The 135,000-nt window shown below is 42.5% G+C and overlaps 5 protein-coding genes across 5 annotated transcripts; 4 read left to right on the plus strand and 1 right to left on the minus strand.

The window, feature by feature from the left end:
• The first annotated feature begins 19,690 nt into the window (after window positions 1-19,690).
• LOC308313009 (uncharacterized protein) lies at window positions 19,691-21,987 on the plus strand. Its single transcript, XM_080759850.1, has one exon. The coding sequence runs from the start codon at window positions 20,405-20,407 to the stop codon at window positions 21,344-21,346; it is 942 nt and encodes a 313-aa protein (XP_080615976.1). The 5' UTR covers window positions 19,691-20,404; the 3' UTR covers window positions 21,347-21,987.
• An 8,487-nt stretch (window positions 21,988-30,474) lies between these two features.
• Window positions 30,475-32,266, plus strand: LOC308319348 (B-type lectin plumieribetin-like). Its single transcript, XM_080769380.1, has 3 exons — window positions 30,475-30,540; window positions 31,067-31,154; window positions 31,907-32,266. The coding sequence occupies exons 2-3, from the start codon at window positions 31,068-31,070 to the stop codon at window positions 32,192-32,194; spliced, it is 375 nt and encodes a 124-aa protein (XP_080625506.1). The 5' UTR covers window positions 30,475-30,540; window position 31,067; the 3' UTR covers window positions 32,195-32,266.
• A 4,643-nt stretch (window positions 32,267-36,909) lies between these two features.
• LOC308321621 (exportin-1-like) lies at window positions 36,910-40,119 on the plus strand (the record flags this gene model as incomplete). The annotated part of the gene is made up of 1 exon (XM_080772602.1): window positions 36,910-40,119. One exon carries the CDS (start codon window positions 36,910-36,912, stop codon window positions 40,117-40,119), a length of 3,210 nt encoding a protein of 1,069 aa, XP_080628728.1.
• Window positions 40,120-43,781: 3,662 nt separating this feature from the next.
• Window positions 43,782-50,108, plus strand: dpep2 (dipeptidase 2). Its single transcript, XM_080767023.1, has 10 exons — window positions 43,782-43,929; window positions 44,477-44,603; window positions 45,510-45,639; window positions 46,352-46,502; window positions 47,011-47,080; window positions 47,530-47,706; window positions 48,308-48,392; window positions 48,505-48,580; window positions 48,969-49,104; window positions 49,873-50,108. The coding sequence occupies exons 1-10, from the start codon at window positions 43,805-43,807 to the stop codon at window positions 50,086-50,088; spliced, it is 1,293 nt and encodes a 430-aa protein (XP_080623149.1). The 5' UTR covers window positions 43,782-43,804; the 3' UTR covers window positions 50,089-50,108.
• Window positions 50,109-54,283: 4,175 nt separating this feature from the next.
• slc12a4 (solute carrier family 12 member 4) lies at window positions 54,284-94,705 on the minus strand. Its single transcript, XM_080756968.1, has 24 exons — window positions 94,374-94,705; window positions 74,976-75,070; window positions 73,675-73,803; window positions 72,356-72,502; window positions 71,467-71,521; window positions 71,015-71,145; window positions 69,516-69,754; window positions 68,224-68,438; window positions 67,548-67,712; window positions 66,960-67,058; window positions 66,767-66,824; window positions 66,099-66,273; window positions 65,029-65,147; window positions 63,621-63,719; window positions 62,811-62,930; window positions 62,487-62,591; window positions 60,902-61,070; window positions 60,159-60,354; window positions 59,548-59,717; window positions 58,935-59,066; window positions 58,008-58,115; window positions 56,321-56,508; window positions 55,692-55,825; window positions 54,284-55,166 (listed from the first exon to the last, which is right to left on the minus strand). Exons 1-24 carry the CDS (start codon window positions 94,510-94,512, stop codon window positions 55,075-55,077), a joined length of 3,279 nt encoding a protein of 1,092 aa, XP_080613094.1. The 5' UTR covers window positions 94,513-94,705; the 3' UTR covers window positions 54,284-55,074.
• Between the last annotated feature and the right edge of the window lie 40,295 nt (window positions 94,706-135,000).

Below are 135,000 nucleotides of genomic sequence, written 5' to 3' on the forward strand. Positions count from 1 at the left end.
TCTGGCCAATGGGAAGGGGAGAGGCAAATATCAGCAGAGGAGCATGCTCACACGAAGCGCGAGGTTGTGACACACAAACATACACGTTACTAAAATAATAATCATACTAATATGGGGGGGGGGGGGGGGGGGGGGGGGGCACAACGGAGACAGCGTTTCTTTCGCCTGACAAATATCACTATGTGATCATTCTTCTCCTCCTTCCGCCAAAAATAGCAGTTCTGGCTGAACCGTGCAGTCAGTTTTCACGAAACTTGGCAATGATGGTAGAGGGCCATGCTAAACGGTGAGGACGCGAAGCCCATGACCATTGGCCAAAGGGTGGCACTATAGCACTCAATTGTAAAATGCAAACTTTGAACAGGCATAGCTCATGAACCGTTTGACCGCCGGCAATAAAACTTTGACCTCTGACCTTTAGATCACCCGCCATTTTGAATTATATGAAAAACAATTAAAATCTATCTTCTCTTTGATCAACAATTTCTACACGTGAACTTTAGACCTATACGGACAAAAATATAGCAATAGCAATCGTTTGAAAGTTAAACCTTTGAACAGGCATAACTCATGCCTCATTTAGCCAAAAACCATGGCACTTGTTTCCACCTTGACTCATGGGGAACACATCTGTCACTTTGACCAGTAAGCTCAGGGAACGAACAGCCACAATACTGCTGGGTGACCTAAAGTGGAACTGTTGAGCAGCCTAAAAGCGCTTGTTCATTGGTCTTATCGCTGCTTGCAGCTATATTTGAGTGTATACTTTCACTACCTTCACATTTTAAAGACAAATATTGTATTTTTTAACTCTATGACATTTCTAGGAAAGGAAAAAAATCATAAATTATGAATTAGCCACTTAAGCCATATTTCAAATATAGTTAAAATAGCAGATCTAAAAGCTCACAACGTGTCATCATGTGACACACCATTAGCTTGTAGATCTGCAGTTTCACTAGTATTTTCCAAAGCCAGTATAGTAGGCATACTTTAACTCAAGTTCAAATAATGAGCAACATTCACTTGTAGTGAAGTAATAATTTACCAGGAGTATTTATACTCATTTACACACACACACACACACACACACACACACACACACACACACACACACACACACACACACACACACACACACACACACACACACACACACACACACACACACACACACACACACACACACACACACACACACACACACACACACACACACACACACACACACACACACACACACACACACACACACAATACCCAGGTGGGTGTGAGCATGTGTGTGCTAAGCAAAACCATTACCCAGATAAATTAAGGTTAGAAGAGTACACATGCACATACAATCGTCCAAGCGTGCAAACGTGGACAAGCTGTGGTTGTGTGTGCGTGTGCGTGTGTGTGTGTGTGTGTGTGTGTGTGTGTGTGTGTTAACCAGGGCATCGCTAAAGCAGAGCTCAGCAAAACTTGGCTGGATTAAATAAGAGTGTAAACAGCATAGGCATTCCATTTCCAAAACACACTCACAACGTACAAATGCAAACAAAGGGACACACATTCACACTTACTAGACACACAACCTCTCTCTCTGTGTCTCTCTCTCTCTCTCTCTCTCTCTCTCTCTCTCTATAGTAGCATTTCCATCTTCCAAATGATCTGAGCATTCACTTTGTAATTAAAAAGAAAAACATTGAACTTGTTCTGTCCATAATAACTCATGTATTCCACACACACACACACACACACACACACACACACACACACACACACACACACACACACACACACACACACACACACACACACACACACACACACACACACACACACACACACACACACACACACACACACACACACACACACACACACACACACACACATCACCACTGAAAGCCTTGTGCAGTGCTTTTGAGTGTGAATGGAAATCAATGGTTTAACGGAGTGAAGTGAGTGTATTATTAACACTGTGCTTTGGGAGCGTTTCATTGTATTACATACCTCTATGATTCCCAATATATGACCCCGAGGCACAAAGGCTTTTCATGTGCAGCCTCTGCAGAAATCCATTGGTAATTTCAGCCTGATCAATTATCCGATCAAGCTGAAAACACAGCCGAGCCCGTCAGCGGTTGTTTGGTTGTAGCCTACTGGTGTGGGCAGTGGAGAGGGAACTTGTTAAGTCCCTGGTTTACTGAACTTTTCTTTTCTTTTTTAGTTTTAATACAACCGTCTTTCTTTGGCTATAAGTGCCACTGTTTCAGTATGTTTAATCTTGTGGCCCTAATTGATAGTACAGCGTTGCTAATGAGCTAAAAAAAAGGAACCATCTCCGATAATGATACATCAAATGATTAGCAAAGACCATGCTGCAGCATAATGACTTTGTAGCTTTATTAAAAAGTTATTTTCATAAATGGAAAGACAAGCCACTGACACGAGTGCCGTGGCCTACTTACTAGAACTAGACAGTCACTACTACCATTTATGTTGATGAAGACAGATTTTGTGGCCTTCGGAAATGTGTCACTAAACCCATTAATTTAAGACCTGTGGCCAATTCTACAAATGCCTTCTAAATCAGCAGTTCTCAAACTTTATTCAAAATGATTCAACATTTTCAAAAAAATTCAAACATTTTCAAAAATAGCAGAAGTTCAATTAAGCTAGCAGCATGGCACAATGTGACATGATGTGAGCTAGTTTAGATATGCTATTTTTGAACAGCCAATGCTAAAATCTAAAATGACATGGATGCTTTACCAAGCCACCAAGCAGCTGACTATTTTTAGTTTCTAGGACTTAGGAACAGCTTCTTTCCTGTTGCTGTAGTCTCCCTGCTGAACTCTGCCACTCCCCAATGACACTGAACTTTGACACCCCTTCCGTCCCTCTGTCCCTCTACCCATCTGAACTCATGCTTATATTTATTAGCATGTATATACTATACTATACTATATATTATCTTCATCATACATTGCTTGCACTGTACAGATTGTTCTTCTCATATACTTATTTATATTTACTTGGTTCTGCAAACATTTATTATTCCGTATACATTACTGCACATACTGTACATATTTCTGTATTTATTCTCTCATTACTGCATTACTGTATTGCACTTCTGGCTAGACGCCACCCTTCATTTCATTGTCAAAGTATAATTTGCATACGCTGTGCAGTGACAATACATTGAATCTAATCTAATCTACAGTTTGTATAATGTGTATTATGTTTTGTTGACCAGCATGCCCCTGCCCCAGGGGTCCTTGTTTCCGTCTATGGTAAATCTCTTTGCCGAACATACCTGATCTACAAGCTCAAAACACGTCACAAAGGCATGCGTTGCAAGCTTCTAGATCTGCTACTTTTTAATGTTTGTTTGCCTATTATGACAATGTCCAGAATAGGGATGCTATAGGGTCCTTAAAAGCAACTGAGGACTTGACTATTGAGTGCTTTTATAGTGAGCTACTTTCAATTTCATTTTCCAAATACAGTAACTATCATGGGTTACAGTTACAGTTTGTGAAGGCGGCATAGCCGAAACGTCTGTCCTGTGATGTAGAGAATACATCTTTTGAAAGTATATTCTTGTGTGTGCAACCTCTTATTCTACAATGTTGATTTAAGCTTGTAATGCACCATAAGTCAGAGCACGGTGATCACAAGAAATTACATTCCTCTCATCTTTTTCTCTGGCCATAACAGAGGCTGGATATATTGTGCATGATGTTTGTGTACTCTGTGCTAGCATTTCTTGACTGAGACCAAAACAAAAAGTAATATGGATATGGAGAGAGAGAACAAAAACAAGAATGTAGGTGGCTGGAATTATTAAAGGAGGAGATTGGGAGAGAAAACTGTGGAGACATTTATAAGTTACTCTAGCTGCCAACAAAGAGATGGAGAAGTGGACAGAGAGAGAGAGAGAGAGAGAGAGAGAGAGAGAGAGAGAGGACAGGACAGAGAATATACAATTTAGCTGAAGGGAGCCTGTGTGTGTGTGCGCGTGTGCGTGTGTGAGCGTGTGCGCAAGTGAGTGAAGCAGGGGAGGTGGGAGAAAATGTGTGGAGACACTTTAGTGTTCTGTGCACTTTTGGTGTGCAGTAAACGAAAAGTAATAGAGAGATGACGAGTGATACAGCAAAGCTATACCAGACGGAGAGAAAAGACAAAATGGAGACTTCAGAGACCAGAGAAAGCATGAAGTGGGGTAGAAAAGTGCAGAAAGGTGTGATGATGATGATATTCCACCCAGCCGTGGTGGAATATCATCACCTCACAGCGACAGAACCAAAGACAGACAACAAAGAGAGTGAAAAGGAGCAACAGCGTGGAGATATATAAGATATATAGAGAGAGCGAGGAGGAGATATAGGGAACGGGGTGCGGCACGGAGGGGCGGAGAAGATGAGTGGTGCGGTGATTGTGTGGAGCCCTTCCGCGGTGAGCGAGCGTGTTTTTCCAGCTAGGACATGAGCGGTAGAGGAATGGTCTCCCGTTAGATAGATGGGAGGGGGAAAAGCACCACAGTGGCACTGATGAAGTGACTGAGACCCACTACTGCCACACTTGGACAATTCCACAGTGCAATCTTCTCCGCTCCTTTCTCCTCTCCCCGCTGCCGCCAGCCCCCTGCTCTCTCTCACAGGCATAATAATAACTGTGTCTACTCTGCGGCCCGGCTTCTCTCCAGCTCCATTTCTATCTCCCCTTGTTTAGTTGTGCTTGTGCTCTCTTCCTGTTATTGTTTCTCTCTCTCTCTCTCTCTCTCTCTCTCGTCCTCATTCAGTCTCTCTCCATGCCCTCATCTATTTCTTTCCCTCACATCTGTCTCTGTCTCCATCCATTCAGACATGCACCGCACACACCGCTTGCTCTACATCACGTCTAATTGTGGCGATGGTGATGGTGTGTGTGTGTGTGTGTGTGTGTGTGTGTGTGTGTGTGTGTGGTGGGTAGATAGGAGGGAGTTACTTTTGGATATAGCAAAGCCCCTGACAAGCTCTTATTAAACCAGGGCAAAATTACAGGGTTGGAACACCCCCCCCCCCCCCCCCATACCATCTTTATTCTTCTTCCCCTTCCAACCAACACACCACTGTCACCATAACACACTCACACTCACACTCGCACACGCACACACACACACACACACACACACACACACACACACACACACACACACACACACACACACACACACACACACACACACACACACACACACACACACACACACACACACACACACACACACACACACACACACACACACAGTATTTCAGCTCTGTCAGAAGGAAATAGTGTCTGGGGAGAAACATGCAAGGCAAAAGAAAAGAGAGAGAGAGAAAGAGGGGAAAAAAACTCTTTCAGATCTGCACATTATCACTGAGATGTGAAAATGTCTTCGGTCTTCATGCGGGCCCGCACGGCATCTCCGGCAAAGGCACAGGGACAAGTAGGGGGATTCCCCCCCCCCCCCACTCTTTTAAAAGGGAGAAAACGGTTGGCACTGAGGTTCACAGTTGACGACATGCAGATATGCTGACGCCTCTAATAAAACAGGGGCCGGCTGGGTGTGCAGAGTTGACATTGCGTAGAGGTGTAGATCAGGGGGCACATATGCATGAAGAGAAGCTCTGCGGCTTGCTGCTGCCAGCGCTCCCATCACTGCTTTTGACAGATTAGAAATTGTGTGCGTAAGGATTCACCGCAAATAATGAGAAATGAGTTTTTAAATTGTAGCTCTGGCAGCGATGGGAGAAGAAGGAGAAGAGAGGAGAAAGGAAAGGGGGGGGGCTTGTCAATAGGCTGGTGCGTGCAATGCAGGGAGAGAAGGATGAGGGCGAGAAAGAGAAAGAAAAGAGAGAAAGATTGTGAATGGGAGAAGGGAACGACTAAGAGCAAGACGGTTGCGACGAAGATGGAGTGTAAGGAGTGAGAGAGAGACTGAAAGCAGCAATGAAGAGAATGAAAGCTGGATTGTGAGAGATAAAGTGGGAGATCGAGAGAGAGAGAAAGAGAGAGGGGGGGGGGTGTTTGGTGGGGGGGGGGGAGTAAGGTTGCAAACAAGGGATACAGGGGAATGAGGGGATGACTTTGTTTTGGTTTACTGCTTATTACCATCATAATCTTTTGTCCTGTACCCCGCTCTGCAGTCCAGGCACACCTCTCCGCCTCCACTGTGCGTTCGACACACCATGATTGCCTTGTATTTAAGGAGCCTTCTGTGAGCCTCTGTTCCGACAAATGCTTTTCCAATACCAATCACAGCTGAGTGCACCTCATTTGAATCTGTGAAAAGGGTTTTGATTCCATCAGCAGAATGCTCTTCCAAGCGAGGCGCGGCCATTCAATATTGTGGCGAAGAGTGCGAGGATGGAACCGGCGCGAATATTCTCACCTAGCATATCGCCGCCGCCGGGGCGGAAACCTCCTATGTCCAAATACTTTTCAGGAAATGGAATTTTGGAGACAATTATAATTAGAACCATGTGTTCCAATGGACCCAATGTAGTTATTATTTATTCAAAAGCTCTTGTTAATACGTTCCATTGGTTAAATATTCATAAAACCTACAGGCAGACTTAACCACTTTCAAACTGGCGGTCATTCTAGGCAAATTTCAAAGTTTTTCAAAATATATAGCCAAAATAGCAGCTCTAAGCTCCTGCATGCCTGTTGCGAGCTTGTATTGTAGATACTGCTTTGGTTACTTTTCCACAACACTGTTACAGGCCTACTATGAAGTATAAAATTGGGCATATCAGGAAAAATGAAATAAATACATTTTAAATATGGAGATACAAGGTTTGTGCCAGATATATGCACAATGATAGGGGGGGGGGGGTAAACTGCACTAGCCTTCTCAAACACGGTTGCCCATTAATCCCTCATTCTCTCCCTTTCATAATCCCACTCAGGGCCTTGCTTAGCCATCGTTGCTGTCGGGCAGAAACCTATTATATCCATATTTTAACTTTTTGTGTTTTTTCGTAACTCAATGGTCTACTTTGTCAAATTACATACTACAGTTATACTACAGTGTCACACAAAAGTAGCAAAAATGGCAAAAAAAATGGTGGCGTGTTGTTGAATTCTGAAAAGTAACACCGTTCAACATGTGAGATTTCCGCCCGACAGCAACGCTGTTCCTCCTTGTGGCACGTACAGTATAGGAAAAGGTAAGCAGCGCACTACATGTGTGCTGTGACAAACAAAAGCATTAAACCGATCACAAGTTTGATGAGGGCTTAAGGAAGCTAATTGTGCATGGAGTTGGCTGTTAGATTCATTCCCCCGTCTCTTTTATTTATCGCCGTTTGGCGTCATTGGCGCACGCGCGCGCGTGTGTGTGCATTTGTGTACATGTGCCTGTGAGCCGATGTGTGTGCATTGGTGTGTCTGTTTGTTTGCGTTTTAAGCCTGTAGGTCTTTCAATGCTGTGTGTGCCTGTGTGTGTGCATGTGTCTCCTTGTGCTTGCGCATGTGCGTGCCTCGTGCGTGCACGGCGTGCATGTGTGTTTTGTGTTTTAGTACTGCGGACCAAGCGGGGATATCTCCACCATAGCAGCTTGTTGACCTTCAAACTTATCAGTGCATATCTTTTGTCTAAGCATTTGCCAGGCCTTTCAGTCTGCGAGGAGCTTGGATAATGCATCCAAATTAAAATCTTTTTTGTAAATCCCACTGCTTGATTGCTCAAGAGCCGCTGAGAGTTGTTCAACCTTAATGGTGAAGGACTTCCCAAATCCCAAAGTCATTTTCCCTTCAATTACTCAGGCACGTATTAGCACCTCTTGTTTGGCACACGGAGATAATACACTCCTGCTAAACTGACTCATAAAAGAGTGAGACATGCACGGTAGAGAGCTTAGAAGGGGAAAGTCGTTCATGACCGTGTTGTTTCAGATCTAGGTGCTGTCTGTTCTGTTCACGTTTCCATTTAAAAGCCCTCAGTGTTCATGATGCACACATCATTACTGAATGTGGCTCTCCAAACAGCTTAGGAATCATTTATATTGTTGCTGTCGGGTGGTGGAAACCTTGGCCAAAGCTGTTACTTTTTAGGAAATGGGTATAAAAATAACCCGTGTTCCATGGATGCTATTTTTTTGTTGTGATCCTTTGCTAATATTTTGCATTGGTTAAATATTCATAAACGTTGCAGACAGACTAAACCACTTGCACTTTCAAAATATTCTGAAAATAGTTGTAAACTATTAGATTGGCTATTTTCACCATACCATTGTTACATGTCATGCATGACACTCAGATCCGTGCACCAATATTATCCAGCACATGGTCCATGCGCTCCAACCCGCAGGCTACCATTGCTGCCTGTTTGCTCTGGGGATAAATTGACTAGGTGAGACATGACATGATCTTAATGTCTCAATAGAAGAGCAGGGAGACAAAATACAACCACCCCAATTGTATACAGCACGTTATATTGTATTAGCATACTACACCCAGAGACTCACCTTCCCACCCGAAATTGCAGCGACCAACCTGCGCCCAGACCTGGTCCTCTGGTCCAAATCCTGTCGGCGTGTCTTCATCGTTGAGCTAACAGTCCCATGGGAGGATAACATCGATGAGGCATTCGAGCGGAAGAAGCTGCGGTATGCCAACTTAGCAGCTGAAGCAGAGGGGCGGGGCTGGAACGTGAAGGTGTGGCCCGTGGAGGTGGGCTGCAGAGGCTTTGTAGCCAGTTCCACCACAAGGCTCCTGAAGGAAGTAGGGATCAGAGGTCAGGCCCAACGGAAGGCAATCAAAGAACTTTCCACTGCGGCAGAACGGAGCAGTCACTGGTTGTGGCTGAAACGTAGAGACGCAACATGGGCTTCCAGATGACCACGTGGTGCCACCATGCGACATACACCCAGGTCTGATCAACCTGTGGTGGTCCAACCTCGGCAGAGGGTGTCTTGTGATAAGAGGCCGAAACACCCAATGAGGTCGGGGCACACAACTGAAGATGTGTCGTACTGGTGGCACCACGCGATCATTGACAATTCCACCCCACCCAAGAAGTCATCTCCAATCCAGTCAATTGTTGTGCTGAATATTTAGGGATATCTAACATCTAGTCCTATTAAGAATCCTCTACCATACAGATTGGACGACATTACATTTCATTAATTAAAACTTTGTTACATTTAATCCATGCCATGTAGCCATCTGTCTCACCCACCATGTGGAGCTACTGGCTCCCTGAGAAGCTGTCGGTTTCACACACACAAAACTAAATCATTTTGATCTCATTTAAAACATACTTTCTGTAATGCAGTGACAGATCCTGTTAATACTGTAATTTATTTAACATTGATATACTGTAATTGTGACAGATGTCGTCCTTGATATCCCACAAAATAATAATAATAATAATAATCCAATCCAACTATATTTATAGAGCACATTTAAAACAACAAAGTTGACCAAAGTGCTGTACAATTAGGCAAAACAGCAATACAGGGCGCTATCCATGGTGCGGAACTACTACTTTGCCAGTAGCAGCCTTAGTGTGTGTGTGTGTGTGTGTGTGTGTGTGCGCGTGTGTGTGTGTGTGTGTGTGTGTGTGTGTGTGTGTGTGTGTGTGCATGCGTGTGTGCAACCCCAGCAAGCACGGTCAGGACCTCGACGTCTCGATTGGGGCTAGATCAAGTCAAACCAAGACTAGTCAGATTTGACCCAGAATATCACCTGATTTCAACCAACATAAATTTTACCCACTAAATGGACGTTCCTGGATGAATCAGAGAGAGTCCGATCGAGGCCAAATCATCTTAAGTCATATCATAACTAGTCAGATCTGGCCCAGAATAAGTTATATTTCAACTAGGGAAGACGTCCTGGAAATGACGTAAAGATCATCCCCATATGGGCTGTGATCTGGCCTAGTCCTGAACGTCACCGGACGTCGTCGTCATAATTTGGCTTGCTGGGTGGGTTGGTGTGCGTGCATGCGTTTGTGTGTGGGCATGCGTGTGTGCGTGCGCGCGTGCATTGTGTCCGAGTCCAGTTCATGACGACCTTTGCTGCATGTCTCTCCCCTTCTCGCTCTCCCTCTTTCCTGTCCGTCTTCACAGTAACTATCAATAAAGGCACAAAAGCCAAAAAACTAATCTTAAAAAAAGGCTGCTACTATAGAGCGCCGCAGTCCCTCCGCCTTTCAGAAAAACGAGTGGCCCAGGAAATGAAAACCCAATGCATTCTCCCATCGGCACTTCTTATTTAATTTATTTAAAGACGGTTACGCCGCGGACAAAGCCAACTCGGATCGTGACAAATCATGCCAATGAACACAATGTTTTGGGCCGATCAAATCATTAGAAAGAAGAAAAGAAAGTCAGGAGACAACACTATTTGTTTTGTTTTTCGTCTTATAAATTATTTGATCGGCCCAAAACATTGTGTTCATTGTCATGATTTGCCACAATCCGAGTTGGCTTTGTCCGCGGCGTAACCGTCTTTAAATAAATTAAATAAGAAGTGCCGATGGGATTGCATTGGGATGCATTGGGTTTTCATTTCCTGGGCCACTCGTTTTTCTGAAAGGGGGAGGGACTGCGGCGCTCTATACGTTTGTAGTGCTAAAGTTGAGGAACAGGTGCGGCCGTTAACACAGGCTTAGGACATTATCATGTTTTATTCTACCACATTCTACCTAAGTGATTAACATAAGCTATTCCATCTCTAAGTGAATTAAGGAGACGACAGCAGGTGTCGGGGCAATTACACATCCTCACTTTGAACACTCAAGCATTCGTGATGGAGACATGCGACCATGGTATAGTTGTCTTTACAATAATGTTTAGCAATTTATTTCTGGGAATTGCATTAATGCTTCAGAAATCAAAATGTGTGTTAAATTGCGAACATTTTCTTTTTGAACAAAATGTTGAGCCTAATCATGATAATCTATTCACTACAGATCAAAAATCCAAATCCCATAGGCTTTTTGTTGAGGAAACCAGAAACATCCTCCTTCCACCTACACAAATCTATTATCCCTGGAACACTGTATTGATGATGTGTAGGCATTGTTCAACTGCTCACATTAGCACAACAAACAAACTTCACACTTATAGTAACTTGGTATATAACTATATATAGGCCTAAATAAGGCTACAGCTTGTACACTTTTGCAAAGTCGCTGGTGTTCTTTGCACCTCTTTCCCAGTCAATGATTATGGAGATTGTATTGGAAATTATAGATGAATAGAACAAGCTCAAATCCATTAGAAGAGCAAAATCACTCGCCGATTGAGTTCAATGGACAGTCGGCAGCATCTTGAGAGGTTTTCAGCTATTACTTTCAATGGTGTGATGTCATGTTCTCTTTCTATTACCAGCAAGACGCCCTGAGGGCAAGTAGTGCGTGCACGCATCCGCCTGGGTGATGGCAGACTGCTGGGCGAGCGCTGGCGCTTTGGAATGGGGGGGTCTGATCATGATCAACATGGAATGAATTCTGTACTGGAATTCTGGCCATATATGGAGCGTGCCTTGAGTGTACAGGATTTGATGAGGTCAGATCAACATATCGAATGGAATGGAGAACTACAGTAAGGGTGGCAGCAGGGGAAGTGTCTTAAGTGTACAGGGTTTGATGAGGGGCCTTAATTTTTGGGCCTGTGGAGAACTCTAGTTTTCTAGACCATAATGTGACCAGATTTGACTGAGAGCCTGCCATTGCGCACATTCCAGCTTTTCACCAAAGGAGAAAAACGTTTTTTTTTCTTTTTTTAATAGCACAGGCAGTCTCTTCACATACTAGAGCATGTCTGAAATAAGTGTCTGAAATCGACATGTAAATATTAAATAAATGCTTAAACATGTAGCTAGGTGTAATGTTAGAGACCACAGAAGACATGTAAATATGAAATAAATGCTTAAACATGTAGCTAGGTGTAATGTTAGAGACCACAGAAGTGAACCTTTCAAGCCTCTTTTCTCAACTCGCTGTTTTCTGCAAGACATTACTCTATAAGCCATATCTCCAAAACTGGTGGGTCAAACTGAACAACCAATATATCAATTTGAAGCTATGATTCCCTGCTTTCATATGACATGAAAAAACTAAAATTCAAACAAATCCAATGGCAGTCTCTCAGTCAAATTTGGTCACATAGTTAATAATAATAATAATAATGGATTGCATTTTTATAGCGCTTTTCTATGCACTACGTGCTTACTCAAAGCGCTTTACAATTATTCATTCATACATTGGGAGGTGAAGCAGCGAACAGTCAACACGTCCTCACTTCCCACATTCACACAGAGTATTGGGTCATTCTGATTCTCCCATGGGGGGTGGAAACAATTTCCTTTCAACATCTTGGCTATCATGGTCACAGTATTCTGTGAGTTTGTAAGTAACCTGCATGAACTGAGGGTTCAAGCAAAACTGTTGTGTTGAGGCTGCAAGAATGAGTTCCAGTAGGCAAGGGAAACTATTTTGCTGTTGCTATATGTTTTAGTTGCTGAAAGGTAATGTACTCTGATGTTTTTACCATCCTCAAAATCTCTCTTCAAACTAGAGCTTGTCAAATGTGGCTGCATAGCTTTACAGAAAACATTAACAGTTCTTGCGGGGAAACAAGTTCCTAACGTATGAGGCAACAATGAAAATCGAGTAACAATAAAATGGAATGTTGCTGTATTACAAAATTGGTCCATCGCATAACATTACCGTTATATCACACGCAATTTCATGCTTGGCTCCAAAGAGGATTAACACCCAATTTATATACCTTTAAAGGAAACACGGCTAATACTGTGGCTTCTCTTAATCCTCCTAGCACCCTAAGCAGAGATGTATTCAGTCTGCTAGTTTGACTCCAAGCATGCTGACTTCCCCGGAAAGCTGATGACTAAAGTAGTGATTGAGGCAGATCAGGGGCCACGGGGAAATCAAGAGTTTTTGCACCCAGCAGCGAAGAGAGGGCCAATGACAGTGTCAAAAGATTATGTGCTGTGGGGCTAACAATACTAATGGCACTTCTTTTGCATTATGATAATTGCCAAGACAAAATTGCCACCTAATTTTTTCCCTGTTTCTAATTATTGGGCTCTTCAATGTGAGCAGGCAGTGGGAGCAGAGAACTGGCAGGCAATTAAACTCCTGCAATTACGGCTCCATTGTGAACCACAGCTTTGCAGCGGATTTGCGGGCCAGAGAGTGATTGCTCGCCGGTGCAATTAAGCACAGGACGAAATCTGGTATGGACCTACGAGCGGATCTCTTCCACCTCATCGCTGGGCTCTGTTGGCACCCGGGGAGTGCCAAAGTACGTGAAAGAGGTCACTTTAGCCAACGCTGTGTCTATCACAGCAGCTGCCTCCGGCGGAATGTGCAGTACACTCACACACCCTCAATATAAATGTGAATCCCAAAGAGAAAAGGAAAAACTGAACCAAAATTAAGAAACAGATATTTACTGTAGAAAAAGCACTTCCAAGGAGGCATGTGGATTGTAGAATTGGTGCTTTTCCTGCTCTAGCGTGTCGGAGGGAGCAGTGACCCAGGGCGAATGTGCTCGCGAGGAAGTTTAGAGCCGTGGACTGTGGGATACGGAGCAGCATGGCCATCTGGAAACCCTGCCTGAGAAGAGGGGTGTTTATGAGGGAGACTCTGGGGGGGGGGGGGCAGACACACAGCCATTCTTCCAGAACACTAAATTATGTTGCGTCGTCAAAGTCCAAGTTAAATGTCAAATGTTCACATCCATGCGAGATTAGGTGCTCGGAAAACATTGTATATTGATACTGGTAATATTATAAAAAGCAATTTTCTTTTTAAGTAAATTATGTCAGAATTCTGACGTTTTTGAAAATAAAATCTAGGCCCTGATGTGGAATTTAGCTCCTTAATCCCGTCTTCTTTCGGTTTTTCTTGGTTTGGATTCCGGAGGCTTTAGATAGAGTAGACCCCATTCTATAGGAGAACACAATCAGCAATAGAATTCAATGTCATTCACTCACTGCAGTTTTGATGGCAGACATTTTGAATCGTCCAGACAATGTGTCTTGAATGCACAGCATCCTTTTAGCAGTACTGACTGCATCAATCCACGTCTACAGTTCTGGGGTAATTCCGGTAACATCAAGGCTGAGAGTATTGGCACAAAATGGCACTTAAACTGTGATTAGGGGGCTTTTATTACCCACTGGGTCCACCATGTTTAAGACCGTATGCCCTCATGGTACTTACTATAAGGCACTTTGGATAAAAGCGTCAGCCAAATGGCATGTTACTCAACAGCAGTGGCTCTGTCGAAAACACTACATTGATGATGCTCCCCAGATGGAAATGCGGTGCCGTTGCTGCAGTAGCACGGCCATCAATCCATTTGTCTGTTGAAAGTATCTATATTTTTTGTACCTTTTTCTTAGTATTTCTAAGTATTAGCGAATAATTATTCTGAGCCATTTGTTTGTTCGGTACTTTTGTTCCCCATATAGTAGTCTCAACATGGACAATTAATTCCCCTTGATTTAATTGATCAAAAACTCCTCAATAAAATCCATTAACTTTTTGCCTGGGGCTGGACAAAACAGCGGCACGCAGCATGCAGCTGCTATTATCAGCCGAAGCTGCCAATTAAAGTTAGACACACTGCAGTTAATCACGCAGAGTGCAAAAAATGTACCTCGGAGCACCAAAACAACTGTGCCGACTCCCTCCCAGGGCCTTTGAAATGTCAATCTCAAAATGTCATCTCGACATTTCTTTTCAGGTGGTATTTAACCCATTCTGACCTGAGATCAGATTAAAAAAATGTCTTCTACATCCTGACAGTTTTCATTCTGACCGAGATCAGATTAAAAAAATGTCTTCTATGTAAGTCGCTCTTCGATTTTTCAAAAATAGCTACAGGGGTTCCCGCCCAAAATGGGTTAAACAAAAAGAAGAAAAAAAGAGTACAGTAGGCTATGTGCTCGTTGCATTACTGCCAAAAGAAAACTTCTTTGTATACCCCTTGGCCTGTTTGCTTCACAAAATAAAAGCAATCACCTTCATTGACATGGCTCATAAATCAGGAGTTGTCTGTTTTTCCACCAGATGCTTTCGCATGCATGTGGAGGAACTTTTGTCTGCTGCACGTTTCTGTCCCCAAACTCTCCCGTCTTTGTACTTTTCGCTCTCTTTCATGCCCCCTTTTTTCTCCTTTCTCCCTCATGTTCCTTCCTTTGACTGTCCGCTCCACTGAAAGTTTCCTGCCACTGTGAGAGACACATCTGCATTGCAGTGCCGAGGGCGAACCTAGCAGCAGCTGGAAGAGAGATGTGGTGAGAGAGAGCAGCTTTTCAAAGGAAAACGGATAGGGGGAGAAAACGGGGGGGGGGGGGATGGTGGCAGAAGAGGAAAATGAGGGAGCAAAAGAAAGCGAGGGACAGAGTCAGACAGCAAATTATAGACTGACCTGCCGTTTGCAAACATAATGGACTCATGAGTGACAGCAAAACATTGCGTCATTACAGCCGTTTATTGTTGCCTTTTGACACAGAAACACAGCCGTTTAACCCCCCCGTGCACGCGCACACACACACACACACACACACACACACACACACACACACACACACACACACACACACACACACACACACACACACACACACACACACACACACACACACACACACACACAAGCTCTACCTCAACACCACCCTCCCAGCCCACCCCCACAGGACAAAAAAAATAAAATACAAACAAAACCATTTGCCCCTCAAAGTGCTGTCACAGGGAAATCATAGACGGGGTCATCCCCCCCACCGTACCCCCCCATGCAGCCCCCACCTCCCTCAGAGTGCCTCCAACATTATTAATGGCGTCATCATTTTTTTCCCCCTCTGCTCAGTCTATTTCCCTTCCGATGTTCGGGCCTGCTCCATCGTGTTCTGCCATGTTTCTGTAATTGCTCCAATGGCTTGCCTTATGCTGAGCATGTACATTTATGAGTGCGCGTACGATTGTGCACACGCACGCACCAGTCCATGCCAGTGTTTGTCTACATTGTGTGTGTGTGTGTGTGTGTGTGTGTGTGTGTGTGTGTGTGTGTGTGTGTGTGTGTGTGCGGACACATTAACATCCTCAGCGTTAATCTATCCATCTGTAAATCTGAGGGTGAACAAAGGCAACCAAATGGACCCTTTGCGGGTCCTTTTGGTCGTCCTTTTTTTCCATCTCAGAGTTAGATGAACACTGAGGACTTTTACTGTGTAATGTATATATGGCTTGCACGTGTGTTGTGTTGTTGCCTCCCCTGCCGGGCCCGTCTGGGAGTTTGTGGGGCAGAACTGCCAAGCCGCAGGGCGAGCTCCACATGGAGCGAAATGACAGCCTCCGGGCCACCATTGTTTGATGACCGTGAAACTCTCGCGGTTAGCGTAAGGCGTTCGACCGGCTGCCGCAGCCGGGAACCTATACAGCCCTGCGAGTGGCTCTCCCAACCGACCCTCTGCTGTGCTGCTGCAACAAACAACGAAAGGGACCACATGCCTTATAATTTATAACAGCGACCAGCTGAGCAATCAGAGGTGCATGGCACAGAGACAGAATATGAGAGAGAGAGAGAGAGAGATGCACACTCAGTACAATTTGTCACGGTCTTTCAGAATAAATGGCTCTCTGTGGTTAAACGCGGGTGGGCAGAAGTGAAATGCAAAAATAGTGAGAGGGTGGGTGGAGAGACTGAAGGCGGTGTTGGAGCCCTGGAGTACTGGAGAGAATGTCCAGCCTGTCAACTCTCAGAGTCAAGGTCAGACCAAGTGAGGGGTACAAGTGTGTCGAAGAGGCAGCAGAGCAGGTGGGCCCCCCCTCTGTGGAGAGAGAGAGAGAGAGAGGGGTGTGTGTGTGTGTGTGTGTGTGTGTGTGTGTGTGTGTGTGTGTGTGTGTGTGTGTGTGTGTGTGTGTGTGTGTGTGTGAATACAGCCATTCTACTCCAACCCATGCATGTCTGTAGGTCAACATGCAGCCCAGGTGGCTTTCTTCAGTCTCGTCGGCGTTCAAGGAGTTTTAATGTCACATGCACACATGCATACTGTATGCTGCTATATGTGGCCAGTGAAAGTAGAAAAACAGACAAAAGACTTGCAATCAGGTGCAAACCTTGTTCAGTGCTGTATATATTATGTCTAAAGTAGACCGTTACCTTTCAGGACATGGATAAATGAACCTGGGTTCCACTTCCAATGGATCCAATATAGTTAGTCAAAAGCTGGTTAAATATTTATAACATATTGCACTATTTTAAACCTTATATTGTCTCTATTGTGCAGGGCATGGTTTAAAAGGCTCAGCTGAGCTTGTAGATTGGTCTTTTTTGCTACGCTAGCGCTACACTGTCAAACAATAAAATATGAAATAAGGCATTATGGACACACTCACACAGCTATTAGAATAGCAATGGAATAACAATGGAAAAGGAAAATCCTGGAGAACAGCTCAGCATTTTAGTTGGAGGCAACGCCTAAAATGCATGTTTGAAAACAACAAGCATGGCCACTCTTTTACTCAATCTCTCCCGCGGAAAAAAGACAGCTCTTTTAGGTTAAACAAATTATGTTCCAAAATTATTATGTAAAGAGCGGAGATTAAAGCCACATTTGTCATACTTTATTTTTATTTTGTCTCTGCATTTATATCTGATTCATTTCTATACCTACCCTCTATCTCGGTCTCTCTGTCCGTATATGACACGTGCACACGCACACGCACACAATAAAACACGTGCACACGCATGCAGACGCATGCACACACACACGCACACACACACACACACACACACACACACACACACACACACACACACACACACACACACACACACACACACACACACACACACACACACACACACACACACACACACACACACACACACACACACACACACACACACACACACACACACACAGTTTATTATGCAGTAACATCACCAGATCCCCCTTAGGCAGCTGTGCATCTCCGTATGACTGATGAGGGTAATTTCTTCCAAACAACAGAATGATCACTTCTGTTGGTAAGGGTCCCCCCCCCCCCCTCTCTCTCTATATATCTATCTCTCTCTAGCAAAAAAGAAAAGAAAAAGTGCTGTGTCAAAGGAAAGGAGACATTTGTTGCCGTGTCTCCTGTAGTAGCTATACAGTAGGATGGTTTTGTGGAGATAAATACCTCTACCCTCACACCCCATATAAATTAAATAAACGTGTGACCAAGAGACGGCATCTGTGAAGATGCGTGTCAATAAGTATCGACACGTTTACCCTCAACCAAAGACTCCTAATCGAGTTGTATTGATCCCCAGGCTAGCTAGCATAATAAAAGGCACTTTCCATCTCTGAGTTTGCACTGTGACGAGTGGGGGTGTAAAAGAAGCATGGGGAGATGGGGGGGGGGGGGGACAAGCTTTCCTTATTTTTTCCTTGATTACCATGGGGATCCAATATAATACACATGCCACAGTGAATTAGCCTCACATTCAGAACGGGGCTTTGGCCATGGTTTTTTTTTCCCTTTTTCTTTTTTAAACTCTGTACTCCGTACAACGGAGCACCAAGGGGGAGCACAGCCAGAGGAGAGCATGCAGCAGTTAGGGAGTTGTCTGCCTCGTCTCCTGGCCTCGTATAGGTTCAGCTTCAGTGCGCTGTCTTTACCTATTCCCCCATCTGTCAGTCACACACCAAAACAAATCCACCTGTCGGGCCAAGGAAACCCGGGCCGAGCGAGCGCTGTGCGCCACCACAGCTGTCTGGGCGTGCCGCGGCGTCGAACGAGAGGGCCAGCGAGCGCCCTCCGCTGGTGATGGAAGGGCCCATTATGAGGCTTATTACCCAGGCTGTCAGCATGCACCTAGATCCACTCACCTGCACGGTAGACACCCCCGCAACCCCACCACCACCCCACACAACTAATGAAGACAGCCGCGCCATTTCAATGGCACGTCGAACGTGGAAAAGACACGGCTCTGTGCGTCCGCGTCCTTGATGACAAGGTTGGCTCCGACCCATGTAACAATATAACAATTGGAGCATGAGAGACAGACATTCTTTGTGCGTGTGCTACTTGATTGCCTCGGCGATGAAGCTATTAGCAGGGCATTATGTAAATTGTAAATGGTCAGGGAAGGGAAAAAAAAAACATCTAATAGGATAAAGGCTAAGTACAGTGCAATTTAATGGCGCTGACTTTCAGTGGCTCTCTGAAGGATGTTTTCAATTATAACAGAGCTAATTTAATTCATTGTTTCACAGCTGAAAATGCATTTTTAAAGGTTGACTGAGTCTCTATTTCAGAACTCAAGTTTAATCAGTCATGTACGTTGAACACATGCACTGGAACGTCCTCTAAAGAGATTGACAAAGTTGCCGGGGATCTGCGCTCGGGCTCTTAAAGGGACATGTGTGCCGCCGCCCTGCCTTTCCCCTCTCTCTCCCCGACAGAAGGCAATCTTTCAGCTGCGCCGGGGAGAACACGCGTCTGAGGGATGAAAAGAACCTGCGCCTTTAAGAGGGCTGTCTCCCCTTTCCCTCATGCTCCCCCTCAACTACACAGACACTCCTCCTGTGAGCATTTGCGAGGCAGCTCCTGTCCCTTACGTCTCTTTGTGGGGGAACAGAGCACACTTCCAACAGCATCACTGGAGACCACACTGAGGAGCGCTCCAGGGAGGGACGTCCCCCCCTGCCCCTCCTCGCCGCCACCGCCCGGTTCCAAACCTCAGCAACTCCCACGCTGCCGGGCTCCTGCGGCCCCCCCCCCGCCAACACAGGAAGGCCAGAGAGGAGCCGAGGCTAAAGACATCATCCAAAAAAAGCTGGACGACCCTCATCCAGAGGTACGACACCTGGAAACAGCCCCACGAGGTCAGACGAGAGTTCACGGATGTCGACGGATCGCCGCGCCAACATGAGTCGCGCTGGACTTGAACGCTAAGCATAAAAGGTGGAGTGTTGTTTACACGGTACTTAGCTTTCTCTTTTCAAAAGTTTGGTTGAAGAAGATTTGGAGAAAAAAAAGTGCTCTATGTTGTTTTACAGCTATTAGAATAAAAACAGTGCATGAATTCAGGACAATAAGGGGAACGAGGATAATTCAGGCTGATCTGTCTGCCAAACACTTTCCAAATAGTCCTTTGTGTTGTGAAATTGAGAACGTCTTCAATGGTGTCGCCACTACTCTTAATTCACCAGCCAGCCGTTTATCTTATTTCTGCAGCCCCCTTCTGAGAGGCAGCATTAAAGACTCTATTGATAGTGCTCTCGGGGAGCCGGGTAATATGTCTTATGTGAAGTCTTGAAACTTTACAGCTGTTGACTGGAGAGAGAGAGAGAGAGAGGGGGGGGGGGGGTGTCGGAGGAGTGGCACTGAAAATGATGCTGAGCGGTTTCCATGTGGGAAGTGTGTGAGTGGACTGAACTTGTAGCAGACGAGAGGTCGTTCAGGGGAAGAGACATGTTCACGGGGTGTGGAGTGATCAGCGGCCAGGGCCCGTACCTGGCCAGAGAGGCTGTCGGGCCTTACCCCGGGCTGGAGCTGAGCAGACAGATCCATACAGAGATTGGAGTAACGTCGGCGACCTACCCTGCCTACCAGGGTCAAGCTTATTGCAGCATGGTGCCGTCGTCAGCGGTCAACATGTCCGCCGTGTCCAGTCTCGCAACGCCTGTCCAGCTACCTAGTCCTCTTCCTCCTCCACCACCACCACCACCTCCTCCTCCTCCGCCTGCACTAAAACTAGGGCAAGGGGGATTTAAAAAGGTCTGCCGGACGGAGGAGGACTCCCCCTGCCCTTTCCCGGGCTTGGCCTCCGGGGTGCTGGAGATGCGAGTGAAAGAGGGAAGCAAGATCCGCAACCTGATGGGCTTCGCCATGGCACGCATGCAGGGGGAGAAGGGTGACGGTAAGGGGAGCACTGGCGACGGTGGTGGGCTGCGGCAGGTCGTCTTCACCGGGTCAGGCCGTGCCGTCACCAAGACCATCACCTGTGCTGAGATTATGAAACGCAAAGTGGGCTGTCTGCACCAACTGACCAAGCTGCGGTACAAGGGGGTGAAGGAAGTGTGGGAGAGTCACGAGGGCGGGTCATCAGAGATGACAGTGCAGCGGACCGTGCCCTCCATCAGCATTCTCCTTTCCAAAGACCCCCTGGACCCCAGCGAACCAGGCTACCAGCCTCCGGAGACCCTCAGTGCATTGTGGGAAGAGAGAGAGGGCGCAGAAGCCCTCCAAACGGCGTGCAAGAGACCGTCCGGTCCGCTACTGTACGGCGTTTTCCCGGACAGCAAGAGAGTGTGTTTGGGGGAGGGAGGTTCGGTCCCCCTGACACGCTGACTGGCTGAATTGGTGTCAAGCGGCAGAGAGGAATGAATCAGAGGAGTTAATTCCACGCTGCCCTCCACTCAAGCACAGTGCTGAGACAATCAGAGCACTCACTCAGACGGAACAATGCTTTCTGAGAGGAACTGAGTAGCCGTCTCTCTCCAGCCTCTAGAGGTCAGCTTGGCTGGGGAAGCTATGCTTGCCTCTGTACACTGAACAGCATTTATGGGGTGTGCCTCTCAGCATGTCAGACGCAGTCTCTTAAGCCCACAACGCTGGGATGAGGTGTGTTTACGCTATAAAATCTTTTAACAGATTCACATCCCATTTCACACCACCCACCAACAACAACAACAACAACAACACAAGAATAAGCCATGAGCTGTACAGGTTCCAGGTTGTGGCTCCCTGCGTCACAGTTAACCATCTGTAGCCTGTGGACTAACTCATTTGTCAAAATCATACTACTGTCATCTCTTTCATATTCTGTCATCATGTGACCTTTAGAAATGCACATTGCACAAGGCAGAGCTGAGAACTTAAATGACTATAAAGTACAAATTACTCAAAGCCATCCGTGAAATGATGAATGCAAAGCATACCAATTTTGTCTGTTTTATTAAATATCAAAGAATAGGAAGTCAAATAAATTATTTGCCATGGAAGATTTGTTTTGCACTTTGTCTTTCTTACTTATAGACGTTGTCACGGCCGACTTTGCAGAGCTCTGATTGAAAGGAAAATCACAGTATGCTGATCTTTTGATAACAGAACCGGCAGTGAAATTTGTCTGCAGCAAAAAAGAAAAATAGCTGATTTAACGACATAGCTGGTGATAAGACACAGCTCCTAAACCAAGTCAGTCTGACAGAAGTGCCTAGGGCAGAAATACAGGCACAGATTATCATTAAGATAGCAACACAACATCACAACACACTGGAGAAAAGGATTAAAACTAGGTTTGACAGAGCTGAACACCATTGTACCCCTGCAAAATATGAATCCAAGGTAACGTGCCACACCAATGCTACATTCCTTCCCCTTTCTATACCTATAGGCTCACACACCCATATCTGTTGTGAACCACATCATATCGCTTGTGGCATATTCTGCCCTTTCTCAAAAGAGATAATATGCTTGACAACCAGGCCTAAGATGAGCAAAATAGACAAGCTGACGCTATACTTCAGCTTGACTGACAACAAAATTGGAACAGTTGTGGACGTTCTAAAAATACACATTTTTATGCATCGCCTGCCTGCGTTTTCACACCTTTTAGGTATCCTCAGTGGCAGAAAGGAGAAGCTGCACAGCTGAACCATAAATTGTAAACATCAATGGTAAATGCATTAAAATCAACTCCAGGCATAACGTAGTGGAAAAGCAAATCTGAGCAGCGTTCATATTGATTTCTATGGATTAAAGGTTTCTACATACCTTTGTTTGAACGTTCTTCTAAACAAAAATCAGACAAATAGAAACCATTAATTCGCCAGAGAATTATTTCATCCCAGTGGGCCTAAGGACTTTTTCCACTTAATCAACCATGTCTTCTGGGTATAATAACCTTTCACAAGTGGAATTGTGTGTGGAGCCTTTTTCTCCTGATCTTAATGAAAATCTGCCATGGCACTACTCAGCCTAATAAAGTAAATTAATCAAAGGCGCCTCAGAAATGCAGAAACAGCTCTGTAACAATTTAAATAACAGAAGAAGAAGAAAACACCATTCCTATCGTTTTTTGTGTGACAGAATTAATCTTTTGCGTCATACAAATGTGAATGTGCCACGCAGGGGCTGCCACAGCATTTCCAAATGTCTATATGGCCGACACAGCGATTAACCTTCTTCTCGATCCCATTAAGAGAATCAGAGCAAAGCAGAGAGGACTCAAGGTTGAATAAGAAATGCTGCGACTGCAATAAACCCCATATGGAACAAACTGCATGTCCTCAAGACTGCCGGAAGGTTATCACTTCAGGTCGTTGTTATCACGGAGTTAACAGCTTTCACCCAAGAGCCCGCAGGAGAGTCAGTCAATGATGCGGGTCACACAGATAGTGCCGCCACAAGTAAATCTCAAATCGACCTGAATAAGCTATCACGCATTAAGAATTCTGGGCAAGGAGTAAAATGCAGAAGGGGGTAATTAGAACTAACAGGATAGCGCACCTGAGTGAGAGGACAGATAAAACACTGTGACAAAAGCATTACCCCCAGAGCCAAATCCAATGTGGCTGGCGCGAAATAGCATAGCGCTGAAGTCAACAAGATGCTTTGTGAGAGTGTGGCCAAGGTTATTCGCAAGCAGAGAGTCTATGTTGCCCAATTACATTTGTTTTCAAAGAAGTAATCAAGGTGGATTTGGCAGAGATATGTGCCAAGGCCTGAAATAAAATACCCCTCTTCTGTCTGCACAGCATCCTATGCATACATTTACCTAGTCTGACTGTTGGCCTATTATGCAATATGAGGAAAACATTTTTTCCCCTGAAGGACTGCCAGAGACCAGCTGAATCTATGTGAAGCTATGTTTTGTTGGCGTCACCTACTGTATTAACCCTAGACTAAGTATAAGTAAGTAAGCCTTGCAGAGCCATGTGGGACTTACCCCCAATCTAAACCTTGATGCTGAGTGCCAAGCAGGGAGGCATTGGGTCCCATTATGTTTTTGAGGGGCGCAAGCGCCTCCTATATTAGGCTATAGACATTAAATGCCATTGACAATGAATGGAGAATTTACCTCATAATTATGTGCCTGAGCAAATCGACATGTTACATCATGATGATGTACATGATAAGAGCACCCCTCACTTCACACGGGTGTGATTATTTTAATCCATATACTGGGGAGAAGATATTTGGTGTAGAGGGATAAAAGTAGGGGACTACACAGTCGACAAAGTATATATGATTGGTTCCCAAACACTGGGTTGGGACCCATTTGTGGGTCACGGACACATGAGACCCCTTTTGTTTGTTTTTCCACATGAATTAAAACAAAATGCAATGATTATTTTCAATAATTTTGTGAATTCCAAAACAAACAGTTTAATAAGTAGTTCAAGTTCAAGTTCATGTTCTTTATTAATGTCCCCGGGGGGGGGGGATTTGGTTTACAGCAGATCGTAGAGGTTTGAGACATAAGTAAACGAAAGAACACAGACACCAAACCGTCTACTCCTTGCTGCCGGTCGCTGCGTGCGAATACGCCCTGACTTCCTTCCTCCAAAATGTGACCTCCTTCGTTGAGAGCAAGCAAGATGTGACCAAAGAAGTAGTGAAAATAGCCGATCTGCTATTAGATCTGCTATTTTCACTAGTTTGGGTCCCGGCAAACATAATTTTTTGGGGTCTTGGGCTTAAAGGTTTTGGAACCACTATGGGGTTTAAGTAACAGTTTAATGAAGTGATGAGAATAAGTTCATGGATTCATGAACTGTTTCATGTATGCTGAGGCCACATAAAGTCCCTGTCACAGACTACAAACAGACTTTTGTTCCAGTAATAAATGTAAATGATGTTTGTTTGCGGCAGACTTAGAAAGCAATTCATCAGCGCTGTTTGCAACAACCGTAATCAATATGAAAAAAGGAAAAACAATGATTGCACTATTCTGCATGATGATGCAAATCAAGCGTTACAATGATTCATTGGTTACGAAATGAACTATAAGAACATTATGTTAAGAAAGGCCAATCACGCTTATCTACTGCGAGTGGCAACAGGCTAACCTCATGCACCAAGTGTGAATTAATTCATTTTGAACTCATTGTGTGCACTCAAAGCGAGTGCACACACTCTATTTTTCCTCCCTCCCGCCTTCGCTGCTTCTGCAGCAGATGAGAGCGAGGTCTCGGGGATGGCGTGGGAGTTCGCTATCTCCCAGCCTCCAGATGGCTCCGTCTTCGCTTATCTAGAAGAATGGGTGCCGCCTCCATTTTTCAACACGCCTTATCTGCGAATCCTTTAAATTGAATATTTACTGGGCCTATGTTTTCTGCCCGCGCTAGCCCTCTGAAGTCGCCATTCCTCTTGCAACTCTGCGAGACGGGCCAAAAGGTTTTTCCTCACTCGTACACACACTCTCCATCTGCCTTGTCAAGTAATGGGACAGTGATTGATTATGCGATTGCCAGAGAAAGAATGGAAGGTTAAGTAGAAAGCGGCAGAGACATACTAATGAATGGTCATCCAGGGAATATGTTCCGACAATAGAGAAATGTATGTTCCCCCAAAAACTGACAGCTGGCAGACCCCCATCTAAAGTCAGGAGTGAAATAGATTAAATTAATCACTGTCCTCACACTATCGTCTCTCTCCCAGTCCTACACTGGAGGTTAAGAGAACTCTCAAACAGCCATTGAAAACATCTTATTGCAATATGACAGGCCAGGGCCTATCTACATTAAACAAGCTGCACCACAGCTACTCCCCGGTAAGTGTCTGGAAATGTCTTTTCAAAACCGTTTTTTTGTGGAATGCCTCCATGTTACATTAATCAGCGCAGCTGAGGATGTAATTGCAGTGGTAGAGTCAAAGCTGTAAGTGCAGATAATGAAGGCTGAATATAGGGAGCTGCCAGAATCAAGGGTGAAAGAAACGAGAGGTTCAGAGTGTGAAACATACTCAGCTTTCTCTGAAAGGGGTTTGCCTGACAGATAGGAAATGAGGGTAGGACTACATTGTATACACAAATGACCACAATCACATATGAATTGTAAAAAAAGGAACATTTTCTCATTGTCTGCTAACTTTACTAAAACTATACCACCAACTGTTTTCGTTTAATTTGGGGCAGCTTATGGATGTTGAACTGTACTTAGAGACAAAGCAGCGCATTATAACCTTCGGTTCTTGTCTTAAACTACAACACATAATGTATGTATATCTTCACATTACATAAGGGATAGGCTCACATCGAAAAGCCCAGAAGACTTTATTCTTTCTATTACTGCCATCTCCTGGTCAGTAAAGTTAACTGAAAACAGTAGTGAAATAAACATAGTATTATGTGCTCTAGTGCAGGGGTTTTCAACTGATTGTGAACAAGGGACCACCACCCTGACTTAGAATCAACCTGGGGACCACTATTGTGTTGGGTGGGGATATGGCCTAAGATTAGTGCTTTTGTAAGTTAACACTTGCTATGCATCCCATGTGTATACATCCCACTGTTTCTCAACCGTTGACTACTACTGGTAAAATGTCCTAATAATAATGACTCAACCAGACTATCCGGTGCATTTCCCCTTTCTTGAGAATCTTAACTCCCTTTTTCAGTTGAATTTACTGAACTCCAACTTGTCAGTAAATGACTACATGGATGGACTCATCATAGGTCACCAGGTCATTCAGTTCACGGTTTCTCAACTAGTGGAAAGAACATTTAAAACAAATCAACAAATCCTACAAAATGCATGGTCAGGGACCACATGCAATACCTCCACGGACCACCAGTGGTCCACGGACCTCCTGTTGAAAACCCATGCTCTAGTGTGATAATGTTACTAATGAGGCCCTTCAAAACATTTTAGGCCCTACAGACCACAGATTCTGCACAATAAGTTACACAAGTGATCCCAGAATAAGCTATCAATGTCACAAAGAGATACTAATTGTACCCAATAATGTCTTATAATAATAGTATATACTAGTACCACAGGATACTACACTATTTTCTGGAATCCCCCATTCAAATTGCTGACAATCCCTTTTCTCAATCCTAGTTTAATTTCAATAAGTTCAAGGGACATCTTCAAGATGTGTTGTCTTCAATTTATATCATTTGTCAGAATGAAGGGACACAGTTACTACAGTAGTGTATTAATTAGTAAAGTAGACATAGCATGATAGTTTGATTTTCACGGATGACAACATGGTGCAAACTAACAGCATTCACAGTGAGTCACAGACAACAAGGTTTGTCCTGAAGTCACAGGATCTCTAAACATAATCAGCAACTATCGACCACAACTATATAAATACAACTATAACAATAATGTGAGCATCCATCACTGATTAACGTTAACTTATTGTTAACGTTCCCATTCTGTATGTAAATATGTTGTTCCCTGGTGGTCAGCGGCCAATTACATATCCTTCTGAGGGTCCTTGACATGAAAATGTTTGAGAACCACTGACACTGACAGAACCACTGGTTTTTCAGAAAGCTGCCAGGATTTAGAAGACATTTTGTAGAATCGGCCTCAGGACTAAATGGGTTAAGGGCCCTGGATGGAGTCTACACCAGAATGCTACGAATGGCACTATTATGTGTCACATGGGCCGCTGGGCGGACCCCATCAGAAATGTGGGCCTCTACGGGGACCTACCACTGGTCACAGACAAGGTCAGAGAGAGAAGGATGAGGTTTGCTGGGCACTGCGTCTTGGCACATTCACGAAAGGAAAGAGGCGCAATATACGTAGATAGATTTAAAAAAAAGAAAAAACATTAACACGATCAAAGTACGATTTTAAAATTTAAATGATTAACAAAGAAAACGAACACTGCTTTTGCCATGGCAATATTACCTTTAAAAAGGTTAACCCGGGATTTGATTAGAGGGCATGTAAAACCTTTAATGGATTATTTTCAGCTCTGCTAAAAGGATTAAGAATCAATGCATTTACAGGCTATTGACCCTGTAAATGACCACAAGTATAATCAATAGCATAATCAATGGAGTTATTATCAGGTACTTGAAGAAGGAAAATTGATTGTCTGGATTTATGCATTTTCTGAGGTGTGTGTGTGTGTGTGTGTGTGTGTGTGTGTGTGTGTGTGTGTGTGTGTGTGTGTGTGTGTGTGTGTACAGCAAGGTACAGTCAGACATTAGGGCTAAAAGGATATAACACAAAAAGGTCCTGGGTCTCGTTTCCATTGTGGACCTACAGTATGTAGTAAGAATACGGTAATAGTCATTATTAATGGTGGTAGTGTGGATGGAGGCAGTATACGACAATACCAATAGCAATAGAAATGTTTGTATTGGTGGGAGCACTGTGTTATCTATTATCTGAAACCCCAAATACTAGAACTTTTTGTGGTAAAAAAATCTATCTTCTTCCTCTCTTCTTCCCTTTCTTGATAAAACAATGGGAACTATATGCACAAAAAGGAATTTCACCCACTTTTTTATTGTAAAACTTCAATAAAAAATTCTGATTCTGACTAGCTCGTAGCACTTGCCATAGCAGTTGCCCTAGCCTTGACGACCTTGTAGGTGTATGAAAAGGCTACAATTTTGATAGCATGATATGTAGACAGTTCATTTGTAGACCCAACATCCTATATAATATATTTAAAACATAATATAAAAAATAACACTAAATGCAATAACACTGGCAGTTGGAAACAATTTGAGATTCATCTTTTTCCAGGCAAGAAACTATTTCAGGACTGGCAAAGTTATCTATACCAATAAATGGACGTTACATAATTAAGACATCTGACTCAAACATTAAGTGTGGCAGACCAATTAGTTCACACATCCCAAGACTTCTGTGATGGAGAGGTTGGTTAGCCTTTATCTGCTCCTTTGGAGGGGAGACGGGCAAAAGCCAGAGTCAAGTCTCGTAGAGAAAATCCAATTAATCAACGCAAATGTATTTGATTTAGAAAGCTCTTTTGCAATACTCAAAACAACATCTCCATCTTCATGGAAAAGAAGGTTAACAGTTTCCTGGCTAGTAGCTAGTGTTTGAACAAATGGTGTGCATGGTGTATATGGAAGTGACAAATCACATCAGCCACAGTACGGAAATAGCTATAAATGAAATGAGACATGTTTACTGTTGCCACTTTGCACTGCATGCCACGACATCTTCAGCCCAGCTTTATAGGAGTAGTTTACCCCAGAGAAAATGACTTATTTTCTATCAATTACACACCCCATGAAGCCTTGAATTCATGGTGAATATTTTTGTTTTCCTGAGACATTCCTGAGACATGATGCCCGGGTCATCGGTCAATAGGAGACTCAGTAAGACCTACGTCATTTACTACTACTCGTGTCCGTTGACCGCTGTCTATCTGTAGATCTATCACTTTGATCCCAAAGGATCACACAATAGACGTTTAGATACATTTCTAAATAGATGGAGGTGTTGCCAAGCCAATCATGAACCACATTCTCAACCTACAAACTGTAGCATTAATTTCTAATTTTCCATAGCCAGAAACAGTCAATTCAGTTTGAAGAATCACATTAGTATACAATACACACAGCATACAACACAAGCAGCTGCAGCAAAGAAAACAAAACCAAACAAGGTTCCTACCTTAAGTTGAGCAGTCTTCTACACATCAGTTATCTCTAGCTCATCCTCAGATGTGGCCTTCCAGCAGTGTCTCCAGTCATCTCCAGCCTCCATACACCTGACTAGCTTGCCAGTACTTTCTTCTCCTGCTGTTAGACAGGGCCTGCAGGGGCCCTTAAGCCAGAGCCTCTGCATGAAGTTGCTGTTCTTAACTCAGCATTTCTGGGGTCCTCGGAGTCACTGTAGGGGTTAGTAAAAAATGACATGTGAAAAAGTGACCCAGAGATTGGATGTTTCGGTCCTCAGTGATGATGATGGTCTGAGGACCATGCTATAGGCCAGGGGTTTTCAACTGATTGTGAACCAGGGACCACCACCTTGACTAAGAATCAACCTGGGGACCACTGTTGTGTTGCAAAGGGATATGGGCTAAGATTGTGCTTTCGTAATACTTGCTATGGACTACTGTTTCTAAAACCATGGTCCACGGACTTAACTGATATACAGTACTGACACATGTGGCCCTATCTTTGGCGTGCCTTAACCTTTATCCCTAAACTTTTTTGCCACATTTGACTATAATAATCTGTGTGTGTGTGTGTGTGTGTGTGTGTGTGTGTGTGTGTGTGTGTGTGTGTGTGTGTATATATATATATATAGTAAAAATGGCAAATACGTGCAAGATATAGCACATGATGACATGATTATATGGGCACATTTCCTAATAATGATGACTCAATCAGGCAAGCTTCACCACGTCACCCTTCTTGAGATTCTATCTCCCTTTTCTGTGAAATTTCTTTAAAAAAAAAATTTCACAATGTGTTTTTTTGAGCCAACTTCCTTGTTCGCTCCTAATGATAAATAGGTGACTGAGCTCCTCTTCTCATCACAACTTCATCTTTCCTCAACATCTCTCCATCCCCATCACTGAACTCACTGGTGAGTGCATTGTCTTCATTTAATTGTGGGATTCATAATTCTTTATTGTATTAATTATTTGAATCCATTCCATTACATTAATATGATGATTATTCTATCCATTATTGATACCTAGCTAGACCTTTGTGATGTATTTGATTGTATTCCACTCAAATGCTAATTATATTTCTACTACATATTGTATATGTATTTTAACCTAGAGTGTCTGCTTCGGCAGTACTTTTCTCTTCTACGTATTTTACTCCCAAATGTTATTTCTTACTAAACATCATTATTTACAGCTACTTCCCGAGAGCCCAAACCATCTCCATGGAGTGCATGTGTTTGGTCCGACGGAGCATTGATCCGATCGACAATCTACCTCAAACCCTCACCCTAACCCTAACCTCCCTAACCTCCCAGCACACCTAAACCTAACCCCAACCCTCTCCCAACCCCCAGCGCACTTCGGACCAATGCTCCTTCGTATCATAGTATGCCTCCCATCTCCAGGAAGATATTCAGTTTTCTTTTCTTTCCCCTTCAGAATGATGAACTCCATAAGCACATGTGAGGAGCTTCGTCGTGGAGACACCCTGTTCAGTCCAAACAAGGAGTTTAAGGTTGTCTTCCAGGTACGCATATACGTTATGTTATAATAATCATGGTAAACATATTGCTACGGTGACTGATTGGAGGAGTTCTTCCAGGTCCTTATTTGTATTGTTGGTGTTGATCTGAATGTCATGTTGTACCAAAAGTAAAGACTGTAAGTCTATGAGCCAGAAAATATGTCATTACCAAATGAGTGTGCAAAACCGTACCTACTGTATATTAAATAGTTTGTAGGGTCAATAAGTAAATTAAATAAAAAAACACTGCCACAGGAGTAGCTTTTTCAGATTCATCACACATTGTGTTATTTTAACCTATGCATGATAGGTGAATAGAAAACATTTAAGAAATAGTTATCACCATGTAACATCCATAGTTGATTGAACATAAACAAAAGTAAATAAGAATGTTGACTCTGGAAATTGCAAATTCGTGCATATTTTCAAATCAAATCAAACTTAATTTATAAAGCAAAGACCAATGGTCAACCAAAGTGCCGTAAACATTAGGAAAAAAGTCTTCCTATTCACCCATCATGTACTGTAGGAGTGAGTGTGATACTTGTGGAAAAGCTACTCCCGCTGTGGAAGGGTTATGAATGATATATTCATTTACGTATATTGACCCCATAAACAATTTAATATAGGTATGGTTTTGCCAACTCATTTCGTAATCATGGTTCAACTTTGGGGCTCTTTGTGGCTGTGTGGTCAGAAAATGATCTGAATCAGTGTTAACAGTGGTCATTCAGGTTTGATTCTCCTGCTTACAGGAAGACAGCAACTTTGTGGTGTACCAGTGGAGTCCTATCTGGGCATCAAACACATTTAAGAAAGATGGCTTCCGGATCCTTCTTCAAGAGGACGGGAACTTGGTCATGTACACCAAGAGTGACAAGGCAATCTGGTCTACTGGCACCCATGTCCCTAACACTACGTTTCGCCAGATGCGTCTCACGTTGACCAACGACGGAAAACTGATGCTGGACAACAACGGTGATGGGGTCTGGAACTCTGATAAAAATAAAGGGGTGATGACGGAAGCGAGCAATTCAATTTGAATGTCAACTAAACAATAAATGAAGTCATCATCATGATGTACGCTGTTGATGAAATAAAGAGCTGTAATCACATTTGTGTCCAATGTCTTAATGTCTAAATCTTAGCAATGCCATTTCCTTAATGCTTGTTTGTATTAACAAACAAGTAAAGAACTTGTAATATAAAATCATTAATCATGAATGAAATATACGGTAAAAAATATAATGGAACTAAGTGTCTCGTCTGCCTTCAGCTAAAGATGAGATGTAATATATATAGGTACAATAAAATATACTAATTCAAACTTTGTCAGTCTATACTCTATACTAGTTACAATATATTCCGGAATTTCCGATCATTCGGCTCCGCTCTTCACATTCACTTCTATGGAGTTGCTCAGCCAGCACAATACCAGTAAGACGCGAAAACGCGGGAAGCGAACGCAGCTCGTACATATTTGGGTTTTTTTAAGATTTATTTTTAAGTTATTATTTTTTTAAGTTAAGTTTTTTTTAAGTTAAGTTTTTTTTAAGTTAAGTTTTTAACTTAGCCATAACCATATAAGGAGTCCCCAAAGCAGCTATACGTCCAAATATGGAGTGTGTTGCATCAATCACAAACAAATCACTCAGCTCCATATATGGGCACAAAGGGGGGGGACACACACAGACAGACAGACAGACAGACAGACAGACACACAGACAGACATGATCTGCTAGGTCTCATTGCGAACGCAGTGATTGCGAACGCAGTGATTGCGAACGCAGTGAGCACTTACTATGAGACCTAGCAGATCATGTCTGTTTGTCTGTCTGTGTGTCCGTGTGTCTGTCCCGCTATCCAAATATGGAGTGTGTTGCATCAGCAATCACTCATCTCCATATATGGGCACAAAAGGGGCCAGGTCCACTCAGCTCCATATATGGGCACAAAAGGGGCCAGGTCCACATATACAGTAACAGCGGGACAGACACACAGACAGACAGACAGACAGACATGATCTGCAGGGTCTCAGCTGCGTTCGCTTCCCGCGTTTGCGCGTCTTACTGGTAGTAAGTGCTCACTGCATTCGCAACAATACTCCCTTTTCCCCTCTTTTTCCGTCTTTGGGGGGCGATGACCTCCGTTTCTTTTTGCGTCATAGAGTTGTCTCATGTGCGCAGTAGTGTCACCTCCGTGTGCCAACCCTTGTGCAAGCTTGTGAGTCGAGTCCATTGTTCAAAACCGTAATCGCTCGTTCATGCATAGGGCCCTAGCTGCACTTCCAGAGTCGGCCACCAACTGGAGCTACACTTTTTCTGTTCTGGGTGTTTGGTGCAGGTCACAGTAGTGATGTCATAGTATTGACATACAAGATGTCTGACGCCATAGATTGTGCATCCAACAGATGGAGGATTGGCAGTGTAGTTCATGCATGGAAGGTCATAACCATGTCAAAACCTGCAAAAAAGATTGCTTTATGCTTATTTTACACGCCTGTGTTTATTTCAGTGTTTGCAGTGCCAAGTACCCTGCTGGTCTAGAAAGTCTAGAAAGGACTAATGTGACGTCATTTAAAAATAATAATAGCATTTTCTATTATATGCAGAATTAGGTCTTATTTGAGGGCTCAAGAATCACTGAAAACAAACACGAGCAACATCTGAGGCATCCTTCAAGTAAAATTCCACTGTCGTGTTGAGGTTTCACCCTGGTCACTCCAGTCCGTTCCTGATTTTGCACTCGTGTACATCTGAGCTGTGCTGCTTGAGGAGCAGGCCCCATAGGAAAACAGATGACCCAAAGGCCAGGCCCACTCTAAACCAGTTAGGGTTGTTGTAGTCTGGTTTAGACGCTGTGAACACACACCTGCTTCCTATTCTGCCCACCCACACAGCTCGAGATAATAAGCTATTGAATGCCATTTTAGATGCACAGTGTGTCTTCACGCACTCACTATCCGTGTAGCAGTGATCGATTAGTTGGCATCTCTGGCAGTGGCCTTTTTGAAGAATCTGTGACATCATATTGACATCCAAATATAGAGTTCCATATGGCTCAATGTTGACTCTCACTTCATCAGTAGTGGAAACTGGAAACAACACAAATGAATCAATATAAATAACATGAGTGTGCTTGCTAACAAAGTGAACAAATAAATTAGGCTAAATGGCCAATCACAATTGCGAAGTGGTTCTTTGGCTCGTAATCATAGGGGAACCTCTTTATCCTCTTATCCTGCGTTCACATTGGCAGATGCAAAAGATACAAAAATGCAAAGCTACACAGCGTATTTGTAGCTGCAGTTAAAACCAGCTCAAAGTTTTGTAGCTTTGTAGCTGTTGTAGCTTTTGCAGCAGCCACTGGCTTTCATTGAAAAAAAATATTAGCTCTATACTCTAGAGCTAATTCTTTTTTTAAAGGTCCACTCTGGTTCCGTCCATACCACATGGTTGACCATGTTGAGGCCAGTCCACAATTAATGTATCTTATCGTTTTATAATTGCATCAGGGAAGAAACTTAGTAGTAGGCTAGTAGTATAGTCGCAGAGGTATGTATGACTGTATCAGCTGTAAATGCGGCAGTCTATCCCCTTTGCAATGCACTTGGCTTAACAGCCAAAGCGGCTGGTAGATTAAAATATATGTTAGGGCCTAATGAATTTCTTGTTCACGTATGTATGTGCACAGGTAGTGCACTCGCACTACGTATGTGCAGTATGTGCACTCGAGTGCATCGGCAATGACCCAAGGGAGTGCCGTGCCTGCCATCGAGTCGGATGGATAGGCAGTTGTCAAGCCCCGCCGATCCGGTCAATACAATCATATATAGACATATTGTATATGGAGATCCGGTTGTCCAGAACCACAGATCTGACCGATATGCCTATGCTGTAGCCATTGGGCATGCCATCTCGAGCTTTTAGTTGTTCAGATGCACCGATCCAACCGATATGCCCATATATGGACATGCCCCTATATGGGTATATATTGATGACATCAGAGTACAAGAAAATAATATAAACCTGCAAATCCCAGAGTACCTCGAGATCCTCAATATGTTGTCATTGACTGGCCTGGACTCCATATTTGGGCATGCCTGACACGGAAATCAGTGAAATTGGACTACATTTTGTTTTTTGATGGGCGCTAGCCCCTCCCAACATCAAGCTTTTTGTTACCGTCCACAAACTTCGTCTTAAACAAACAAAATTCCCACTGACAATGAATGGAGCATTTTACGTCTGAGTAATTAGGCAGCATAGTGTCTATTTTATGTCATGATGATGTACTGTACAATGATAAGAGCACCCCTCACTTCACACGGGTGTGATTTTTAGATTAGTTTTGTTTTTGTCCAGCTTTGAGGGCAAACATTGAATGCCATTGACATTGAATGGCCATTTTTGAGTGTTTGTGTAAACACAAACATTGTGTAAACACAAACATTGATGACAAAAGTGAGGATTCAATTGTGATTGGCAAGAATGAGATGATGTACTGTATGATGATGTATGATGATAAGAGTGCCCCTCACTTCCCACAGGTGTGACATCTAGTATTATCCTATGGTACTAATACCGTCTGCGTTCAGTATATAAGCGATTCCACAAAAACATAGCATATAGAACACTAAGGGTGAATCACTAGTTTTTTTGTAGAATAAATGTTGTTTATTTTAGGGAGTTAGCAGAGCATGCGAGTGGCATGGAGCGGGGGGAAATCCCCTCCTCCTTCACTCCTCCTTCCGGGTGGGAACAGAGTGCAGTTTGGGATTGATTGGGCCAAACTCATGAACGCTCTGGCCGTTGAATATCATTGCACTTGTCATCATGAATGTGCGCAAGGATAGTCAACGGACCAGCACGTTCATGTGTTTGGCCCAGCGCTGCAATACCAAATTTGGCAACTATGTCCATTTTGCCTCAGGGTTTCCTCTGGGTGCCGTCTCTATTAATATATATACAAACCCTGTACACTCAAGACACTCTCCATATATGGCCAGACCCCATCAAACCCTGTACACTCAAGACACTCAAGACCAGCTGCCACCCTTAGATCTTCATATATGGCGCTGGTCTGTTCTTACATTCCATATGTTGATCTGACCTCATCAAACACTGGACACTCAAGACACGCTCCATATATGCCTGGCCAGTACAGAATTCATTCCGTATGTGGATCTGACCCCCCCATGCCAAAGCGCCAGCACTCGCCCAACAGTCTGCCGTCACCCAGGCGGATGCGAGGTCGCTTCTCGCCCTCAGGGTGTCTTACTGGTATGTACCACTTAGTGCAAGCCTTAGCCGGTAATACACACACACACACACACACATGCAGATGCAGATGTTTCTGTATCTGCTCTAGACAGGATCTACAAACTACAATGTGAAATGATCCCAGTCTAGGTGCCGTGTCATTGTTCCGACGGCACATTGGTCCGACTCCCCGCATTACTAACCCTGACTGCACACAAATCCACGCAGTCGGAGTAATGGGATGTCGGAGTTATGGACGGTCCCCCAGTCTAATCCACAAAAGGGTGATTACGCCATCCAACGTGATGTCACATATGAGTAGTCACCAATTATTAACCCTACTACCTGTGGCTGCTAGGTGGAGACAAAGTGATGTCATGGGCCCTATGGAGGCATATAAGCACTTTTTAAACAGGTGACAAGTTAGTTCCCCTTTGGAGAGCACAGCAGCTTGAGCAGCTCAATCACTATTCCAACCCACCTGAAAGTTATTGATAATGTTGCCAGACCATGCAGCACAGCAGCTGCTGGACTTCAACCAGGAACTGGACATCAACCTGCTGGATAATGTGGTGAACTGTGTATATCACGGGGTAGGACCACAGCAAAGAATGGCACAAGAGGTGCTGACACACTTTAAAGAGCACCCAGAGGCCTGGACAAGAGTAGCCAAGATACTGGAGTTATCAAAGAACATGAACACCAAGTACTATGCTCTTCAGATTCTGGAAACCGTTATTAAAACAAGGTGGAAGATTCTGCCACGGAATCAATGTGAAGAAATTAAAAAGTATGTTGTCTGTCTCATTATCAAGACATCGTCAGATGCATCAACCTTGGAGAAAGAAAAGGCCTACATTGGGAAACTGAACATGATACTTGTCCATATCCTGAAGCAGGAGTGGCCCAAACACTGGCCCACGTTCATTAGTGACATTGTGGGGGCGAGTCGAACAAGCGAGAGTCTCTGTCAGAACAACATGATCATCCTCAAGCTGCTCAGCGAGGAGGTCTTTGATTTCTCCCCTGGGCAGATGACCCAGGTTAAGGCCAAGCACCTCAAAGACAGCATGCACAGCGAATTCTCACACATTTTCCAGCTCTGTGAATTTGTTATGGAGAATTCCCAGAATGCAGCTCTAGTCCATGCTACTCTGGAGACCCTGCTACGGTTTCTCAACTGGATTCCATGGAACTACATCTTCGAAAAAAAACTCATCAGCACACTGGTGCACAAGTTCTTGACGGTGCCAATGTTTCGAAATGTGACACTTAACTGTCTGACAGAGATCGCTGGTGTGAGCGCCAAACAGTACGAGGACGACTTCATCAACCTCTTCACCCTGACCATGTGTCATCTCAAACAGATACTGCCCCTGAGCACAAACATCTGTCTGGCATACAACAACGGGAATGACGACGAACAGAACTTCATTCAGAATATCAGTCTGTTCCTTTGCACCTTCCTCAAGGAGCATGGTCAGCTCATTGAGCAGAAAAAACACCTCCAAGAGACTCTGATGGAGGCTCTCCACTTCATTCTGTTGGTGTCAGAGGTAGAGGAGACTGAGATATTTAAAATCTGTCTGGAATATTGGAACCACCTGGCATCTGAGCTTTACAAAGCGACCCCTTCCCCTTTCTCTACGTCCACTGGTCTGCTATCTGGAAACCAGCACATTGTTCACGTTGACGTTACTGGTCGCCGGAAGCTCTATACGTGTGTCCTGTCCAAGGTGCGCCTGTTGATGGTTAGTCGGATGGCCAAGCCTGAAGAGGTGTTGGTAGTGGAGAACGACCAGGGGGAAGTGGTCCGAGAGTTCATGAAGGACACAGACTCAATCAACCTCTACAAGAACATGAGGGAAACGCTGGTGTACTTGACCCATTTGGACGTCGAGAACACTGAGCGCATCATGACGGAGAAACTCCAAAACCAGGTGAACGGTACAGAGTGGTCCTGGAAGAACCTGAACATGCTCTGTTGGGCCATCGGCTCCATCAGTGGGGCTATACACGAAGAGGAAGAGCAGAAGTTCCTGGTCACCGTTATCAAAGATCTGCTAGGTCTATGTGAGCAGAAGAGGGGGAAAGATAACAAGGCTATCATTGCATCCAACATCATGTACATTGTTGGTCAGTACCCACGCTTCCTCAAAGCCCACTGGAAGTTCCTCAAAACTGTCATCAACAAGCTCTTTGAGTTCATGCATGAGACCCATGATGGTGTTCAGGACATGGCGTGTGACACCTTCATCAAGATTGCCAAAAAGTGCCGGCGTCACTTTGCCGAGGTTCAGGCGGGAGAGGTGAGGCCCTTCGTTGACGATATCCTCGACAATATCACCACGATCATTGTTGACCTTCAACCCCAGCAGATACACACCTTCTATGAGGCTGTAGGTTACATGATCACTGCCCAAACAGACAAATCCAAACAAGAACAGCTGATAAACAAATATATGCTGATGCCCAATCAGGTGTGGGACAACATCATCCAACAAGCCAATACCAATGTGAACATCCTGAAGGAACCAGAGACGGTGAAAAAGCTGGGGAGCATCATTAAGACCAATGTTAGGGCCTGTATGGCTGTAGGGCACCCCTTCATCATCCAACTGGGCAAGATTTACCTGGACATGCTTAACATATACAAGTGCCTCAGTGAGAACATCTCAGCTGCTATCCAGACCAATGGTGAGAAGGTGACAAAAGAGCCCCTGATCAGGAGTATGAGGACTGTCAAACGAGAGACACTGAAACTGGTCTCATGCTGGGTTAGTCGATCAAATGATCCACAGATGGTTGGGGAGAACTTTGTCCCTCCATTGTTAGACGCTGTCCTCATTGACTTCGAGCGGAACGTCCCCGCTGCCCGTGAGCCCGAGGTCCTCAGCACCATGGCTACAATCATCATCAAGCTGGGAGGAAATATCACTGGCAAGATCCCGCAGATCTTTGACGCTGTGTTCGAGTGCACACTTAACATGATCAACAAGAACTTTGAGGAATACCCAGAGCACAGAACCCATTTCTTCCACTTGATCCAAGAGGTCAACACCCACTGCTTCCCTGCATTCCTGGCCATCCCGCCCGCCCAGTTCAAACTGGTCCTGGACTCCATAATCTGGGCTTTCAAACACACAATGAGGGATGTGGCTGACACTGGTCTGCATATTCTGTTCACACTGATGCAAAACGTTGCCAAGGAGGAGGCAGCAGCCCAGAGCTTCTATCAGACGTACTTCTGTGACATCCTGCAACACATCTTCTCTGTGGTCACAGACACGTCACACACTGCTGGTCTGACCATGCATGCATCCATCCTGGCCTATATGTTCAGCTTGGTGGAGGCAGGTAAAATCACCACAGGCCTGAATCCAGCCAATCCAACCAACAACCAGGGTTTCATCCAGGAATATGTAGCTAACCTGCTCAAGACAGCCTTCCCTCATCTGCAGGATGCCCAGGTGAAAGTGTTCGTGACTGGGCTTTTCAGCTTAAATCATGACATTCCTGCCTTCAAGGACCACCTTAGGGACTTCCTAGTACAACTCAAGGAGTTTGCCGGTGAGGACACCACAGACCTGTTCCTGGAGGAGCAAGAGGCATCTCTTCATCAAGCCCAGGAGGAAAAACTCAAGATCCAGATGTCTGTCCCTGGCATCCTCAACCCCTACGAGATCAAAGAGGACCTGTGTGACTGAGGGCTCAGCTCAACTTAATGTAAAGACTGGCCTCCAGGTGGACGTTTTTAGACCTGTTCTGTTTTCTATTTTTATCTCCACAGGCAGACGGATGGAGATTATGTAGTTGTGTGTGTGCATGCGTGCGACGTGTGTCCGTGTGTGTCCATGGCTAATCGCAAACCACTAAATTCAGCGTAAAAATGTCTGGGTGCACGCTGCCAGTAGGTCAAGGAATCCATGATTTTTTTTTTACGCCATGGCTGCGTAGGAAGGGCAGAGCAGTTTGTTTTTGTGTGTGCGTTTGTCTGTCTGTATGTGCATGGCCACATACAGTAATGTGATCTCGTAAACCATTGGACTGATCAGTGTCAAATTATTTGTGTTTGTGTGTACCAAATTTGAGATGATTTGATTGGCTGAGCACGGAATGTGATGTATGACGATAAGAGCGCAGAGTGTGATTTTTTTTAAATATATATATATATATATATATATATATATATATATATATATATATATATATATTTCGCTTTAAATGTATACTGGCAGTCTATTGGTCTTGGATCAGGCTAAAACCTTGCCCATATATGGAGTAATCATAATGTTATAGGTGACTGATGTCACCTTTCCCAAATACACTTCTATATAGCCAAAAACAGGAAATCATCATAAAGGAGGTAAAAAGGGGGAAAACATATACAGGGAGGGGAAAAAGGGGTGGGTGGGGGATTCAGATTTTACGGGGGCCAGTTTCACACGTCATCTATCCCCCTAGTCACAACATTATTAGACCAGGTCTTTTTTAATGGCACAGCTTGAAAAAGGCTAGCCGTTTGTCTATAAGACTTGTCCAGGGATAATATATCTTGCAAACCTTATACCATTGTACCAATCATCATCAAATGTATTGTGCATACTACCAGTAGAAGAAAATGTGTGAGGAGTGTGACCAGAGGATCCCTTCGCTGTACATCATACAGTGCAAGAGTTATAGATCAAAACGTAAATTGGCCTGGTATAGCGCCACCATGAGGGCAATTTGAATACTTTTGTGGGGGAGGGGGTGTCTGTGTGCATGCATGCATTGTTTGATGCTGATCAATCCAGTGGTGTTCGAGATTAGCTGCACACAGACGGACAGGGACACACACACACGGACAGTTGTGCAAAACCCTATTGTATAATCTTTGCCTCGTCCGCCTGAAAATAATAATGGGAGTCAATGGGGTTCAGATCAGGCTGACACAGTGCCTAAATTTGGCAATAGCTGCATGTTATCGATACAGCATATAGGCTAATTATTGTTGTACATCAAGTGCATCCATTCCTACAATACAATCATCGTACATCATGACGTAAATAAAAATATTAAGCCTAAAATGTCAAATGTTCTAATCATAAACTTGACCTTATTTCAGACCATTACAAAGCATACAGGCTTCTCAGTACTCACTATTATGTTTTAAATTCACATTTACAGCTACTAAGCCAGTGGTTCCCAAAATGGGGTCCGGGGACCCCCAGGGGTCCTTGAGTGAGTTCCAGGGGGTCTCCAGCTAAATGATAGTTTGGAACCAAATGGACCCTTATGGGTCTGTAACTCTGAGAGTGCAGGTCCATTGGGTTCCATTTGTATACTCTCAGAGTTAAATTAACATTGATATTACAATATAAATTGGGGGTCTCAGAGGTAGAAATGCCATTAAATGGGGGTTCCGTAGACTATTGCATGACAAACTGGGGGTCCTTGAAATTAAACGGGTTGAGAACCACTGCTATGAGCCTTAAAAATCTTCTCTTATGGGGGACCATGGCATTATGTTTTCAAATGGGGTGTGCAGGCTCATTAGTGTCAATTTGGGGGTCCTTGACATGAAAACGTTTGGGAACCACTGCTCTAGAGTTGCTTGATGAACAAGGAAGTAAGGAACTGTAACCCTGACAGGGAGTTAGGGCTAACTGGCACATGACAGCACAGTCCTTTGCAATTTGCAACTCTAGATTTATTATAATGACATGACGTGACTTGCCATGTACCATCCATTGACTCCCCATTCATCCAATTTGCTTGTATTAAACGACATTAAACTCACCAACATTGCAGCTGTAGGGAAAGCTTGAATATCCACTTTCAAACTGCAAAGCTTTTGTTTCATAAAAATCCACCGAATCTTTTTCCCACTCAGCTCTGCACTTAGTTTTTCTTCTTTTTAGTTCTATCTCACACTAGAACTTTCTGACTCTGAGGTAGATACAATTTTTGGCTGTCAACAGCGTCCATTTGTGTTTTCAATGTTGATACGATATTGCATAGTGATTGGCTCTGCTGCATGCCTATGAAGAGTATTATTAAACCAATGAGCTGCATAGCGCCTTTCTAGACACCAGGTTCCATGTCTTCCTCCTGTTCCCATCAGTGTTGCCAACTTAGCGGATTTGTCGTCATATTTAGCTTCTTTCCAGACCCCCCTAGCGACTGAATTAGTGAAAAGCTTCTGGCGAGAAATCTAGCTTTTTTCCCCTGGTGAATTGGGGACAAATCGTGTTGACAGGCGCCAGATATGCGCCAGAGATAAAATCTTTTTTTTTTTTTTCTCAGCCTCAAATCCGCGAAATTGGCAAAACTAAAAGTGGTCGGCGCGTCTGGTCTGGCTCACAGGTCACAGCAGGCTCAGTGGCTTCCTCGGCTCGGTTATGTGCACACTGCACAGACTGTCTACCAGTGCTTCCTCCTTTCTTGCTCTGCCTAGGCGAGTGCGCTCCGGTGCGGTATTTCCGAACGCGCCCCTCGAGCTCGACAGAGCAAGAAAGGAGGAAGCACTGGCAGCTCAGTTTAGTCTGCTAGTAAAAAATAAAATACACACTCGGATGCATAAAGTATTAACCTTCTAATTCCTGTATGGATCGGAACAAAATAGCGTTCTAAACATTAGTTAAATTGAGGTATGTTTTTTTTAAATATTACAATGAGTTTAAACGATGTGTTATCAAATGAAGAGATGATACAAACTAAGTGCACTAAGGGGCGCCTAAAAGTCGCTAGGGACGCAAAAAAGTCGCTAGGGGCGGCGCGCGCTACGCGCGCGCATATCCCACCCCTGGCGACTTTTGGCGACTTTTCGAGGAGCCACTAGCTACTTCCGTTACTGGAGAGTTGGCAACACTGGTTCCCATAGCTCAAGCGTGAGTGCTGTAAAGTTGGCATATGACCGTCTATCTACTGTGCTGCCGCTGCGCCTGCTGCTCAAGCCATACTTTGGCAGGTGAGTTAGTTTATAATAAACTGTTAACGTATAGGGAGTAATTTTCTCATAGTGCCACTGGAATTGTTTCAATAATTATTTTGTTATAAATAAACTGCTCATAAGGCTTTTTGAAACTGGGCCTGGATTTTTTTAGGTTGATTGATATGTCTTCTTTCTTTCTCATTCCTGCTAAACATGATAAGTATGACTGTATAATATGATAGCATAGTGTAGCTATATGAAATATGTTTAAAAAAGTGTAACTATAACTAAATGCTCTCTCTCTCTCTCTCTCTCTCTCTCTCTCTCTCTCTCTCTCTCTCTCTCTCTCTCTCTCTCTCTCTCCCTCTCTCTCTCTCTCTCTCTCTCCCTCTCTCTCTCTCCCTCTCTCTCTCTCTCTCTCTCTCTCTCTCTCTCTCTCCTGATTTTAGATGAACTGACGCAATCACTTTCTATTTATGACTTGTGGTTGTCGTGGCTTCATGATGATCCTATTGTTGCTTTCCTTCCTGAGTACTGCATCTGGATATTCAGACAGAGACAGAGTGCGAGACTTAATGTCTAAATTTCCACTTATTGATGGGTAAACCAAGCTACATCTCTATATAGTATATATATATACACAGTATATCTTATGCATGTATACTTCTAAACATATTAGGTCTAATCATTTCCAGTACTACAGTAGGCTACCACTACCAGTATTAGAATTCAGTCCATGTTAAATCTAACTATCTAAGTGCCACAAATTATATTACTTAGTCTGGTTGGTTGGACATGGACAATGTGTCCAAATTCTCCTTTCAAAACAGTTATAGTCAGAAAGGAAAGGAATGGTACTATGTTTACCCAGGGTAACTGGACTAAACTCAAGAACTTGTTTACAGCCAGGCCCTGCTCATAGAACATTTCATGGTAGGGGTTCAATGCCTTGTCCAAGGGCACTTCAGCGGTGGTAATTCTAACGTGCCGGTCCGGGGATACGAACTAGCGACCTTCAGATATCAAGACCGCTCCGCAAACCGTTCGGCCACCGCTGCCCCCAGAGTATCCACCCACACAAATTAAGCAACTCACACAGTGCCTGTTTCTTGTCTGTCTGTCCATCTTTCTTTCCACCTGTCTATCAGTCACAATGACTTTGCCCTGCAGTTGAGGATCCTTCATAACAATCGTCTGAGTCAAATTGACCTTCATAATGTCAGCAAAGTGGCCACAGACATCAGCCGCCTCCAAACAGGGCACGTTCAAGCTCAGGTACTGTCATTTATCCTTCACTCTTGACTGAAGACCAGGCATAAACGCAAACTAGGATTGGCTCAGAAAAGCTTTGTTGTGTTTATTTGTTTGGACCCTTAATCAGAATTTCTGAGTGGCACTCAGTATAGATTATTCATAATTTGCTAAGATACAATAAAGTGTAAGGTGTAAAGATTTGGTAGGTGACCGGGTAGGGTATTGAACATGAACCACAATTATGAATTTGGATGGGTTTAATGTGCAAAAGGGTAAAATCAGTCCTCAATGGCTTCTGACAGAAATACGAGGGGACAGGGATTATTTATTATTTTTATTAGTATTTATTTATTTATTTTACATGAGGTGGGCGTTGTCATCTTCTACTACGTGCTGAAAAGCTGTTTTGCTGACTGCCTTGTAGCATAGTGGTCTATAGACTCAACTTTCAATCGACACCTCCTAGGTTTAAAGCCCTTATTTTTCGCAATAAATTAATGTTTTAGACCGTGACAGAGTCTGTGAGGTTAGAGTTAGTGTTAGGGTTCAGAAATACATTTATCACACTGTATTTCTATCAGAAATGCATTAATCAGATGGTAAATTGTGTCAGAAATACAGTTACCAGACTGCTAATTCTGTCAGAAAGACGACGTTCTGCGTTCGGTGCCACTCAAAGTGAGGAAAGCCTCGCCCCTAGTATGTTTGTCAGAAGCAATTGAGGGCTGATTTCACCGCGCTGCGTTTAATGTCCGCTAAAAACGGGCACTCAAATTGTAATGGCGCTTTCATTCTGTCTGTCCTCCATAGAACTATGCATACTGAGTCACGTAATAACCATGCATCTCCATTCTATTATTGCTGTGACCACATAACATGCTGTTGTGTTCCCCACTCTCCTACATGATTGTTCTGCACTATTGTCAGGTGTTTTCAGTCTATGTGCTGTGTGGGGCCCAGGAGAAGGATGCAGTGAGGCTGACCCTGGAACAAATAGATGTTGTCAGACGCATGTGCACCGAGTACCCAGCCCTAGAGCTGGTCACATCTGCCCAGGGTAAAGTAGACTCCAGTAGAGTAAAGGTTAACCACTTTCAACATGGCATTCCTATGTCGGGCAAAAATAGCTGATCTACAAGCTCACAATGTGTCGCATCAGGACGTGTTTCCGTACAAAACAAAATCTCCACATCGTCAGGCCATTCCAAAATGTTCTATAACTTTTTCATACTGCAAGAGTTAGACCGAATCATCATGACATCACCACAAACTAAACTTTATTTGCCAGTAGATAACGCAGGCATGCAGTGTCGTATTGACTATTAGAAATATATAATTTTTTAATAAATATCCACAGGTTGACAAACTAGACATAGCAAATGTTCTGAACACTTTACTTTATCTTGTGAAAACGCCCATAGACATTCTATCCGGAAATGCCCATTTGTTTACCAACATTCAAAAATTCTGGTCTAATGGCTATATTACTATTAGTACTGTACAAATGTGTGATGTTCAGATTCACTGTCTATAATTTCCTTCTATGCACCACACTCTCGTGGGAGGTTACACATTTGTATGCAGAGCCACATCCGACTGCAGTTCGTGTTCAAACTTCCAGCATAAAAGCTTAGTGCTGAGGTCTTTGGGAGATAAGTGCCTTGGCATGGAACTTCAGACATAATAGCTCTTTTCCGTATTATGTGTACTAGTGCTTCCGCTCATGATGGTGTGTTTGTGTCTGTCTGTCTGCCTTTCGTTCCCGGCAGGACTGAAAGACACAGAGATGAAACATAAGATAGCATGTCTGATGAGTATTGAGGGAGGCCACTCCATCGACAGCAGTCTGCCAACCCTGCGTATGTTTTACCAGCTGGGTGTTCGCTCCATGGCCCTCAGTCATAACTGCAATACACCCTGGTAAGGGGTATACATTTTGTATGCTGTCTATGCTTTATTTTAATCTCATAACATTACACACAATGGAAATAGTTGACTATGGGTGTAAGGACCATGAAATGTCCATAACTAAAATTGTGCAACACACATACCTGTAAAGATGTACGTACAGACACAGAGGTAGCCTGTGCACAACTGCACACACACGATGGTATCATGGATGTATTTGATTTCTTTCCCCCGAACTGTTGTGTTGGAAAATAACTAAGCTACACTTGGTTGGTAAAGTCGACAACAGTACAGATTCTCACAACAAACTGAAGACGATGGGCATTCCTCAGTCGCATCTAGAGTTTTTAATACAAATTTGAAAATTTTCAGAATTCTTAGGTTGATTGGGTTTTAGAAGGCGTTTTTAGAATCAGCCTCAGGTCTAGATGTACATCCTTTACAAAGGAGACCAAAGTTCGTAAATGTTCGTCAAGCCATATCGTAATGCATATGAGTAATGTGCTCCTTGTCATGACAGGGCTGAATCCTCCTCAACTACGTACAAGTTATATCAAAGGCAGAACAACAGCCTGACACACTTTGGTAAGGTAAGTTCAATCTTTTAGCAATGCTTTTGTATCCACGTTGGTCTGCTGAATTTGTGACAAAGAAACAAGAATGTTTGCCTATTACATGCCCTGAATGGTTAGGGCGGCGGTGGCTCAGGTGTAGAGTGGCTGGATGGTAACTGCAAGGTTGCTAGTTCGAACCTGGGCTCCCCCAGAGTTAGTGTCTTTGAGCAAGACACTGAACCCGTAATTGCTCCTGATGTGCTGTTTGGTGCCTTGCATGGTTTCCGCCACCATCGGTGTATGAATGTGTGTGTGAATGGGTGAATTAATGCACAATCTATGTAAAGCGCCTTGGATAAAGGTGCTATATAAATGCACGTTTGTCCCAGTCTGTACATGGCTGCTGTAATGTCCTCAGTGGGAGTGAAATGTCTTTCTTCCATACTGCGACAATGCGCGTAACTGTGTGTGACTGTGTGTTGTAGGCGGTGGTGGAGGAGATGAACAGACTGGGGATGATCGTGGACCTCTCTCACAGCTCCTGGGACACGGCTAGTGCTGTGATGAGGCTCTCCAAGGCTCCGGTCATCTTCAGCCACTCCTCTGCCTACTCCATCTGCAACCACAGCCGCAATGTTCCCGACCGGCTACTGCATCAACTGGTGAGAAGAACATTGGGGTTGAATGAAATCATTGATCAATTCAGCTTGAAGCTAAAATCGTGCAATAATAGAGAGATTGATGACTTGTGGTGAGGGCCGGGTGCCAATGCATGCCTTGTACTATAGTACGCACACACACACACACACACCCTCCCTTCAACTTCCAGTAATTTCTGACTTTTAATCTTGTTTTTTTACATATCTACATTCCTCTTCCTTTTTACCCTCGCTCTCACACACACACACTGGTGAGAAGAACGTTGGGGTTGAATGAAATCATTGATCAATTCAGCTTGAAGCTAAAATCGTGCAATAATAGAGAGAATGATGACTTGTAAGTGGTGAGGGCCGGGTGCCAATGCATGCCTTGTACTATAGTACGCACACACACACACACACACACACCCTCCCTTCAACTTCCAGTAATTTCTGACTTTTAATCTTGTTTTTTTACATATCTACATTCCTCTTCCTTTTTACCCTCGCTCTCACACACACACACACACACACACACACACACACACACACACACACACACACACACACACACACACACACACACACAGTGCATGCAGTAGATTCTCCTGTGTTGTTGTTTCAGAAAAAGAATCAGGGATTGATCATGGTGAATCTCTACAGTGGATTTGTTGCTTGCAAGGGCCAAGCGAACGTCTCAGTTGTGGCTGGTGAGTCAAACTGTTATGATGTAATTATTATGATTAAGTATGTTAGGTTTATGTATGAGATTATTTCTAATGAGCTTACAGGTTTGCCATGTAATCCCATCGTGTCTTTCAGACCATTTTGACCACATTAGGAAGCTGATTGGAGCTGAGTCAATAGGAATTGGAGGAGACTATGAAGGCGCTACTAAGTAAGTATATAATTTAATTGGAAAAGAATGCCCAAACATCATACACTTAACCACTTTCAACCTGGTGTCCCTACTTTGAGAATTACATTTGTCTTTATCAATTAAAAAAGGTTTCAAAAGCTGCCAACAAGTTGCCAGATTGTAGGATATTGTCATCACTTTTGTCAAACAACAGGGCATTAATTAATGCAGTTAAAAAGATGAAATATGGACATAAGTTTCATCTCGACAGTGACGATATGGAGACACAGTGACAAGACAAGACAGACCACTGGAAGGAAACTGGAACTTTCCTGTCACTGTTGTGAGAGTGGCCATTTATTTAAGCTTTTAGCTATACTGTGATCAGGTGATTATGTAATATTGACATGTCTGTGGTACTTTGCAGCTTCCCTCTGGGGCTGGAGGATGTGTCCAAGTATCCCACCCTGATCCAAGAACTCCTCCGAAGGGACTGGTCAGAGTCTGAGTTGGCTGGTGTCCTTCGACTCAACTTCCTGCGAGTGTTCGAGGAGGTGGAGAGGGTGAGCCGGAGTGCCGACGTATTTTATATGAAGTTGTTTTATGTGGCTGGATGTACAGTACGGCGCCATATTTTATCAGTAATTTAACGTATCATTAAGCTTTTAAAAGGTTATTTTCTTGAAGCCATTCTGCTTTATTAGATATTGCAGTGGTGAAAGAGGTGTTGGAGCCATGGAACAGGTCATGAGCTGGATTATAAACACAGTTCCCTGCAGTAGAATGACAATTTGTAAAAATGTATCCATTCTAGGAATTTAGTATATTATTTCAAACTAAAGTCATTTTTCATAGAACAGTGATATTAATGGTGATATATTATGTTGTAGGGTAGTAGGGTAAATGTATGTGAGGTGTTGCTTCACCGTGTGTCTTTTGTATTGTGCTGTATTGTATTTTATTGTATTGGGTGCAGCTGGTCCATAGTTGTCTCCAAGACAAATGTCTCCCCAGAGACAAAATAAAATAGCCCTGATTACTTGGTAGGCTACCTGTAATCAATTTGTCCCATGACATGACACACAGCGAAAGAACATACATTTCAACCGTAACATATAATTGATCCTGATTCCTCACTCATTATTAGATGGCGCCATTCTGTGTACAGTACTTGCATTGTGTCCTTTTGAGAAATTTGACACCATTGATGGGGATTCCAAACTACAGCCTTTCTCTTCCCTGTAAAGTTAACACTGAAATAAAAGACACTGTTGTTGGGTCAATAAAAAATAAAATAAAAAAGGTTTACAGTCAAATGTTTCCCCATGCAGGTGCGTGATACTCTGACTGGGAGCCTGCCTAGTGAAGTGCAGATACCCCTGGAGGAGGTTCAGAACCCCTGCAGGCTGCTTCTCACACGTCCCCACCAGGGAGGACAGAAGAGTGCCACCTCCTCGGTCTGCATTACTGGATCTCCTGGTCCCATGAGGCCACTTGTAGGGGCCTTGGTTCTGCTGCTGACTGCCAACCTGTTTGCACTTGTGTGATTTGGAGTGATTGTTGAAATGAGTGTGTAATGCATTAGCTATAGTATTCCGAGTACACACAACAATCGATTTGTAACTTTTAGTTTTTTTTCTCACGCACGCACGCACAGCCTGGTCGCCTCCTCATTCGCAACAACAAATCTCTCATATTCGCTGCTGGGCTCAGCTCCCTTGTCCAGCTGCCCAAAGCGCCTCCTAACCTCCTCCGTGTACCTGGCTTGCAGGCCTGGGTCGGCTGCGAATGCCTTCCAGTCGTGCCGGATCTTGGGGCTTGGCTTGGGGACCCTGAGGCTAAGTCGCACTCTCATGGATACCACCCGGTGGTCAGAACCCACAGAGTTAAAGGTGTTGTAGGGTTCCGCGTTCAAGATGGAATTCCTCCATTTTCGTCTCACTAGTATGTAGTCTAGTTGACGTCTCATACCGGTGGGCCGGTCCTGGAAGGTCCATCTTTTGCCCATTCTTTTTCTGAACATGGTGTTTGCAGCTAGTAGTTCTTGTTCCTGGAGTAGTGTGGCAAGGTACGCTCCATTCCGGTTTGTGTCCTCATGGAAAGTGTATGTCGCGTCCGTTCGTCCGAGTCTCGCGTTAAAGTCCCCCAGAATCGCAAGAAAATTGTGTGCCGGGACGCTTCGGACTGCCGTTGCTAGGTCCCTGTAAAACTTCTCCGCTTCCTCGACTGACGCCACGTTGGTGGGTGAATACACTGCCATGATGGTTGTTACTGGACTGCTACTAAACTCGGCGATGAGGATCCGCTCTGAGAATCGGTGGGTTTTCCGCAGTGTCTTACGTGCTCTAGGGCTCAACAGCAGGCCCACACCTCCGGTTGCTGCCTGGGCTTCGTTCCTCCATGCCGAGGAGGTGACGAAGGTGTAACTCTCAACCCTGCAGTGTTTGATGGTGATCTCATTGTGCACCCTTCTGTGCTCCTGGACTCCTAGGATCTCCACTCCTCTGCTCTCTGCACAGTGTGTGAGCTCCTCCAACCTCCCATCTTCTCTGACCGTGCATGCGTTGAAGGTTCCCATTATAAATGGTTTCCTGCAACGCAAGATTGCATTAGACCGTGTGCTGTTTTCGGACTGAACCCTCCCTTGCGGGTTTAAGGTCCAATCGTCATGTTGTCCCCCCGGGGGAGGACCAGCACTACGGTCCGCTGCTAGGCTCCTGCGGACTCCCGCCGCTGGAAGTATAGGTTTTGAAATGACTAGACTTTCCATGGTTGACTTTACAATGCTATATAAGAACTGTGGGGCGCAACTCCTCACAGTCCTGGTTTTAATTCGGAGTGTCCTTCTCCTAGGTGGGTTGCCTCGGCTATGAGCTCCACCTGCCCATGCTATTTACCCATAACTGGGGCAGTGGTTGGTAAGGTGCCAGGGCGTGTCCACACACCGGTGGGCCTGCACACCTCACCTCTGGGGCCCACTGCTGCTCCGAGATCCCCTGCATTTTAGTTTGGTGTCCGCAAGGACACATATCCGTGTGTGGCCACGAGGAGGCACTGCAGGAGTCTTGGTGGTGGAGAGGCTGTGTACCGGCAGGAGGAGACTTACGCAACTCAGCTCCTCTTTTCACCCCCCGCGAGGAGGGCTAGCCGACGGCAGTAGCTGAAAGCAGAGAGTAGCAAGCAGGAGCAGCATGCAACATGCACTAACTACAAGCACTTCTACACAGTACTACTGCACTGACGCATCACACACCCTGTGCTAAAAGCACACACACACAACACAACACACATGGACAATTGGACAGGCAGGAAGGCAGACAGCTACTCATAGACAGACAGACAGCTACTCATGGACAATTGGACAGGCAGGAAGGCAGACAGCTACTCATAGACAGACAGACAGCTACTCATAGACAATTGGGCAGGCAGGCAGACAGCTACTCATAGACAGACAGACAGACAGCTACTCATGGACAATTGGACAGGCAGGAAGGCAGACAGCTACTCATAGACAGGCAGACAGACAGCTACTCATGGACAATTAGGCAGGCAGGCAGACAGCTACTCATAGACAGGCAGACAGACAGCTACTCATGGACAATTAGGCAGGCAGGCAGACAGCTACTCAGACAGGCAGACAGACAGCTACTCATGGACAATTGGACAGGCAGGCAGGCAGACAGACAGCTACTCATAGACAGGCAGGCAGACAGCTACTCAGACAGGCAGACAGTAAGACAGCTACTCATTGACAGACAGACAAATAACTACTCATGGACAGACAGACAGACAGGCAGGCAGGCAAAGAGCTACTCATGTTATGTTATTATGTTATTATAACAGCTACTCATGTTATGTGCAATAATTTGTGCAGTTATGGAAACAGCTCTTTGTGTTTATGCAAGAAAATGTAACACATTTATTTATTTACATATTGTGTGCATGCACATTGTACTTTGATACATTTTGCGAAAATAAAGCAATTGAAAGAGAGAAGTTATCAAGTATCATTAATGTCGTAATTTGATCTACTGGCCCCTGGCCCCTTGCCATTTTTGTAATGTGGCCCACAGGTAAATCTATTTGAGTATCCCTGATCTACACTATAACTGAATATAGGAGGGGCTAGGCACCTCAAAAATAGAGATGGCCAAGGACTGACCCCTGAGGGACTAGACAGTAGACGGTTATGGGGTGATGAGAGCGAACCTCTCCAACAAAGCGACCAGTCAAGTATAGGAGTAGGATAACCACTTGTGTGCTGTTCTTAATGTGACTGCATCAAATGCCGCAGAAAAGGATTAATGATGATTAAATAGATGGAGGCAGTAGAGTGGTTCTGTGTCTGCGAGGATCGAGTGCTGTTTCAGTAGTATGTGTGTACATACAATATACACACAAACATATGTCTGTCGGCCATCATGACACCACAACATATTAACCACTTTATCCCTATGGCCCTAAATAGATCATGTGAAGTGGACTGAAACAAGAAATTGTCAATATTTCTCCTTACATTTAATACAATACATTAACTCATTAGCTCATGAATCAATTCAGCACAAGACCTTACCCTGGGGCCCATGGAGACAGCGTCAGTCAGCAGATCCAGTCCCAGCATGAGGGCATGGGCATCAGCTCCAAACATGACATCCCCAGGGATTTTGAATAGGCCAACCTTTGTGGATATACATATCTACTAACACAGTCAGTTTTACGTGCAATAAATTGATTGCACTATCCTATAAGAATAATGCATTCTTGAATGATGTACTTTTGGTGACTTCCTTTGTTTATCTCTGTTGCCACAATCTCAGTCAATGGCGATGTAGAGATCGGGAACATCATTCGCAATGCCATTCAAATAAAAAGGGCAACTTCCGAGTGAAGAAGCATGGCGTACCATTTCAATAAAAATTTCAACTTCCTGTTGATATTGCTATTTTTATTGTTTAGAAAACCTGGATTGTATCCACTGATCTGGATCTTCAAATAGTATATCATTCGGGAATAGATGAGCATTCTGAGAAAATAAGCCACCTACAACCTTAACGTATTGCGATTTGTGAGGTTGTAAATTGGCTGTTTTCGCTGTTTGATGTACAACCAATATAGTGCTAAAGTGGTTAGTGGTTAGTCTTAGCAAAAAGAACAAAATGCCAATATTTGTTCTTAATACTTTAGTGTGTAAAATAATGCAGCACACTAACTTAACTTGGGGCCCATGGTGACAGCAAATCAAAGACAACGCAAAACTGAGTTAGTCAGTGCTACAAATGAATGATGCATCAACATTCATGCAGCCATAAAACTGACTACAGAGATATTTACTTCTTGTTTCTTGTTCTCCTCGAGGACTGAGTGGACAGCCTCTTCAGCTTGCTGATCAGTTTTCATGATCAATCTCATCTAAAGACAAAAGGCAAAAACATTATCACAGCATGATGGCGAGAGAATATTGAGGTATAGGTCCAATTAGACTGCTGTAGAAAATGTAGCACGAAAAATAGCATTGTGATTGTCGCTATTCATGCAACACCGTTGTACGACTTAGTATAAAATATGGTTAAAGAAAACTTACGGTATATTCGAGGGAGGTAAGTTACATGCAGCATTTTTGAACTACTGCATTTTAATCCTTTATTTGACCTAAATAAAATGTACTTATATTATAACATAATTTACATTGTCTGATTTCAGCTCATTAATTAAAAAAGATTGTTTGGAAAAATGAAAGTCAGATGATGTTGATAACCTTCCGTGTTTTATTGAGTCATACAAAACATACAGTAGTTTCCTATACTGTACTCTATGGTGACCTGGATTGTACTTCTCCAGACAGTCAAAAAATAGCTATTATACAAAGGTAATAATTCACATATTCGTATACAAATCTCTTTCCTATAGACAATAAAACTCTGCCCAATACAAAACAACCATAAATTATTGACCTTTAAAAAAAATCTCTTGATAACTTCTGGCATCGACATTTACAGACCTTTATGAAATTTGTGCCACCTGCAGAGCATATTTTATTCCTTTTGTTCATTATCTACAGCCCCGTGTTCCCAGCCTCTCTCATTGGGGAAAACTGACAAAATAAATAATAAAATAAATACAAACTAGCTATCAAGAGCTGTTTGAGGTTCTAAATTTGGCAACACTTGAAAACCATTGCAGTAACTATACATGTGCCCTAGCCAAGATTGCTTCTCGTGACTAGATAACAGATAACGGTCTTTTCTTCAAACCACAATGAAAATACTGACAAGTGAAATTCTATTTGACGGGTTCACACAATGAAATGAATGGGTTTTGAAGTCATCTTTTCAGGGGGAAAAAAGGTATAGAATGGCAAATGTGTGTCAGGTCCCCTATTGTTCACCAGTATGCTACAAAAAAAGGAATAAACTTGTAAGAATCCTGGCCCAGAGTCCACAACTGTCTGGAACACTGTCCCTTTCTGTCCAGTGGCATAATGAGTGTAGTCAAGGCCAAGTATTGTTGACCCACTTATAGTGGCTTGTAGTTGGTCAAGAGTATATAGTGATGACCTCCCGGCCTCCCCCTCTGACCAGCAGCACTCTCTCCAGGCCTTCGGTCAACACCTCCAAGAACTCCATATCTGAGCCAAAAGTTATGGAAGAACCACAGTGAAAAATGGCAACATTATGCAGACTCCAATATTAGCGCCTGGAGGTGTGGCAGTGTTGTTGCATTATCCCTAAAATTGCTATCTTGCCCACACATATTTGGGAAAGGACATAGCAGATTCTAAAACCACCCACTATGCCAAACAATATTGAGAGGTCTCCTCTCCTAATTCTCCACAATCTCTGTGATTTTAATTTTCCTATAATGACTGCTAAAAAACAATTCATCGTTGCAGCCCTACAGCAGTATGTTAGTGTATCTATGACAGTCTCTGACGTACATAAGGGTTTTACAGTGCCTTTCATTTTGCCACCCCTTTGATTGCTCATTAATAAAATCAGCAGTGTAATGTGTGGTTGGAAGCAAAACATGGCAATCGCATGGCACACGATTTAGACACCATCATTGCATATTAACATGAGTTTTCGATTGTAAACCCCATAAAATAATAACATGTGCATTTGTTTATACTTCCTGTAAATGTGCCAAAGGATACAGTTTTCATCTCCGTCTGTGTTCCGTGGGGGTCCGGGCATGTTGAGCAGAACTAAGCGAGCGTCGTGGGACTTGTTGACTATCACCTCATTCAGCTTCACGGCTGTGTGCATCCGCCGCACGTTGGACTGGTCTCTGCCAGATGGGCACAAAGAAAGAAAGAAAGAAAGATGCATGTTCAGTGACAGAAGTCAACAGTATAAAAACCTGTGAGATGTTAAGATGTCCTTGAGCTCAAGGCATTTATAGTAAATAAATGGTAAAATTGCTGAATCGTGTGATTCTATTTTGAGGAGGATGCAAAAAAAAGTCTGAGATAAAACTTCCCAGTGGGTTCAGTTGTGCATGCTTTCCCTCAAAAGGGAAAGCATGCACCTGGAAGTTATGACTGAGAGTCATTTTCTTGTTTTAATCTGATTTGTTATCCCGTCTGATCCAGGAGCACCTTTTACTATTATAACTCTATTGACTTTTACCTAAGAAATCAATCTACAAGCATCAGCTTTGAAGAATAATTCCTTGTCAAACTGATTACTTCAAAGTCCAGTCATTTAAATCACTTCATATAAAATACAATTAAATCACCTAGTGATTAAAAAGAATACATAGGAGGAAACCAGACAGACTCACGGTTTGAGACTGATGAGTTCTCTGAAGTTCTCTGGTGCGTGAGCCTTGTTTCTCCTCTCTGCCTCACACTTCTCCTTGGTCCAGGTCATCTGGACCTTCTCCGGAGGAGGCTCCACCACCTCCTCCTCTTCATCAGAGTACAGGCTGCCCATACGCACCAACGAGTGCCTGTCCTTCACCAGCTGGGCCTGCAGAGAACACAGCAAACTGTTCTTTTCTCCAGAGTGACTTTGAATGCAATGTTAACTGCCGTGGAACAGGACAATGAGCGCATATCTCATACGGCCAGAAAACCATCCAGGCCGCTGTCACATTGTGAGCTGTGACAAATGACAACAGGTAGGTCATATTTGGATGGGAAGCTACTGTATGAATGTCGGGGTGGTTACGTAGCGTGGCTCCTATTTTCTTCACCGCTTTCCTGACATATTCCCATATCCTTGTCATTGTATCATTTTATTATTGTGTTTCCTTTGCTTGATGTTTTGTGCTATACAAATAAAATTGCCTTGTGTATCTACACTCTACAATAATCTAAAAATCAAAAAACATATGTTTTCAGAAAATCTAAAATGACACAGGTGCTTTAAAGGTATAAGAACGTATAGGCTTTCCCGGTGGTCTTAATTAGCCTGGAAACCAGATGGATCTGCCAGTGCACTTGCTTTGATTAATCTGATCCCTCTCGGTTGTGATTGGATTTGGCTGCCCCCGAAGTTGTGGGGAACCAATCAGGGCCCATTACGCAAATATGGGGTGGGTTTATCACCGGCCCTTGTAAATGCAGGTTCCACACAGATTCCAGACTAATAGTGATATTAGTCTGGCCATGCCAGGCTAGATCTTAATGGGATAACAACTTAACTATTTTAAATACACTTACAATGTTCCGTAAACATCAAGAGAATACGTTAATGTTTTAATGGTTTGAGACTAGGGTTGTCCCGAAAATTGGATCGGGTGATCGGAAATCGGCTCCGATCTCATAATTTTCAAAAGATCGGAATCGGGGAGAAAAGATCGGATTTTTTATTGTCTAATGTAAATCTCAAAGAAAGATGTATAAGCAATGAGATTTTGTAAAAACTGTTGTGTTTATGCTAGTTGTTTTCCTTCTGGTCCCAGTCAGAGATCATCAAACAAAGACTAGTCACACTCAGAGGCGTGAAAGACACCTATGACGAAAACAAAGGAAATGCAACCCCCGCTTGCATGATGGCATAGGTGTCTGTAGTACTCTCTCTGAATGAGAGAGATACTCTTTAAGAGTTTTAACTTGACTTCAGTTATATAAGCTGTAGAACTGTATTCACTCTAATTCACCTATACATCGTTATTTTATAGAAAGAAAAATAAAACACAATGACAGTCATTCTAATAAAAGTAGTAGTCACATTTTGCCTTTTAATAATTGAAAGGCAACACAACAGACTACTGTACAATGACTATAATCATAATGTATGAGTGACATATACATTAGGATATTTGCTATTGTGATATGGCATAAGTATAAATATAAAGATCGGATCGGGAAAGATCGGTATCGGTATGTCTCAAAATCAAATGATCGGAATCGGATCGGGAGCAAAAAACGTGATCGGGACATCCCTAGTTGAGACCAATTTATTTCACTGTGGGAGTCGATCACATGTAGCCCAGAAGTCGATCTGCAATATTATTGAGTCACCTCTCTGTCTCGTTCTGCACTGGACAGCCTCATCTGTCTGAGCATCTGGGAGCGCTGCTCCATCATCAGGGTCCTCTCATAGGTGTAAGCCGAGATGTCACTGTCATGCTGGGAAGAGTCAACAAGAAGCCATTTGTTAAATGTTTGAGGAGCAACTCTTTCTGCAAATTACTTGATATTTTGCCATTTTAAGCCTGGCTCTATAATACTTTTATCATATCCTGGCTGTCGGGCAGAAACCTTGTATACAGTATCCATATTTTGACTTTTTTTGTTTGGAGAGGCGCTAGCCCCTCCAATACAAAAAAAGAAAAATGTCACTACTGTGACACCAAAAACTGATGCACTTACATGCAAAGGTAAATACTTGTTCTTAGTGTATTTAAAGAAAGCAAGTTAAAGTTACGCAAAACACCTTATGCGCTTTGTCAAGGACAATAATTGCAATGTTGTATTGAGTTATCAACATAGAGATGTGTTATTGCACTGCTCTAGTGAGTGATAATTGTGACACGAGTGTGGATTATGCACCTGTTAATGAAGACAAATTCCTGTACAGTTTATTCCTGTGTACAGGAATACACAGGTGCATTCAGTGGTGGAAATTAACTAAGTAGATGTACTGAAATACTTTAAGTACAAATTTGAGGATTTATCTTACATTATTGGAGTATTTGTTAATTACTTTTACTCCACTACATCTCAGAGGCAAATATTGTACTCCACTAGTTACTTTGTGGATTTCTATCATTACCGTTTTACAAAACATGCATTAATCCCTATGTATTTACAATCCCTACAAGCCCAATCCCTACAAGCTCAAAACATGTCGCATGACTTTCTGCACAAGTACTTTCATTTTGGTACTTTAAGAACAGTTTTATGCCAATAATACATTTATACTTTAACAGAAAGGACGGTTCTTACCATCTCCACCACCTCTACCTCAGCTTCGATTCTGAGCTGGTAGAGGAAGGTGGCCAGATCCTTCTTCATCTGGATGCTGTTGTCATCCATCTGGGCCACGGTGAAGATACGCATCTTACATTTCCTCCAAACCTGAAACCCAATCCCAAACCAAAGTGTCAATGATGATAAATTAACACTTCCATGTTGTTATGTTGTGTATTCTTCAGATACAAAATATATGATAATTCACAATGAAAAGTCAGTGTGGTGCTCTCGATAAGCTGTCTGTAAACATTGTCTTGTTTTGTTTCCACAGTTTTGCAGCAATAACAACAGTAACAAAGTAAAAAGATAAGGGAAGAAAAAAGATGAATAGCAGTAATTGTACGACAAGTTTGTCAAATATGTCAGAAGTTCATACGTTAGTCCAAGCACGCATTGACACACTGGCACATGACACTTTTTTTAACCTCAATGTGTGCTACTGAAGGACCAACACATAAACTAGAAATAGAATAGCTATTGCTGCTATTCTTCTTTGCTTCCTTTATATTTGTATTCTTTGTTAATGCTTATCATTGCAGGAAAAAATGACAAAATAATCTTCAGCAGTTTAAGAACCTCCTCTTACTTTGTGTTGTTTGAGCAGGAAGGGCAGCAGCATCAGCATGCCTCCGTCGTGAACGATCCACCACACATCGATGTTGCCGTCTATGAAGCGCTCGTGGTTGCTGGGGTAGAAGGACACGTTCTTGGGTACCATGAGAGCCAGGTGGGCGGCTGTGGTGCATCGCACCGTGTCTGGGAGGGAGGGGACGCACACACAGGGAGGAAGTGAGTAGTGAGTCAACTTTTTGTCTGTACTGTACAGCCATGTACTCATTGGACACACATTTTACCTTTGCTTTTAGTACCGTATTGTGCCGAATATAAGACGTGCCGAATATAAGACGACTAAGAAGACCCCCATTTTTCAAGACTCATTTGTGGAAAATAGTCACTTCGACACTTACAGTAACTCTTTACAGTCATACCAAAGACTGTAAAAATGGGACCCAATGCCTCCCTGCTTGACACTCAGCATCAAGGGTTGGATTGGGGGTAAGTCCCTGCGACATACTAGCGTCATGTCCAGGGGGTGTACTTGTACATCAAGCTGCCTCACGCTACAGAAACAGGAGATAGGCTCCTGCCCTATGGGCCTCATGGCTCGGCAAGGCTACTTAATGATGAATGTCTTACTGATAAACGTCTTCCAGGCCCGAGGGTCCTCGCTCTGCCTCCAGCCGTACGGCCAGCCCATCACCACCGTGTTGTGCTTCATGCCCCCCAGGCCACAGGACTGGATGAGGTGGGTCACACCCTCCCGCACTTTAGAGGCCACCACCACCTGGCAGAAGCCCTTGACCCGCTCGATCTCCATCATGTTCTTTATGGCCTGACAGCCAGAGCGAGCAGGAATGGCAAGCAAAATGTGGAAAATATTAGAAATGGAATTATGATTTAGTGCAAACGTGCAAACGTTCGGAAGGTTAGACGCGTGTTTATTTCCTATGATTGTTAAATAAGAAGGCCGATGCACAGCTCAAAGGTTGGTGACAGGTGCGTTACGTGCGTAGGACAATGGTGCAAATGTTCAAAAGGGGAACCGTGGTAATAAATAAAGGTCCCGCACACACAGGTCGACAATTTGGTCGTTAGACCTTCATCAGGACAGACGATGATTGTCCTACTGTATGATTGTGAATAGTCTTGCACTACACATGATGACTGTTTATTATTATTATTATCCGAATGACAACTAATTAATAATCCTTGGGAAAATGACATGGAGAGGAAATAATGCACAACAGTTTCACTTCATTCTGCTTTTACTTTACAAATAACGGGGAAAAAACAATAATACACACACACACACACACACACACACACACACACACACACAGTGTATAGCACAGTTCTACAATAAATTATTATCTAGTGACCTGTTCGGCAGCTTGCGTCTCCCCATAGCTGTCCAGAAAGTTTCCCTGGATGACAGAGCCCACGATGGTGAGACCCTTCCCTGCCTTCAGCTGCGAGGCGAAGGTGAGCAGCCGGGGGTATTTAACATGGAGGTCCTCATCCAACTTCAGCAGCACCAGCAGCTGAGGTCTGGAACAGACATGAGGAGACAAACACACCCGGTCAACCCACTTCTGTGATCTGTACTGGTGGAAACTATGGCATACTGTACAGTACACTCACAGACTGAGTGACGGTTGACTTATACTCTGAGACACGTCGCTATATGTGACACGTGAGTTTATAGAGGGATATTTTCAGCAAGGGACAACATTGTATGAAGAAGTATGAATCAAATAGTGTCCAGACTGAAGCACATCTTGTGAAAAGTGAATTTCGAAACACCTTCAAATCTGATGTGTAATGTTTCCATGTGTTTTTTGGCAGCTCAGACTAGAAATCAGATTGTGGCTGTCTGTTTGAACATAGCCCCAAATCCTCCCTGCTTACAGGTACGTATTGCAAGTATGTCAAATAATTTTTATTCTCACTGTGATATCTACTGCTATGGTGCACTAACATGATAACTTATGCATATATTTTTATCACTTAATAATATGTCTTAGATTGCAATTATAAGCATTAGAGTGTAACGCTGCTGCATTTTGATTATTAATGGCTTAAACAATGATATTTAACATTTACATTTTTTACCACGTTTTCCAACACAAACAAGTGTATATAATCATGGCTCCAGAGTATGGATTATAAAGATCACAAAATATAACAGGATTATCAAAATGGATTGTTGTTTTAAGTGCAAGTAGGATTTGATCCTTGCAGCGTGGGTTCACCGATGACGCAGCGGAAACAGTTCTGCCACTGACCTTCTCTAACAATGTTGGCCAACAAGTCTTTAAAAACAGGAAACCGAGATTTCTGTAAATGTTATGTAATGTGGATTGTTTTGAGAGTTGAAATGAGTGGTTTCCTGAGTGTGTCTTATCTGATTTATAGATCTTCTCTTTGCACATCTGTGCTTGCAAGCCCTGCAGAGAAAGCATTTTGTCAGTTGACATCAATGCAGATACAGTATATGAGGACTACAGCTCATACAATCATTGTGGACTGCATGTTCAATGCATCACTTGCATACTTTATTGGTTTCTTTGTAACGTCTGTGCCCTGGGATTGTCCCATTGCAACTAGCAAGAGCAAACAGGTACACAAAGTGACATGCACAATGTGACTGAGGCTTTTCAATGCTCCAGTTCCTACTTTATTTCAGGCCCTTATCTATTTTCATTCAGGTGCAGTACTTAGTTTAGACAGTACTTGGTTTAGTCATTGGTTAGACCCTCACCTTAACCCTAACCTCCCACGGCGCAGCACACCTAAACCTAACCTTAACCCATGTCTAACCAATGACTAGTCTAAACTAAGTATGCACCCCTTTCATTCAGCGTACATTATTACCAATGTTTAAACAAAAGTGAACAAAGGGTTCATAATATACATGTAGGATTGATGATATTATATTATACTGGTGATGCACTGTATCTGTACCTCCAGTTTTTAGTGTGTGGTGGTCCAACCTCAAGTCTTAGCAGGGCATAACGGGCACCACTCAGGGACAAACCTCGTATCCCGTCTCCCCACTCCTTTTCTGCTCTGGATGGAGGGAGGGAGGGATGGAGGGGGGAGGAAGGGGAGAGGGAGGGAGAGGGAGATGGAAGGGGGGGGCGGGGGTAGAGAAAGTGGAGAGGTGTGAATATATTCAAATACCACTTCACCATTTCCCTCCCAGAATACATCGTAGAATGTATACTTAAAAGTAAAATGTGTTGCAGTGGAACGCTGCACCAGGATGGAGGACAGGGCCAGACATACCCCTGGTATTCAATGTACTTGTAGATCATGCCAGCGATGCACATGGCCACTATGGCATAGTACCAGGAGGAGATGAACATCAGAGCCAGGCACATGCTCATGCCCAGGAAAGACAAGGCCCTGTGGGAACGAGAGACAAAACACAGCTGTCAGTGTCAGGTTCCTCAGGCAAAAAAAACCTTTCTGACAGTTCCACAGCCTGAAGCTAAAGAGGTCTGGATTATAGCCCCCATGACTTTAAAATGTCCTGTCGAATGAAGTGAGGCTAGCCAATATTGTCATCTTTTAGAAAAGGGGTGCAAAATCTTTCATAAGTATGACCTAGAAATATCGATCCATGCTTGTTCTGACACAAGTAGTAGTACACGTATCTCTGATGTCTACAGAAACCAGCTAACTCCAAAATGTTCAATGGTCATACGCTGGCATGGCGCATACACATCAAACGGCGACATACACATCGAAGCGCTGGACAAAAACTATTAATTGCACGCTCTGCTTGCACAAGTAATAAGAAGAATAAGAAGAATAAGAATAATAGCTGGTTTGGCAGATAGTTTGAGGATCTAATGGAGTTAGGAGGTTTTTGCCATTGGTTCAATAATTTTTATAAAAGAAAATGAAAAAAATCAAGAATGGAGTTATATTAGGTGGATTCTTCCGGACAGCAACAAGTATTCATGATAACGGATTGACAATAAATTGTTTGACTGTCGACAACAGCCAAGTTTGTCATTCCGGATATTTCACCCTATAAACACAAACATAATGATATAGTCCATCCATCACTTCTCTTCATATCCTGCTCACCAGTGGTAGTATCTGAACCTGGGCCTCCAGTTGGGTGTGCGCAGCAGGGTCTGCACTGCACATGCCAGGTTCACAAACAGATAGCACATCAAGAAGAACCTGCAGAATACACACAAAACATAGCTGTGATGTGTGTGTGTGTGTGTGTGTGTGTGTGTGTGTGTGTGTGTGTGTGTGTGTGTGTGTGTGTGTGTGTGTGTGTGTGTGTGTGTGCATGCGTGCGTGCGCGCGTGTGTGTCAATGACAATACTGTCAACAGTGAAAAGGGTGTCACAAAGGTGACAGTGACAAAAGGCACGCACATCCTGTCCTGCTGGGCTGGGTGCTGGATCAAAAATGTAACATGACACGACAATAAAATCCGCACAGCAGATTGCTTCTCCCATCATGGGTTTTTGAGGGCCGCTAGCCCCTCCAATACATGGCTTTTGAAGATTACGTCATATGGGATTTTGGGATTTTTTTAAATGGCCTAACCAGGGACTGGGGTTGCAAATTAGCCTTGGCAAATTGGCTATAAACCCCATGTACAACGCAACGGTTTCATGTTTTTACAACTTGATACATTGTTTTTTGTATTGTCCCTGTTAAATAAATACAAACTTTAACTGGGGCATGCCAATGGGGCAGTCAACATCTTAAAGCACACCTGTATTCAGAGTGAAAATAGCCAACAATGCGGCGCTATGTGACGCGTTGCGACCTTGTAGATCTGCTGCTTCCGCTAGTCTTGGAAACTTGTTGGAGAAAAATGAAATTCTTGTAATGACAGTTGTATGGTGGACAGTAGACTATATTGCGTGGATTTCAGTTTTTTATTGTGGATGTGGATGTAGACTATAATAATGTGTGGATGTCATATAATCCAAAGCAGTGGTTCCCAAACTTTTTAGCCTGTGACCCAAAAGAGATTTGATGTCCCCCCGGGTCAAAGTAGTGAAAATACTTAATTATTATGTTTATGTTATTTTAGAAATGTCTTACATTTGTTAGTTGTAGATTATTTTACATCTTTTATATATTTTTCAATGTAGGATAAGGAAATAAATGTTTTACTTGAGTCATGAGAGGAAATCTTGAATAAACAATTAGGTGGCCGCACACACCAATAGCTAGAGTACCAATATTTATTAAGGACAGCAGGTAAGACAGGAATATCCAACGTTGCGGCGGTTAAGCCTTCATCAGGGAATACAGGGCACATAGGTGCGGCCACCTTCTTGTTTATTCAAGATTTCCTCTACAGTTTTCTCCCGTGCGTCGGCACCGCCACAAGGACTTTGGTGCATGCGTAGAGCCTCTTTGTACACATTACTTGAGTCATGACCCATAACAATTTATTGGTCACCTGTTGAATGTACAGTACAGTGCATGTGTGCGTGCTGTACTGTCTATGTACTGTACCTACATAGAGAGGATGGGTGCCACCATGTCCAGTGAGGCTATGAGGATCCCCAGCTCGGCTATGAGGCCAGTCAACAGCAGAGCCCATGTGGGTTCTCCGTTGGCCTTACCGTGACCAAACACCTAGACAAGTACAACAACAAACACAGCACTAAGGGGATAGCGCTGGCAAGGGGATGCAAATCCTTCACATTAGCATCATATGCTGATGCAGAAAACATGAATAGAACAAAGAACAAAACATATTCAAAACGATTCATCAATGACTTTGAATATTCAAACTAGTAGATGCTATGGAACTGATAAAACAGCATGATCACGTTGAACATCCCTTCACTTTTCCAGTATGTTAATACAATATAACTAACACAACTGCAGTATTTTTAGTTGACCTGCCTGCCCTTCTATTGATTATATATCTTGTTGTAGGGTAGGACCTCTACTGGTTGACAAGAGGTATTGAATGAAGCTCAAAAGCAATGTATCCTCTCCACAAATGGGGGGATCTGGGTTTGAATCCGGTACTACATATAGACCTACATAGTTATGTATAGGACATTTTAGTGTTGGCTATTCAAAAATAGAAGATCTAGTGTGTACATCTGCTATTTTTGAAAATAGCCCCCCCGGGAACCCCCACATGGAGTTGCACCACTCACTTCATACGGGTGTGATTTTTAATATACACTGTACAGCTTTTCTGCCTTTATTGATAGTGCAGGAGGTAGACAGGAAACAGGAAGAGAGATGGGGAGTCACACGCAGCAAAGATCATCAGGATGGGGATTCGAACTCGTGGCCACGCTGTCAGGCTGCGTTAGAGCTTATGGGCTCCATTTTCGTCACCGCTAAAGCCCTTATGCCTAAACTTCTTTGCCTTTTTTTTTACTATTTTGCAAAACATTTTTGAATAGTTAAAATGGCCAGTCTACAAGCTCACAACGTGTCAATGTAGATTGGTTAGTTGAACTATTACAAAAATGAATGGGTTAAATAACGCATGCCTAAACAATAAGTCAATAAGTCTGAAAATAGGGGTGTGTGCTATATGACTGATAGCAGTGTTGTCCTTACCCGGAGGAAGGGGATGATGTTGTCCTTAGCGATGGCCTGGAGGAGCCGCGGAGCCCCGGTCAGGGACTGTAGGCCCGCCCCCACGGTGGAGAAGAAGGAGCCAATGACGATGACCCACGGGGAGGGCCAGGAAAGAGTTCCCACCACCAGGTTTTTACTGACCGTATCGCCGAACCTGCAGGTTACACACACAATTGTAAAAAGTAATTATTAATAATAATAAAAAGTATTATCCAGTGACATAGACAGTTTACACATGTCTGAATGAGCATGCTGCATTGGCAGCATTAAAACATAATGACTATAGGGAATGGGTCAGTAACCATAGGCAGGTTTCTCAGCTGTATTATCTCTGAGACACAGAGCGAGTAGACAGAAATGGTGCTTGGAATACTTGAGCTAAGATTGAAAATTGGTGTAGTTCTCCCTTAAGACCTATTTTATATATTTATATATATGTTGTTGTATGACAGTGTCACATGCCGAAAATAAGCTCGACAACGCGTCACATTAAGCTTGTACTGTATGTAGATCATCTATTCATACTACTTTTAAAAAGGTTCTTAACGTGAAACATACAGTAACAACCAAAAATAAATGAAAGGAATGTTTTGGATATACAAGGTTTCCAACGTTACGCTGCTCCTCTTGCAGGGTATTTAGCTTACTTGTCTCTCAGCACCACTCCTTCAATACAGGCCCCGAACAGAACCACAGAGCTGAAATCTGAAGGCCAGGTGTTAAGGAGCCGTGTCATGTCTGCTTTGATGGAGGGATATATCTGGCAGAGGCTACAGCACGTAGCTTCATGCTTTTGATTGGTACAGTATCAAACACATACAGTCCTTAAAGAAAGGATACAAACGAGGGACGTTGTGGTGATGGCCAGGATGGTCCCCACGGGGATAGACTTCTGAGCGTCTCGGAGATCACCCGATCTGTTGGAACCTGCCATGATGCCTGTGTGGAGAACATAACGATTGTGCCTGAGATGATGTTCATACTGTGCATGCACAGATGTGTGAGGTTGCGCACGCTCACGCATCTGTGTATCTGCACACACACACACACACACACACACACACACACACACACACACACACACACACACACACACACACACACACACACACACACACACACACACACACACACACACACACACACACACACACACACACACACACACACACACACACACACACACACCTAATGTACCTCTACAGTGCCATCTAATTAGAAATACATCACTGCAGTATATATACACAATATACTGAATATTGCCGATTTAATTTACGTCTAATAAAGTATTAAATTAAACAATCAATCAATCAAAGTACTTAAATCAAAATAATCTATATGAATATAAATACATCAAATCAATCAAATCAGGCACATATTTACGTAAACATATTCGAAAAAGGGATTTCAAGCCTTAACGCTGCCCACCTGTAGCAGAGGGGAAGAAGATGCCCACCAGAAGGGTGAAGGATGTGGCGATGTCTGCTGAGACGTACATGCCGAAGCTCTCCATGGCTCCGTGGACGTCCGTGGACGTCAGGCCAGCCTTCTCCAGGATCTCCCCCTTCTGCAGGTAGTCTCCCCACATGTTGTCTTCACAAGGCCACATGAAATGAAAGGTGTTGGAAATGAATGCAGAGGAGAGACAATTTACAGCCAATAGAATCCCTGGAGAATACATTTCAAATATGCAACAGGAATGAATGCATGAATAAATAAATGAACAGTGATGAACAGGAAGCGTGATTCTTTGTTTTTAATAATAATTCATGCTGTATACAGTAAATAGACAAACAGGACAGAGCAAGAGCAAGAGTAAAAGTCACATGCAAGACATAACTGACAGCTGAGCTGAACTTAAATCCTGTATACTTGGTTGTACGATGATGAATAGCAACTACAGTAGTCACGTGACTATTAACTAGTTCACTATGGTTCATGGATACTCTGCTTACTCTGACTCAGACATAAGTCACTATGGATAAGTGTGTGCTAAATGCTCGTAGATCTGCTTCCCCACAATATCAGAAAACTGAAAATACACTAGTATAGAGCCCTGAGGCACTACCAGTCCACCATATGGGGTTTAAGTGGTAAAATGTACCTCTGATAATCCCACTGGCCAGCCCGGGGATGCCCTGAATCTCCGTCACGTTGTTCTGGATGAAGAATTCGTCACACTGAGAGCTGCTCATGTTCCCCGGGGAGCAGAACTTCTTCCACAGCTGGCTGGGCTCCGTGTCGTTCCCCACCACCACTGTCTTGGCACACACGTCAAAGAGACTCCTCACCAGCGTCCTGTTGCCCAGCATGCAGACCCTGAACGAGGAGACAGGGTTCGGTCAAACTAAATGCTGTCTAAATGTCATTCAAAGAATAACATGGTAAATGGTGCGCCTTTGGCCTTTATCCAAGGCGCTTTAATTACATAGATTGTGCATTGTTAACTTGTATTGCTCTCTATTGTACACTTTACGACAGTTCTATATAGTATCCTTTACGGCAACACACACAAGCTGATATACGCATGCGCATTGGGCGCAGGTAATCAGATGTGAAATGCAGAGGGAACAGTTTTTACATGTCCAGCCGGTGTACGGTGAATAAAGTGATCTACAACTGAATAAACGTCGTGTTTATTAAGACCTAATCAACATTGGTAGCAGTGGATGGTTTGAAGATGGCTGCAAACTACAGAGTACCGCCGAAATTTGACGAAACCAGGCCGTATGAATGTTGGAAAAATTAAGTCAACATATGGGCGCGCGTTACTGAACTTGACATTTCATTGGGCCAAGGACTGTCCCTACAAGAAGAACGAACAAGTAAAATGAACTGAAGACGTAGATGAAGTTAACATCACGTTGTTGACAAATAACTCATGGGGATGGAATATGAAATATCGGACAGATCCGTCTTGAACACATGACTATAGAGATAGTGTGTAACGATTTGTGGGATTTTTTGTTTTTCAAAAGTCGGCCTCCTGGTGGCGCTGTAACAGGCCGTTCTGGAAAATTTGGGGCTGAGGTTCATCGTTGGCATCCAGGGAGTGTGTGTGCAGAATTTGGCATCATCCGGGTTAATGGTGGCGGAGATTAGCTGTACACAGACGGACGGACACACAGACTCACACACACAGCGATTGGTCCAGCGATTTAAGTTTAGTCCAGAAACACAACTCGTTTTCACAGCACATAAGCAATCATAGGGTCCTGTGGCATAATATAGTCACCCTGTTAGTACTGGATCAATATACTGTAGGGCAATAAGTGACGTGAGCACTAATAGTCATATACTGTAGTTTAGTACATTTATTTATGGTCTGGCAAATACTCAAACCTCCTGGAACACGGGATTTTCCATGAAGTAATGGCTAACACAAAATGGACTTACGTGAACTCTGGTGGGTGAGTGATTGACTTAATGGCTCCAGCGTAGATGGACACGATGGAGATGACGACGCAGGCCAGGAAGAGCGAGGCCAGCTTGTTGACATACTTGACGCCAACAAACACCACCACGGCCATCAGACTGAGGCAGATGGAGCCATACACTCTCATGTTGTTCAGCATGGCACCGTCACCTCCATGGGGGTCCGCTTGGAAGATGGCCGCCTGGGGGACTAGGTATTTCTGAGAGAGAAAGAGACAGGGACAGGACAAATGTGTGGATGAGGATTATGCCCTAAAGCAGTATATGCCATCAGAAAGTGTTCTTTACAAGATGCACACTCCCCGCTGTCCAAAGGAGCTCAAAGCACTGCTACCCCTAGCTCACGGCCCAGGTCATACCACGCGGTGGATACCACCATACCAAACCTTGACAATCCCCAAATCCAATGCCATGACGGACGTTTTTTTTCCACTGCAGTAACAACATGGAACAGCGTTCCACCTGCTGTGGTTGGAAATGTCAGACAAGTAGTATCATGCCCTTAAGAAGATAATGAACAAACACCTCCTCAGCATGAGGCTGTAATCCCTTAAAGGACATTCGATTATAGGATATTCATTTCCGAGTAGTTGCAGATCAGTAGGTTATATCTACACAAGCTTAACTCATTCAGTGCCACCTGGTGGACACCAGTTTTGGCCCTCGTTGCCACCGAAGCCCATTTCTATTGTGCATGTAACGCCTTTTGGAGGCGTCCAAAGGCATCATGTGGCACTGAGACTAACAAAAATGAAATGGTTCCATGTGTTGGAAACATTATATCACAGATTATATTACTTCCGTGCCACATCATGCTGAGTCATGTAGTTTCATAAGTATGAGGACAATTAACATACCGATCAGGCCAAGTCAATTTTACTTTTACACTGTTTTTGTAGCTACGTAGCATTTCAACCCTGTGTTCCAAGTCTGTAGGCTGTGTGCCAAACCTTATGCTGCTGAGTGCTTGATAAGGTAACTTTAAGTGTTTAAAGTAAAGACAAGGGAAGCTTGGTAGGGGTGTAATTTTAGTTTGATTTGTAGTTTTAGGATAATCTTTTCCTTTTCAGGTAGGGCATGGTTTTTGTTTGCTGTGTTGGCGTTGGCCACCCTGAAGATTATGCTCTCCCTACTCAAGATGCTGTAAAGATCCATTATTTACAATAAATGTGAATTATTATTTTGCTACTCTGGTTTGGTTCCTTGCTAGCTATATGTGTTACTCCTTAGGCCTCTAGACTCCATATAAGGTCGTAACACCAGGTAAACTCAATTTGAATCACATTAAAAAAAGAAAAAAAGAAAAGAAAAGGAAAGAATGGGACACCAGAGTTAAATGTAAATTAAATCATGATTCATTTACATTATTTGTACTATAGTGCAGTGTTTTAGAGTCTCATCTACTTACTTTCAAAGTACATTATCATACAAGAGGTTCTTAACATTTTGATGGGACTAACCAGGAAGATTTCGATGGCTCCCAGTATGTACATGGCAGCAGCAAAGGTGGTGCCCAAGTAGAAACACAAGCCGACAGCTCCTCCAAACTCTGGGCCCAGGGAGCGCGAGATCATGAAATATGCTCCACCAGCTGCAAGAAATCACAAGGTATTCTTATTATTATTGGCGTGCATACATGGAGGCATTATGAAAGGTCCTTCCACTTTCATTGGTGAAGTGCTGCTGCCCCCCAGAGGAATTGTTTGTCCAATTACATTTGTTCCACCCTGTGCGTTTGAATCATTCTTTTTGCAATACCTTGGCATGTATGCCGTTCACGGCTTCACGTGAATGGCATACCACACTTTGTTGGTCTAAAAATAAACAATATTATGTCTGGAAAGAGAAAGAGAGAGAGAGAGAGAGAGAGAGAGAGAGAGAATAATACTGTCTCTATCGTCAGTATAATTACCTGGCACAACACCATTTGTCGCAATGGCACTCATAGATATGGCCGTGAGCATTGTCTACACACACACACACACACACACACACACGCACGCACACGCACACACACACACACAAGGGATGGAAAATTGATTGAAAAGAAAAGGTGTGGTCACGTACAGAGTGGTCATGGCAAACATATCCTTTCTAAAACAACTGCTGGAAAACAGCTCCCACGCAAATCCCTGAAACCTACTTTGTCTTACGACGGTGTCTTTTGCTGAAAATGTCATATTTTCAAAGAGTGACGGGGAGCTTACGGGACTGAATTATTTATTTCTGTTGAATAATCATCTCTGCTGTATTATGCAACCAGTGTGTATCAGCTGACACAGTAGTTTGCAGGATTTATCGACTGGTTGGAAATGCATACGTGCTGGTGACCCAAATCCATGGTGATGTTTGACACCATTTGAACTCTGTGTGAAATGATGCATGTGTGTGCTTATTTGTACACACACAAATATACTGTATGTCCGTTAATGTGTCTGCGACGCTCTGCGTGTACGTAGGAGTATTCTTGCCTACATCTGTGTACATCTTGCCTACATCTAACTTTGCTACTACAGGGAAAACATGTAGGCCTACATATGTTACTACTCTTTTTTTGTACTGTTTGATTGCTCTTTCTTGCACTGTTTATTCGTTGTTTGCTGTGCTTGCTGTGTTTTTAAATGTGTGAGGAATAAGTAGAAGCACAATATCTTTTCATAATATACTTACTACCCACGACTCCACGAGACATGTATGTTTGTATGTATGTTGTTGTATGCCCAGCCCAAAAGGTTGAGAACCCCTGTGCTAATGCATAGTAAACTGGGGAATGAAAAGGTCTGCAGAAGGACTGCACTTACACACGAGCAGCACATGAGCACGATGAGGAAGGACTGCACGACGCCGGCCGTCCCCACGATCCACGTCAGACGCAGGAAGAGGATGACGCCGAAAATATTCTGCAGGCAGGGCAAGTACACTCCCATCAGAGTGCCCATGTTGGGAGACTGGTAGAGGGAGAAATGGATTTATTGGAGGTTCTGACTTTCAATTGTACATACATTTTGTTTTGATCTTTTAGTTTTTTATTGAATTGAATTGAATTGAATTGAATTGAATTGAATTGAATTGAATTGAATTGAATTGAATTGAATTGAATTGAATTGAATTGAAGAGAGAGAGAGAGAGAGAGAGAGAGAGAGAGAGCTTTATGTAGGTGTAAATCAGTGGGTGAAATTGTCATTTTGTTGCTTTCCAGGACAAAAAAGGAGGGGGGGTGGATTGGAGGTCAGGGTTGAACACGTGCTGAATATTGAACGTGACATTTCAGGAAACAAGCGTATTGATCATATTGAATTGATTAACGTCGTTTTTTTAGGGTCAGTCTGTCGCACAATCAGTTGTTGGCTTGGCACATAACGATCAATCTGCAAGACAGTACTAATACTCTATAACTTCTGAGGCACAACCAGCAGGATAAATAAAGAACATAATCCACACTGTTGTGTACTGTGAATTAAAATAAATAAAGTGAATGAGCAGTGACCCTTTTTCCACCGGTTGGTTCCCAATGGGAACCGGTTCAGTTCTTTTCCCCATGCATTATTATGAATTGAGTGGACAAAACTATACCTATATTAGATTGTTCCATGAAACTTCCCCAGTTGATTACTTACACGAAGACAATGATTTATTATATTACAAATTTATAATATAAAAAGGTGTGGAAGGGTTATCATATATTAATTTACTTATATTGATCCTATAAGCAATTTAATATAGATGTAGTTTTGCCCAGCCCACTCAATTCACAATTAACGTTCCAATTTTGGAGCTCTGGCTCATGGACTAAGAACCAACAAGAACTGAACCGGTTCCCACTGGGATCCAACCGGTGGAAAAGGGGTCAGTGTGGCTCCAGTGTGAATTTCTGTCTTCATGCGGCCAAATCGTGATGTCAATCATCGTCTCTACAGTATGGCATACTGTATCTATGATATATGACTGTATGCAAGGATTCAGCCCGATCCATGTTCGACTGACACCATAAAACAAAAATAAAAGCACCAGATTAAGACAGGAAGTTGGTAAAACAGAGACAGAGACAGAGACAGGAAAAGTATACTTTTACACAATGACCATGCATTGTGATGGTGACCCCTGACCCCTGGCCCCTAACCTTGGGGGCCTTCCTGCGTGCCTCTGCACTCTCCTCCTCTTCATGCTCCTTGGCCCCCTGGGTAATGTTGGTGTAGTTGACCAGGCGGCTGAGCAGAGCCGACACCTTGGGACGGATGTCCAGCTCTTCCTGTGAGAAAGAATGGTCAGAAAAGCTTTTACACCTGTAATGTGACAATAAAGTTGATAGTGATGTATGTGGGTCTGATTATAGCTCAGGAGTTGATATCAAGTGGTGAGTGTTAAGCCTCCTGAACATGCTGGGGACCAAATGCAACAAACCCTCCCACTCTCAACCAACTAATACACTGCATGCGTGCTAATTTAGGTGTATATGTTACAGTATGATTGAAAAAAACAGTCAGATTGAAAAAGTAGTGGTCTTTTCTTTTTCTTTTTTTCTTTTTTGTTGCGGCAGGGCGGGCCGCCCGTCAAAAAAATAAATTACGTCTCGGCGGTTCCAAAACCGAATCCTTTTTCAATCTGACTGGTTTTCAGATCGTACTGTGACATATACTGTAGGGTATAGAGCTCCGCAGTCCCTCCCCCTTTCAGAAAAACGAGCCCAGGAAATGAAACCCCAATGCATTCTCCCATCGGCACTTCTAATATAATTTATTTAAAGACGGTTACGCCGCGGACAAAGCCAACTCGGATCGTGACGAATCATGACAATGAACACAATGTTTTGGGCCGATCAAATCATTAGAAAGAAGAAAAGAAAGTCAGGAGACAAAACTATTTGTTTTGTTTTTCGTCTTATAAATTATTTGATCGGCCCAGAACATTGTGTTCGTTGTCATGATTTGTCACGATCCGAGTTGGCTTTGTCCGCGGCGTAATCGTCTTTAAATAAATTATATTAGAAGTGCCGATGGGAGAATGCATTGGGGTTTCATTTCCTGGGCCACTCGTTTTTCTGAAAGGGGGAGGGACTGCGGCGCTCTATAGTGCTCTGTTGAGTTTTGAATTACAATTTAGGCTTTTAGCAGAAGCTCTTAATCCAAAGCAATTTACAGTAAGTAAGAACCGAAAACAAATATATAGTACATAAAAATAGTCACCATGAATCATACGAAATAAAGCTAAAAACAAGTACAGTGGAATATCTATATAATGAAACTATGCGTATACACTATAGTTGCTATGTCTACATAATTGTGAAACTGCATCACAATTCAGAATTTGCTTTAGGAGAATTTCTACTTTTCATATTTTCTGTTACGCAACATATTTTGTCAATCTCAACTAGACTGACACCGACAAATTACATATTTGAGATGCTGTTGTACTTCAACAAACCTCAAACAAAGCCAAGTTCCTGTCATAGAAGTCATTGTTCTTGGCAGCATCTGTACTGTTCAGGAACGGGCTGTCCTCCTTGTGGTTCCCTTGACCTACGAGAGAGAGAGAGAGAGAGAGACTATTTTACATACTGTAACTAGTAACTGACTCCAAATGAGCAGAGTGGTGCCTGAAAAATAACTTTACTGCACATTCTTTAACAATGATTTAAGCTTCACATTTGCAGGTGTTGTAGACCTGCCGTTCACAGCTAAATCTGAAGCCCCAAATAGCATTTGTTTTACGCAGGTCGAACACAACACAACACTCGTTCTGTGCCTACAGTACATAACACTGCATTTAACGCATAACTGCACTTTGTTGCGTCAAGAACGGAATTCAGACAAACAACAGCATCTATCGATGCCAGTGGTTCTCTAACTCTTTTGTCTCAGGGCACAGCTGAATAACTCTAGTGTATAGTGTATAACCGTATGTCATATTACGGTACGTAAATATGTGAATCTGATGAGGGGGGAACATTCACAAATTGGTGTACAGTAGCAAGTACAGTGCAATTCAGGTCTGTTTCACTAAGTATTAAACTTTACTCAAGTGATATTGATACATTCCAAATAATCAAAGTATTCTGAGGCACCCCTGGACTTGTGTCACGGCACCCACTTTGATTAACCCTGATCTATGCAATGCTCTACAACTGTAAAAAAAAAAAAAAAAAAAAAAAAATCTGTTGCATTGGAAGTTATCATTCCTAAAACAGAGCCAACCAAATTAAATCAAGGCCCAGGTGACAAAGGGAGAGATAATCAGCCCTCAGTTAAACGGCACCTTTAGCTTCAAGCATGTGCAGTCTCACACACACACACACACACACACACACACACACCTCATTACCTAGAAATCTGGAGGACCTCGATCAGTTTTCAATTAGCGCATTACAAGTGTAACAATGCTTTCTCCTGTTCAGAGACTGAATTCAATCCACAAGAGAGACTACTAAATTAGCATGAAACTCAACAACCCATACTGTATCTCCATTCTCTTCTCTATTGGTCTTCCGTTTCCCCACTAGCCTGCACTCACCTGGTACCCTGGTCTCACTGCTATGGGTGCTGCTGGTGTGTGTGATCATAGCTGTACTGCATGTGTGTGTGGGTGTGGGTGGGTTGTTGGATGTGTGAGCGTGTGTGGGGGCACTGGGCAGCAACAGTGTGCTCTGGCTCGGGGCAATAGTCAATGACCATCCAGAGCAGCCAGTCACCCAGGGAGACTGGCACACAGTATACACAGTCAAATGACCAGAGTTAATTTAACTCTGAGTGTTCAAATGGACCCAGATGGGCCAGAACGTGTACACACCACTGCAGAGTGCATGTGTGTCTACTGTCTGTCTATACATGGTGAGCAGAGCAAATATGGGCACACACACACTCACATCAGCACTGTGCAGTGTGGAGCTCAGTGTGTGTGTGTGTGTGTGTGTGTGTGTGTGTGTGTGTGTGTGTGTGTGTGGTTGTGTGAATTGCATTATGGATACAAATGGAAACATGACTGAGATGAGAGCTCACATGCATGTGCAAACACATCCAAATTCCAAATGACCAAAATTACTTCAGTAAGCAACAACACAAGGTACATCAAATGCTTAGAAATAGTCATCTAGGATCACAAGTACAGTAAACCAAGAACCAATGATCAGCCTAACAGTAGCCCATACATTTAAACTATAAATACTATAGGATGCAAGCTCAATAATGACCTGGCATCTGTCTACATAAATACATAATATATGCATAATAATGCTATCAAAATTACATAATTAGCCTTTCCATAAGCCTGGCTCGAGTCCTGCAGGCTAAGGTGGAGTCTGAAGAGGTGAGTCTATGGCGGACCATTGGAATGAGTCTGCAGTTCTAATTGCAATGGGGGCTTGCTATCAAGGCAGCTTCGACTACCACAACAAAGCATTACATGTATGTATTGTGTATCACAGACTTCACAGTAAATCAGTAGACTTGGTATTAAACATTAAATTAGGCCTATTCAGTCAGTCATTCATTCATTCATCGTTCGTATTGCAGTGTCTTTGCTACTGTTACAGTAATATACATATCAGTTTAAACTGATGTCACTGCATTCACACAGGGAAGAGATGAGCGCAAAACCAAAGGCAAATGCTGCCCTCAAGTGGTACATTTCTGTTAGTGCCATTCAGAGATAGGTGGGCATTCTGCTTTGAAATCTCCAGCTGTGCTTCAACCTCAGTTCCACAGCTCAGCTTGACCCCCTTAGGGGCAATATACAGCAGAAGAGGGCATATAGTCACTAGCAACGCAATGGGCTTCGTCAAAAATCTACTCAGACTTCAAGTGACCAGCCTGTGACTTCACAGGTTGTCCCATTGATTCCATGAAGTAAGTTAAAACATATGTGAAAGAAAACTATAGTGGAGGTAGGCTACTAGACTGTGGCCTACTGGCAGTTTAGGCCACAAACGTATCAGTGCTAACGGTCCAGTGATTTGTGGCATTTGCTCTGGACAGACAGACACACATGCAGTCATATATAGGCGCGTGCGTGCAAATTTTGTTTGTTGTTTGTCATCCAATCCCAGTAACTCAATAAAAGCCACCTCATGCCAGGTTCTTGGGCAAATGGTAAATGGGCACATGGTCCCCTGCTGTGAGTGGAGAACAGCAGCAGGACCACAACAACGTGTCCCAACACGTCAGCGGGTGCCTCTGTGCCAGAACTCGCACAGATTGGATCAAAGTCAACAACGTTAGAGGCCTGGTTGGTTACGTTTGAAGATGAGCATTCCTGCAGGCGTCCAGTGACGTCAGAGACAATAAGGAGCATGAACAACTTCATGTGCTTTTATTTTCCACAAACCTGCATAAATATAATTATGATGTAAAACCAGTGTTTCTCAACCTTTATAATGTATGTATTTGATACAATTAGTTCTCTCTTGGTGTTATTTTAAGTCAGAGACTGTACAAATGGAACCAAATGGTTTTGAAATGTTGGTGTTGTTGTCATCTTTTCATGTCTGTGCATTAGCTTGGATTAATTGACCTGACACGCATATGCTTTGTAGACTCTTCACAAATAAATTATTCCATCTATTAATCTATTAACTCACCTAAATTTGAAGTTCATGATAGATAGATGGAAAGCTTCCTAGTCGGACGTCCCCTCGGGGTAAATGATACAATCATGCAATTAAGATCAGCCAGGGTAGATTATCTTTTCCTCATTTTGGTTTCACCCTCAGGCACTAACCTTCTTGAAAAGACCAACGCAGAACAGCTATTCCTGGACAAAACATTTTGTGGAACATCGATCCTTAGGATGTTAAAATGACACTACATGTATAAGCAGGTGTCAGAATCTTCCCTTGTCTACATTTTACAAGACACTAAATGGACGGCTTATTTTAATTCTGCACACAACAGTAGCTTGTCGAGTTGTTGAACATTCCAACCTTACAACACAATTGTACATCCATTAGCCAAACGCCACTACGCCAGTGGTTATAGGAGGTATTTTTTACTTTCAATTTTCAATACTTTTACTCCACTCCATCTCTTTACTTACTTTTACTCCCACTACAATTATTTGAAAACTTTAGCTACTACTTACTGTTGTAAAACTCTAAGTACTGAACCCTCATCTGGTTGACAGACAGGTAGTGTGTGCCGGCAGGGTGGTGTGTGACAATCCGGTTGAAGTATACCTTGGTACGGCGGCGGCGGTCGACGGGCCCGGGAGAACAATAACGCGACACGAGACAGTATCACGCTAAAAGGTTCACCAGTTTATTGCACATACTGGAAATATATAGCTGGATCCTAATGACGTAACTAACAACACTTGAGACATAACAACCGCTTACTGCAGCAAGCTGACCTTGCTGTCTGAGATGTCTCCAATAGCTCCTATAAAGTATGCTACAGTTCAGTCAGTACACAATACATTATCAAGTACACCGTGCTCTCACGTACAAGTACACAGCCATGGGCCATCAGATTATAACACTTACCTTCTCCATTTTTATTAATATTACAGAATATAGAGTAGGCCTACATTAACCACTCAGCCATATATATACTCCAGCTATATGAAAAAAGACGATCTACAAGCTCTCAACGCATTGCAAGGCAATGAGTTGTGAGCTTGTAGATTTGAAAACATTTATCGTGAAATCCGTACTTTTGGTACTGTAACTTTTACTCAACAAAACTTTGAATACCGGACTTTTACTTTACGTATTCTACATTGTGATATTGATACTTTTACTTACGTAAATAATGTGAGCACTTCTTCCACTACTGCCGAAAGCCAGCATGGCAGCATGCTCTAAAGCCGCTTAAGCATGGAAAACAATATTTCCCTAATAGCTCCTTAGGATGTGAAAGCCTCTACTAAACTTCCTCTTTAATGAACATTTATGAATTAACATTGAGAAACAGAGGAATCATGCAGCTTAACTCGCTCTACCTCATGTGGTTTGCTGGCATACTAGTGGTGCCCCAATGGCGGCTGCTGAGTTTGTGCGTGTGGCTGCGCTCGCACACGCACACAATAGATACATGTGTGTGGACGTAAACATGTGTGCGTATGACTGTGCATCTGTATTTTCTCATAACCAAAGTGCACCGACTCCATCATTCTACAACACAAGTCATCACTGGAGGTATAGGAGCACAAGATGCAACCATGCTAAAGGTGGGTAGACGGTTTTATGTGATGCTTTCAGCCAGGAATATATATGTACGCTATAGTCATATAGTGTATTATCTAATGTCTATACTTTACTGTAAAACCCTCGACTGAATCCAAAACACATACATTACATAATGTGGATCAATGTCGTTTTTAGAGATTCTGAACAGTTTCTGATAGAATTCACTTTTTACTGATAAAGATGTAGATGTTACATCCCCACCAAAGAGGTCCAGGTGTCATTTTTTGCAAAAGCGCATTATGGCTATTTCCCCTACCACAAGCTCTCAATGAATTGCATTGAATTGAATGGGGCTATGGGATGTTGTGCTAATTTCCATCGCTCAAAAATATTTTTTTAAATATATCCTCTCTTCATAATGTAAATAGTGTCCCAAGCGGCACACTCGATGGAAATAAGCGAATTAGCAAAAAAACAAAAAGATATTAGGGGAAATTAAGCCAATAATGCACTTTTGCACAAAATAACACCTGGAACTCTTTGTTGGGGACGTAATAACTACAAATAAAAGTAAGAAAGCATTCTAGTATGGAATTATCCTTTAAGCAAATTGTTCAGATTGGTTCAGAATATCTTCTCACCTGTGGTGAAAAGCAGCAATAAGGCCATCATTAGCTGTAATGGCCGTGGCTCATGGGGAACAGTGGACAGTGGAATGCTGCACTGCTGCTTTCTTTGATGTCTGCTAATGACAGGGAAACGATAACGACAGTGACATTGACCTTTAGGGGGGGCAAAGGTGGAAGCGGAGAGGTGCACCGCTGTGTGGAGAAAAGACTCAAATTAACTAAATGGGATAGGGCCAATGGAGCTCACCTAATACAAGGAAAATTATACAAAATGGAGGAGGATTATGTTTGTGTGTTTGCTGTAAAATTGCATATGCACCGTGGAGGCAGAACTACTCAGGACTCCTATAGCCTATACTAGACTCATGCCTCTTTTAGACGGCGACCATCTCCAGATAAAACGTCCCAAGTCCTGTTGCGTTCTCATTTTTTATTGAGCCTTTACATGAAAACGCTATAATGTGGCTAGGTGGCGGTAACGGGCTGCCAAATAGACCAGTCACCCACGTACAAGAAGAAGAATCCCTTCACACAACCCTATCAGAGTTTTGCTTCCAGAACACAAGTTTTTAGAGTCTAAAACACAAGACTTGTGTGGATTACGGTTTTTAGACTACTCGTGTAAAGACCACCTTAGCATATAGCAGGGCATTGTGGGTTCTTCCCTTTCACTTCTCTCCACTATAGCCAGCCACACCACGTTACTTCTGAGGTACCTGTGCTGTGGACAAATTAACTTCCATGTCACATGAACTCTCTCAAATGATGCTTCATTCCTCTCACTGTATCACACTGGAAGGATGGTGATCACTGACTTTTAGCAGTTCAGGTAGGATTCAACATTTGAATTCCTTTGATAGAAATATCTTCATGGTGCTCTGAAATTCATTGTGAATTGTTAATTAATTATTAATTTGAGGGTTTGAGTAAATAATGATGTATGTAAAGTGTTACTAAGCATTACTTCAATTCACTGAAATGTACACCACCGAGCCACTAATCTTACCTCTGATGTTATGTAAACCTGTGTGTGTGTGTGTGTGTGTGTGTGTGTGTGTGTGTGTGTGTGTGTGTGTGTGTGTGTGTGTGTGCGGCAGCATTTTGTATTAGCTAGAGAGAGAAGGATGAGTATTTCCAATTTTCAGCACTTTTATTTCTACACGACTACATCTCAAAGGCAAATATTATACTTCTACTCACTACAATTATTTGAAAGCTTTAGTTACTTTGTACATTTTGATTATTATTACAAAAACATAAATTAACTACTTCAGCCCTATAATTCATTTCCCCTCCATCAGGCTCCCCGGCTGGCCAGGGGGAGGCAGTTTAGTGACCAGGATTACTGCATGTTTTTTGTGAGGGTACCTACCCTAGGGGACACGGGGAGAACATGCAAACTCCACACAGAAAGGCCCTTTTGCCAACCCCGCCTTCGGGTACGGGCACTGATGACGGAGGAGGAAACACGCCGCCAGCACCCACAGCGTCCCGAGCGGGAATCGAACCCAGGACCTTCTAGCTGTCAGGCGACAGCACTACCAACTGTGCCACCGTGCCCCGATCTGATATTTTCAATTTGAAAACTTGTGAAATGGGACATTCTTCATAATGAGTACTTTTACTTTTGGTACTTTAAGTACATATTGATGAAGATACTTTTGTACTTTCTCTTTAGTACATTTTGAATGTTTTGACTCGAATTTCGAATTTAGGTCGCTCATCCTAGCGCCACACGTCGCAAAGTGGAGGAAGGAAATTGTGGGAGCAAAGGTAGACAAAGTCACAACATTTCAAATTGTGGTTCTCAGTGTATTTTTAATGGAGGAAATGTCAGAGTGTATTTGTATGAAAGAATGTTAACAGTGAATATGTAGTAAATTAAGCTGCATGCAGTGCCATGAGGTTGCACAGAAGAAAAGGACAGTGATGTGTGTATGAAGTGTTTGATCAGCATCATCTTCAGTTCAATCAGAAATGGGATTTGTGAGAATGCAACAGCCTTACTTCAATGGGGATTGTTTTGGGAAGAAGCAGTTGTCCGTGCAAGGGTCTCAGGTTGCAAAGGAACAATTTAATTGGGCAGCTGATCCAGAAGCCATTGAAGGGCGTGGAGGAGTGGGGTGATATCATGGAAGGGCAACAGGCTCTGAGCTCAGGGAGTTGAGAGTTGATTCACGGTCAATACAAAAGTTTAGCATCACAACAGCTGTATTTCCTCATCTTAAGACAATCGACCTGTCACACTGATGTAATGGTACTGGATGGGAGTGGGACCTACCAGACGTATTTTCTATGGAATTTAACTACAGTGTATTTGGCATGGTTCTATTTTGTCTTTTAACACCATCAGAAAGGCTCTACAGAGCCTTGATTCACTGGAGCACGTTGGCATTGGAGGACGTGTGGATAGACAGAGATCTCTAAAATATTATCTGCAAAATATCCACACTGAGGACACTCATCATGCAGGGTAGATTCAATGCCATTCAGCTAACCAACCTGGATGTATCTGTTAATGACCTGACTGAACTGTCTAAGGATTCAATAAAACACAATTGAGTCATTTGAACCTCTACTGTCTGGAACTACCTTGACTAACTAGACTCTCTCTGCTGGACCTGAGCAAACAATGAGTTAACAGTGATCAATGTCTCCATGTTCAGTTTTCTCCCTGCTCTCAGGTATATTAAAATGAATGACAACCCTTTAGCTTGTGATTGTTCTAATGCTGACTTTCAGCAGTGTTTGCAGGACAATAACCAAACGCAGGTAGTTGACGCTCACCACTACACGTATGGCTTTCCTCCGGCTAAAAAGGGAACCATGTTTCTGGACTTTGACATCCATTACTGTTGGGTGGACATCTGATACATTTCCTCCACTTGTGTGATTGTGCTAACTCTGCTCACATCCTTCACCTACCACTTCCTGTGGTTGCATCTTTTCTATGCCTACTACCTCTTCTTGGCCTTCCTTTATGATGCCAAAGAAAGAAAGAGGGGGGTCTCCTCAGTGCTACGATGCCTTCATCTCCTACAACGTTCACGATGAGCTCTGGGTTTACAGAGAAATGCTTCCAGTGCTGGAGGGAAAGCAGGGCTGGAGGCTCTGTCTGCACCACCGAGACTTCCCACCAGGAACAAACCTCTCTCTGTCTTTAAGTAATAATACTGTAATTATTTAAATATGTCTGTCACTTTCTGTCACCAACAGTTGTATACAGGTAGTGAGTAGGGACATCTGTCTGAAAAACGGTGTTATCTGTGCTGTGTTGGCATTATTATCACCACAGTATGTGATACTATGTGTATGTCTGTCTCTCAAGAAGTGAAATTGTTTTTTTGGATGTGGTTTCAATAAATGTTCTGTTTGCAGGTAAACCCATCATAGAGAACATTACAGATGCCACCAATGGCAGCAGAAAGATCATCTGTGTGATCAGCCATCATTGTGTGTTGATTCTTTAAAGATTTTCACAGATTTAAAAAAATCACACCCGTGTGAACTGAGTGATGCAACTCCCCTCCCCCCTCTCCTCTCTCTCTCTCTCTCTTTCTCATTAGCAGGCAACAGTGCAGCACTAATACTATCTCTCTCTCTCTCTGTTTCTGGCACAACAGCGCCCGTACTGGTACTCATAGTCATACTGGTGGCCACATAGGTGAACACATAGGTAGGTGAACACTGATATTGCTGTTCCTTGGAGTGGTTGCACCACTCAAATATATATATATATATATATATTATTTTTTTAATCCAAGGACAAATACATATAATTCTGGGGGGCCCTTGACATGGAAAAAGTTAGGACTTAGAGTTAGAAGACATTTGTCAAATCTGCCTCAGATCTTAATGGGTTAAGTCATTTATGCAGGATGATGCAAACAGGAGGAGGGGTGCACTGTTCTGTTCAGCAACAGTAAGAACCCCGGTTCAGAACTCCACACTACAGACAGACAACTGTCAATTAATTGCCAATTATCAGAATGTGATCCATATTTGACAAATATTCAACAAACAAAGTGAACAATCTTAGCCATCTTTGTTGAAGCCACAGCTATTCTGCAAAGAGAATAAATGAGTGGTCCTACAGTATAAAGGCCTGTACCTGGTAACCAGACACTGTCACTGGCTGCAACCTACAGAACCCGATACTGCACTGACATACTCGTGAGCATTCAGCTAAAATAATGATCGACTACAATATCTCTCTACTATATCATTAGTACAGTTTTTGTCCAAACAATGCATGTGCACATTATTACTTCTGTAGATGGCTACTATGTCACAAAGCTGTGAACAAAAGCTATAAGCTAGTTAGGTCCTCGGCAGCTCTACTGGTCAGTAAAAGGCAGTAGGTTCTCAAACGTTTTTGACTCAGGGGCACCTCTGACTGTGAGTAACTTTTTCATCCATGGCACCCCTTAATTACACTGTTGATTTTTTTTAAGTCTTGTGTCATATTATAGTACGTAATGCATATCTTTCTTGCTAAGACACAGTATGTCACGGAGGCAGATTTGAGAGAATATTAGTTTCCATTAGGAAATACTGATCCATATTCTGGGGGGAAAGTACAGTGGAACTCTAGTCTGTATCGAGGGTCTAAGACTAAGTGGTTACACTGAAGTGATATTGATGAATTCCAAATATTATCAAAGTATTCTAAAGGCATAGCACAGCTGGACTCGCAAAACTCTGGTGTAAGGATTGGATCATATCACTCACAAACAGGATACTGTGGGAGCTCTGTGGGACTACTATATTGAGTGCACACCCAGGAAAATGTGTGTATGAACATGAATGTCTGCATTTGCTGTCAGTGTTAGTCTATATAAAACATAGTAGTCTACACAATGCATTATGTGTTATGTTTGGTATTGGTTGGTATCCAAATACATATTTTCCACTCTTTATGGATGTGAAGAGACTTTATCTTAAAGTATACTGTAGGAATACAACTACATAAGTAAGAAATTATTTGGTATTGAAGCAGAATGGTTTGATGGCAGCATTTTATATTAACAATATTAGTTATGCATGACCTTGAGACAGAATTATCTTGCTTGTGAGCCACGACAATCCTTCAACAGCAATGTAGTTCTCTCTCTCTCTCTCTCTCTCTCTCATATGCTATTTCCAAATGACTGATAGCACAAATCTATGACATGTTATTGTACTCTGTTAAGAATGGGTAAGTTAGCCAAGAAAAATTGTGGCATTTTGAAAGTTGTTGAACATTTGTGATAATAATAATAATAATAATAAATACAATTACCAATTGACAATTGCCATGTGTCTTAGACGTTTTGAATGGTGATTTCAGGCTGTGTTTTTTATTTTCATCTGTCTTTTTCTGTCACTCGTCTCATGGTTCAGCTGTCTCTAAAGAGATGTACTGGTTCCCAGGACACTCACAATCAATCAGCGCGCGTGCGCGTGCGTGTGTGTGTGTGTGTGTGCAAACTGTCTTAACTTCTGTCAACAGTTCCACATTTGTGCCCTGCCCCGGTGCTGATCTGTCCAGAGGGCGAGCGCTATCACACACAGTGTCATGTCATGTCAACAGAATGACAGGAATGGATGCCACGCCACAAGATCAGCCAGGAAAACACAAGCAGCAGCATTCTGCTGTTCACATACTGTATACTGTTACAGCCCTTTCATAATGGTTTCTCTCTTCTCTGTCTGAGCCCTAGCTGGCTGTTGCCATTCAATACAAGGACAACACACCACCAGCCATTCATACACACACACACAGACACATTGGCTGTGGTTAGATTATAGCTGCTATTGTTTTCTTAACCTGTGAACGTTTGTGAAGCATAAGCACACTGCACGCATGCTGTTGGCTCTCTTCTCTTTTCAGCAATGCCCTGCATCAGTGGTTCCAAACGTTTTAGCTCCCCAGGAAAGTGAAAATAGCCGATCTGCTATTTTCACTACTTCTTATTATTTTATTTTTAATAGAATTTATTTATTCATATATTTTCATTAGAATTCATTAAAAAAATTGAAACCTTTTTTTGCGAGTGCGACGCAAATTAAAATGGGTCCGCCACCCAAACATTTCTCCCGACCGGCAGTTTGTGAAACTGTGCCCTGTATGCCACACACACACACACACACACACACACACACACACACACACAGACTGGCATGGAGCCAGCTATAAGTGCCTTGCTCAAGGGTATGTTGACCTTGTAATACAACCATTTCAATGGGTTATATTACAAGGTGATGTTGATGACATAATGACAGAGAGAGGTTCCAACTTAAGGGCCGTGAGGCAGACAGAAGTCCCACATGTGTCATGGCCATGGGTTTGTAGTACTTTTCCACAATACCAAGTGGCTTTCTGGCTAGCAATGTGCAGAGAACGTCCGCAACGTTTCTAACGTTTCCTCTCTCAAGACTGAATCATTTTGCTGCAAAACTTTGAACACCCATCACACCTGGAGGCATTTTGTTAGTATCATAAGCTCTATATACTGTACTCTGTTGTGCTGGCGAATAGCAAAACATTTCTGATATATACGTTTAGATCGCTTTCTTTTTACCATTTCTGAAAATGTTTGCCTACAGTATAATGCACATACCTAAAATACGAAGGTAAACGGCAGTGGGCACAAAATGTAAAATAATAAGCGTTGTGCGCTTGTAGATCTGCTATTTTCACTAGATTGGGTCCCGGGCAAACATCCAATCTTTCTTTTGGGTATCGACCTGAAAGGTTTGGGAATCCACTGCTATAGGCTATCCAATAAGAATGCCAGGTTAAGAGTGGTTAACTCCTGAAGTGAATGCTTTAGCCTGAAAGGTAGACAAATCACTGTAATGTTCTCTTCGTTTTCTCTTCTACAATTCCACACGTCTCCATGGATGACCTGCCGTCTGTCTGTAAATGGATTTAGAAGTAATGTGGGTGGTGAATTGTATTTTAATGGTGTGTTGTCGTGTGTACTACGAACAACAAAAACAAGGTTTCCCCTGTTTAGCGTTGAGGTACCCTGCAACTCAGGCCCACAAAGGCCGCAGTGTTCAGTCCAGTGCTGCCCTGTGCAGAACAGAGCCGGGCTCACAGAGCTGAACAGACACAGCACTGTGACTGTCCATCCATACCCTTCTGCTTCCATTAGACGTAATGCTGTGGGGCTCAGACAGTCATAGAGTACACCCAGACCCACCCAGTCATAGAGTACAACCAGACCCACCCAGTCATAGAGTACACCCAGACCCACCCAGTCATAGAGTACACCCAGACCCACCCACCCACACTATGAAGTATAAACTCACCCGTTACATTACACCAGTGGTTCATAAACTCACTTAAGCTCCAGATCCAAAAGATACGTTTCACCTCGAGTTCTCCTCGGGACCCAAACCTGAACAATTAACCACTTAAGTCCTATTTAATAGTGACTATAGCCAATCTACAAGCTCACAATGCTATACGAAAATATTATGACAATTTCTAAAAGGTCATTTGAAAAAAAAAAAATGATTTTTGTTTATTTCTGACATTATTTAGGCTATTTAGGATGTTCTTTAGGATGTTCTGTTTTTTTAATCTTTTGAAATAATTACAGAAAGAAAATGTAGGACCCATTCAACTCATGACGCATAAATAAAGAATCGGTCCGTGACCCATTGTTTGTGAAACACTCCATCAGACGTAATGCTGTGGCTCAGTCATAGAAAGTACACCCGGTCCCACCACCCACACTATGAAGTATGAACTCATCCATTACACACACTCTCCTTTGAGTGGAGTCCTCATCCCCCACCCTTTCCCTTCATATGTGTCAGCAGCCTAAATACAGTTGGGGGCACACCATTGGTTTAGGCACTTGTAGATCTGCTATTTTGTCCACTCAGTGAGTTGCAAACGTACACAAATATTATCCTATTTCCTTTGAAACACAATTTATTTATTATACACTTATGTCACAATTTATGGTATTTACAGTACCCTGTCATTTGTTGAGAACAGTGGTTTCTCATATCAAGGCCAATTATTTATTCAGCATTTGAGCCACGGACCACCATTTGATGACATTTAGCCTCTCAGACCAAAAACTTTGACGTTGATCAAATTACCAAATTTTGTATAATTCTTGCAAATTAAGTAAGGCAGTAAGTAAGGGTCCATTTGGTTTCATTATACACTCTCAAGAGTTAAAGATCTAATAAGGGTCTATTTGGTTAGCAACTCTACATAATTTACCTGCAACCTCCTCAAGGACCACTGGTGGTCCCCGGACCACTGGTTGAGAACCACTGCTATAGGGTCTTTCGCTCACTGAAATTGGATACATTAATAGGAATATACTGTATCGTGTCCTTTCTTTCCAAACAAATAAGGCCACTGGGTCGGGGTGGTGCAGTCTATTGTTGCTGTACAACTCGCGTCGTGTCTCCTCTTGTATAGTTAAGTTATAAGTATAATTCAGTTGCATCAAAACAAAACATTTATTTCTCCGTCACATAAACTTAAACTGGGTATTCAAATAAAACAAAAGGAATCAGAATATGTCAGTACAGACAACTATTGCTATACTGTAATTGTACCTGAAACACTTATGTGAACCCTAGCTTCACTAAGGCAGATGTACAAGCTCACTGTGCGTTGCAACGTGACACGTTGTGAGCTTGTAGATCAGCTATATTTAGCGAAGATAATTATTGTAGAGAGTGATAGCCTAGTTGAGAATCCAGTCAATCCAGGTTTCACTAAACCCTATACTTGACTGGTGTCCCCCAGGGATCTATGCTGAAAATGCTGATCTACAAGCTCACAATGCGTGTGGTTCATGTGATTAAGTCAGACATCCTTATATTGAATAAAATGACTTGATGGAGGGAACTATTCTTACTTGCACTAGGCAAGTAAGAATAGTTTAGTTTTTTCCCCAGTAGTAATCTTCATGATTACATCAGCACTTCCTGGGAACAATTCAACTTTCTTTCTAACGAAACCCTTACGGCCCTTTGTCAACGCAATTACTACTACAATGACATTCAGCCATAAAATACAATCAAGGAGACTGCACGAGCGCGGTCAACAAACTGTGACGCTTCCCTGTCTGTGTGTCACATTCTATCTCCCAGCAGGGAGTCACCTGTCTGTCGTCAGGTGCCCTGCACCTACAAATCCTTTCTCAAAAGGGGAGGGAAAACCTCCATTCAGCATGTCAAATCCATAGCATAATTATAATAATTAAATGACCGCAAAAACATACAACTCATAAAGCAGGCAATAATATTCAGAATAAATACAAATCATCATCAATAGAAAATGGATCTAACATACATGTACACCAGCTTCATTTCATATAGGTCAGAGTAGGAGCACATATTACTACTACTAAATCCAAATAAAAATCAGACCAGTCTGAAGTGAGTGGTACTGTACTGTACTGTACTGTACTGTACTGTACTGTACTGTACTGTACTGTACTGTACTGTACTGTACTGTACTGTACTGTACTGTACTGTACTGTACTGTCTGTGTGTTAGGCTGTGCAACAGTGACACTTGGTGGTGAACAAACACTATAACGCTATTTTCGTGCTTGGACGGACAGACAGACCCAAGGGACACACATAGATGTCTATAGGAGTGGTTGCACCACTCAAAAACTTCCAAAAGTAGGACTAAATGCCTAAAAAGCATGCATTTGATGTAAATTATGTGTTTATGCGATTTCCTCTTAGATCAGCAACATTTATAATAGTAATGGGTCTGAGTGGCAAGATTGAGTTGACCTTTTTTATTACTGTCCCTAAAATGGACAAACATTTTGGCTAACAAGCCTAAGAGAGAGAGAGAGAGAGAGAGAGAGAGAGAGAGAGAGAGAGAGAGAGAGAGAGAGAGAGAGAGAGAGAGAGAGAGAGAGAGAGAGAGAGAGAATCAGCAGAAGGAGGTAGAGGAAAAGACAAGAATGAGACAAAATCAGAGAGGGACAACAACAGACTTCCAGGTCAATTAAGGACATAATGAGAAAAAATATCTAAACCAGCTCTATTTTGACTAACGGTAACACTACATTTAAGATACCACTGTTGAAACACTGTCACAATCCTGATATGCATATATGCACTGTATTGAATTACAGCATTGCTTGGCGGCGGTTAGTTATACTTATCCACTTAAACCCCATATCATGGCTGACCGGAGTCCCTCAGGGCTCGATACTAGTGTTTTCTGTTATTGAGGTGACAAATCTTTCGCTGAATATATTTTCCCCACAACAAGGACGCCGGGGTTTAAGTGGTTAAGAATTCCTCTGCGCTTTAGAGCGATGCCTTCCATGCATTCCACAAATCCAAGGAGACAACTAGGTCGCCGTGTCCCGAGATCCCGACCTCCTCCGAGGCTGGAATGCTATGGTGTTGTTGAGCCCACTGAAGCATGATCGTCTCCTCTACTAACTACACTAACTGCACTTCTCACCAACACTCTCTCAGAGGTGGAAAGTAAACTAAATACATTTACTTAAGTACTGTATACTTAAGTACAATTTTGGGGTATTTGTACTTCACTTGAGTATTTCAAATTTGCAATACTTTTACTTCACTACATTTATTTGACAGCTTTATCTACTAGTTACTTTGTAGATTTGGATAATTATTACAAAACATGCAGTAACCACTTCAGCCCTATATACATTTTGGCTATTTGGCTATATCTGCTATTTTCTAAATATTGAAAACTTGAAGTGAGACATTCTGTATAATGAGTACTTTAACTTTTGGTACTTTAAGTACATTTTGATGCCAATACATTTTGAATTTCTGACTTTTGCTTGTAATAGAGTATTGTAGTAGGCCAATTGAGTTAATGAGTACTTATTTCCACCACTGCATTTTCTACAGCAGTAGCTCTCAAAGTATTTCATGTCAAGGACCCCCACATTGATATGAATTTGCAGACTACCATCTGAAAATGTTTTGTGCCAAGGACACCCATGAAGAGAAGTCTTGTATTTCTTTCAAGATTTAAAATAAAATGTTAAGAAATACCAGATGTACAAGCTTTCAGCGTTGCACAAAGTGACACACGGTGAGCTTGTATATCTGCTATTTTTGAATAGCCAACATATTTATGGATAAACTGGTTAAAAATGAGTGATGCTGTATTAACACATTTTGCTCTGGACCACCTGGAACTCCCCCAAGGACCCCTGGTGAGAACCACTCACAGTTCTACAGTAGCATATGAGGCCTAGCATGTCTATTATAATGCATTACATACTTATAATACATTATAATCTTCTTATAACATTTTAAGTATAATCACCCACTTATAGTGATTTATAGAAACGACACTCTAATGCATAATGTAATAATAATTAATGTATTACATGAGAATTATAACACAGTATGATCCTGGACCAACCAGCTCAGTGCGGCATTGTGGTTAGAATGTCCGCCCTGAGACTAGGTGGAGATTATAAGATTATAACAATGTCACCCTGCTTGGCACTCCGCATCAACAGTTGGATTGGGGTCCGTGTGACAATAGTGTCATGTCCAGGGGATGTTCATCAAGCTGTCTCTCGCTACGGAAACAGGAGATAGGATCCTGACCTATGAGCCACATGGCTCGGGATCCACTGGTTCCCAAGGCTTCTTAGTACGTACTTTCTTATAATGGACAAAAGTTTATGAGCGACCAACAGTATTTAGGATACTTGACCTTGTTATAAATCTTTATACAATACTCATGTGTTATTATAGTATAGCATTATAAGTACTTATGAGTTCTCAGAGGTGGAATAATACTGTTTAAAGCAGATTATAATGCTTTTACACTTGACCTTCATGTCCTTATAGATCAGCTCAGGTCATACCAAAGAAATACTATAAAAAAAGGGAGCCAATGCCTGCATGGCAGTGCATGCTTGGCACTCAACATCAAGGGTTGGATTGGGGTCCCTATGACATACTAGCATCATATCCAGGGGGTGTACTTGTATATCGTGGCCGCTTCCACACTACAGAAACAGGTTATAGGCCCCTGCCCTATGCACCACACAAGGGCATAATGAGTTATTCATTAACCCAGTAATGAAATGTACTGTTAGTAGCAATTCACTATGTTAAGTGTTTTAGCCTGACCTCAAAGCAGACTTCATCTCTCTCACACCCACCCACACAACAATGAAAATCTACTGATGTGTATTCTTAGAAGTATTACACACTTGCATCATACTCAGAAGACTTGTGTTAAACTGGACAGTTCTCTTATGTCTTTGACACACACACACACACACACACACACACACACACACACACACACACACACACACACACACACACACACACACACACACACACACACACACACACACACACACACACACACACACACACACACACGTTCTTCAAGCTAGTTCAAGGCTGTAGAAAGTCCATCACAAAACTAGCCTGCCACAAGGCTGTGGATAGATGTGCTGAGCTCTCTGACAGACAGTCCTACATGGATGACCAGCCAGGGTCATGTGGTGCACGTGTCCCTGCCACCCTGTTGGAACGGTGCCGGAGCGCGGGTGCTTCGTTTTGCCGGCCACTCCCATGGGAGTGTATTTTATTTAAAGGTTACTCTCTAACGAACACAATCCCTCTCGTTCACTTACCGCCTCAGCCCACACAAATTGGAGCCACTCTCTCTCATATAATCCTGCCCAGCGGCTACCAGCTTCTCTCTCCTCCACCTCCCCTCTCCGTCCTCCCTCCCTTCTGTTAGGAGCAGTCTGCATGATGATGACACGCAGACGCATGCAAAGGTTACAGTGTAATTTTATGTTATTTAGACAGATGCTACAGCTTCATTGCTTTTCTGGTATCCTATAGTTTTAATGGTATTTTTTTGGGGGACATTTCGATTGTCTTTGGACTGATGCTAGGTTCTTGGTTTGCCTGTGATCCTAGTTGAGGAACTACACTGTCTCTCTGCATCTGATGTATCCGTTTACCTTGCTCATTGTAAGTCACTCTGGATAAAGGGCACCTGCTCAATGCCGAAATTGTGAATTGAAGTGACGATATAGTATAGTGGAAGCATAAAGAGAGCTCATTTAAGATATACTGTAAGATTGTCAAATATAAATGTACTGTATCTATCACCAGTGAATATATGCCTGAATATACATATATCACCAATGGATGATTGGATATGTAGTATGTAGGGACTATCTACACAGGTCTACTGCATGTACAGTACATCTGGATGGGTATATGCTTAAATAAAAATGTTTTAAAACTAGCTGTAAGAGGTGTGAGAAAACGCAGATCTCTTTGACAGGCCTTTTCTCAGATTATTTTAATTATGTATAATTAAGTAGTCTACTCTATATCAACATTGAATATGGAGAGAGAGAGAGAGAGAGACAGAGAGAGAGAGAGAGATTGAGAGACAAGCCAAGGCACAAAGAAGAGGTGGGACAGCCCGCTCAGCCACCATGTCTTGAAAGGAAATCCTCTGCTGGCACAAAGCGCGCTCCATCTTTTGTGTGAAACAACACTTGAGGCCTTTTCTTGTTACAACAGGGTCGGTGTAACGCCCAGTCACCCCAGCCCCCCCTCACGTGCCATGCCCCCCCCCCCCCCCCGCATGGCACATTGTTGTCTCTCTTTGTCACTGCCACAGGCATCTGTGGCACGAAATGGGAGAACCAAAAATGTTTTAGTTCCTGAAGTTTTATCTAAACGATTGTCTGGATAAAACGACAATAAAAGTTGTTGCTCCTGAAACATTCCCTGTGAGTGAGCTGTCAAAAAATACGACCCGGCTGGCTGGCTGCTGTGAAAGACTGCTTGCAGGGCCTGGAGAATTGCCATGGTAACCGTAAAGCCAGCTGTTCAGGGGAGATCTCAGGACAATGTAAAACATTCCCACGCTTTGCCTCGCCTGAGGGTTCCAACTCCTGCGTTGTGACGCTGTCATATAATTATGTTTTAAGGAACTTCCAAGCACTTCTCATGAAGTGGAGTTGTTGTGTGTACTGCGTCAAAGATGAGAGTAACAAGATGAGAGTAACAAACAAGACAAAAAAGTTGTGAAACTCACCATCAGAGCTGACAGTGTCTTGGTGTCCCGGGAAGCCCCCCTGCCCTGTGTCTCTGTAATCCACCCAGTTAATCCCCTCCAGGCTGTCATAGTTGGTCTGAGCGCGGTCCTCCACCGGCACCACTGTGAAGTGAGGCATGTTTAGTTTTCATCCGTCTCAGGCTGCGCCTTCCCCTCTGCTTTACCCCCGTCCAGGGCTCATGCGTAGCGGGGCTAACCGTTAGCCAAGCCTCCCTTCCCTCAGCCTCCAGTTCCCCACTAATGGCATCAAACATTCCACCACACTGCGCTCACTTCCTCTGGAGAATATTACCATACGACACGCCCCTAATACCACCAGACCCGGCCCCTCCTGAGTTTGTTGTTGTGTGAATAAAAGGGTGTGTGTGGGGGGGTATGAAGAAGACACCGCCACCCACTCACCCAGAATGTAGAGCTGCTGGTGTCCTCTTCCCTGACTCATGTGGAAGCAGACATGGTGTGAGTGTAGATGGGGAAGACCCTTATCTTTTGGGTTTGTTTGTGTGTGTTTGTTCATGGTGTCATGTTGACTAATGACAGCACTGAACCCTGTCTGTTTGAGGTTCAGACAGATAGTTCTGTGTGTGTCAACGCGCCCCTTTCACAAAACACACACGCGCGCGCGTGCACACACTGCACCAACGTGGCAGTTTGGAAAATAATCAAGGGGTAGAGAGACACAGAGACTAACAGAGAGAGCGAATGGAAAGAGAGAGAGACAAACAGCCAGACAGACATAAATAGAAGAGAGAGAGATGGTGAAAAATGAGTGGAAACAGTATATAGGCCAGCCCACCTCCCCTTCAAACAACAGCACAGTTTCATGTAATTTCAGTTGACCTCAGGGGAACTCTGCTGCATTGGAAACCCTTAGCATGATCACTATGGTGTGTATTCATATAGTCAATTTATGTTCTCAGCTTGCAGGAACTGCTACGCAGTGTGTCATCAGAAGACTGTGTGTGTGTGTGTGTGTGTGTGTGTGTGTGCGTGCGTGCGTGCGTGCGTGCGTGCGTGCGTGCGTGCGTGCGTGCGTGCGTGCGTGCGTGCGTGTGTGTGCACTGTGCAGGAGGAAGTATGAATGTGTCTCACATTTTGTCATAGTTGTTAAAATAATTGTATACAGATGGAAGTCAATTGATATGGATGTATAGGGATGAAACTTTGCCCAGATATGGAGATGAATGACATCTCACAGTACTGACGGCATAGTAGTGATAAAAGGTATCCTTCATCCAAGTAGTACTGCTTGTCAAAATGTGAATTGCAGACTTGAAAAGAAAATAATCCAAGGCAAGTCTTTGGTGCAAAATTAAATAGTTTATTTGATGATGAGCAAGGCAAATAAATAAATAACAGGACCTATAGTAGTAGTGATGTCATATGAATGGCCATATACATGACTGACCACATGGTGGCAGAGATCCCCATGGAACCCTGACATCTTGTTTATTATTACAGCCCTGAATTTGAGGTCTACGTAAAATGTTACATACTGTAAGCCCTGCAAGGATCTAATCCAAAGAATCATTGATATACTTTAGGCGGAACGAATGTGTCGGGTCCATGCTTGTCTTTGGCACATTTTCCTCAACATAACCAGTTTTTTCCAGGCAATAAACTACTGCTGTAACCTAATTAAACTATCTAATATTGTAACAACATGCCTCGCCACACTGCAATGGCCAAATCCATTATACATTATAAATGTTGTATCATCTGACCTCAGCCAGCTGTAACCTAGTTTCGAGCATGAAAGGAACAGTTAATTTCGCTCTATAAAGACCATGGAATCTTCGGTTGCTCTGAAGCTGCTAAAACCATCATGGAAAAGTCGGACAGTGGCCTCGCATAACCCAGAGTTGACTTTTCCTGAAGAACAGTAACTCACAAACCCTAAAAGTGACAGATCAAAGGGACTCAGCCTGTGATTAAAGAGGTCCTATTTTGAGCCGTCTGAGATCACCAGCTGGCCTGTTTGACCTCTCATCTCTTTTGTTTTTTCTGAAAATGAATTCACTTCTTGATCCTACAAAAAATCATCAAAAGTAGCAGATCTGCAAGTTTGAGCTTTTGAGCTTGTAGATCTGCTACTAATTTGAATCCTGAAAAGTTTTGCACATTATGAGGTTTAGCCCGACAGCGAAAATAAACTTTGTCACTACTCAGATCACAGATGTGTTACAGTTTTGATTGTATGTTTATGACCGCATGTCATGTAGTAGTAATTGTGTTGACAAAGGGCCGTAAGGGTTTCGTTAGAAAGAAAGTTGAATTGTTCCCAGGAAGTGCTGATGTAATCATGAAGATTACTACTGGGGAAAAAACTAAACTATTCTTACTTGCACTAGTTCCCTCCATCAAGTCATTTTATTCAATATAAGGATGTCTGACTTAATCACATGAACCCTATCGTCCTTATTCTGGGGGCAAACATTCTGTGTAAATAGATTTACAAGCTTACACACGCATTGTGAGCTTGTAGATCAGCATTTTCAGCATAGATCCCTGGGGGACACCAGTCAAGTATAGGGTTTAGTTAAACCTGGATTGACTGGATTCTCAACTAGGCTTTCACTCTCTACACTAATTATCTTCGCTAAATATAGCTGATCTACAAGCTCACAACGTGTCACGTTGCAACACACAGTGAGCTTGTAGATCTGCCTTAGTGAAACTAGGGTTCACGTAAGTGTTTCAGGTACAATTACAGTATAGCAATAGTTGTCTGTACTGACATATTCTGGCCCGTTTTGTCACAGCAAATGAATTGCATTTTTATAGTGCTTACTCAAAGGGCTTACAATGGTCTATTCATTCATACATTGGGAGGAAAGCGGCGAAGAGTCAACGCCAGCGTTCTCACTTGACACTTCCCACATTCACACACCAATGGTGGAAAGTTACCATGCGAGGCACTGACCGAGCGGACCGACTCATTGGAAGCAATGTGTGGGTCAGTGTCTTGCCCAAGTACACTTCGACATGTGGATTGTGGACAGGAGGAGCCGGGATTCTAACCGGCCGACCCACACCTCTTGAGCCACAGCCGCCCCAAAGGTCAAAGCATAGCTCATACCACATGTCACAGCCATCTTACTGAGATGCATGAGTACATAACTGCATCTTCTCACCTCAGTCGCACTTTCAAACTTGAAAATGCTATCGCAGAACCAAACCACAGAATATGTGAATTAAAAAAACATTTTCTAGGCGTAGCCCTTTGAAAAACGCAGCCAAGGATCCAAAGAGCTGTTCTGTGGCCATAGCCCTATGTTACAAGTCAAACTGCTACCATCCCCATTCTCTCCTATACAGCCCACAGACAAAGATCCCGAGGCACATCATAATTATGTAGAGTCGACCATTCTATCCTCATCATTCTTGCGTTTACGGTGCGTTTACGGTGCAGGCCTGGAAGTGCGTCTGACACAGCAATTCCCTGGACCATATAAGGCTTTCTCCAGCTGTCTGCCCCCATGCAGTGCTGAGGACGCTAGGCAGGGGTCAGTGAGCACAGTGTGCAGCCCGGGCCTGACGCACTCAGCTCTCCCACTCCCTGTGAGTCACTCATGAGGAAAAGTCAACCACAGAGCAGGGGGCCATTTCCTGGTAACTGACTGAGGCCCACAAGCTCACAAGCTTGTTTACAGACATTTGCAATAGGAAGAGACGACGGGGCCTCTATTTCCGTCAGTGCCTTACCCTTCAGGGGCACCAGCCCCTCCTATGCCCAGCTTTTCGTGTTTGTGTAAACAAAAACATTGAAGACAAAAGTGAGGACAGAAAAGTGAATGACATTTGTCATGATTTGATTGGTTGAGCACCAGTATGATGATAAGAGCGCCACTCACTTCACACAGGAGTGATTCTTTTTTTAAACTATTTTGAAAAACATTTAGAAATTGTTCAACTAGCCTATCTACATTGACACGTAGTTAGCTTGTAGATCGACTATTTGAACTATTCAAAAATGTTTTTCAAAATAGTAGCCTACACAAAAACAGGTGTGTGTGTGTGTGTGTGTGTGTGTGTGTGGCTACCTTTAGTGTAGATCTGGACTCTGGAGTGGCACTTCTTGGCAAGGGAAGAATCAAAACATCCCTACAAGAAAAGCAACAGATGGTAGGGTAAAAGTCTGAACTGTCTTTGTTTACATTGTGATTTAATGGGTTTTACTATTTTGTTAGGCCTGATATGTAGGCCTATTGCCTGGGCAGTAGTGGCAGTATACACGGTGGTAAACATAGCTGCAAAGAGCCAATTTATTTGGTTTCGTAGGCCTACACACTATAATTAAGTGTTAACCGTTTTGTCTGTCATGATCTTTATTACTTTATAACCTTTGCATCTCTGAGCAGCATCTGATATAGCACAATGTGTAGAGAAATCGTTTTTACCTGGCTGCCTCGATCACTGCCTGTCCCTCATTTTCTGGGGATATCTGTGCTGTCTCTATAGCAGTTCGGACTAAAGAGAGTTATGAGCAGTCCCCCATCTGGCTCTGGTACAAACTCGCCCAATAATGAATTTGCTGCGACTGTTGGGATCAACTTTGTTATCTTCTAGTTTTATGACACACTTTAAGTTCGGGCAGAAAACGTCCACGCCACTGCCTTCTCCACGAGCTCATGCACACTATTATGTAGCCCCTCGGAACCCTCCGAAAGCTTTTATGAAATTTGGACTTAGCTTTGCGTAGGAAGTCTTAAAAATGTCAGAAACTTTACTACCATTGGGTTCTGCTTGTGGGGCTAACTATTATGCTACCCCGGCCCGTGGCCCGAAATGATTGCTGGACTGAACTGAACATACCGTAACCGTATCATGTCCTTTGGTGAGCAGCGTGGCGTATGGTATGGTATGGGGATTAATTCATCACACCTGTCAATTGTATGCCCTTACGTACGTAGGCCACCCTATATATAGGTACGAGGCTACAATAAGTCCCAATTTCCCAAACAATACAACACCCCTCAGACTCGCAGAACTTTGCATTCTCAAACAAAACACACGCCGGGAGACGCACTTGCATTTAAGGCTACCGCTCATACTTGTATTAAACATGAAGTCCCACTAGGTGGCAGGCTTTGAACACTAAAGAAAATTTAGGAGATAAAAGGCAGATAAACTGAGTCCATCGAGGAAGCTACAAGTCTCAACCAGTCTGGACTCTGGAATAACTATATTTCACTATCAAACCATACATAATATAGGCTACTCACAAAATGTTCCAAATACTTTAAAGGACCACTTCACCACTTTTCAACCTACCTTCGTATAATTGGTCCTCACTAATGTTAATGATAAAATACCACATTTTTTCCTGTTCTGTGTCTCAAGGGCCGTGGGCAGTTCAGAAACCCGTCCACCAGTGACATCATCGTTTAATAGTCAGATGATACTGTACACCTTTTTGAAAAAATTATACATTCCTTATATAACAATAAGACCTGATGATCATGTTTTACTGTGGAAATAAATCACGGCACTCCATCATTAGACATTAAGAGCATGGACAGGAGAAAGATAGGCTATACAATAACAGCATGGAGAACAGAACTAATAGCAGAGCCCACTGATGGGTGGCGGTGGGAGCAAACGGCGCTTTACAATTTAGAATTTAGGCATTTAGCAGACGCTCTTAATCCAGAGCGATTTACAGTAAGCAAGAACAACACATGGTAATACTATAACAACAACCAGGAACGCATAATGCAAAAGAAACACAGACTGTGAGCTTAAATACCCCTCCCAATTGGTCAGCTGATTACTGGGTCATAGGTCAAATACTGTATACACCCAATGCAGCGTGTTAACCTGACCTCTTTCAGTATATAGACTGAACTAATTTTGCAAGCTACATATCATTATTTTTTCTTTAAGATATTTTTGGGGCTTTTTTGCCTTTATTGATAGAAGTACAGCAGGTAGACAGGAAACAGGGAGAGAGATGGTGGGATATACGGAAAAATTAGTCAGGATTGGAACTCGAACCCTTGACACACTGTCATGCTGGATTACCAGCGTAAAGGGCCTGGACCGCTAAGCCAGCCCAGGCCACTACGTATCATTCTTGTTCTCAGAAGTCATTGTATTCCTTCCTTTCCCACCACTGTGTACCATCTGACATTTGATAAGAAGAGAAGAACAACTTTAAAGAATGCTACCAGCCCACATAAGGGATTTGAGTCTCTCTCTTTCAATGAATGAATGGTCCTTAAAGCTGCCTTTGCTAAATCTAATTGGTTGTGAAAGCCAAGCACCCTCTGTCTTTCTGCCACTGACGTTGATTAGGAGGACTTTCTAAATACTCTGCCTGAGGGGCAGATTACCTTTGGCTGCATCATTAGCTTGACGTGGCCCTGGGGTCCTTTCAGATTGTCTAAGGCACTGAGGGTCTGGACTGCATGTTACAATGGATACCATACACAGACTTTTCTAGCGACTGAATGATCAGCTATGGTAAATTGTCTGTTGTAAAATCGGCTTTAGATGTCTACTCTATGGCTGGAGTTGGGGCTGTCACTGGGGGCTGTCACTGCCAGATGTCGACAAGGGCAAAAGCTGATCCTGCCAAAACTTCTTCCAATTACTTACTTGAGCTCAGAGCTCTGAGCCTAGTGTACAGTAGACTATATTTGCTCCAAAACAACCTCCCACTGTCTCATTTATGTGTAGATTTTGGACAGGAAAAAGGCACATTTGTACACAACTGTACATCAAAGGAAGAGTACAATTTATCACCCTATTCCTTTATACATTCTGGGGAAGAACAAAGTAGCAGACACAGCAGTGTGCCTATAGAATAATGTACAGTCATTGTACTTTATCGTTTCTTTTTCTCCTGTGTTTTTTAACCCACTGTAGCCACTGTAGGAAAAAAATATACAATAAATTAATAAAGTGGTAATTGATAATAAAATATACTTGCAAAAATATAGAAATGTATGTTAAATAGTGAGGGATCTTTTATGTTCAATTCCTGCATACAGGCAAATGAGGCAATACAGAACACAGGTTCAGTTAGTAGTAGTAGGTAGCCACACGTTATTTGGTCATATAGGCCTACCGTGTTGTCATCTTATATTAAAATTGCTTAATGGCTAATGGGTGGGTGGACGTCACAAACATCGTTTATCCGTGTGCCTTCTTTTAGCACACCAGCAGTGCAATTGCTTCCACACTATGCACAAATAATAATGCATGCCATGGGAAATACAATAACCAGCTCAGTGTCCATTTGATTAGAGTGTCCGACCCTGAGACTGGGACATACTAGCGTCATGTCCAGGGGGTGTACTTGTACATCAAGCTGCCTCACGCTACAGAAACAGGAGATAGGCTCCTGCCCTATGGGCCTCATGGCTCGGCAAGGCTTACTTTCTAATTACTTATTGGAAATAAGTAATTACACACACACACACACACACACACACACACACACACACACACACACACACACACACACACACACACCCTGAACTCTAGATGTTATCTTGTATACACCAATGTTACTTAATTGATTGATTTATATAATTAATCAAAACAATACAGATGGGTATACAATACACACCGTGCCACATTTGGGTGGCACAGTGGTAAAGTACGTACCTATGCCCACCACGTGGAGGTCGTGGGTTCATATGTCCACCGTGGTGCATCTGGCAGGCCCAGTTGTGCCAAGATTTGCTCTCATTTTAGTCCACCATGTCTCCCTGTTCCAAATCGAGATTTTGGCCTGAGGGTGGCACCAGAGGAAAGGGCATGGGGTCACCAAAATACTCCATGATCCTGTGAGCAATGCATGCCATGGATGGCAATCTATCTATGGATTAGAAAGGAGATCAAACAAGAAAAGATAAAATACAAACAAAATATATCTACTTATTCTAAATTAAAGACCTTAAGATGCTAAAAGCCCCATGTCCCATCAGCCCAATGGCTAGGAGCTTTTATTGTGTTTGTTAAACACAATTTGTACAATTTTGTAATCTGCCAATTAGATTATTATGACATACCTACCTGGTGTGCAAAGTTGACATTTTGGCTCAAGGGCAGCGCTTGAAGAAAGGCCATAATGTCACTCAAATGGTTCATGCATGAACACGTTCAAGTTTCATGACAATCCACTACTGTAGATTTGGAGACGTGTGCAAGTGGACAAACCCCCTCCGGGTTTAGAAATAACGGATTGCGGAAATTATACAATAGTTAAATTACCACATAAATGTAAGTGCAATCAGTTACAATTACAACAAATAATATGGTATTCAAATTGCAGTTAGGCCTACTAATAAAAGCTGCATGTTTACAAAAGAGATAGAGATAGAGATATACTTTATTAGTCTCCCAAGGAAGAAATTTGTCTTAGACAAAGGGCCCGCATGCAAGCGTAGCCCTAGTCCATGTTGCCACAGTGCAGTGCCATTTTTAACCAGATCTGCATTCAGTTGTCAGTTGCAGTATGTGATTTAGGATATATAGCCCCTCCTATATTCAGCTATTAGTGTAGAATTTACATCATGTGTCTGATGATGTACGATGATAAGAGCGGCCCTCACTTCACACGGGTGTGATTTTTGTTTTGGTTTCTGAGAACCACTGCCCTAAGGCAGAGGAAGCCAATACTCAATCTTCACTTCCACCACCCAGACTTTCCCAGTTGTTTAAAACCTGCTGCAACCTGTCACTCGGTCAGTTATCTAGTCTCCAGGCTCGGTGCCACTCCATCCCTCCCTCCAGAGCTTCTGTGGGCTGTGGCTCAAAGGCCAGATGTCCAGGCTGAAGCAATACATGTCTCTGATAAGAAGAGAGCCTGAGATAACCTGGCCATAATTGTATCTATACAGTGTCGCCATGTCTGCTGATTATAAGCGACTTTGGGCTTGATTGTTTTGTTACCCACACAGGGGAACTTCAATTTCCGGCTTTACCCAGGCCAGCTTACTGTTCCCCACTGAGGAGCACGGAGGGGGGAGCAGTTAGGGGTTAAATGTCTTGCTTCAAGTTCAGGGACATTTTGACACATTGTTGAGAGATGGAATCATACCTAGGACCTCTGCAGTCCACAAGTCCTAGGCGGGCTGAGCTCACTAACATTCGGATAAGTTCAACAAAATGTTGAAAAATCAGTTTTCATTGAGATACAGGTAAATAGGAACTTAAAGTAGGCTATAGCCTACTACATTAGTTCAATCAATTGATTGGTCTTTAAAATAAACACGTGCATGAAAATGCACGTGGCCCACCCATCTGAGCACTTAACACAGCATGCCGAATAACTGCCGTGCCGTGTTAAGTGGTCAGACGGTTGGAAGGCGAACAGGTTGGGAACCACTGATAAGGATTATACACAGCGACTAAGGACTGGAATCTGGTCCAAAAATATAACATTTAATATAGCTAGGCCTAGTGTTGTTTGACTTGTTTCCCTTCCTGATAATGTTATCCAACTTCCTCATCTACTGGAAAAGTTTATTTTGGACTGAACCACTATTTTGTCTCTATATATAACTTATGTTGTGTCAATATGTGTTTCAGGGAGTCTGACAACATTGTACAACTCTGTTACTATAGTCATACACACATAGCCCACACACACACACACACACACACACACACACACACACACACACACACACACACACACACACACACACACACACACACACACACACACACACACACACACACACACACAATTGCATGCCTCTCAAAAAATCTACTTGCAGATTAACATGATAACATCAAGTCCATATGACAGACTGCAGACTAGGAACCGGCCCAAACAGAATTAGAACGGGAACAGGGAAGGCAGAGATAAAGAGGAGAGAATGGAAAGGGGGGAAAGGGGCTGTAAACAAGAGAGAGAGAGAGAGGGGGGAGAGAGAGATAGGGGGGAGGAGAGAGAGAGAGAGAGAGAGAGAGAGAGAGAGAGAGAGAGAGAGAGAGAGAGAAAGAGAGAACCAGACAGGTCTATGGGAAGTGAAAGAGAGAGAAATGAGAAGAGATGGAGATCGTATAGCCCTGGGTTAAGGAAACAAACTCCCACCCTGTTGTTGTCCACACTAGACAGTCACAGGACCTGTTTGTTTGTCCTCATTATTTCAGACTGTGATATACAGATCACAAAAAAATATATATTAAAGTCTAACTCATGTTGATTAGGTGATGTAATGGTGATGTAAAACAAACGGTGCCAACACAAACATTAAACGCCATTAACAATAAAGAGACAATATGACGTAATGAGGCACATTATGACGTAAATTGTCCCTTCATTGTCAATGGCGTTTACAAAACAAACATTGAACTAAAGACAAACATCAAACCTGTGTATAGGAGGGGCTGGCGCCCCTCAAAAAGAATATAGAAAGAAATATACAATAAAAAGAGTTCCACCATGTTCAATTTCGAACATACAGACAAGTGCACCAATGGTTCCACAGTCTAGAGTAGAACCTGATCAAACTACGTATAGGGCTAGTTACTGTATGACATCAATGGTGTAATTTACTGACTCAGCTGCCCTACACATAAATCTATATACATAAGATTGCGTAGCACAGCAGGGTAGGTGGGGACCCCGACAAACATCTGGCTTGCACTGGAGCTTCTTGGAGCTCTCAGTAGCAACCTCATACAGTCATTATAAGCCACTGTCAATCGTCTGATACTGGCTTGTTTGTAGCGACACCTCAGGTGTGCGGTATACAGGGGTGTACAGAAAGATACGGTACTGCAGCACATGCTACATTTTATTTTGCTGTGTGTGCTGATCGCCTCTGCCTGAGGGAGACTATAGTAAGACTGGCATAATCTCATTGCTGTTAACCAGGAACCTTGTATCTTCATCCTCTAGTCTATAGACCGATTCAGAAACTGGTCTCATTGTCGCAGGCAACGTATTTCCTGTAGGCGGAGACTACATATCTTAATTGTACAGTTAGATGTGTCAGAATGTGTTTTAAAATGGTGCCAAGAGTAATTCATTTCTCATTTCCATAGAATACGGCCCTATTTATTTCCAGATGCATAACATGCATAACAGTGTCAAATATATTTACATGATTTTATGCACCCCACTCTGCCTGTTTGTGTCACATGCTGGCAACAGAGTTTGTCCTGCAGGAACCTAAGGTCGCATTCTCACCAGAGAGCTTTGCTGCGATTAAAACGAATCCTGCTGCGCATTTTCAGAAAGTGCGCTTCGTTTGGCAGGTGTGAAGGCTCTTTCGAATCCTAATGCGCAACAAAGAACCGCATTTTACTCCGAGCAAAAACGGGGGTTTCGCTTCGCTTCCAATCGCGCTTGACTACGATTCGGTGCAGGTGTGAATGCAATCCGCAGCAAATACAGGAAATGAAGCAAACATACGTCAGGCGGGTGAGGAGCTGAACACAGTTGGAGACGGAGAAGGCATATTTTACGCAGCGCAAAGATGTCCCGTTACCGTGGATAGACGTGGTCGAATGAGGAGAGTGGAGACTGAAGCCCTGATCGAAATGAGGACGAGTACATTAATCAATTGCTTAAGAAAACACAAACACTGCAGTGCAGTGTAATAGTATTATAGCCTACAGAATATTCTGTCTGTCTGTGCGTGCCGTAAACATGGAGTGCTGTCACTGCGTGGGGACTAGTGGGGAGTAGGAACTTTCATCTCGATAAACTTGTAAACATTTTGCGCTGCTGTCTGTTATATCAGTGCGCTCAGCGCTGTGCCTCCATGCCCAAAAGAACAGTGCGTGCGTGGCTGCGTGCTTATAGTGAGAGAGCGAGAGAGGGGGGCAGTCCCAGACCGTCGGCACGACACATAATGCACGTTATGAGTATAATTATCACCATAGATTTATCATTTCACTGTGTAGGCTAGTTTATGAATGTAACACATTGATAAAGGTCCCCCCTGCTGCGTTTCCAATTGCTGCGGATCATGACAGTGTGAAGGCAAACCGTAGCCAATTAAATATGCAAGAATCCCATTTCTCCTCCCATACGCATTCGAGTCTACCGAAGTATTAGGTGAGAATGCGACCTAAGTGATGCGCTTTGAGCTTGTACATCTGCCATTCGCCAACGTATAAATGGATAAAGTGGTTACAATGATTGTGATGCTGTATTAGCACATTTAGCATGGGACCTCCTAGAAACCCCACAAGGACCCCTGGGGGTCCCGGGACCCCACCTTGAGAACCACTACATTAAAGGCTCACGTAACATTTTATCACCCCATTAAAGGTTGTCAGGTAATATACAGATGCCTGAGCGGGGCTCTTATCTCAGACCTTAAGTACCCCAAAGGCATGCCTTTTACTACAGGAAAACATTCCTTGGTGGGCTTAGCTAATAGTAAACAAAGTGTAATGTGATATTTTACAATGGAATGAGCTAAAAGAAAAACACACATTTGTTCCAGTCCCTTAAGTTAATGTATTTCACTGCAGCCATGTGAAACAAGAAACATAATTGCTATTCTTACAAATACAGTACTGTAGCTGGGCCAAGAGCTTTTCTACCATTTTACATTTTCAACCCATAATTTGAAGCTTGAAGTATAGGCCTACTGGATGAACAGTTTGCAAGTAAAGAACCATAAAGTAAGACATAGCAGAACGTAACACAATAATACTCATAATAATCCCAAAGCAAAACCTCATTCATGGTATTCACGTAAGGGAACAGAATTCTGCTGAAAAAAATAAACTGTAAGGGAAATGTGGGACATTTCCTGTTGGTGATGTTGTGATGGTAGGACTGGATGCAGATAAGAGTTGGGAGTCATGGAAATCCATCTCTTCTTACAGCTTTGATTCCATTCAATGTTCAAGTTGAGTAGTGAGGTAGTGATCATTCATGATCTCTCTCTAACATATTTTGAAACACTTCAAATGTCAAAACACTCACTTATTTCAAATTGGTTTAATTGACTGCACTGCACTTCCATGAACTGCAAACATGAAATTACTGCTCTGACTCACAGCATTTGTACTTGACCTCTGAATATAATCAGCAGCAACAAATCCCAGCAGACAAAACAAGAGGGGGTATAGAACAAACAAAACATCAGCATCGGAAACACGTGCTGTGTGCCACTACACAAACTTCATCACTATGCCCAATATACTGTACATATGTAGTAGCCTTTGTAAAAGTTCCAGTTTGGATACTACTGTATTGTGCATTATTGATGTTGATGTTTGTACAGTAGCCTACTTGTGCATGACCTAAGTCTCCAGTATTATACCTGAGCTGCTAACTTGCATGAAGTGATTGATCGATCAATCGATCAATCAATCTCCCAGTCCACACCTACGCAACTAGTTGCAAGAAATTGTGCGTAGCCTACAGTTACTGACAGAAATTTTGAGCTGTCATGTGATTTTTGATCACATGACATGTCTTTAGTTCAATGTTTTGTGTTGTAAATGCATTGACAATGCAGGAAAGATTTACGTCATAATGTGTCATTTACGTCATAGTGTCCCTTTAACCATTTGTTTTATATCACCTAATCAACATGAGATAGACTTTAATATATTAGCGCCCCTCACTTCACACGGGTGTGATTTTTCTGGTACAATTACAAAATATGTTAGTTATCCATAACGCTTCAGAGAGGATACCAACAATATTTACACCGTTAACAACTTTCAACCTGCGTCCAGTGGTCAAATTTGGGAATAATGGCTGCTAGTAGTTACAAGTACTTTCTAGAAAAAGTGCTCCTCAGAGCACAGGTCTCCACCAGGCCAGGTCAGGTGATTGTGGCCTCCTTGTGGTGTTATAATCACCCGCCATTTTTGTCTTTCGCCTTGATGGCAATCAAATTCATGATTTGAGGCATTTTGTTCCAAAAATGTGTTTAGCAAAAATCCACCTGTTGGAGGCGCTATAACAGGCCAATATGAAAAGGGTGGGATTTATTCCTCAGCCTAGTAGGAAAGTGCGTGAAAAAGTTCACATAAATTGCACGCTTTGATTTGAGGCTTTTTGTTCAAAACGGGCCAGTCCTGCAAACGTTGGAAGCCAATGTTAGCCAATTAGGAAGGAATATGGAATATCGGACAGATGTTACTTGTGCTCCATTCAAACAATTACTTTAATCCATGTGTTAACAAGAACATTTGAAAAACCATTGCATTCACATTGTAGAAAACCATACAATTACGGCCCAACTCTGAGCCCTAGCTGTCACATACAGCATCGCAGGGTTTCAACATTGCCATGATTTATTGCTGCACAATGATCTGTAATCAAAACAGCAAGACTGACCCCTTGTTAATCAATTATAGACCATTAGTTTAATCATATTTTGGTTTGGACTAACCCAGAGTCTGCCCTAGACCCAACCCCAACGTCATTGTTTCTACATTAACTCACTAAGAGTTACACTAACTCACATATCATTGTGGTTAGCTGTAGGATGTAATACTGTAGGATGTAATATTGTAACTACCTGTTCTTTAGTAATTATAAATGTGCGAGTTCATGGGATAAACAAAATAGTTTTCAGTTCCCTGCTGTACAATACCAAGTATGAACTCGATTTAACCCCCCCACAAGGATTTATATCAGATTATTGCGATCTTTAGTGTAATGGTGTGAGGATGAGGGTGTGTGTGTGTGTGTGTGTGTGTGTGTGTGTGTGTGTCTGTGCGTGTGGTTTTTTTACGGTTTAAAGGGGGTGTCAGTGATTTCAGTCAAAAACCCTTAGGTTTCGTTTTTGCCTTGGGACACAAGCTTTCATCCAATCAGGATAGAGAACAAAAACGAAACCTAAGGTTTTTTGACCCCCAGGGGTTAACTGGGGACAGGGAGGAACTCCTTATATGGTCAGCACACTCTATAGTAGAGAGGATTATCACAACAAAACAAAAAAATAAGTGATATTTGAATTAAGTGAAATCACTGACTCTACCTTTAATGGTATAAACATTGACAAACATTGTGTGATGTTCTATGAACCCGCTGATCAGTGTTAAATTAAATCATGAACTTGACACAACTGTTATTTCTTTGTGACCAACTTTAAATTTTTGTTTTTTTAAGAGAACCCCGGGTTAGCACAGACATTACAGGAGAGGGAAACAACAATGGTGTATACGTAGAACATAATTCATGTTTCTTTTTCTAACAAAACAAATATGATGGAAACCAAAACAAAACGTGGCAATGATGTTGAAACAGACAAACATGAATGGGTCAGACTTTGTTTACAGGAGTACAAGTATTCGACCTAACAGAGTCCTGATTTAACCTTCTGTGCCGCTGTGAGTAGGGCTTGGATGGAATCTGTCCTTGCTCCCTGTGCTCGAGCACTGGAAGCCTCCAAACTCAAGACGCCAAAGAAGGATAGCTTCCAACGGTGGATACTAAGGTTATGGGGCGGTTTCCATCTCATTACCAGCATCTTTTTTGCAGCTGTTAAACCGGCAAATAGCACTAGCTCTCTTCTTGTGAAGTGTTAGGCTTAGAGACACAACTGTTATTGAATAGAAAATAATACTTATTTTCCATGATGCCATATTATTTATTATTTGCTTACATAAAAATTATAGTTTGTGAAATGTTACGGCCACAGCTTAAAACTAGAAAAGTGTGCCAGGCCAGTAGTGCCTACCCAGGGCTGTGTCAGTCGTGGGGTACAGCCTTCAGGAAGCTGACAAACCGCCATCGGCACAACTAGCTGCTGAGCGCATCCACTGATTAATGCAAAGGGTTTGATTCTTCTTTAGGGATCTAATTGAAAACATTAAACAAACATTCAATAGTTCCACATGAAACAAGAATGTGACACATTTTGTTTCTTGTTTCATGTTTGTTTCAACATTAACATAAAAGTATGTTGATAAATAGCCCCATGCAGTTGAATGCCATTGACTACAAAACTATATTGACTAAATACATCTCAAGACATCAACATGCTGCCTTGACACCCTGCCAAGAAGATTCCTTACTGTTTGCCAACTGACAAACTGACAAACTGACAAACAGTAAACAGCTCCATCAGGCTTTTTGTCTCCACCAGGCCGAAGGCATGAGGAGAGTGTATGTTTTGCACTCCGTCCGTGTGTCTGTCCGTCCTTCCGTCCTTCCGTCCGCCCTTCTGTCTGTCCGTTATCAGCTAATCTCCAGCACCGTTGGCCCGATCCATGCCAAACTGTGTACACACACTCCCTGGATACCAACGACGAACCTCTGCCCCAAATATTCCTCAACGGCCTGTTATAGCGCCACCATGAGGCCGATTTAGGCAAAACACATTTCTGTAGATAACTCGTACACATTTTATGCATACATCACACAATTTGGTATACACTATCTCCATAGTCATGTGATCAACACGGATCTGCACAATTTCCCATCTTCCATCCTGATTGGCTAAGATTGGCTTCCAAAGCTCACATGATTGGTCCGTTTCGAACAAAATGCCACATATCACAAACAGTGTCCAATTTCCATGAAATTATACACACACATTTCCACTAGGCCGAGGACGACATGCCACTATTTCCCCCCCAAATCAGCCTCACGGTGGCGCTATAACAGGCTAATTCCTGTTTTGACCTATAACTGCATCGATCTGTATACAACTTATGTATGCTCACTCCCTAGAGGCCATGGAAAAACATTTTCCCTGCATCCCTCCACATCTGCCGGTTATAGCGCCACCATGAGGCCGATTTCATCCAAATTGGTACACATGATCTCTGTAGTCATGTGATCAAGACGAGCCTGTTGGATTTCTCAGATTCTACACTGATTAGCTAAGATTGCCTTCCAAAGTTTGCAGGAGTGGCCCGTTTTGTACAAAATGCTGCACATGTCCTGCTCATCCAGAATTCTATCCTCAGAGATGCTATGAGTGATCTGGCTCTGCATTTCCTCAACAACATGAAGAAAATTGTTGCAAGAAACAAAGAAACAAACAAAAAAACATTTTATATTACTCCTAAACATTTTGCAAAACATCACACACTCCTAACCTCCTGGTGGAGACCTAGTTTCCAATGGCTTTATTGCACATATTAAGTGCCTACTAAAACAGGTAGCCTCCCTGGACCCTTCTGTAATTAGCAACCAAAGACTATATCAATGTACTCTTTAGGTAAAATAGCTCAATAGCCTAATCAAAAATGAGTGTGTATCAAAAACTTAACTGTTTAACTTCAAATGCACTAAACTGCTCTAATTAAGGATGTAAAGGACATTCGCATGAACACTGATTCAGCCAAAATTGTGTTAGTGTTATTGGATCTCAGTGCCAAGACACGGTCGACAATTCAATTCAACTAGACAGACTCTTTGGTGTGTTCTTAGATTGGTTCACGTCATCTGCAACATGAGTGTATTTGCCACTTCATACCTTAGAGTATATATAGACCAGGGAAAACTTCCTTATAGAGTATAGAGACTATAGAGGAAGGGACCGCACACTCCAGAGACGCTCAGGACAAGATTATTTTTGCTTCATTGCTTTATTTGCACGACGCGTTTCGCCGTGTAGGCTTCGTCAGGTGCTTTGCATACACAGGTGTGATTTTCACAGTAATTTATAAAACCCATGATTGGAATACTCCGCCTCCGATATACAAAAGTAGTACATATACAAATGTATCAAAGTGGGCAGGTGAAAAATAATAAAAAATATATAATAAAAAAAATGAGACAGACGACATATGTACTACTGCGTCGTGCAAATAAAGCAATGAAGCAAAAATAATCTTGTCCTGAGCGTCTCTGGAGTGTGCGGTCCCTTCCTCTTCTAAGGAAGTTTTCCCTGGTCTACATGTAATGCCTTGCACCATCACCACCCACATGACGTCAGAAGTTACAGTACTAGAAACATACCGGTACAATTTTCTTTTGGTTGAACATTTCACATTTTTTGAGGGGCGCTAGCCCGTCCAATGTCAATCTTTGAGGGTTTGTACTGTAAACACAAACATTGAATGCGATGCAAGTTGACGTATGATGATGTATAACGATAAGAGTGCCCCTCACTTCACACAAGTGTGTGTGTGTTGTTTTTTTTTTTTTAAGCGTAATGTAAATTGCATGTATTATTATTATAGTATAATACTAGGCTTAATTATGCAAAGGAACAAAGTCACTTACCATAACTATGCAGATGCACTCAATTATAAATACTATATTACAGTATGTTACTATACACCAGTGGTTCCCAAACTTTTTCATGTCAAGGACCCCCCACATTGACACTAATTAGCCCACGGACCCCCATTTGAAGAGATATGCCAGGGACCTCCATAGACTTTATGGCAGTGATTCTCAAACTGTGTAATTTCCAGGACCCCCAGTTTGACATGCATTAAACTATGGATCCCCATTTAATGGCATTTCTATCTCTGGCACCCCCAATTTATATAGTAAAAATCAATGTTGATTTAACTCTGAGAGTGGACAAATGGAACCAAATGGACCCGTTATGGTCCGTTTGGTTCCATTTGTACACTCTCAGAGTTAGAGTTAGGAATTCAAAATGCAATTGAGTAAAAGCACAAAAGTATTGGTGTCAAAGTGTACTTAAAGTACCAAAAGTAAAAGTACTCGTTATGCAGAATGACCCATTTCAAGTTGTAGTATGTATAAAAATAATTTGAAAATACAAGCTCACAATGCGTCGCATTGTGACGCATTGTGAGCTTGTAGATCGTCTATTTTCAAATGGCCGAAATGTACAGGTATGGAGCTAAAGACGGTTAATATATGTTTTGTCATAATAATGAAAATCTACAAAGTAACTAGTAACTAAAGTTTTCAAATAAATGTAGTGGAGTATATGCCTCTGAGATGTAGTGGAGTAGAAGTAAAAATAGGCTACTGGAAACTGTTAATACTCAGGTATGGTACAAATAAATAATAACAAAATATTTTACTTAAGTACAGTACTTAAGTAAATGTACTTACAGTAGTTACTTTCCACCACTGGCAAAAAGGTACAGACCCCGAAGTACCAGACCTCTATTCAACTTTTCTACTATTGAAGTACCAGACCTCTATTCAACTTTTCTACTATTGAAGTACCAGACCTCTATTCAACTTTTCTACTATTGAAGTACCAGACCTCTATTCTACTTTTCTACTATTGAAGTACCAGACCTCTATTCAACTTTTCTACTATTGAAGTACCAGACCTCTATTCAACTTTTCTACTATTGAAGTACCAGACCTCTATTCTACTTTTCTACTATTGAAGTACCAGACCTCTATTCAACTTTTCTACTATTGAAGTACCAGACCTCTATTCTACTATTCTACTATTGCAGTGGCAACACAGAAATGTGTGCAGGTGGCATATTGCCATCACAATGTCTAAATTGTGGGAAAATGGTGTAAAAATAATTGGCTACTTAGCCCATTTTGGGCGGGAACCCATTTTGGTGTTAGCATCATGTCGTGCTTTAGCTATTGAAAAATAGCAGATGTACAAACTCATAGCGCGCCACCGAGTGGCGCGCTACGAGCTTGTAGGTCTGCTATTTTTGAAAAATCGAAGAGCGACTGACATAGAAGACATTTTTAGAATCTGATCTCAGTTCAGAATGAAAACTGTCAGGATGTAGAAGACATTTTTAGAATCTGATCTCATGTCAGCATGGGTTAAGTGAGGGGCACCCAGATTTTTGGGGCATGGACATGTTCTCATGTCGTATTACTTGCACGAGCAGAGCGGCTGCGTATGTCGGCGGCGACTCCCTCGGCCAATCGGGGATTGTGAATTTGTGGTGGTTCCCTCTTGGCCAATCAGTATGTGTCTTTTTGGTGGTCCCTTGGGCCAATCAGGGATTATGGATTTTTGGTGGCCCCGCTCGGCCAATCAGAGATTGTGTATTTTCAGGGATAAAAACGGTGGTTCCTGATTGGCCGAGGGACAACACCAAAAATACACAATATCTGATCGGCCGAGCGACGCCACCAACATACGGAGCCAAGCCAATCCAATTGGCCGAGGTATGTGGATGACGTACAGTATAACCAATAAGAGTTTCAAACTTCAAACTTAAATAATTAGAACTCGTTGTAGTGGATATCTCGAACGGGATTTATATAGACAATTTAGACATATACTGTAACTCAGATGTTTCAATAACTTGATTGGAGTCTGCTTGTGGCAAATTCAATAATTTGACATAACTTAAAAAGTCCATGGATGCTGTCTGTTTCTATTTACCCATTTGCCAAAGAAGCTTGCAATTTACATTGGGAAAGAGAATATACAATGAGATGAGATGATTAATATTGAGGAGGTGAAAACTGCTATTGCGGCCCTGAAGGTGGGCAAAGCATCTGGTTTTGATGAAATAACAAATGAAATACTTAAGAATACCTGGTTCACAAGATGGCGGACGGGTGTGAGTAGGCTGTAGAGAGGCTCCTGCTCGGGAAATTGGGAAACCTTTGGTGTTTCTTTCTGTGATATGCGAATTATAGTCCATGTTGCATTACTAAAAGAATCATGCTGACTTTTTACCAGATCATTGTTTGAACAAACTGACTCCACGCAATGGCGGAGTAGGCCGTCTATCAAACAATTCTAACAATGACAACTGCACAAACCCGCAATCAAAAAGACAAAAAAGACCAAAAAGGCATGGAGCGACTACAAGAACTGATGGAGCAAGTGGCTGAATCAAATAAACATCTTGCAGAGCAGGTTGCTATACTGTCGGTAAAGGTTGACAAAATAGACCTGCTTGCGGGAAAGATTGATACGATGGAGAAAAAGATTGGCTGCCTGGGCAATACAATGGAGAAGGCAGAGGCAGACCTGCATGACCAAGGCGTTGAACTCAAACATCATGACAAAAGAATTAAACACTTGGAATCTAAACTTGAAGACGCAATGAACGAGATTGACAGTTTAGAGAACCACTCGAGGCGCAACAATATTTTATTGTTTAATGTGCCAGAGAGACGCGAAAACGCCAACATGATATCATACTTAGCAACCCTGCTCTCTGATAAACTCGAAATACAGATTCAGGAGAGCGATTTCCAGGCAGCACACCGCGTTGGAGTAGAGAAGCAGACGGGCAAACCACGGAGGATCATCTTCAAAATGTTCACGTTCCAAAAGAAGTTGGATATACTGAAAGCAGCGAACTCAGCCGAAATCAAACTTGAAGACCAGCTGCTGAAGCTCAAGCCCGACAAGTCGGCAAGACTGAGACGCCGCGAACAAGAATACTGGCCTCTAAGACAATCGCTCCATGAGAAGGGATTCAAAACCAGAATGCGACATCCAGGAATTCTACAGGTGTCGATCGGCTCCGAAATGTTCACGTTCAGGGATCCAGACACAGCCAAGAGGGAAATGAAAGAGAAATTCCCCGACATAAAAGTTGACTGACAGTAGTCTAAAGCCGTAACACTGCGTGCAAAATATTATTTGGCACCGAGCGTTACACCGAAATCAACGCCTGACTGCTCCCAAGGTGGTAAGCCCATGATTTCCTTTTTCTCTCAATCTGACTGTCTGATTAATAAACTATAAACGAGAGGTTTGCACCACAATTCATCCACCAGGCTGAGACTTCATGGATCATACGCCCGCGGCCCATACCCCCCCTCACACACATTATACACAAACACACACACGCACCCATCTCATTCACTTCATTCGCCGCACTTGACGTTGTGTGCTCCATTTATGGATTAAAATGAGGATGGGAACATAATTCTAAAGAAAACGCCTGACGACGGGCTATATAAACAGCCACGAAACAGCCTGCTATTAGTCCCTTGTTTTGTTGCTTTCTTTTTTGTGCTTTTTTATTTTTTTTTCATCTAGCCGCTGTCTCTTACTGAGGCAGGCGTTGCGCGAATGCATGGACCCTTTATTCTAATTATAATTTATTTGTTTCGTTTTCGCCCATACGCAATTCAAAATGACCACAACAATTTAAAATTGAATAGTTGTCTACCTATTTTCTACTTCTAATGGTGTTATTTTGTTTGTCGGTTTTTTTGTTTTGTTTGCTGGTTTGGCTTATGATTAGTTAGTTTGGTTCCTCTTATATCACGTCGATCAATGCGACGACGATTGCGCTAAGGATCGAACAGATCATTTGATTTATCATTATCTATTATTTATTTGAATGATTCAAGCCTATACTTTCTAGTCCAACTGTCTGTTTTTCCTTTAGTCTTTAGTCTTATCTCTTCCTGCGCATAAGGCCTACGAGTTCAGCTATTCTCTCAAGCTGTGCATTTTAGCCAGCGAGTGAGTGCAACCAAATTTTGATCCGTTTCGATTTAAAATTATGCTTCCAGAGTTACATATAATTTAAATTAATACATCTGTGCGCAGAGTATATCGAAACCTATATTTGTGCCCCTCGATTTGATTTTGTTCTTTCTTTTAATGATAAGTAAAAGTAATGTCCATCAATTTAAACCCACATGAGATGAGTAAATGCTACTAACTATTTAATCATTATTTCTCTCACTTGAGTGATCTTGGCTTGTTAATATTAAAAATGTTTAAAAAAATAACGAGAACTCTGGTATGTAGATATGAACAAACTAGAGCTTAGGCCAAATTTGAGGGTGGCCTGGCCCCTGACGCCTGGCTTCATTATGTTTTGGGTTTATAGGCTACTTTTAAGTTCTATACCTCTTTAATTATTTCGTATTTGCTTCTTTGTGTTGTGTGTAGCTACTATTAGAAAAAAAAAAAAAGAAAGAAAAGGGAAAAAAAAAAAAAAATACAAATATAAAACTGTTCTGCAAGCACAGGCCTATTAAGCACACCACCTGCCATAGGCACATTAGATATTAAGCTTAAGGTTTCTCTCCCCCTTCCCGGGTACTGAGGCATAGCCCCTTGGAATGATTAGTGTTATTATGATGTTACTTGACATCATTAATTTCTGTTTGTCTGCGTGTCTATGTTGTGTAATTTGTTTAGTGTTTTTGTTTAGTTTTTTGTTTGCTATTACTCACTACCCCAATGTTGTCTTGTATTTAAACGTATTTAACTCCAAGTGGTATTCTGATAAAAATGAATGTAAATATTACAATTGTGTGCATCCTCAGGCGGGCATTGAGCCTTATACATCAGGTTTCACCAGAGGTAATCGTAATGACAGGCTCCATTTATTTAATGCAACTGCAAGATTTAAGCTAAACCTACTCCAAGTACTATGTCTAAATTAAATATAATATCTTGGAATGTAAGAGGCTTGGGTCACGCTATTAAACGCAAAACAGTTCTAACACATCTTAAAAAATACAAAGCCTCTATAGCACTACTACAAGAAACTCATATGACTTCAATAGAGCACTTAAAACTAAAAAACGGCTGGGTCGGGCAAGTTTTCTCCTCCTCTTTTAAATCAAATAGTAGAGGAGTCGCCATCCTCATCGACAAACAGATTCCTTTCATATTTGAAAACCAAATACTTGATTCAGAGGGAAGATATATTCTAATTACTGGCTCCGTGTGTGGTCAACATATGACACTATTAAACGTATACGCTCCTAATGAGGACTGTCCTGAGTTCATGGCAGAAATGATCACGCTGTTTAGCTATCATTGTAGAGGTGTGGGCCTAATTGCAGGAGATCTCAATCTCCTAATGGATCCGATGGCTGATAAGGCTCCACCTACACTGGTGAGATCAAGATCCTCTGCAGCCCTGAATGGTCTGTGCGAGGAGGTTGGCCTCATTGATGTATGGAGGGAATTTAACCCCAACTCTAGAAATTATACTTTTTTTTCCAATCCACACAAATCCTATTCAAGATTAGATTACTTCTTGATTCCATGTGGCATGGCCCACTCGGTATCAAAATGTGATATAGGACAGATTGTCATCTCAGACCACGCCCCTATCTTCCTTGACATCACACTAACCCAACCCAAGCCGGTGTCTAAGAGCTGGAAGTTTAATACCTCTCTCCTAACTGATAGTGAGTTTGACTCATACTTCAAAAAAGTCGTCTCCGATTTTTTAAATGAAAACAAGCATTCGGAAGTGACTGCAGCTATGTTATGGGATGCTGCAAAAGCTACTTTTCGCGGCTATATAATTTCATATGCTTCATTTAAAAAAAGAGAGTCCAAAAAGGCCAGAACCGAACTAGAGAACCAATTAAAACAGCTGGAAACAATCCATAGACATACACCTTCAGACCCAAACTGGAAGGCGCTATCAGCAGTCAAAGCTAAATTGGAGCTTGAGTATGTCAATGACACCAAAAAACTATTATTATTTTCAAGACAAAAACACTATGAATTTAATAATAGAATTGGTAAATTGTTGTCATATCAACTTAAAAAAGAACACACAGAACGCCAAATTAAAGCAATTAGGACACAGTATCAGGAAATTTCATATGACCCGGAGGTGATTAATGACACATTTTTTACCTTTTTTAATAATCTATATCAAGCACATATCTCTCCAACTAGTGAAAGTATTGACTCCTTTTTACAAGCGGCTAACCTACCTAAAGTATCTGCTGAGGATCGTACACAGTTAAATGCCCCAGTCACAACCGAAGAGACTCATGACACTATTAAGGCTATGTCTGTTGGGAAAAGTCCTGGCCTTGACGGATTCCCAGTTGAATTTTATTTACATTTCTGGTCCGAACTGCAACCACTTTTCATGCCTATGGTACAAGATTTTGTTGACTGTAATATTATTCCCGGGTCCATGAAAGAGGCAGCTATTACCCTTATAAAAAAAAAAGATAAAGATATGCACGACTGCTCATCCTATAGGCCAATTTCACTTCTTAATACCGACTATAAAATTGTCGCCAAGCTGCTGGCTAAACGGTTGGATTCTGTTCTCCCATTATTGATAAAAAATGACCAGACAGGCTTTGTTAAAGGCCGGCATGGCGCAGACAACATACGCCGACTGGTAAATATAATAGATTATGCTGGTAAAAATGGAGACGAATCCGCAATTATATCGCTGGACGGAGAAAAGGCCTTTGATGTTGTAGATTGGAGCTTCCTCCTCTCCACCCTTGCGCATTTTGATCTTGGCCCTAAGTTCATTAGCTGTATAAAAACATTATATACCTCACCAACCGCACAAGTTTTTACAAATGGCCTTCTTTCAAAGAAAATTAATTTAGCAAGAGGGACCAGGCAAGGTTGTCCGTTATCTGGAGCTCTGTACGCGCTTGTAGCCGAATCCTTCGCCCAAACAATTCGATTAAATCCTAGTATTAAAGGCATACAAGCTGGCAACCTAGAACACAAGATCTCGCTATATGCCGATGATACTTTGCTATTTATATCTAATTTAGACCAATCAATTCCTAATTTAATGTCAGTAATTAACTTATATGGCTCTCTTTCTGGTTATAAAATTAACCTAACCAAATCTACTCTCTGTCCACTGACTCAGATAGATGACGAAAAACTTAACACCTTATCCCCCTTTAAACAGACAAAAGAAGGATTTACTTATCTCGGTGTTTTCATCTCTCCCATACTGGACAATCTTTATACCTGTAACTATACACCTCTAGTACAAAAGCTGAAAGATGACATGGACTTATGGACCAACCTACCTCTAACACTTATAGGTCGAATTAATGTAGTTAAAATGAACCTGTTGCCAAGATTAAATTATCTATTTCAATCATTACCCTGTCCAATTCCACCCTTATTCTTTGCTAATTTAAACACTAATATCTCTAGATTTCTCTGGAACCATAAAAAGGTACGAATCTCTCTGGCCACACTGTGTAAACCTTATAACGAAGGTGGTTTAGCCCTCCCAAATCTTGAATTATACTATTGGTCTGCTCAAATTAAACGAATGACTGAATGGTTCCAGGAGTCTGATGATTCCCTATGGAAAACAATAGAATCCCATCTCAGTCACCCAATTCCACTTAAATCTCTCCCTTTTGTAAACGCGAGTTTGTCAGGGCTCAACAAATCCTTCGTTGTTAACGGCATTTTATCAATGTGGCCAAAGTGTAAAAAATACTGTAAAATTCCAAAGAGTTTATCTGTCCTTTCACCTGTTTCTCATAACCCAGATTTACCGGCGAGTCTAAGTGAGATTGGTTTGCAAAGGTGGACTAACAAAGGTGTTAACAATTTGGGCTGTCTACTCAGTAGTACAAACATCAAGCCCTTTTCAGAGGTGAAGGAGGAATTTGGTCTGTCTTCCACAAACTTATTCCAGTACTTACAATTAAGACACTTTTTACAATCTTTGCTTAGGAAAAATATTTTTAGGTCTCACATAGACGAGATAGAACAATGCATTATTAACACCCAATCTATGTTAAAATTCACTTCAAAGATTTATAAAATCCTCAATGGTAGAGTGACGTCATCCTTCCAGCCTCTGAGAAGGATATGGGAAAAAGATCTAAATGTTGTAATTGACCAGGAAACATGGACAACAATATGTGTAAAAGTAAATCTATCTTCACTTACTCCTAGAATCCTAGAACATAATTACAAGTTTATTTTCAAAACATACTTAACCCCTGTTTGTCTAAACAAAATGTCCAGGGAGAACTCTCCCCTGTGTAACAGATGCAAACTGCATTTGGGTACCTACCCCCATATGTTCTGGTTTTGTCCAAAAATCAAACCATTTTGGCAAATAATTCATGATCAAATTGAAAAAATCCTTAAAGTAAAATTGAGAAAATCTCCTCTGTTATACCTGTTGGGGGCAGACCCAAATGTAAAGTTGAGCTCTGCTCATAGGAAATTATTTGATCTATTTAGATTCTTAGCAAAGAAATGTATCTTAATTTTTTGGAAGACAGATGAAATACCCTCAGAACATATGTGGATGGCCCAAATAATGTCAATACTACCACTGGAGAGACTCAAGTATGAAACACAAAATAAGGCAGATGTATTTGTGGAGGTATGGACCCCCTTTTTAAATCATATTGAAGAGCGCATTTGACTCTGTTTAGGACGGAACCCACCTCAACGTGCACACATACATCATACAACCCATGTACCACTTGGAAACTATTATTTATTAGCTATTTTTCATTTTATTTTAATTTAGTTCTATTTTTTTTTCCTTGTTTATTTATTGTTGTTTTTATGTAAGTAACTGTCTTGTATGTAAGTCTGCTGTCTGTCCTTGTGTCTATGTAAAGAAAACCCTCAAAATAAATAATATAAAAAAAAAAGAATACCTGGTTCACAGAGGCACTTTATGTTCTATTTGGTTTTTGTTTCGAAACAGGTACTATTCCCTCAGTTTGGTATAAATCTATTGTAAGCCCAATACCGAAGTCTTCCAAAAATGACCCTAGAATACCCTTAAACTACAGAGGCATTAGTCTTTTGAGCACAGTATATAAAGTTTATACCTCAATTCTTAACTCAAGACTTACAAATTACCTAGAACAAAATAACCTTCTTGTTGAAGAGCAGAATGGATTTAGAAAGGCTAGAGCCTGTATTGATCATGTATTTTCCATTACTACAGTAGTTAATGATAGAATAATGCAAAACAAGTCCTCCTTTGCTTGTTATATCGATTTTCAGAAGGCTTTTGATTTTGTCAACCGTGATTTACTAGCTTATCGCCTACTGGAAGAGGGTATCCATGGAATGTTTTATTGGGCAATACAGTCCCTGTATAAAGAACCTCAGGCTTGTGTCAGAGTAAATGAATACAGCTCAGGGTGGTTTCCAACGCCATCTGGTGTCAAGCAGGGGGATTGTCTCTCCCCGACCCTCTTCGCAATATTCATTAATAATCTAGCAAAGGAAATTAAACAACTGGAATTGGGTTTAAACTATGATGGCAGTAATAAACTAGATATCTTGATGTACGCAGATGACATTATTCTAGTAGCAGAAAATGAAAATGAATTGCAGACAATGCTGATGTGTACAGCAAAGTGGTGTAAAAAGTGGAAACTGACAGTTAATCATAGTAAAACCCAGATCATGCATTTCAGACAAATCAGAACAAAGAGGAGTGATTTTCAGTTCCAGCTAGGAGAACACAAATTACAGTATGTTGAAAATTACAAATATTTGGGTCTTAACTTGGATGAACATTTACTTTATGAATATGGTACATCGGTATTGGCAGGATCTGCAGGTAGGGCCCTAGGTGGCATAATAGCCAAAACTAAACAGCTGGGTGATTTAGGATATGCTGCCTACTCCAAACTGTTTCACACGTGTGTCTGCCCTGTCATGGATTATATGGCGGGAATATGGGGCTCAAACATGAATATGAAGGGACAAATGGTTCAGAATAGAGCCATACGGTACTTTTTAGGAGTGCACAAATTTGCGCCTGTATTAGCAATAACAGGAGACATGGGTTGGGAGCCGTGTGAGATAAGGTGGAGAGGCAGCATGATGGCCTTATGGAACCGACTAATCAGAATGCCAGAGAACAGAGTTGCTAGGAAGATTTTCAACTGGGATGTATCAGTAAAAGGTGCATGGGCAAGTGCAATAGAGGACACTCTTGTACGTACTGGGTTACATGACAGTTTTCTAAATAACAGGGTTGTAAACATCTCAATGGTTAAAGACACACTTTATAGTTTATTTCAGAACAAATGGTCACAGGACATATTGTACAAACCAAAGTTGAGAACATTTGTTACGATAAAAAGCTCTTATGCTAATGAAAAGTACGTTTGTGCCCCATTATCCAAAAGACAAAGATCCCTATGTGCCCAACTTCGTTCTGGGATATTGCCCTTGCACCTTGAGACTGGGAGGTATAGAGGAGTTACAGAAGAAGAACGTATTTGCACCTACTGTGACATAAATGATATTGAGAATGAGTTCCATTTTCTTTTCTATTGCCCGTTGTATCATGAGCTACGTCAAAAGTTATTTAACAGATGTAAAAATATAGATTTGATGTGGTTAAGTGATGCAGAGCGACTGAGATGGATTTTTGAACAAAAGATATTTGCATTAGCAGAATATATAGAGAAAGCTTGGGACATAAGGACAAAGAAAACTTATATGTGATTTATTATTTATTATATTATTTTATTTTATGATAATGTATATTTCTGTTTTTTGTTTTGATCAATTGTGTAACTTCTGTGTGAGAAGTGAACGTGATATTGTTTATTTATGTTGTTGGTGTCTTATAATCCCGTAAGGGATGGGTCTTAATTGACAAGACACGAAAATAAAAATTCATTCATTCATTCATTCATTCATTCATTCATACACTATAGGCAGGGTGGGACATACAGCAGACAACCAGGCCATGTGCTGTCTCTTAGTCATTTCGGAAACCTGGCTTGACTCATGGAGCTTCCATTTGGGTATGCAGTGAAACGTTAGTCCATTATCTATTTAGTAAATCCCATTTTGACAAAATATACTGCTGAACGAGCACTAGCGATGTGAGCTACACACACCAACTAGTTAGAGAACCCCTGTACGGTACGAGCTAATATGTAGGCCTACACATCCAAGATGGCGCCGTATGGCGTGACAGTCCGGTTATGTCAGTTTTGTCTTGGCTGAGGCAGAGACTCGGAATTGTACAAGTGAGCTGACTTAGGCTCATTAGTTCACTGGCAGAGCCTGACCAGAGCCTTTTGTGGTGGTTCTGGACAATCGTGTATCTGACCAACTCGACACCAGGCACTGCACTCGCTGTGCTGGTGTGGAATGCGTGTGAAATTTGAAGTCGGTGGGGCGAACGGTTCTCGAATTACGTGGATTACAGACATACACACGTACATACACACACACAGAGAAGTAATGCATTTATTGTAAGATGCAGCATGCACGATGGACAAGTTCATGGAGTCCGGTTATCAGCTCCAATCTCGTTTCCCATTCCACGGTATAGCTTTTTAGATGAATCTGAGAGAGAACCAAACAACCTCTCACAATCAAAGTTCAACTGTTTCCATTATCCTCAAAGTTAATACCACAATAACATTTTGGGGTGCTAATATGTGTGACAGCATATTTGGCACAGAGAAGTGGAAAATAACTAATGGGACATGTCTTCATCAAAGCTTAAAAATAATAGCTCGTCCAGTGTACCAACAACAAAGTTTTTTTGTGCATGTGACCTTCTTGCATGCAATACTGCTTTCAAGGGTGTCTTGCCTGGAGAGTGCAATGGAAAAGCTCATCCTTCTATGGCTCCCTCCCACTTCCAACAAAAACAAGAGAATATTTACTGTACCAAAAAAGGAGCATTGATGCCTGACTTCCTCTGTCCCACCCTCTCAGCTTGGGATGAAGAACTGCAGTGCAACCCACTCCGTAAATACTGTATGTGTCGACAGTATTCCCTTTTCAACATAAACCTATGAAGCATGCAGGACAATTCCTAGAGGCCCTTTACCTCGGGAAACATGTGCATATAGTGCCTACTGCCTACCCCTCCACACCAATTTGTGTATTCAATTTCCTCTACATAAAACATGTCATTAGGCGAGGGATTACTGCAATATTGTTTACATTTATGGAGTAAATAATCCCTACAAGCCAAGGAAACTCATTTGTCATTTTGGGGGGATGATAGATGCCATTTTAATTTTAATTTTTATGTGCTGTGGGAAATTTAAATCTGTCACTCTTAAGTATGGTCTCCAGATGTTCTAGAGTTGGGAATTAAACTCAGCAGGGTGACTTCACTATTACTTCACTCAAGGCAAATAGAAAACATCATCAGGGGGTAGCAGCAGGGACAATATTATTTTGTGTTTCATGACTAAGTTGCCTCGTCCTCATAAGAGGCCTTTGCTATGTTTCATCAGTTTCAATTGAAATGAGACTCCAGCCTCTAGGGGGCCTCCATCCTCTTCTAGGGGGCCTCGGGCACCCCCACCCTTGCACCGAGGCCCTCTCTCTGTCTCTCTCATCCTGTCTCTCTCTCGCTCACTCGCTGCCTTGCTCTCTCCCACGCTGTTATCTTACACAATGTGCGGCATTGGGAGGTAAAGGGGAGACACTTTATTGTGAAGAGATGATGAGGAGAGTTGTTGTTGCTGGCGTAATTGTCAAGAGTGATGGGGGCCGTCTTGAAACGGGCCTCCAGATCCCTAAGGCCACCCCTGCTCATCCTGTACGGCACACAGCTATTGTGCACTAGCTGCCCAGACAGTTTCAAAACAATACATTTGTTTAGACTGATTCTAGGTTCTAAAATGGAAGCCATCGTCCTCACGATAATGAAAACCTTTTTGTAAAAAAACAAATCTGTCTATCGATGATGTCACTGGATGACGGTTTATAAACTGCCCACAGCCCTCCTATGAGACACAGGTCCATTAATCCCAATTGCCTCTCTCAAGCCCTGAGCCCTGGACCCTCATTGACTTTAATGACGTCAGCTGTAAGTGCTTGAGGGTGAGAGGCTGCAAGGGCTCAAAATTGTTGTGAAAGAAATGGGACAGCACTTTTAAGATGAGTCCGCCATTCATGACACTTTGCATCACTTTATAAAAACTGTCCTTATTCACAGCCAGTGCCTACCTACATCATTGGCCTATTTATACATGTCTATCATGTCTATTTTAGTATTTAAGCTGATCGTTGTATTATTAGTTTCATAAATACGCTTTCCTGTGTGATATGGGTTGTAATATTCATATATAATAATATTCATTATACATTTCATTTCCATATTCTTTTACTTTGCTCATTAGTCATTTCTCATCATGTTTCCCTTATTATTATTATTGTTATTAAATATATAGCCTATACGTATCCTTCCATTCCGTCTCCTTTTGAGAACAGTGAGAAAGCACTATTGTGTTTGTTGACATTCTAACCGCGATACATAACTAATTTGCATACTTAAATGATTGACGTTCGGATCCCATGGTAACGCTATGAACTGTGGGTAATTTCTTTGCTAAAGTCAGCCAAAGTCAGCATCGATGCTGACTTTGGCAAAGGGCACATAAAGGGGCGGTGCTGAGCACTCACTGACTTACCGATTACAAATGGGACATCCCTCAAGCCCTCGCAGACTTCACATGAACGCGCAGCTAAATCAGTGAGGGCTCATTGAGTCAGCAAGGGAGTGGATTGGGATTGGGCCACATACTGAATAGAAAAAATTTGTGCCATTTTATCATGATTATTAGTGAGGACCCGACCTATTATATGAAGATAGGTTGAAAAGTGGTGAAGTAGTCCTTTAAAAGTTCACAATGCATCACACTGCCTGTTTTTGTTCATTGTACTTGTTATCAATGTGACGTTTTTTGCTTGCTGCTTTTCGTTGCAGTGCACCTTTGATGTGCCTCAGCTGTTCAGAGAAGCAACCAGGGAACCCCTGAGAGAAGTTAAACTCAAAGCAGTACGTAAAGCATAAAAGTGCAAGCTACTCTGGTTTGTAAAATCGGTAAATTGTACATTGTGTATAACCATCGGCCATTGTGTCCCTATTTTCAGCAAATGTCCCTCTCAAAGTTGCAAAAAGAACTTCCGCACATATTTTAACATTTAAAAAAGACTTTAAAGTTCACAATGCATCACACTGCCTGTTTTTGTTCATTGTCATACGACAAAGTGTAAGTGATTCAGCTTTTCTTTATTTCAACACGATTTAAGAGTACCCCCTATCATTGCGAATTGTTGGGCAGAAACCTCTAGTATAGTCTCTATATTTGTAATTTTGGTGTTTTGTTTTTGTAAATGAACACCATACTTGATCATACTACTACAGCATCACACAAAAGTATCAAAAGTAGCAGATCTGCAAGCTCAAAATGCAACACGAATCGGCGTGTTTTCAGCTACTTTTGATACTTAAGTTGAATCCTGAAACGTAACATACGTAACGTGGACATATGAGGTTTCCACCCGACAGAGACAAAATATTAGCCAGCTTACTTGTTCTGAACCCAAGGAATGTCTACACTCTACACCGAAATTTGTTCTACAAATTGATTAATTTCTGAGAAGCCAAGCAATTTACCAAGAAGTAAAACCATAAGAAAATTAAGTTAGGCTACAGGACAGAGTGTAATAATCTAATAAGCATAATTATAACCGTGGGTCTAGTATTTTCTCTTATCAAAGAAACCCAAAAACGGATTAAAACCTAAACCCTTTACTAGAGTAAGTTCTTGCAATTCCAGGCATAATCCACTGGAGAATTCCTCACAGAGAAAGCATTACCTTTCCTCAGCAGCAACACTTTCATTATGATCCTCTTGTCAGGCTTCATGTCTACAAATGGATTTTATGGCTTGGTCACATGTATTATTATCTGTCAATTGGATTCAGTATAGAACAAGCCCTCGCTCTGAAGAGACAAAAAAGTTCTCCTGTGCTCCAATCACATTATTGCTGTACAGAGCTGCCCATTAACGTACAATCTATGCTGGGCTGGCTCTACTTTTATTGGCTAAATACATTTGAAGAAAGTTTGTGGTTTTGACCTTTTGCTGCACAAATGAGGCACAGGGAGGCAGCCATAGAAAGCATGCAGACACAGATAAGGTAGATGAGACTGGCCCCTAAGCTTCTTTATCGTGACAGATCCTCCCAGAGAAACAGATAGAAAGACGGACAGTGACAGAGAGAGAAACAGGACAGAGATACAGTAGAGACTAGAGATTGAAGGGAGAGTGGTAGATATGGAATCACAGAGAAAAATAATCTTGCACTATGCTTCTTCGCCAACAGTGCCTTCTTTGTTGTCTTTTTCCTAGTCTTCCTCTATGGAAGTTTGGCAGCATGGTGGGCTCCACCCATGCAAATGCTGAATTATGCATTGAGTTGAGTTTATTAAGTTTATTAGGATCCCGCTGTTACAAATGGCTCAGTTTACAACGAGGAAGCCCACACAAACAAGGAACGTTTTAAATTATTTTATTAACTCCGTCTATAGATAACCAAAAATGCAAAAAAAACAACTCAATATTAAACCATGGAAATCAGTAGAATCAGTTGCCGTTAATTTGTTTGTTATTATGGTTATGATTCAGTTTGGTAAATGGTATGATTAATATATATGTATTTATTGCTATATCCATATATTATATATTTATATCTATGTTGTTAGTGTATATATATGGGGGGAGGGGCTGTCGCTCCGGTCCTCCTTGAGTCTATCTTTTTATAACTATATGGTGTCTGACGAGGAAACACCGCTCCGTTTTTTCAAGGTCTTTCCTCGGGGGGCTTTTTATGCCTTTATTGATAGGGAACAGTAGTCAGACAGGAAAGGGGGAGAGAGATGGGAAGTGACACGTGGCAAAGGCTTTCGGGCTCGGGAGCCGAACCCGCAGCACGCCGTCCGGCTGGTCTGGCAGCCTAGGTGCCCAGACCGGGCCTATTGTTGCTCATTTTCGTTACCCTGTGCTCCCATTCTGTTTGGTTAGACTCCCTTCGGGAAGGAGTGTTCGTTTGTTTTGTCCTATTATTTCAACTCCCTTGAAGGGAGTTGAAATAATAGGACAAAACAAACTAACCCGAAGGAAGGGAGTCCCTTCCTTCGGGTTAGTTTGTTTTGTCCTATTTCAACTCCCTTCAGGAAGGAGCCTAGGTTTAGTTTACTTACTTACGTAGTCCTCTTGCACTTCAGGGCGCGTAGAGCCACCAGGTCTCTCCATCTGGGTCTGTTGTGGGCAAGGTGTTGAACTTGTGCCAAAGTCACGTTACATGCTCTATTGCTCTAAGGTCCTGGGCTATTACATCCAGCCAGCGGGTGCGGGGGGCGCCTCTAGGTCGTCTCCAGCCGGCCTGCTAGGGATTGAAGTCCAGGATGGTGCGTGTTGGACGTTCCCCCGGCAGGCCAATGACATGCTTTAGTTTGCAGTTTGTTTTTGTCATTTGTCGTTTGCCATCATCGCCTTTTATTTTCTTTAAAGCCTAAACCATGTGCCAAGTGTCCACTGACTACTCAAAACCATGTATGATACATTTTCTCTCTACTTTACTGCTCGTTGAGCCATGTAAATACAGTATATTGTCACACTTTGCCCTAGAGTGTGGGTAGTGTTTGCCGAATATATAAGGCAAATGTAGGAAGAACCTTGGATGCAGTAGTAGTAGTCTGTTCTTTATTCACCTTTTCACACCATGAAAACTGAACGAAGGTATTTACACAGCAACTGGCAGGTTGGCCCTCATCCCTCACCTCTGCAGTCCTGCTTTGACTGCCTGGCAGTGGGAAGTCTCCCTACTTATATAGGCTAAGCCCCTCCCACGGACCATACCAACCCTAAATTGATTCCACAATTTCCCCAGTTACTCAATGTCCAGAGACACCACATTTCATACACACATTTAAACTGTTACATAATATTCCACATATTATACATAATATACACAATGATAAATCAGAGTACTCTAAACAAACCCTCATACTGTTGGTATGTTCCCCACCCCCCACTGCTGATGGTTGCTCCCTAACATGGAGACAACAAGCAATTAGCAATCAACCCAAAAACATACACATCCCAAAATAATATAAATCTCTGCAACTATACACAATACATAATAATTCACCCATTTGTGTCCCGGCCCGCCTGTTACATTAGAAATAACATAATCAGAACTTACCGTAATACAGGTCGGACTCGTCCAATAAATCCTCAGTGGCAGGGTGAACTGCCACATATATCAACGTCATGTATGTAAGTTGATTAACTTCCTGCATACTGAGAACTGAGCCAAAAAGATATTGTAAAACATTTCTTTATTGTATTAAGTTTGTAAACACATCAAAGATGCGAATATAATCCATTTCTAATGGATGAAGCCTTGGCCTGGAAGAGAGGTCATCAGGTGGTCTCCAAACTCAGTGCAGCCAGCACCGATGCAATCAGCACCGTGGGGAGGGCCACACCTGGCCAACAGGGATGGAAGTGGCCTGCCGCCCAAGTGGAGCAAACCAGTGATGACCACACTCCAGCGACCGCCGCGCGGCCAGACCTGTATGTAAAACCGCATGTATGTGTGCACTGCAAATGTGTCCAAACAAACGACTCAGAACACAATAGATAGCCTTAGATAATGTTGGTTCCTACCTAAACTACTGTGCTGAAACTGACACAAAGGCAGTTATAGCAGACCCGCACAGATAATAATAATGGAGCTGGTAATTCATAAAATTTAATCAATTCATGTTGGGGGTCTTTGGTAATCAATGTGAAGCTTTTTGCGTGCTGCTTTTGCGTTGCAGTGTGCCTTTTCTGTGCCTCGGCTGTTCAGAGGAGCAACCTGGGCACCCCTGAGAGAAGGTAAACTCAAAGCAGTAAAGCATAAAAAGGCAGTGCAAGCTACTCTGGTTTGTAAACTGCACAAGGCATTGCTTTTTGGGGGCTCATTTCAATACAAGAGGACTGATGTCTGGTGTTTTCATGCCAGGTGTGTGTGTGTGTGTGTGTGTGTGTGTGTGTGTGTGTGTGTGTGTGTGTGTGTGTGTGTGTGTGTGTGTGTGTGTGTGTGTGTGCATGTGTGCATGTGTGCGTGCGTGCATGGAGGCCTTTGCTATGTTTCACAAGTTTCAATTGAAACGGGCCTCCATCCTCAGGAGGGCCTCTCCCCACTGTAGAGCGTGTGCATGTGCACATCTTGTTACTGGGGTGGACCGGGGTTTTTTACAAATCACCCAAATCACTGAATGCTCCTTTAAGTAATTATTTCCATATATCATTCTGAGTTACTATATAACAACCTGACTCTAATAGAGGGATTTGGTTGCAGCCACTGATGAAACACAGACCTTTAAACAGAGAAAAGTATTCACGCACATCCAAGGACCACATGAGGCATGGTGCTCGATCAAAGGAGATCCACAAACAGCGAGTGTGATATTTGTTGTAAAAGTGATGTGTGAGCATAATAGGCTCTATTATGCTCTTTGTCACACTTCACTCTGAAGATAAACAGGGGCTTGAAACGTCATGCTGTGTTTGGATATGCCATTATTTACCTTTGCACTTTAAAAGATATACAGTGTGCAGATCTCCTTTGTTCCTTTCTTGAAAACACAGACCTTTCCCACATGGTTCTCAAATGGTGTGGGATTTTTGTATTGACTAGTATATATCAATATTTTGTTGCAAAAGATGTCAATGCCACTACAGACCCGGTCCCAGCAGGCAGGCCACTGGGTTACGGGTAAATTGTGGTCTACGACATTGACACCAAAATTGCAGTGTGCTTCTGTTTGGTAAACAAACAACATGCCTCTACTGCATCTCTCTTCCCAAAAATACCAACAAAGCGCAGTCGAGAAAACACACCATTTCGCCTCTGGAAATGATCAATTATTCACCCTTTCACTGCAGACCTTCACAACTATACCTTTATTGTTATAGTTACTGTACTGTGCTGTGCTCTGTACTGTATTGTTTTTTAGTTTTTTATTGTTCATACCGACAGCAGTACACAGAATGCAGTTCTCACAGGGAGGGAGAGATAAAGAGAGAGAGAGAGAGAGAGAAAAAGATGGGGTACAAACATTTGTTTTTTTGCCATAGAGGTAACCTCCAGCAACCAACCCTGCCAAACACCCCCCCACCCCCGCCCGATAGTGATACGAACAGAAATTAACAGCAAGAAAAATAAAAATACTAAACGCTTTCTTTTTCATAGACAATCCTACCAGTATACCCTGCCTACAGCTCCCACATGCATACCGGTACTCATGTACATAGATACATGTCTCAGAACATAAACACATACAGTATTATGCATATGTACACATCCTCCTGCCTACACTGGGTGTAGACAAAGAAGTAAATATCAGAGAAGAAGGGGAACAAGAGAAGAAACAAAGGGCGAGTAAATAGATATGTAGATGGGAAGAAGAATAGCCTGATCTGGGTTCCTGCGCACCAAGTTCTCATGCATTGTTCTTGGCCATCAGAGGGATTCTGTTGTTGGTTGTGTTTAATTAAATGTCATGTGTAATAGCGGTAATTACCTTTTGATTTGACTTCTACTACTCAGGACATCTGTTGTATCTGTGGTGACCGAGCACGCAGCTCTGTGTGACAATGAAACAACAGAGACAGGGTATGTGCCGAGTGTTTTCTGTTAATTGAGTTGAGAACGTCATGCAAGCTTTTCATGGTCTAACTGGCCAAAAGAGACAAAGATAGAGGAGAGACAGAGCGGCAGAGAAACAAGTAAGGAGTCTCTCTTCTGAGTGCTTGTACGGTAGTCTTGATAAGTTGAGTTGTTATGAGTTCAAATGTTAATCCCCCAAATCACTGGACTGATCAGCACCAAACTTTTCATGCAGCCAGTAGGCCAAGGGGAAGCACCTCTACCTGGGTAGGCCATCTGGCCTGGTGTGCTCCGCCCGCATTATAGTTTTACAATAAAACTATAAAGTGTTTGTTCACTCTATGGCAGACTACCTGTAGTATTAGGCCTATTGTTTTGAACTCTCTCCAGAATGGGGAAACTGGGCATGTGTCCAGCGGGGGATCATGAGCAACAACACATTAGGCCAAGGATGGTGAGACAACAGCACAAAGGATGGGCAATGAGGGGCCAGAATATGAGGCCTGAGCTCAGTCACTGGTGCAGATGAGACACAAAGACAGTAAAAAGGCACGGTCAGCAACTATACCATGAGAAGCTCTGACTAAGCAGGAAAATGGGATGCCGCCACGTGATGTTAACGGCTGGTGTGTTTTTTTTGGTTGGTTTGTTTGAGATGAGATAATTTTACATGACCTCCAGGGGGGTTAATTTATCCTAGCAGCATAATTTACTTCAGTAAAAAAAAAAATCCATACTGTGTTACTTTGTTGTTCTAATTGTACATATTCACTGTAATAGGTGGCACATTAGATCAATATCAGTATTATACAGAGGGTTAGATACACTATGTTAGTTTAGTTGCATTTTGTTGTGTGCGTTTTCACACAAAAACGTGTTGTTTTACTTTACTTACAGCTGATGATGAAGCACCACTGCGTGATTGCAATCTGTGTTTGTTGTTTTGTTGCAAAGTAGGCCTACTATCTTACAACTTCAACTGCATGTTCTGGGTGTGTTGTAATAGGCTAGAAGGGGATTTCCAGGAGTACCCCAAGTAACCCCATTCAATTAAAGGGACACTTCACCCTTTTTGCAAAAACATAATATGTTAATGACGTTTAGAAGATTTAGAACACTTTGCTCTGGGTCTTTATGTGTGTTATATGTGGTTTTAGATATTTTAGATCTTAGCAGTGAGCCCAGTGTCTATGATGTCATCAACACTGGGCTCACTTCCTTCCTGGACTACAATTCCCATAATGCTTTGGTGCACTGCTCCTCCTTGGGTGAAGTTTCCCTTTAAGTATACTATGGCATATTCCTTTCTGAGCTGAGACTGAATTTGTTTTCCAAGAAGAACCCTAACATACAAAAGAAAAACATAAATAAACATCACAAATTAACAACCTGAAAAATCTTAAGAAAATCTGTAAATATTTTTCACCATTCTTTTTTATTATTATTTTGGTTATGGATTGTTTATGAATTCAGACATTCTTTTGACATTGTTTTTGAAGATTTCTGGGGATTTGTTTTATGTCATATTATTATTTTTTAATCTTTTGAAATGATGCAAAAGCGTTTTTCCCTGGACCATTACAAATGGATCCTGCATATAGGCCTAAACCAGGGATACTCAAATAGATTTACCTGTGGGCCACATTACAAAAATGGCAAGGGGCCAGGGGCCAGTAGATAAAATTACGACATTAATGATACTTGATAACTTCTCTCTTTCAATTGCTTTATTTTCGCAAAATGTATCAAAGTACAATGTGCATGCACACAATATGTAAATAAATAAATGTGTTACATTTTCTTGCATAAACACAAAGAGCTGTTTCCATAACTGCACAAATTATTGCACATAACATGAGTAGCTGTTATAATAACATAACATGAGTAGCTCTTTGCCTGCCTGCCTGCCTGTCTGTCTGTCTGTCCATGAGTAGTTATTTGTCTGTCTGTCAATGAGTAGCTGTCTTACTGTCTGCCTGTCTATGAGTAGCTGTCTGCCTGCCTGTCTATGAGTAGCTGTCTGTCTGCCTGCCTGCCTGTCCAATTGTCCATGAGTAGCTGTCTGTCTGCCTGTCTGAGTAGCTGTCTGCCTGCCTGCCTAATTGTCCATGAGTAGCTGTCTGTCTGCCTGTCTATGAGTAGCTGTCTGCCTGCCTGCCTAATTGTCCATGAGTAGCTGTCTGTCTGCCTGTCTATGAGTAGCTGTCTGCCTTCCTGCCTGTCCAATTGTCCATGAGTAGCTGTCTGTCTGTCTATGAGTAGCTGTCTGCCTGCCTGCCCAATTGTCTATGAGTAGCTGTCTGTCTGTCTATGAGTAGCTGTCTGCCTTCCTGCCTGTCCAATTGTCCATGAGTAGCTGTCTGTCTGTCTATGAGTAGCTGTCTGCCTTCCTGCCTGTCCAATTGTCCATGAGTAGCTGTCTGCCTGCCTGTCCAATTCTCCATGAGTAGCTGTCTGTCTGCCTGTCTATGAGTAGCTGTCTGACTGCCTGCCTGTCCAATTCTCCATGAGTAGCTGTCTGTCTGTCTGTCTGCCTGTCTATGAGTAGCTGTCTGCCTGCCTGCCAGCCAGCAAGTTGGTTAACAGAAAATAAATTGTTATGGCTGAGTAAAATAAAATACAATAAA

The sequence above is a fragment of the Protomyctophum bolini genome (assembly GCF_963924005.1).
Source record: "Protomyctophum bolini genome assembly, chromosome: 1".
Lineage (NCBI taxonomy): Eukaryota > Metazoa > Chordata > Actinopteri > Myctophiformes > Myctophidae > Protomyctophum > Protomyctophum bolini.

Bases quoted from the DNA above. Each gene is read 5' to 3' on its own strand.
- LOC308313009 (XM_080759850.1), top strand. From the start codon at position 20,405: ATGTGGGAAGTGTGTGAGTGGACTGAACTTGTAGCAGACGAGAGGTCG.
- LOC308319348 (XM_080769380.1), top strand. From the start codon at position 31,068: ATGATGAACTCCATAAGCACATGTGAGGAGCTTCGTCGTGGAGACACC. The intron at 31,155-31,906 runs GTACGCATATAC...TCCTGCTTACAG, and splicing joins AGTTTAAGGTTGTCTTCCAG to GAAGACAGCAACTTTGTGGT.
- dpep2 (XM_080767023.1), top strand. From the start codon at position 43,805: ATGACTTGTGGTTGTCGTGGCTTCATGATGATCCTATTGTTGCTTTCC. The intron at 43,930-44,476 runs GTAAACCAAGCT...CCTGTCTATCAG, and splicing joins AAATTTCCACTTATTGATGG to TCACAATGACTTTGCCCTGC. The intron at 47,707-48,307 runs GTGAGAAGAACA...TTGTTGTTTCAG, and splicing joins ACCGGCTACTGCATCAACTG to AAAAAGAATCAGGGATTGAT.
- slc12a4 (XM_080756968.1), bottom strand. From the start codon at position 94,512: ATGCCTCACTTCACAGTGGTGCCGGTGGAGGACCGCGCTCAGACCAAC. The intron at 75,071-94,373 runs GTGAGTTTCACA...TCTCTCTCGTAG, and splicing joins AGACACTGTCAGCTCTGATG to GTCAAGGGAACCACAAGGAG. The intron at 73,804-74,975 runs GTTTGTTGAAGT...TCTTTCTCACAG, and splicing joins GGAACTTGGCTTTGTTTGAG to GAAGAGCTGGACATCCGTCC.